Source organism: Oratosquilla oratoria, chromosome 25 (assembly GCF_046742065.1).
Source record: "Oratosquilla oratoria isolate Oo_2021 chromosome 25, ASM4674206v1, whole genome shotgun sequence".
In the NCBI taxonomy this organism is placed as follows: domain Eukaryota; kingdom Metazoa; phylum Arthropoda; class Malacostraca; order Stomatopoda; family Squillidae; genus Oratosquilla; species Oratosquilla oratoria.
This window is the reverse complement of record NC_134801.1, coordinates 33534843-33637342: the sequence shown is the minus strand read 5'-3', so window position 1 is coordinate 33637342 and position 102500 is coordinate 33534843. Positions and strand designations below refer to the sequence as shown.

The following is a 102500-nucleotide window of genomic DNA, read 5'->3' as shown; positions in this document are numbered from 1 at the left end:
AACAACGTTTGTGAATGTGCTGATGCAGTGAAGTGAGGCACAGTCCTTGTGGTTGGAAGAAGGCCGTTCTTCGTCGAGGTCACTGTGGTTCCTGGCAGCGACGGCGAGGAGGAGGAGGAGGAGGAGGAGGAGGAGGAGGAGGAGGAGGAGGAGGAGGAGGAAGATTGAGCGAGTGTCTTTGGATACGTCTTTACTGAGACGCTTCACGGGTCAAGGAGGGATATTTTCACGTTCAAAATTATAGACTTGTAGCCGTTATTGTTGCTACTCAGAGGACGAGTACCCCTTCTATCGTGACCCAACCCATCCAGGACGTGATCATCCTAGTTCTTCTATGGAATGGAATGGAATGGTTCAAAGGTTGTCAGCATCGCGACTCGAGCCAAATGGTCAATGTTACCCAAACTAAGATTCCGAATTTCCTGTAGTCCAAACGCAGTCCAGCAAGACCAGTTTCTGAGACAGAGAAAAAAGAGAAAGAGAGGGAAAGGGAGAAAAAGAGAGGGAGAGAGAAGAAAGATGTCGTCCATGAAGAAAAAAATCAAGACACCTCCAAGCTGACCTGAATTGACTCATCTCCAACAGTAAACGATTCTTCTTGCCACTCGAAATCAGCCCATCTAAATGAGAGAAATGCCCTCATAGAAGGATATTTAGAATCATTCCACTGATCATACCAATAGAGCAAACTTGATTTATCTTAATGTAATGAAGTTCATGCAACCGCTAAGGCAGAATAACCAAAAAGACAATGAATCAAAGTTGATTATTTTAAGAAAAGATTTTTCAAAATCTTATCCTGTACACGGTTGCCAATAAGTATGAATTGTTCATATTAAAATTGTGCTAAAGATATATGTGTGGGAGACACAATCCCGCTAGTACTAAGAAATTGCCTCAGTCCCATAACATGCATATAAAACTCATGGGAAAAAAATCACCAACCCACCCCCACGCTGTGGGAAGTGAAAAACCCTTGGCAGGGCAAAACCTGTAAATTGCGGCAAGCCACGTTTGTTTTTGTTTTTTACAAAAGGAAACACACAAACACGCACGCACACACACACACACACACACACACACACACACACACACACACACACACACACACACACACACACGAAGACACAAACTCCACTCGATGGTGTACTGGTACCGTTCTTGGCCGCCAATTTAGCGATCCGTGTTCGAATCCCGCCCAAAGCTGAAAAAAATTCATATCGCTGCACACTAAGAGCCGGCACTCCAACGCTTGTAGCCATCATTGAGTTGTATATGCGCGCGCGCGCGCGCGTGTGTGTGTGTGTGTTTTGTGCGTATCCGCGCGTTTGTGTGTGTGTGTGTGTGTTTGTACGTTTTTGTGTATGTGCGCGTTTGTGAGTGTGTGTGTGTGCGTGTGTGTTTGTGTGTGTGTATTCACCTTGGTTTTTGGATCACGTGTTGGACTCGTGATCGACAGCTATTTCCCTCCCGGAAGAGAGCTCAGAGCTCGTATGACCGATCTATGGGTAATGTTATGACCTTACACACACACACACACACACACACACACACACACACACACACACACCCAACTCCCCGCCCACGAGAGTCGGAGTAATGACCCGAAGCGCAGCGATACCGAAATAATTTCGGCCCTGGGCAGGATTCGAACCAGGTACTGCCGCCCCTCCGTACTGGCATCCAGTACTCTATCATCAACCGCGCCATCGAGTCGTGTGTGTGTGTGTGTGTGTGTGTGTGTGTGTGTGTGTGTGTGTGTGTGTGTGTGTGTGTGTGTGTGTGTGTGTGTGTGTGTGTGTGTGTGTGTGTGTGTGTGTGTGTGTGTGTGTGTGTGTGTAAGGTCACATCGTTACCCATAGATCGAGCCATATATGTTCTCTGAGCTCTCTATTCCAAGTCAACACGTGATCCAAGGCCGTGGAGAATCACACACACACACACACACACGCACACACACACACACACACACACACACACACACACACACACACACACACACACACACACACACACACACACACACACACCATGGATTTTGAGTCATCCGGATAATAGTAAGATTGAACAATATGTAGAAGACTGAAACAGGTCACAGGAGACATGAGAGAACGAGGCGGCATGAAAATGAAGCTCAAGAAATACAGAGGAACAAAGATATATCGCAGGCAGAAACATTAAAGCTTAGTAGGAGCCTGTGAAACCCTATTTTAGATTTAGCACCAAGCTGAAATTACTTGGTATCAAACCAGACTTCTGCACTGTGAGACTCACTTTAGGCCAGTTACCAACATATTTCGTGAACGTCAACTCCGAATTATGGATACGGGGCACGTTTCTCTGGTGTTGGTCTTACTCACAGGGTTCCTGTCTCCCCAAGAAACAACCGTCGGTAGAGGAGACGAAGGAGACGCCCACAGAATTGATGGCTGCTGGGGCAAGCTAATCGAACCTGCCGAGAGTTGTTTGGAATGGAAAGGGTGGTTGCATGGGAGCTTGCTGCTCGGAAAGACCGTGAAGGGGACTGGCGTCGGCGTGTGAGTGAAGTAACGCGCTTCCTGGCGTATGCACCTCAAGGATGTGCACTGAACAACGCCATGTTTACGCGACCGTGCCGAGTCTTCGATTTCGCGCATGCGCGTTACTGAGTCTTAGGGATTGTTGCTGACTACCTAGATAGTGTTGATGACGTTTAGTGCGCAGGTTTCGGAAACGATTTGTCGTAAACCTCGAAAAAATACACCAAAATGATATACCTCACAAAAATCAAATCACATACGAGATAAGCCAGTATGGTATATATCTCTAGATCAGTGGTCCCAAACCTTTTGTAGGTTGAGGGCTACATCTGTCATTATAAACACAGCGGAGGACTCCTTCCCCCAAGAGAGAAGTATATATATATACATATATATATATAATATATATATATATATATATATATATATCTATATATATATATATATATATATATATATACATATGTATGTATGTATGTATGTATATATATATGTTAAAATGAAGGAGGTTTCACAGTTTTCTGGTTGACCCTTGCGGGCGCATATTAGGGTCCCGAAGGCGCCATAGCGCCCGCGAGCTACAGGTTGGGAAACACTGCTCTAGATGGTGTGTACAAACCCACACATAACGACATGTACAATGGCAAACAACTGATAAAACTATAGGAGGGAGAATATTTTTGTTCACATTTAACTAGGATGTATTGGTATTAAAAGTGTTTAGAGCCACTTACAGTCAGGCAGCATCTTAACAAAAGTGTACAAGAGTTTGTTTATCCAGATGAATTAATACGACACTTTTTTGTTGTACCAGTGACAAAGATTACATACCAGAAAGCGAGGAAATTATTTTCCCGACTACATATACGGACACTCGTATAACTCAGCAAATGATTACTAGTGAAGGCTGACATTTACGCCCAATAGCACGAGTTGATATGAAATAAGAATAATGAAACTGCTGATTATCTAGAACGTCGAGCCAAGATCACCTGATGTAGGTACAAGTTAGATGTTTTGATTTTATGTAGTGTGTTTAAGAACTTTAGTATACAAGTTTTGTCCATGTCCAGGGAAGGAAGGGGTGGGAGGGCGGAACGTCATCGTGTGACGTCAAATCGCCTTGCCCGGGATCCGAAATCAAAGAATGTCTGATTGCTACCTTCTACCTGGTGTCATGACATATCGACTCCAAAGACATTAAAAATACAACATTATGGGTGGCACATGATAGAAAATGCACATCGGTTGAGGGACATAGCGGATATTTATAGATTTGCACAGTTTTCACATCTAATGTATCTTATCCAAGACGAAGACACCTTACCTAACTTCACAAAAATTTACAAGGGTCGTAACCTAGCCAAACTTAATCTAGCCTAACTTAACCTGCCGTAACCTTGCAAACACGAGAGTTTAACGCATGGCATTATAGGCAACATACTGTTTTGCTACCAATTTAAGAATTATATCGCAACATACAGAAATATATCAATATACTCGTATAATTCGTAAAATAGTGAGTTGGTATTTAAACCATGTTCAAATGGGGAGCAAAATAATTGTAAACAATCAAATTAATTCTTTGATTACGTAAAGAGAAAAAAATATGAATGAAAGGTTTTGACCGAATATCAGCATAAAGGAGGGCAAATAAGCTAAAAGAGGAATAAAAAAAAACAATGAAAAAAAAGAAAAGAAGGGCAGCTTCTGCTTTTCGGTCAGTCTTGTATGCACTGCCGCACCCATTCTATATTCTCCGAATGAAAGTTTTCACCAGTTCCATAGGTACATTTAGAGACTTGTAGCTGATGAATATAAGAATAATCACCAAAACTGATTTAGCTGTGAGACAAATCAGCACCGGAGTGACGAGAAATTTCATGAAAGGAAAATGAAAAGTCATTTGGAGAGAACACTCGATGAGAAAAAGGTCAATTATGTCTCCTCAGGGTCCAGTAGTAGTGCCAGATATTTATTTTATAAACGGCCCCAATAGATTAAACGTATCATGGCTAATGGACGAATATGTTTGTTAGCGACGCCAAGTTACAAAGGAAAATAACGCCAAATGATTGCACGAGTTTTTGTAATCAGACTTGGATCAAACTAATCATGAAGCCAGAAATAAGCAATGGAATTTAATACCAGCAAATACATTGTGATATATGTGGAAGAGCACAAGTATTTCTTAGGTGACATCATGCAGACAAGGAGAAGAATTAAACCTAGAGAAAGGAGTTATATTCCTTAAGGGTTTTGGTCTAATCAAACGCAAGCAACGCGTGCGAGCGTGCCTGTAGTGGACAGACAGATCTTTCACTCAGTTACATCGATTTGAACATGATGAAGGCACTAGTTACACACTACCAAAAGTCGAAACTAGAATGTATACATGCGCACACACACACATACAAACACACATACACACGTGTATGTGTAAGGTCACAGTATTATCCATAGGTCGGGCCATATACGGGCTCTGAGCTCTCATCCGATAGGGTAGCTGTCGATCACGAGTCCAACACATGATCCAAGATAGTGGTGAATCACAAACACGCACACAAGCTAGGTATGATGGAGAAAAATGTCTCATGATTACAACTCCTTTCCTGTGTATTCCAAGTAAATAATTAAGCCAATGAAATTAGGCAAACAAAGATACAGAGAGCGGGACAATGAGCGTAGCTCCCCTTCCCGTAAGATACAACTAGGTAAATACACACACACATACACATACAAACATATGTATACACAGATACACACACACACACACACACACACACACACACACACACACACACACACACACACACACACACACACACACACACACACACACACACACACACACACACACACACACACACACACATATATATATATATATATATATATATATATATATATATATATATATATATATATATATATATATATGCAAAGTAGACCACTTTGGAAAAAGAAACTAACGAAGCAGAGCGCTTTCGTATATTACATCTTCAGTGCAACAAGTACATATATTGTGTATATATATATATATATATATATATATATATATATATATATATATATATATATATGCGCACGCATATACATACACATATACATGCATATACATGTACATACTATACACATGTCCGTCGTAGTGAGTGGACGAAGATAACCCCGGAAGAGAGGAGCAAACAACACAAGTAAACAATTTCTAGAAGGTTCAGAAGATGAGACGAAAGGAAGTATGGGGCCCAGTTAAGTGAAAAATTGGAAATTGAAATAATACATTAAATATTGCATTTGATAATAAGTAGTGGAATGTGACACAGTGCAAATTATTAGGAGGGGAAAACTACAATTCGGAAGGTAAGTGAAATCATAATTTGACAATTATGTTGACCGGAGAAGAAGACAGTAGTATTAGATTTGATATTTTCGCAGATCAAGACCAGGATATTGATAACAGAAGAAGCATAAGTGTGATTAGTATTTTACAACAACAAAAAACAAACAAACAAAAACAACGACCACGCTTAGACAAATAGATGAATAATAATGAAAGACATGATATGAGCAAAGAATATGCGTGCGCTAAATAAGCATATAACAGACAAAAAGGCGAATATACAGGCGCTGCAATATCATGTAAGTGATATGACAAATTAAAAGAAATCCGTAAGAGAAATTTTGAAAACTTGAAAGTACAGAACTTGGAGTACAGAACAGGTGTACTTGACCTGCACGACAGCCAAAACGTTTTAAAAAAAAAGTGAAAGATAGATGGATAAAATTACTTAGAGGAGAGGGGAATCTTGGTTGACAGTTAATTTGATTCAGAAAAGGATAATCATGTGTAACCAGCCTAATAAGTTTCTACTCGAAAGTGGCTGATGAACTGTAAGAATGGGCGAGCTGGATGGAATGTACGTATCTGGATTTAGAAAAGGTTTTGATGGGGTGACGCACAGAATATTAATATTTGAGTTAGAAAACGTATAACTTAATGGGAATACATAGGAGTGGAGATCTTTTTCTAAACAAACGGATACGAACACTGGTGAAAGATGGGCTGAAGAGAGGTGACTAATGGAGTACAAGACTAGATTACGACACCTGTAATATTCTTACTCTATATCAGTGATATAATAATTGGAATAAGAGAAAATGTAATCACTGAAGACGAAGGCGTGAGATGATGAGTACCGAATATGGTTGTCAGGCCAAGAAATGAATTGAACAAATTTACGGTATAATCCTGGTGGGAGACTAATTGCAAAAGATAAATTATGAAGAATAGGAAATGGGTGGTATAAGTATTTGTGGGACATTATTTTATTAACTACTCCAGTGGAAAACACACTGACCTAATAGATAAAAAACGTTACCAAAGGAAAATAAGAAGAAGCTTCAACAAGACTGGACTTGATACTCGAAAACTTGTTCCCCATAGAAAACGGTGACCATGTCACGTTTGAATTCAAATTAGCAGAGGGAGAAACGGAGACGACGAGGAGGCAAATACAATTTTGGGAACACAAACTTCTCCGGTTTAAGGATTTTTTAAGCAAATTGGAAGTATATAAATGTTAACGAAACTAAGGAGAAATGGAAAATATCTCTAGGACACGGGGGTGAACAGTTTTATGCCAAAGACTAGTGGAAAGAAAAATAATCTTAAAGAATGCTTTAATAAAAAATGCGAAAATGCAACAAAATCCAGATGTGTCAGAGAAAAAATGGAAGAAGAGAGGAAACAAAATAACTATAGAAAGAGAAAGTAAAAAGGGGTTAGTCATTATTACACGAGAATCCGTAAAGCTAAAGAGAAAATTGAAAAAGAGTATTACAGATTAGGACAAAATCAAACGTAAACTCTTCTACAGGTTTGTTAACGGTAAACTGAGACAGAGTTTGACAGTAGACGGAAAAGTTTTTGAAGAAACACCAGCACAGGCTAAAATAATTAACAGAAGATTTCAATCACTTTTCACCAAAAAAATTTTTAGTAGAAGAGGGAGGCGTAGACAGTAATGTCAAGTTATTTTGTCAAGTTATTTGGAATAAATGTGGAATTAAGGAAAATGGCTAAAGACTTTGAAACAGCGGACGTGAGAAAAAATCCAGATTCTGAAGGACTCTCAACTTAAATACTTAAAAAGTGCAGAGGCTAGTCGCTAGATAAGATTTACAACCTAATTGTATGCTCACTGAAGGAAGGAATAGTACCAGAGGACTGGAAATAGACTAATGCAGTACCAATTGATAAAGGAGAAATTAAAGAGAAAGCATTGAGCATTGATCAGCATGATGCCAAAATTACGAGTATGTGAAAGGATTTTAAAAGACGAATTGATTAAATATCGTAAAGATAAGAGCATTTTGGTGGATATCCATTTTTATCATAGAATTGGAAGATCACGTATATCAAAAAATCAAAGTTTTTAATCCAGAGTGGCTGATGTGCTACAGGAGAGAGGGTATTCGGTGGACTATAGGAGTATGTTTGGATCTATAGAAGATATATTTTGACAAGGTACCTTACAACGGAATTTTGTTGAAATTACAGCATATTGGAGGACATAGAAACAGATTCACTGAATTTATAAAAGAGTTACTGAAAAACCGGTACATGAGAACAGTAGTGAAAGATGAGAAGTCTTGAGGGAGGGGGGGGTGTGACTAGTGGAGTTCCACAAGGGTAGATTCTCGCACCTGTAATGCTCTTAATATACATAAATGACACAAGGGAAGGCATAGCTACACTAACAGTATATATATATATATATATATATATATATATATATATAGATAATATATATATATATATATATATAGAGAGAGAGAGAGAGAGAGAGAGAGAGAGAGAGGGGGGGGAGGGAGGGAGGGAGAGAGAAAAAGAGAGAGAGAGAGCCAATCGTGGAAAATTAAGTTCGATGTCAAAAAATGTAAAATATAGGAAATGGTAAAAGATGAAAAGATCGTCAATGAATCTCACAATTGGAAATGAATAAATTACAGGAACTTGACAAACATAACAGCAAGATCGTGAGCAAAATACAGGTTATTGATGAACATAAAAGTGGCCTTTTATTGTATGGATGAGACGATACAGAGACAGAATGTCTGATCCACCCTAGATGCATCTTAGGTAGCAGTGCAGTGGTGTCCGCGTGCAGTGGAGGATATAAACAATAGGTTGAGATTGTACAGAGAACAGCAGCCAAAGAAAGGCGTGTCTTAAGAGTTTGGAGAGAAAGATGTCTGGGGGGCATGTTGAGTTGGTATGAGCACCAGGAGGTAAATAAAAAGTGATAGGTCACACAAAAGGGTACGTGAATTAAGGGTGATTGGGAGAGGGAGAACAGATGGGGTTGAAGTATAATGGATTGCTTCAAGAGTAAGAGAATAACAACGGATGGCATACAAAGAAAGGTGAAATACACAGAAAAAAGTGAGAGGAAGCGAGAAGAACAAAGATGAGGTCGCTTGTGAACTTTAGAACGAAGTGCATAGCGAAGAGAAGGTATGAAAACGAATTGGGAACAATGTTGCGCGAGTGCTCAAACACACACGAACGTGCACCCGATCACTCACGGAGAAAACCAGGCCTTACCATTACTTCCCTATAACATATCTCTACAAAAAACACATATTCATATCATAAGCCAAACATGAAAGAAGAGACCAAAGAACCCAGTACTAAACCACGTAACCCCCCAAAATATAAACCCAGACAGGAGAAGGGGGAGGTGGTGATTAACAACCAAGACACCACGAACGGGACACCTACTCTCCTGAATTCGGACCATCGCCCAGCTTCAAAGCTTCCTTTATTAGACAGCACATTTTTACTCTGACTGGCGCCAGATATGCTTTGTTCATATCTAGTCTATCTCAGTTACTCCGGGTGACACCTTTTCTTTATGTTGCCCTTGCTCCAGCAACACACGGCACTCGTTTCTACATCTAATACAAACAACAACATCTCTCCTCTGAGAGATCCGCGTGCTAGCCTGGGGCCGTTGTCGACAGCTACATTTGGAACTGAGTAAGAATCAGTACTGTCAATGTACCTGTTGAACTCCAACATATGTGTTCTTTTTTATATATCTTACTTCTTCCTACACCTGAATTCTATATGATTCCACTTTTTTCCCGTTATTTTATTGTATTCATTACTGGTTTCATTCTTTATTTGGTACTTTGAGCGAAATTATTCGTATCTGTTGACGACAGGGACGGGGCAATCCCCAAATAGTTGTCCTCGTTCTTGGCATGCCCTTCTGGTCGTGTTTATGTCGGCCATCGTCCCTCCTGGTTATCTTATTTAATATTATAATCATCCTCGAGAACGTTGCGATATTTGTGTGACCAAGATTTAGGAGAAACTGGTCTTGGAAGCTTGGGCGCTTTGGTCAGATGCGTGGTTGTTGTTTGTCCCGTGGTTCTGCGCGAGGCAGTTTCTGGAGGACCAAGTGAACAGGTCTTGGCAATGGACAAATTTCATGATCGATCACTGGGAATAATGATAAACGATCATACTTATTCTTGATTTATTGCATCATATGTTGCCATTGATCTCGAATCTTTTACGATTAGATTTGCAAAAATTAGTCACGTAGTAGATCTTGGTCAAATGATTTAATGATTCAGGGCTGTAATTGCTATTATGGATATCATTATGCTACTAGTAAACTCGTTGTTGTTCTCACTGTTGCAATGTATTATCATTCTTTGAGGTTTTCTTGTGAAATGGTGTCCTTCCTGAATTGTAACTCTTCCACTTTCTATTTCTTTCGACCTACCTTTACTCTGTTTTCTCCCCCTTTTCAATCTCCCCTCATTTTCTTTCATCCTTTACTACTTTCTTCCCTTAGACACCCCTCTTTTCGTAATGATAGCGATTATGATAAAATTGACAAGGTTTGATGTTAGGAATCTAGACGCTAATGATGGTGACATTCACTCACCACAGCGATGGCGACAGCAAAAGTCATCATCATAATCATAATGACATCGACGACGACGACGACGACAGCGGTGACGCAAATAATGACTCCATTGGCGACGACGACGAGGACAATGGTGATAATTGATCATGATGACTGTGATGTTGTTGATAGTGGTGGTGATGGTGGTTATGACAGTTTTGATGACGGCGATCGTATTCATTAAGTAAAATTAGGCCTCTGAAAGCTGCGAATCCACCAAGGCCCGAGAGGCCCGGCACGGGTTGGGCGCGGGCAGTGTGCGGGCCATCATTTGAAATAGCGATAAGGGTTTAGCACATAAACTCTGATGTGTTTTGGCAAAGACTTCAATAAGAGACGATGCTGACCTCAGTCTTTCATTCCATCCTCCTAATTCTTTTCCGGTATTGCTTGATGTGCGACCTTCTAGCACGTTGGTCCCAGTTGACCTGTATTTGTAAGACTTCTGTAAGACACATATTGAAATGTAGGAGTTGCACCTTTCAAATTACTTATCTGATCAGTACAACAGCGAGTTTGATATTCCTTGTAACTTATCTTAATAATCTTGCCGAAGTATTTTGTAATGGTGACAAGATTTATGGAACTTTAATCTAGCTATCCCACTGAAAAGAAATTTTGAAAGATGGAATCCCTACACTTTGTGGCAAATTCCATCCCCTGTGATTCTTTAAAGGTGCAACCCCCGGCCCTACTTTCAGTCTGATTATAGATCTAATTCTAGGTCTGCAATGTGGACTCCTTGTACAACTAACCTTTGTATAAAGAATATAACTTACTTCTCTGTCAGCCGTCCGTGTTGGAGCGACCATATAGCTGATATTATTACAAATATAACTAGAATAATTGTGACTGCAGCATGCTTTTGGGGATAAGGTTTATATAACAAGATTTCACCATGGAAAGGAAAAGAACAATATGACATCTTGGGGAGATGTGATAGTCCACTAACTCTTTCCATGTCTCCTCTTGACCTATATAGTATAGTTAAGTTATAATTTCGTGTAGTTTTCTATGCGAAACGAAATGACCTGTTGTTAATTAGACTTTATTTGATGGATTTTGGCTTTATCAATATCACCATAACGACTGCGTATACCACTGGTACCAAACATACCGTTTCCACAATGACTAACCTCTAATAAGTAACGATGTACAATGCATGGAGGTGATATCATTATGATAAGGAGGATTATATAGACAGTAATCAACACCACTGCTGTAACTTTTGGAAAACAACCACTGAGGTAAGTGCCGGCATTAGATCCAGAAGACTTCTATTTCAAAATGTGGAAAAATAAAGTTAGTCATAAGGCATGAAGAGAAGGAAAGAACAGTGAAATGGGAATAAACATGAAGTATGTTGATCACCTGAAGAAATCTTATAATTTCTTTCCATTGCATGCAGTGTCACTTTTTATTCTATATGGGGTAGTGCCGATTTTATCTCCTTGGAAGTCAAGACACTCCCAACAACATTAAAGGAATAGAATATTCAATATTAGTAAATAAAAAAAGAGTTTAAAATGGTTATCTGAATTAGATATATTTTATTAATTAACACCGATTCGTTTAACCCTTTCACTGCTGGGCATCAGATGTGTTTCCCCGTCGCAACATTTTGAAATTTTGAAAAAGACATTTACTTCCATGCAGTTCTTGAAAAAAGATATATATATTTATATATTTATAAATATATATATATATATATATATATATATATATATATATATGTGTGTGTGTGTATGTATATATATATATATATATATATATATATATATGTACATATATGTATATATATATATATGTATATATATATAGATATATATATATGTATATATATATATACATATATATATATATGCATATATATATAAGTATATATGTATATATATACATATATATATAATAAAATATCATAAATACTTGCATTTTACAAAGGATTTACAAAAGCGGAGCATGCCGACAGGAGACCTTTTGGTCCATATCTAGGTCGGATGCGATAAAAATCATAATAATAAATTAATAAAAATCTATAATAATGTAAATAACAAATAAAATAAATAAATGCATAGGTATAGTTAAACAATAAACAAACAGGTAAATAGTAAATAATAATAAATTGACATATAACTAATAATAAATGAAAATCAGACAGACAATTGATAACAAAACAAAAACAAATACTATAAAATAAATTATAATCATCACAACATCTTGCTTAGGTGTTTAAATGATTCTTAAAGCTTCGAACTGAACTACATTGCACTACCTGTGCAGGAAGTTTATTCCATTCATTAACTACACGGTTGGCAAAGTTGTTTCTACCTACTTCCAAATTGAATCTATTTCCGGACAGTTTGAGACCATTGTTTCTTGTCTGATTCTCATTCAATGTGAAATTTTTGTCACTTTTGATGTTGTCAATTCCCTTTAAAATCTTAAAGATCTGTATCAAGTCACCTCTGAGTCTACGCTTTTTTAGGGAAAACAGATTTATATGTTTTAGTCGATTTTCGTATGATTTATTTTTTATATTTGGAATCAGTTTTGTGGCTCGCCGTTGTACTTTTTCCAGTCTGTCAATGTCTTTAATGAGATTCGGTGACCATAGGGAAACAGCATATTCCAAATGTGGACAAACTAACGATTTATATAGCTTGTTAATGAGTGATGGACTTTTGAAATCAAAAGATCGCGCAATCAGTCCTAGAATCTTATTTGCTTTCTCAGAGGCTGAAATACACTGCTTGGATGATTTGAGGTCGTTACTGATAATTACGCCGAGATCTTTTTCACTATCCACTTTTGTTAACGAATTTCCAAATAACTTGTAATCGTACTTACTGTTATTTTTACCTATGTGCATTACCTTGCATTTACTTGTGTTAAATTTCATTGGCCACTTTTCAGACCATTGCTGTAATATATCTAAATCTTCTTGAATATCTAATTGGTTTGAGTGATCATTTGCCACTCCGCACAGTTTTGTATCATCAGCAAATTTGGAAACAGTAGATTTTAGTCCATGGTCTATATCATTTATATATACTATGAATAGAAGTGGTCCAAGATCGGAACCCTGAGGAACTCCACTTGTAACATTTTTCCATCTAGAAGTTTTTCCATTTAAAACAACTCTCTGTTTTCGACCATTCAACCAATTACTAGTCCAACCTAATAGGCTACCACTTATTCCGTGTAAAGCTAATTTAGTAAGTAGTCTTTCGTGTGGGACGGTATCAAAAGCTTTTGCAAAGTCTAGATATATTAAATCTATATTGTTTTCTTTGTCATAATTCGAGATAACTGTAATAGCCATAAAATGTCGACGGCAGATACTCTATAATTGAATTCTGAAAAATATTGAAACAAAATTTATAAAATTCTAACTTGAATATTATATTAGAATATATTTTGTTTATATAAAATTAATTATTGTTACAAATCGAAGCTGCAAACCTAAGAAAAAGAAAATTTATTGAGACATGCAAGTTATTAACCGAAAATACATAAAATGTACTATGTACAATGTCTATCTCTAAATATGTATGTATGTACATATATGTATTATATATATATATATATATATATATATATATATATATATATACACACAAACACACACACACACTTTTTCTAGCAGTGATTGATTGTAACCTTCATTCTACTCTGTGGACGACTTACTTCCCCAAGTCTCCTCAACCTCTTCAAGATTAGATGAATTATGTAGTCCTCGTAGTAAAGCTGCGTGTAGCCTACATTGATTTTCTCTCACACAGAGGTAGGTGAGGAATAACCCCTTCCAAGAGGAGATAGTACAAACACTTGACTCGGAGTTCAAGAGCGAAAAAGAAAAAAAGAGAACGCTTACATCTATCTCAGCCCCTGTTAAGCTTCTGGGGAACCAACCATGTGTCCTTGTTTTACGGGAGCTGATCTTACCTTTTTCGGTGTTTTGAAACTTACTACTTGTTTATTTTTGCTCTCCTGTATCTGTCACGATGAGTTTCTATTGATGGCAGGCTCGCCTCGCCTTTAGATGTGGCTCTGGGTCAACTCGCGAGGGGGTAGTATTGTTTCAGGGATCCATTTCCTCAAGCCCAACAAAGAAAGTCATTAACCTGCTGATTGCCGTCCTATTGCTTTGACTAGCAGTATAAGGAACTTTTAAACGTATGAGCAATGCCAGACTTATGCGAATTTTTATCATCTTGTCATATTTTGCTCCCTTCTACTACGCCACTATAGCTTCCGATAAGCCTCTGAATCATTTGGTTTGAATGGAAATGTATATAAAGACAGTTTTCGCCAGTAAAGGGGTTATCACACTTTGCTATTTTTCCTCCCACATCCTACCTCCAACCTCCATTTGAATGACTGGAATGGGTTCGCTTACAGAAGTTTAAACTTATGTAAGAACATTTCAACAATATGCCTAATATTCGTATAGGACTACAATCTCTTCGTTCATCATTCAGCTTTGCTATATATGACGGAAAGATAGTTTGATATTTGGAGATTTGAAAAATAAAATATCGTAACCGAAGTCGTTTTTACTCAAACGAACTCTCAACTGTTGGCGCAGGTGAAGCCCGTGGAAGCCTAGTGTGATAACCTTTTACCCAGTCGTATTATTTTCACCGCACAAGTGGATTATCTCGACTAAACTCTTTCCTGCCCTACGCCGCCGAATGAAATAGTCTGTCACTAACCACGACATAATCCTTTATGATGCTAAATTGGTTCCTTTGAGCAGTTAATGATTAATTAGTGTAACGATTTACTTTGTCTAACGATTTTGATTTTCAAGTTTATTCTAACGAGTTAATGTTATTTGGTATAAATGATTATACCCAAGAAATCCACCTTACCAAAATCTCATACAGTTTGGCTCATATTCTCCTTGCTGTTTCACGTGATTTTGCTTTGCCAGCCAGTATGCCAGCCCGACTTTGCTCTTAGTCAGTGTCATACAGCATTTGGTAACTGATGCTAGATTTTCATTTCACATTCATTTTGCTCCTGATAAGAAGAATGACCTCCTAGTGGCAGCCAGGAAGTGGCAGCCAGGAAGTGGCAGCCAGGAAGTGGCAGCCAGGAAGTGAAGGTTAATATTTTGAGATCTTGCAACCCGCTTCACCTCATCTTCCTACTTAAGGAGAGGATAGCAGGATCTCGAGGCTTCGAGAAGAGGAAGACCAACTGTTGCACCAACACCACCACGTGTTGCTCCTGGGGACATGCTCCCATCTAGGAGTTACCAAGAGTGAGTGACTGAGACAGATGTCACATTCAGACACTATCAACTTTCCCTCCGATAATGACTTCATCCCTTCACAACACTAAAAAGCCCTTCGGTCATGGTGAGTGATGGTGGGGAAAGGAAAAAGAGATTTCTGGAAAGCCCGAGTTGCAGTCCACGCGGATGGTGGTGCAGGACAGTGGTCGTTTTGTAATGAGATAACGGGCATTATGATTCGGTAGCAACAACCGCGCAGCCCAGTATAGGATCCAACCTGCTCACTCGACATTGTGAGGAAGGTCACCCAAATATAGTATGAATGATAATACAGTCAAACCTCTTCAAAATGGACCACTAGGGTTAAGGGTGTCCGTCTTAGCCGATCGTTTGGTTTAATCTTTGGGCCTATTTATAGGCAAATACAATACCTATTGTACGGTATACATTACACCATACACTGCACACAATACTCAGCTGTATCCTTTACGACTCGCATACGTTACCTTCCACCAAGAGACGATGTTTTAGAACCAGCATCCACATTATACTTCAAAGAAAAAAACAATGAGTTTATCCTTTACTTTGCGTATCTTTGATACATTTTTTTACTCCGTATTCTTGACACATTTTTGCCACCGATGCACCGGCCTCTAGTTTTCTAATAAGTTCTAGTTTCTGGTTCACAGATAAGGCCACATTTCTCTGAGGAGTCGTACTAGTACCCCTTGAAGACATGGTGAAAAACTCAAGTCTGGACTATGCCTAGTCACAGAAATATCCGCGAAAAATGCAAAGTAATAGAGCATAATGTTGCGGAGTGACAGAGGTAAACACGCTTGAGTGGTGGTGGTATTGGCGGGAGAGCTGAAGATACTCAGACGAACAGTAGCTCGCTTAACCCATAGAATACGATGACGCCAATGTTGGCGTCATGAGGCGCGTGTGGGTATGCAAGGATGCCAGTGTCGACGTCCTGATTATATTTATTTTGTAGTTGAGTAACCCCAGTATTCTATGGACAGGCTTGATCGCATTTCCTGTGGTTATCAACATCCGGGGTGAAAAAGGAGTATTACAGCTCAGGGCCCTCAGATTGGGGTGGGGACATATGCCATCGGACGGCACTTATAGGGGTGCTGACAGAATAATTATAATGAAAAGAGGTCAAAGAAGCCCTGAAAAATTTACCGTAATCGACGATTTTGCATTAGAATAAACAAAATGCGAAATATTTCCATTATGTTTTCCGCAATAGGGGCATTAAATACAAAAATGATTTTTTTTTTTTTATTATTATTATTATTTTGCAAGCCAATGGCTAAAATAGGCAGCAAGGGTTGGTGGAGGTGGGAGATGGTGATGGGGGGGGGGGGGGCATCACTGAAAACTTTGACCCAGGGCGGCACTTAGGCATGTAAGGGCTCTGTTACAGCTGTAACTTTATATTCTATAACGCGCGTATTGTGATGCATCATCGAATCATCGTACATCAGGCAGCGCCTCCTTAACTCGGACGATGTCCGTCTTATCTGATATCCGGGTTAACGGTGTCCGTCTTACCGAGGGTCGACTGTAGTACTAATAATAATAGTGATAAAAATAGTGATGATAATGATAATAACAATGATAATAATAATATTGTCATCGCCGTCTGTTGTAGTCGTCGGTCGTGAGGTACAGAGGTAAAGGAGGAAGTAATAATGTTACGCACCACGCTTGTCTTCTTTATTCTCTTAGTTCGGTCTTACAACAGACGGTGTGAAGGTATATATCTGGCTGTATATGTGATGTGGTATGGTGTGGTGTGGTGTGGTGTGGTGTGGTGTGGTGGTTTCTGTAAATCAATTCAACATTGTAATTTACATTCATAATCAAGCTATCAAAATAGCACTATATTCAACCATGACAAACCTCTATAATTCAATAATTAGTACATGATAAACTGTATGTTTCATACCATTATTTTCTTTCTTCTTCCGCCCCTTCAATATTCATCACTCTATACTTCCGTGATCCGTTCCTATTCAATTAAATCACGTATTTCTCTAATTAACATAACGTCCACACTAACTCTTGGTTATATTTTCAAATATTTCATAAGTCAAATTACATAAGAAAATAATAATTCACTCTGCTAATGCTTACCAATTATGCTTCCTATCACACACCCGAAGGTGTTGTCACTTTGACAACTAGACACAGAAAGAACAATACTTGTACGTTCCTCACGAAGAGGATGGGGCACTACTTTTTTAGCGGAGGAATACCAAATTGAAAGGATCCACATTAAATATATATAAGTCACGTTCTACTCAACATTCTCCCTTTCATATGACTTCTTTAATTCTATTTCATTTTATAACATAGTTAATTATTCACTACAATACATCAACTTCGACCAAGACAATATACATAAATTGTACATACAAAGAAACCGCATGCGTAACAAAACCAGATTATGATTTACATTAGACTCTAGCCTCCTTTACATGTCATAGATATTTTCTCATATCCACCCAGACATAGTACTTTGTACTATACATACATCAAATATCGTAAACCATGATTTGTAATTAATTTTAGTACATACCATTGTCAGTACACTTGAATATTATACAATTGGTGCTTAACACAGATCTAGCACCAGCCATGATTAGTAATTAACCTCGATACATATTATACTTTATCTGTAGAACATCATACATCAAAATATTCTTATACATAGTGCAATCGGCACTCACAAATAGTAATAATGTGTATACATTGTGACGAATGTGGATAGCCCGTGTTCCCTTTACCTCCTATCCACAATAATAATGATAATAATAATAATGTGTATACATTGTGACGAATGTGGATAGGAGGTAAAGGGAACACGGGCTGAGGGGAATACTTTTATTCCTGACTAGTTTCGCCTGAGTGGCTTCTTCAGAGGAATAGAGTTTGAAGTCAAGTTGGTCAATATATATGGCATAAAAAAGGAACATAGCAAAGCGTCAGGTTTGTCCCCCACTTGACCTCATCTGTCGGTGTGACGAGTTATCGCAGCGGGTGGACCAATTATCCGCCTGTTGGTATTCGCGTGGCTGAAATGTCCGTCTGGATCAAGGGCTTTGTGTTTATTGTCCATGGCGACAAAGCGTGCTGCTGCTTTAGCCCATATCAAATCCCCAGTCCTCTTATTGATGCTATCATGGATGTTGATAAAAACGAACTCCATCGCCTTTCTTGTTGTGTGATGTTATCCATGAGAATTTTTGCCTTGTCCCATCTTGGTAGATGGCCTCTTTCGTCGACATGGTTTACTATTGCACTGCTAACCCTGTGGTGTCTTACATCTGTTCGGTGTTCTTTTATTCTGGTGTCTAAGCCTCTGCTAGTTTCACCGATGTATTTCCTATCACATCCACCACACGGGATTTCGTATACTACGCTGTTTATATTTAAGGTTGGGTCTTGTTTCTTGATTATAAGGTCCTTCACTTTCGTACCTGTAGAAGTCGCAAGACGAATGTTGGAGGACGATAAGATTTTGTCTAGGTCTCTCGTTAGGATGGAATTTGGGACCACCCAATACTTAGTGTTGGACATTTCTCTTTTGTTGCGTAGTATATTACGGACCTTCTCCTCCAGGGTGCAAAGTAATCCTTTGGGGTATTTGAGTCCTTCAAAAGTCGTTTTTATCATTTTAATTTCATCCGCTAAAAATTCGTCACTGCAAATACGAAACGCTCTCAAGAACAAGCCTATCACCACACCAGTCTTTGTCCTCGTATCATGTGCACTGTAGTAATGAATGAAGTCATTTTTATACGTTGGTTTCCTGTAAACTTTGAATTTAACGCCACTCCCTGACCTTATTAATACGGTGTTTAGAAAAGGTAGTTGCCCATCTATCTCACTTTCGATCGTGAATTGGATGTTAGAATTCACACTATTTAGATCAGATAATAAGTTTTCATTTTTTGGATTGTAGTGGGTAATCACTAAAACATCGTCCACGTATCTGAGCCATACAGTATTTTCTGATATGCGGAGAAAAAACTTGCTTTCTAACATCTCCATATATAGTGAGGCCATAACTGCACTGAGGGGAGAACCCATCGCTAAACCTGCATGTTGGCAGTATTTTTCACCGTTAAATTCAAAAGCACCGAACCTGACGCACATGGATAATTTCTTGTAATCGCGTTTGCACACGGGTAATTCATTATCATCGAACATTTCCAGTACTTCCTCTACTGCTTCTAGGGCTCCATCAATTAAGACGTTTGTAAAAAGACTTTTCACGTCAAACCTCACCAATTTCTTTGCCCTAAAATTCACTTCTTGTAACCTCTCTTTAAGATCTGATGAATTCCGAAGATGTGCCTGGCTAAGTCTACCCAAAGCCGCGGAAAGAGGGGCGGCTAGAATTTTGGCTAGACGATGTGGTGCACTGCCAATCCCAGAGGTGATGGGTCGTAATGGGATATTTGGCTTGTGTGTCTTGGGCAGACCTTGTATGGATGGAGTTTTCGGGGCCTCTTCCAATAGGTGTATTAACTTCTTTCCTCGCTCCGTCTTGTTCAACAGGTGTCTGGCTTCTTTGTTGAATATCTCCGCCTCTTTTATTGCTTGGCCACTATGTTGTCTAGAGTACGTGTTTCCGTCTGCTAAAAGATCAAGCATCTTCTTGTTGTAGTCGTCGGAATCAAGAATCACGATGCCTCCTCCTTTATCGGCAGAGGTGATGATGATATCTTCCATTTTCTTTAACGAAGAGATATGCCAAGGCGCTTAATGAGAATGTACAACGCTTCTAAAATTAGGAGGCGCCTCTCAATTTTAGAAGCGTTGTGTAATAAAGAGTTAATCCTAAACCTAAATGTACAAGCCGAAGACCTTAGAGCCCTTCCAAGCATGAGACAAACCGTTGCAAATACAAAAATGAGACATAACACCACAAACGCCAATACGATACAAAACGCCACTCGTGCAATTACGAGACAAAACGCTATAACCATAAGCATGCCACATTCCGCCACAACACGAACCCGGAGGCTCTCCAGTGCACGTGACATTTCGTCACTGCCCGAAATACCAGGTGACCTCCCCCAAAGTGATTAGCAAGTAAAGAAACTCTAGTATAAAACTTAGAACTTTAACTAGACTCATCGGATTAATTCTTATCCTGATAAGAAAGAACATCCCTATAGCTACTGAAGAAGGGTCTTGAACCCGAAATCGCGATCTAGCTAATATGACTACATACAGCCAAGTCATAAATTTCCTTTCTAAGGAACACAAATCCATAATAAGGTATATGGAAAATACCTTTAAGAAAACAATTAATGCACAACTAGCCATCACTTTTAATTATACACACACACACACACACACACACACACACACACACACACACACACACACACACACACACACACACACACACACACACACAAAGATATATATATATATATATATATATATATATATATATATATCCCCACTCTCTCCCCTAAGAACATTTACATCCAAAACTCTTCCTCTTCTCCTGCTTACGACTATATGGCCCATTAAAGCTCTATGCATATATACATAACCCCACTCTCTTCCCTAAGAACATTTGCATCCAAAACTCTTCCTCCTCTTCTCCTACTTACGACTATATGGTCCATTAACCCATTCAACTCCGATGACAAGATGTCTTGTCATTTGGTCAAATAAAACAAAAAATCATAAAACACCAAAATGTTTGATCAAACACCAGAAAAATATGACGTCAATCCTCGCTTCGCTCGCAGCGAAGTGAGGACTGACGTCATATTTTTCTGGTGTTTGATCAAACATTTTGGTGTTTTATGATTTTTTGTTTTATTTGACCAAATGACAAGACATCTTGTCATCGGAGTTGAATGGGTTAAAGCTCTATTAACCACCCTTCCTTCCACCACCTTCTTCCATGTGTATTTATGTTCGACTTTCTTCATAAACACTGTGTTAGCTACTATCAACTCTCTAAACACATCTCTACCGTCAACTTTTCACTACGATTTTTTTCCTGGAACTCCACACTTCCCAACCACTCCGTCTATTGGTTTATCTCCTACTCTAGCATTTAGATCTCCCAATGCCACTACACTGACATTTCTCCCTAAACTCCCTTTGCACTCGTTTAAATCTATCCAAAAATCCTCCCTTTCCTCTACATTCTTCTCACTGCCAGGCCCATGTATACTTACAAAGACCCACATTTCTCTTCCCAGTTCTATCTTCATCCACATTAACCTTAAAGAAAGCTCCTTCCACTCCACCACACGCTTACCTATGTCTTCACTTACTATTATATCCACCCCTTCCCTCTCTTGTCCTCTCCTCACTCCCGACACCCTCCCCACTTCACTCCCAAATTCAATCTCATCCCTCACTTTTAACGTTGTTTCACTCAGTCCTAACACATCCATCTTTCTTCTCACAAACATACTGCCTATCTCTTCCCTTTTACTCTCATCTGTACCATACCCACGCACATTAAAAGACCTAAATCTTATGGTTCTGGTTGGAAATATCCCAGACCCTCTTATGCTTTGATTTTTTTTTTTTTTTAGGGGGGGGGGTTTACCCTTTAGACCTACAGAGAGTAGAATGCCTAGTCCTATCCTCCGTCCCATATTTGTCACCTTTTAAGACCCAAGTGGGAACACTCTGAGGCAGTATTCTTTCCCTCCCCTCCCTGATAATGATGCGATGAGGATGGTTATGATGATGATGATGATGATGATGATGATGATGATGATGATGATGATGATGATGATGATGATGATGACAGTAATAGTAATTATAGCAATGATAGCAATAATAACGTATACATATGGTAGGTGCTACGAGAATGGATAGAGTGAGAAATGAGAAAGCGAGGAGGAGAGCGGTGGTAGAAATGGAGCTGGCAGATAGGGCTGATGAAAGAATGTTCGGATGGTTTGGGCACATGGGAAGAATGAGTGAGGAATCACTAGCAATACGAGCCTGGAAGGCAGAGGTGGATGGAGTGAACTTGAGGGAAATACCGAGAATGAGATAAATGGATGGGGTGAAAGGGGGCTTCTGTAAAAAACAAATGTCTGTTGAGCAGTGAAGGGAGAAAGCAAGAGATAGTTGTGATTGAAGAATGATTGTGAATGGACTATAAATTGACATGACCCAAAGGGATTTCGCCTCGTCTTCTCCATTTTCACATGAAGTAATAAGGAAGGAAAATCGCCATGTAAATAAAGCGGCTGACCCCCACTGTGGATGTGCTATGTCTTGCTTCATCGGTTTTAACCCGAGTAGTGGGCGGGGGGCATGGATAACCCGTCATCCACAAGGAGCTAAGATAAAAGAGAATCAAATGGGTAACGAATAGGAGTGGGATGGGTGGGGGTGAGTGCATGCTTTAGCTGGCTACCTCCCTTATAAAGGGGAAGATTCATTTTGGTATATAGGTAGAAAAGATACACCAAAAGGCCTTTACCCCTTCATAAAGAAGACGATCAACCAAGGCATATACCCACGCTTCACACATCCCACACCCGCCCAAGACCCATTTTTTTTTTCACCTTTTATTATAGTTCTTTATGGATGAAGGGCCATCCCTGTCTCCCGTCTACTCTCTAGGTCAGAAGCAATGGAGCAAGATATAACACCTTCGCAATAATATCCGACAACCGAAGCTGGTTTACCCCACCGCTTCATTACATGGCGACCCTCCCACTTTATCCTCCCCCACTACATAGCACAGGTGCCTTTCGCAGTACTCCACACAAAAAAAAGTTGGAAATAGGTATTTCTCCCTTCTAGATATCCACCGCATCATGGCATCAATAAAATATTTTTACCCCATCAAGAGTACCCCTACCAACCCAATTTCCCACATCATTGGATCCTCAGCTATCCATCAAGAATTCAACACATATCCATATAATGCCAATCCATATGGTGAAATATTTGCTGCTACCTACACTGAAATTTTCCGACAAAATCCTTCCCACAACAACGCCTAACTGACCCCATTGGTTATTTCCTCCATTGCACCCCTACCACCTCACCCTAGCCACATTAACAAAAGATCAAATTCCGATTGAAGCCACCCAACAAAAAATTCTTTCCTACCTATCTACCCGTTCAATAAGTATGAACATACTCGTATACACCAATAGCTCCCGCACAGACCATGGGGTTTGTGCGAGAGCTATCGGTTACACAGAGGGTTACAAGTAATGCCCCCAACTGAAACAAGATCTGGACCTCCCCCTCTCCAGTTTCTCAGTCTTCACTGCTGGTTTCTTCGCCATCTTCACTGCATTATCCACAACCCAGCTCCTGCATCTTACACAATCATATTAGATTTGCGAAATGCCTTACAAGCAATTTCTACCCTCAAAGTCTGCCACTCACAGGTCCAGAGAGAGCCAGAGATGGATGTCCTTGGTCCTAGGGTGATACCCTAGTGCAACTACAATAGTAGGACATCACTCAGCCTCCAGGACTCTCGTCCCCAGACCCTACAGGGATGCCACGCACGGTTAACCCGTGGGTTAGTGACCCATAGCGGAGTTGGGTCATCATTTATTCATAAAGAATTCACCTGCCCTCTTGATTTTTTTTATTTGGTTGCTTAATATAACCTCCTTATTGGCGGAAAACCAGTGAGGGAACTAGTTTAATTGTCAAAAACCTACCATGCTGCAGGTAGTGCTGGATTACACGATACCAGTATAAGGACAGCTGTTCCTCACCTAACATATACTCTGTCAAGTAAGGTACACGGGCCATTTACAGTTCTTGGACAACTTATATTGTTTGACAAGGTTGTATCATAGGTGTTGAGAAGGGCAGACAGGTATGATCTATCGTCTGGGAGAGTCTTCATGTAAAGCTTGTGAATTTTTTCTATAAAATTTTATTTCGACTTTAGACAGAGTAACTACTTACGATTTTGTAACAGTTCAATATTTGTCATTTTGGTCTCATAATATCCAATTAGATCTAAGTCTTGGACATTAAGTACCATGCAGAAAGCGAATATCTACACCTAAAACGTGAGAACCTTCACAGAAGACCGCATGCTGAAGAGCAATGGAAGAACTGGAGAACATCAAGTGGGACATCGTAGGAATAGAGGAAAAACAGATGATGCAGTACAAAATAGTCACCAGTGCGAGTTTTGTAGTATATCAGATAGGGTAGATCGGGATGTGGTAAGGCTGTGTAAAAGGTACAGCCTAAAAATAATTCAGGTTTATGCACCAACTTCACAGCGTTCAAACGATGAAATTGGGTCATCCTATGATGAATTGAATTAGGTAATGGACAAAGAAAATCAAATGCACATTGCTAATAGGTAACTTCAATGCTAAAGTGGAAGATGAGCTGTACATTGGGATGTTTTGGAGTAGGTGAGAGAAATGACAGAGGCGAAATGCTGTTTCATTTTGTAGAGAACTATAACATCAGAATAACACTTTCCTCCAAAAACGTGTAGGTTATAAATAAATCTGGAGCAGTCCAAATTGAACGACAAAGAACGAAGTAGGCTTCACGTTAGATGAGAGCAACAGTGTTAGCAATGGTCCGGTTATATATAAAGTAAATACATGTAGTGACCTTAGAATTGTAGGTTGCACAGCTAAATTTTATTTCAGGTCCGAGAGAAATATAATCATCTCAAAGGAAAAAATTAAACCTTGCGAAAGTTAAGACAAAAATGAATTTCAGTTAGGAATTAGAAATATATTTGAAGCTCTAAGAAATGACGAGAACACCATCAAGGGTATTAATCTGAATCTAGCAAATATTATAAGAAGGTCAACAGGGAAAGTAGAAAATACAAAAGGCATGAAAGAAAACAAATATTCTAAAATTACAAATGATCTATTAAAAAGAAGGATCATGCAAATTATAAGTAGGAGAAAGGAAATTGAGAAGCTTATTTACAGGAAGCAAAGGCTAGAAAAAAAGAGAAACATGGATAACAGAGGAAGTTATTCGGAAAAATAAAAGTAATAGTGGTCGAGTGCAGACTAGCTTTAGGGAGGCAGCAAATTATATCGATGAAAGATAGAAATGGAAAGATTAATGAATGCAAAATCAGAATGGTAAATAAAGTACAAGAATTTACCAAGAGCTCTACTCGTCAAACACCATAGTCAGTAAAGTCATCTGTAGATGTAATATAGTAATGTACCAGAAGTTACCAAAAGAAGACGTAGAATTTGCTCTAAAATGTATAACATGAGGAAAACCACTTGGGGAAGATGGCATATCGATAGATTTTTTGAAAAACACAGGGAAAGAATTTCACTGTAAATCAGCTCGGTTATAATTATGCGCTCCTGTATCATGGTACAATGCTATAGTGATTTTACTTCACATGAAAAGAGACAAGAGGAACCTGAGTATCTAATGATCGGTTAGTTTATTATCAAATGTACATAAAGTATCTTCTAAGATCGTTACAAATAAACTAAGCAAAATTTCATATGAATAAACTAATCAAGAAAATGACCATATAACATATGTCTTTGTTTAGATTTTATAGATACTGAGAAGGCTTTTGACTCGGTAGAATGAATAGCAATACTAAACTCGCAACTCAAGCAGCGTGGAAACGAACACATTGTGGCAGCCCTGTGCAACCTGCGGCCCCCAAAGGCTTTCATTGCGGCCCTTTCTCCTAAAAATAAATAAGATATAATGCACCCCTCAGAGAGAGGGTAGCCTTTCATTTGCTAATTAATGGTCAGGAAAATGTCTGTTTGATCATTCTTATGATAATGATCCCAGTTAACCAATATTAAGTAATTATTTATGTTTGTACATTATGAAAATAAGGTATGGTAGCCTTTCATTTGCTCATTGATAGTAAGGAAAATACATTTGTTTCGGACAATTCTTATTTTTGTGAACCCAATTTAAATAAAATCAGTAACAAACTATTTATCTATCTTTATGAGTATAATCTCACATAATATGTCTTCGATCGTAGTAAATAACATGAAATAGTAAGGTCCAACAGAGTAGTGACTAGCAGGGATGCCGTTTTGTGGGAATTTCCCACAAATTTGTGGGAGAAATTTGCTCACATGGGATGTTTTGTGGGAGGACTTTAACACCTCAATATCTGTGGGATTTTTTTTGTGGATATTTTGCATTTTTGTTGGAGGTCTCATGGGAATTTTGATTTTTGTGGAATTTTTATGGGATTTCAAGTAAATGTTAAAATAATAGTAATAATATTAATGCAAAAGTACATACACAGCTAAATAAGGCAAGACACCCCGTCAATTTTCAAATATGTATCAGCCAAGTATCAACAGAAACGGTTATAGCTGGCCCGGGCCTGGCGATGGGGGTGGGGGGTGGCATTGGTGTTCTCATAAATTCGTATTTCGTGTTGCCACTCCTTTTGTTTTCCTTCTGGATCTAGTGTTTTTTTGCTTTGATCTTGGAGTCTTGTAGTTTTTTTTTCTGAAAACACCACAAATCTTGTAGTTTTTCATTAACCAAGATAAAAATGTGACAAGTGCCCTAAATTTGTAGATAAATAGGCACTGGTAAAGAAATTAAGACTACCGAATACCGATTATATTCTAGCTAAGTCTACCCTAATAAGGAAAACATCACATTTAATCTTTATTGCTTAATGTCTAGTTATATGATGTATGTATACGTACAGAACCTATAGAGGTAAAGAAGGAGAACGTTTTGCACGTCTCACGGGACCCCAAGCGTGATTTCACATAGAGCGTGTGAGAGCGGACAGTGGAGAGTAGGACCAACGTACAGAACGAATTACGAAATTTGAATTGAGTGCGCAGTAAGACTCGGACGTACCAAACGTAGACCTTAAGTGACGACATACAGTTTACATAAAGTAGGTGGACAGGAACAATCACTTTTTACCGTTTAGTACCTCTAAGGGATGCAAAAGCAGACACCATTTATATAACTGTCAAAAACTGTTTGATGGAAGATGGATTAGATGTTAACAAATTGATAGGTATAGGCACAGATGGGGCAAATTCAATTGTAGGTCGTCATCACTCATAACATTATTAAAGAATGACAACCCTGAAATAACTCTTATTAGATGTGTGTGTCATTCCCTGCATCTAGCTGCAAGTAAGGCATGTGAAAACCTCCCCACTGTTCTTGATGTTTTAGTTAGAGAGACACACACATGGTTCTCTAATAGTCCAAATAGGATCAAGAAATATACAGAGTTGTGTAAAGTTCTTGAGGACCGTGTACCCAAGAAAGTGCCTGGGTTAGCTAGCACACGTTGGTTGTCCCGTTTGGAGGCAATCAGCGTTATCCTTGATCAATGGGACTCCCTAAAACTGCATTTTGAAATGTGTGAAACAAGTGAGCGTTGCTACACAGCAAAACAACTAATCTTAGCATACAATGATCCTCATAATAAATTGTACCTTTTACATGTTCGGAAAGTACTTAAAGAGGTGGTGAAAGTCAACACACTTTTCCAAGGGCAAAATGTTGAGGTAGCTAAACTTAAGACCTGATCGATATGTATCGTAATATTATGCATATGGTGGTAGAATCAGGTCACTTATCAAAATGTGCCAAAGAAGATCTCCCTTCTTTGAAATTTCAGAATTATATTTTGCCTTTGAATGCTATCAATTTTGGTTATGAATTCAACACATTTGCACTCATGTACCTTAACCAATAAACAGTTGATTAACGTCAAAGAGAAATGTAAAGAGTTTGTACTCGAGTTGATTAATCAAGTGCAGCTGCGCCTGCCAGATAATGTTGACACCCTACTTCTTTTACAGAAATTGCATCCTCGTGTAGCCACTTCTCAAATCAAGGGTTCTATTGCAACTATTGCTTCCAGGCACAGATCTATAGTTAGAGATATAGATGAACTAGAAAATGAATGGGGTGTACTTCCTTGAGCAATGGCCAAAATCATGTTTGGAAAACAGTGTTGCATTTTGGGCAGAGGTATATGAAAAACTAGATTCTGCAGGTAACTGGAAGTTCCCTAATATTTCTGCCTTCGCCTTGGCATTATTGCCTTTGCCTTTCTCAAATGCAAATGTAGAAAGGGTATTTTCGGTTATGAACATCGTGCACTCAAAAGTAAGGAACAACTTTAGTGTACGATCTGTTGAGGCTATTTTGCAAATTAGGTATGGCTTGTCTCTTCAGGGTTCATCTTGTGTTGACTTTATTCCCACTGAAGACATGTTAAAGAGCTTTTTTGCTAAGGCTGAAGAAAAAACACAAGAAAATCAAGACATTGTTTATTTGGAAGTAGACATAGAATGAAATTGTATTTTGAAAACAATTTTTTTTAAACAATTTCAATGCAGTTTTAGAAGAAATCATTACAACTTAATTTCAATGTAAAAGACAATACTTTATTTTTATTCTGAATTATATCTTTCATACAAAAGTAAATTTTAAGTTACTGTAGCTTCCAACCTATCAAATTTAAACTGCTTACCATTATTTTGGTGTAGAATTTGATTAAATATATGTTGCAATGAACTTATTTGTGTTTATAATAATTCCTTCTTTTTGTGGGAAAAAATGTGGGAATTCAGATTTCCTTGTGGGAATTTTGTGGAAAAAAAATCACTCATTTGTGGGAACTGGCACAAAATCAGAGTGGCAACCCTGGTGACTAGTAGCCTTTTGGGAAAAAAGGTTGCACACCCCTGTTGTAAGGGTTCTAGAAAACATTTATGCATAAGGTACTACTGTAATTCAACAAAATACAGAAAAGATGAAGATTGAAAAAAGAGTACGTCAAGGCGATACAATTTCACCCAAATTATTTACAGCTTGCTTGGAAGGGGTTTTCAAAAGGTTGAGTTGGGAAGGATAAGCTTTGAAGATCAATTGTGAATATTCCAATCACCTAAGATTTCCGGGTGAAATTATTCTTATTTCAAAAAGAGCAGATGATTTAAAACTACGCTGAGTGATCTGAACAAGGAGAGCATCGAAGTAGGTTTGAGGATGATTAGGGTAAAATCAAAATAATGTTTGACACGAAAGTTCAAAGGACAGTAAAGGGCTTACAGTCGATGGTGAGTCTTAAAGACGTTTCTCACCCATTTCTCACCATACACCAGGTAGGGCTATGCCCTGTCAGCGATGATGCCTCACGAAGTCCCTCCACAAGTCCCTATCAGCATACAGCTGCACACTCTCCACATCTTCCATAGTTCTTCCTCTTGACTCTATGGCTTGTCTGATACCGTCTCTCCATCTCAAAGACGTTGAAGAGTATAATTGTTTAGGCCAAATGCTAAAACTGACTAAAGGCCATGATAATTACATAAAAAGGTGTACTACAATTGGTTGGAAAATGTTTGGTAAATAAAAGACCATGAGAGACTCTCTACCTTTATGTTTTAAACGCAAAGTTTATTATCATTTTATAATGCCAGCCATGCTATGATGTAAGGATATGAGACTTGGAAACTGACGAAGGCGAGAGACAAAGCTAAGGAGTACACAGGGGAATGAAGAGATCAATGGTGGGAATAACGCTGGCAGGAAGGGGGCAGTTGGATGAAAAACAGACTATAGTGAAATATATGATGGAGGTGGTAAAAGAGAGGAAGTGGAATCGAGCAGATAAGTTAAGGCGGAAAAAATTATCATGGACGATGGAGACGGGAGATAGGGAGACTACAGAGAAGTTTGCACGTTACCACACGAATACGGCTAGTACCCTATGTTTCATAATCAAATAGATAACTTGTTGATTTGGAGATTTTTTATTCTTATTATTGAGACCTCGAGTTCGAAGCTCCCCGATTTGTGGATTTGATTATTCTTTGGTTAGATTATTGAATCTATGTGATCGCTCCGTACTGCTACACCAAAACACAACATGATGACAGCTCTTCGCGAAGGTTGGAAAACATTGTAAATATATATTCTGTACTCCAAAGTTTTATGAAATATTGACCAAGAGGTTGAGATGAAGCAATGTAAATTTGTATCAATGAGTATTTTTATGTGAATTTAAGGTTTGTGTTACCATAGTGTTGTAAGATTTTGTCTATAAATACGTAAAAGAATATATATATAATAATAATGGATAACTTCCATCAGGTAGTTGTAAATTTGTCACTAGGGTCTACTGTAGGTTGTTGAAGGGCCCAAAGGGAGAAAAAGATGGTTTTAGAACCCCTCATTTGTTGAGGCATATACTTTATATTGCATAGAAATCACAAAATTACCCACAGGGTCACGGAAGACTATTGGAAAAGACCTTTGGAGGCATCAAACTGATGCCTAACATCTTTTCTCACCCCTACCTAGCTACTAAAGGGGTACCATACTGCTGATTAAAACTGACATTAACCAGCATACAACTATAAGTACCCTTAGTTAGGAAGAAGCTAAGTTAACCTCTCTATTATAGAATGGGTACTTACTATAGTGATGATGATGATCACTGACACTGCAGTCTATAGTCACAGGACAAAAAAGAAAAGAAAAACAGAATCATGCAAGCATAGATATTTAACATGAAACATCTTATATATAATTATATATACAATACATTGACAAATTTTTAGAAGTGCACACCTATACGATATAGCAATAGAAATTTAGATATTTGTAAATTACTATACATGACTGTAATATTTTTCTTGGTGGAAATCAATAACAGAAAAAGTTGTTAAGAGTGATATCCTAAGAAGTGGGGCTGCGACAACTGCTTAAGATGCTATCTTTGTATTGATAGATGCAAAGGTTGAGAAGAAGTATGGTAAATTCTTGGAACCTAACCTTTTTACCTAATCTAACATGTCCTGCATTTAGTAATGTGGTACCTGTAATTCTAGAGGTCATCAAGGTCGTCATCATCAGTGATGTTGACAGATGATTTTGGTATCTAATTGAACTGTGGGGTATAAATTTTTTCTAGAGGAGTTTCATAGCTTGAAGGAAAGCATGAACCTCCTTATCAGTTTTAAAAATATGTACACAACCAATGCCATCATCAAACTGACATTGACACTTAACAGATGACAACATGGCAACTTGAAGCTATCATTGCAGCCTGTTCAGTAGTGTATTTGCTTTTAGCAAGGTTTTTGTTATTGATTTCCACCAAGAAATACATGTGTTGATGTATTATAGTTTACAAAATATTTAATTTTCTATTGCTATATCTAAAAAATACCATTATATTATATTATTAATACTATATTATTATTATGTAACCTAACATAACCATTCTACAGAAAAAATAGGTCTTAAATTGCCATGATGAAATGGCATCATACATACATATACCAAAGGCTTTTTCCCTCTTACACAAGGGGCAGCCAAAAAGGAAAAGGCATAGAAATCACTCCCACCCATTTCATTTCCCATATATTCCACTCCCCTCCACCCTCCTCCCTCTCTCCTATCTTGGCACCTCCTGCAAACACATTTTCACATTTTTCTTTCCCCATTTGAAAGATCTATTTTTTGTATGGAAAGGTTAGGTTATATAAGGGTAGGAGCTATTGGACAGCATAATTTTGATTTTAGATATCCATGTTTGTGTGATTCTAGGATTTTACCAAAACAAGTACTGTGGTATGGAAAGAGTTGACATCTTATAGGACTGAAGAATATTTTTTTTTAAATACTGTATTATTATTCTGGATGCCACAAAGTTATTTAATTAATTTCTGTAGCAGTCCCTCAGCAAGAATTTTTTTATACTTTCTTTAATGTAGGCTTTTTGTGCTGACAATTGTGTGTGTGTATATACACATACATACATACACCAAAGGCTTTTTTCCTCTTACAAAAAGAAAAAGGCATAGAAACCACTCCCACCCATTCCATCCCCTACATATTCCACTCCCCTCCACCCTCCTCCCTCCCTTTCATTTCAGCACCTCCTGGATGACGGGTCATCCCTGCATCCTGTTCACTGCCCTGGGTCAGAAGCAGTGTCACAAGACACAGCACATCCACAGCAAGGCTGCTACATTAATTTAGCGACCCCCTGTCTCCGTCCCCTCATGCAGAAAAGAAGATGGGGAGAAATCCTTTTGGGCTGTGTTGAATTATTTCTCATACATACTTCCTCACCCCCTATCCCCCACCCACTCCCCCTCATGCATCACAGCATCAACCTTACACAACCCTTCTCCATTCACCCCTATCTTCTGTCCTCTCCCATCCTTCCTCCACAGACATTCCTCTCTTTTTTAATGCCCCTATTACCCCATCCATCCATCTCATCCTAGGATGCCCCCTCATATTCACTCCTTCCATCTCTGCCTTCCACACCTCTTTTACTAATCTTTCTTCTCTCATTCTTTCCATGTGTCCAAACCATCCTAATAATCTTTCATCAACCCTATCTCCCAACTCCCTTTCCCCCCTGTTCTCCCCCTCACCTCCTCATTTCTCACTCTATGTAGCTTAGTAACCCCTATCATACTTCTCAGACATTTCATCTCAAACACATTCAAAATCCTTCTCTCTTCCTCTCTTATGTTCCATGTTTCTGCCCCATACAGTGCTGTTGGCACAATCACTCCTTCATATATATATATATAACCTTATCATCCATTCCTAAATGTCTATTTCTCATTACACTTTTTACTCCACCAAGGCATTTACTCGCTTCTATCAATCTACATTCTACTTCCACTCCACCCCCCACTCCTCCCTTTCCTGCCACATTCGCACCCAAGTATCTAAAACTATCCACTTCCTCCAGTCTATCTCCCTTAATGCTCACTTCCAGCCAGCTGTCACTCTCTCCCCTTGTACATCTCATCACCTTACTTTTGCCTACATTTATCTTCAGCTTCCTTCTTTCACACACCTTCTCAAACTCTGTCACTAACTTCCTCAATCCCTCCCCTGATCCCGCTACAAGCACAGAGTCGTCAGCAAACAACAACTGGCTTATTTCCCACTTTTCTCCATTTTCTTTAACCATCTCCAACCCCTGACCCACCACCCTTGCACTATCTAGTGATGTGTGTGTGTATATATATAATTTTTTTGCTCTTTCTCCTGAACATAGGCAATATTTGTTGTTCTTATGTCATACACACTCTTAAAGTATAGTAGTCCTGTCCAGCAATGTGATTTGCTCTCCCCACTCATATAATAAACACAGCAAAATTATCAACAAAGTTTGACTTCATAGAGATAAATCTAGATTTTATACACATAGCCTTTCATATAATTTACTTCCATTTACTGAATTTCAGATGCAATGGACAAATTATGGATTTAGTGTTGATGGTTTAACAAGCAAAGCCAGTGCCCTCAAACCAAATAGATGTATGAAGTTTGGTCAAGAGAAAGATTGAAATTAAGCTGTTTATGAATGGTAAGTACAGGAATGATTATGTGAGATCAAGATCCACATTGAATGAGAATCAGACAAGAAACAAGGGTCTCAAACTGTCCGGAAATAGATTCAATTTGGAAGTGGGTAGAAACAACTTTGCCAACCGTGTAGTTAATGAATGGAATAAACTTCCTGCACAGGTAGTGCAATGTAGTTCAGTTCGAAGCTTTAAGAATCATTTAGATAAATACCTAAGTAAGATGCTGTAATGATTATAATTTATCTTATATTATTTGTTTTTGTTTTGTTATCTTTTGTCTGTCTGATTTTCATTTATTATTAGTTATATGTCAATTTATTATTATTTACTATTTACCTGTTTGTTTATTATTTAACTATACCTATGCATTTATTTATGTATTTTATTTGTTATTTACATTATTATAGTTTTTATTTATTATTTTATTATTGATATGATTTTTTTTCGCATCCGACCTAGATATGGATCAAAAGGTCTCCTGTCGGCATGCTCCGCCTTTGTAATCTTTTTGTAATCCTTTGTATTGATGTCTTGGCATCTTGCTGTTCGGTTTAAAACTAGTGATGGGTGGTTTTAGGTGGTTCTGTAACTGACAGTATATACATGCAGTATCTGTGTGTATATTGTACTCATGGCAATGTTACTATGTCATTGTCCAAAAATTACCTGCACCCCCACCCACCAGAAACTACAAACAGTTCAAATCAGTGGACAAAGGGTGGTCTTCCCTCTTTTAGTACACCAAATGAATGTAAGGTTCAGTGCATTTAGATTTCATGAAGCCTTTGATAGTTTTATTCATACTTAATGAAGTTTCATGTTGTACAGTATCTTGATAGAAAGCAAAAATAATATTACTTCTTTTTTTCAGACTGAAATATGAATGCTACAGGACTCACATCAGCAGCATGTCTCAAATCCGTGCAAAGGTCAGATGTTGTTCATTGTTCCAATGGAAGAATGGCAGTACTAAATCAGTCAGCAAATGAAAGGACAGGTGGCAGTGCAGATGAAGAAGGAGGAGGAGTAGATGGAGGGACAGTGACCAACCACAGTGAAAGTGGAAATGGTGCCCATAATTTTCAGTCTAGTGCATTGACAAACTCTGAAAGTGAAGACAGTGTAAGAGGGAGTGGAGGTGGAAATATCACAGGGGGTGCACTTGGTATGGGAATGTCTGTTGCTGCTGCTGCTGCTGCAGCTGCTGTTGCTACTGGCAATGAAGGAATGGAAGCAAGAGGGCTGGGGGCAGGTGGGAGTGCAGCTTATGCACATTATTATGCCCCAATCTTTAACTCGCAACAGCAGCTTCTTCGTCCCATCATGACAACACAACCACCCCTGTATTCTCCACTTCTCTCACACCAGCAGCATGCTTACCCCATGCCACATCCTTCACCTTCAGCAGGTAATTTGACTTCTAAATCTTAAGGATTTATTGAACAGTTTACAATATTAAGTTGTAGTATAGATGGGCACCAGCATTCTTTTAGATACTTGGGTGCAAATGTGGCAGGAAAGGGAGGAGTGGAGGTGGAGGTAGAATGTAGATTGAGAGAAACAAGTAAATGCCTTGGGGGATTAAAAGTGTAATGAGAAGGAGTAATTGTGCCAACAGCATTGTATGGGCAAAAACATGGAACATAAGAGAGGAGGAGTTTGAATGTGCTTGAGATGAGGCGCCTGAGAAGTATGATAGGGGTTACTAGGTTGGATAGATTGAAAAATGAGGAGGTGAAGAAGAGAACGGGGGTGGAAAGGGAGTTGGGAGGTAGAGTTAATGAAAGAGTACTGGGATAGTTTGGACATATGGAAAGAATGAGTGAAAAAAAGATTAAAAAGAAGTGTGGAATGCAGAGGTAGAAGGAGTGAACATGAGGGGGTGACCAAGAATGAGATGGATGGATGGATGGGGTAAATGGGGCATTGGGAAAGGGGAATGTCTGTTGAGGAAGGACAGGAGAAGACAGAAGATAGGGGTGAGTGGAGAGTGGCTGTGTACAAATAATACTATGAGACTGTTTTCTCTCTAAGTGACTTATGGGCCAGTCTGGTGGCTGGTGCTGGTTACCATGGGTCTTCTGCAAGAGCAATCTGAAGCATCCCCTATCTCAGTCTTTCCCTCTTTTTTTTTCCTCCTAGTTCTTTACTCATTCTTTCCACATGCCCAAACCATCCCAGTATTCTTTGATCATTCATGCCTGCCTGCTGTCTTTCCATTCCCCACTCCTCTCCCCGTTTTTCACTCTATGCATCCTTGTAACTTTCCCCACCATACTTCTTAAACACTTTATCTCAAATACATTTAGGCTCCTCCTTTTTGGCTCCTTTAAGTTCCAAGTCTTTGCCCCAGATGATTAAAATAGTGTTTTATCAGCTGAAATAAAATTCTTAAGGGCACCTGCATTCTTCACCAGCTTAAGTGGGATAGACTACTCATTGAGGAGCTGAGTTTCACTAAGGTGGATAAAATCATCTGTTACCAATTAGAATAAGATTCTTAAATACAGTGACCCTCTTAAACAGATTAACAATCAATTTGTGATGTGTACACTCTTAACCCCTTCCATACGGGTAGGCGTCATGGACTTAGATCTCGGTGGCAGCAGCCAATGCCAGCCGTACGACGTGTCGTAATAATACTCGCATCATAAAATATAGTCACCGCTTATATCGATCGTTCTCTCTTCACCCGTGAATTTTGATAACCATAGAAAATGCGATTACAAAAGAATTATAAAGAATCGCCTACTTGTGCGGCACCGTATGGAAGGGGTTAAAAATACTGTTTTCAAGTTTATTCTATATTTAGGTAGTTAAATGGAACCAAGTTTCATAGATTTGAAAAAATAAAATGTTACTTTTCCTTTTAGCTGTACTCTTTTATGTGTGTGCAGTGAATATAAGAATAGATAATAAAACTGAAATGAGGTGATTATTTCTTTATCATTTTGGATAGTTGACTGGGTGACTATTGTTGATATTGATGTTAGGCTTAATAATTGAATTTTTGCAGGTTCTGCATGTTTTGCAAACTTCGGTGAAGGCATGCGTTCAGGTCTTGGTGAAGTGCTTGGTGCAGCAGGTGATGTCACTTCACATTACCAAGGCCGTCATGGCCTTCCAGGTGGCAAAGGTTCATCATCTTCCGCAAATACACGACAGTATTCTTTAGATGTATCAACTCGAAAACTTTGTTCAGGACAATCTGACAATAGCTACAATGGGACTATGTACCCAGCCTGTGGAGAGATATTGCGTCCAAGTCATCAAACTCAGGAACAGCGCATGTATGATGAACATGCCAAGATGACGTCAAGTTATGTCGAAGAGGGTGTCTCAAAGGGATGGGATGTAGTAGGAGCATGTGCTGGTGGTACATCAAGCAGGGGGCACCTTCCAGCCCATCATTATTCCTATTCGTACACAGACTGTCGTGTGGATGTTTCATGGAATAAATGTGTGGCCAGCGTGGCAGTGTCCAGTAATAGTGATACCTATGACCCCAACTCTCACCAACATCAAGCAACACCCTCCTCCTCTTCTCATATGAAGGCTTCCACAACCAGAGCATCCTCAAGCCAATCTCAAACCAACATGAATGTTTCTATGGCAGCCAGTGATGTTGCTTCCTCATCACGCCTTAGCAACTATGAGTACCAGGCTACTGTTCCACAGATCACTCCATTCCTGTCATATCTGACACCATTCAACTATCAGCAAATGTCAGATACTAGAGTAGAGCGAGTTGATCAGCGTACAACCCAACATCGCATGGATGTCCAGGTATGTGCTAATGGATGTCCCTCCATGAAAGGTAGGTGTGTGATAAGGGTTCAATATACTTAAGCCATACATATACCAAAGGCTCTTTCCCCCTTACATGGGGGGTAGCCAAAAAAGAAAAAGGCATAGAAATCACTCCCACTCATTTCATTTCCCATATATTTCATTCCCCTCCCTCCTCCCTTCCTCCTATCTTGGCACCTCCTGGATGATGGGTCATCCCTGCATCTTGTCCACTGCCCTGGGTCAGAAGCAGTGTCGCAAGACACATCACATCCACAGCAAGGCTGCCTCATAAATTCGGGGACACCCCCCCCCCCCCCCCCTGCCATCCCCTCATGCAGGGAAGGAGAAGACGGGGAGAAATCCCTTCGGGCTGCATCAAATTTTTTCTCACACATACTTCCTCACCCTCCATCCCCCACCCACTCCCCCTCATGCATCACAGCCTCATCTATACACAACCCTTCTCCATTCACTCCTATCTTCTGTTCTCTCCCATCCTTCCTCTACAGAAATTCCTCTCTTTTGTAAAGCCCCTTTCACCCCATCCATCCATCTCATCCTAGGATGCCCCCTCATATTCACTCCTTCCAGCCTCTGCCTTCCACACTTCTTTTACTAATCTTTCTTCACTCATTCTTTCCATGTGTCCAAACCATCCTAATACTTTTTCATCAACCCTATCTCCCAGCTCCCTTTCCACCCCTGTTCTCCTCCTCACCTCCTTATTTCTCACTCTATCCAGCCAAGTAACCCCTATCATACTTCTCAGACATTTCATCTCAAACACATTCAAACTCCTTCTCTCTTCCTCTTTCATGTTCCATGTTTCTGCCCCATACATTGCTGTTGGCACAATCACTCCTTCATATAACCTACTCTTAGCATCCATTCCCAGATGTCTATTTCTCATTACACTTTTTAACCACTTCACTACGGGACTTAAATTTTGTGGGCAGCAGCCAATGCCAGCCGTACGACGTGTCGTAATAATACTCGCATCATAAAATATAGTCACGGCTTATATCGATCGTTCTCTCTTTCGCCCGTGAATTTTGAAAACCACAGAGAATGGGATTAAGAGCAGATTAGGGAGAATGTAAAAACACAGGGGCGACTACAATAAATATAATCAAGACGCTGATATGGCAGCGTCGCGAATCAACTTGCTCCTCATGATGCCTACGTGTGCGGCACCGTATGGAAGGGGTTATTCCACCAAGGCATTTACTCGCTTCCCTCAATCTACATTCTACCTCCACCCCCACTCTTCCCTTTCTTGTCACATTCGCATCCAAGTATCTGAAACTATCCACTTCCTCCAGTTTCTCACCCTTTATGCTCACTTCCAGCCTACTGTCACACTCTCCCCTTGTGCATCTCATCACCTTACTTTTGCTCACATTTATCTTCAGCTTCCTTCTTTCACACACCTTCTCAAACTCTGTCATTAACTTCCGCAATCCCTCCTCTGATCCTGCTACAAGCGCAGTGTCATCAGCAAACAACAGCTGGCTCACCTCCCACTTTTCTCCACTGATATATATATCTCTATGTCAAGAGCTTTTTCTTCCTTATAAGGGAGGTAGCCAAGTCAAAGGTATGTACCCACTCCCACCCTTTCCACTCTTCTCCACTACCCCCTCCTCCCTCTCATCTTAGCTCCTCATGGATAATGGGTCATCCCTGTAAACTGCCCACTCCCCAAGGTTAGAAGCAGTATAGCAAGACACAGTACATCCACAGCAAGGCTGCTTCACTTAATGGGCAATGCCCATCTCCATCTCCTCATATAAATAAAGAGATGAGGAGAACCCTTTGGGTTGTGTCAAAATATCATTCATTTACAAGAACCCCCAAACCCCCATCTCCCACCCCTCACTTCTTTTGCATAACAGTATCATCTATACACAGCCACTCTCCACTCATCCCTATCTCCTACCTTCTCCCTTCCTTGCTTAACAGACATTCCCTTCTTTCTTGATGCCCCCTTCACCCCATCCATCTCATCCTTGGTTGTCCCCTCATATTCACTTCCTCCACCTCAGCCTTCCACACCTCTTTTACTAAACTTTCTTCATTCATTCCATGTGTCCAAACCATCCCAATACTCTTTCATCTGTCCTATTTGTCATCTCCTTTTTCACTCTTACTCTCCTCTTCACCTCCTTGTTTCTCATTCTATCCAACCAAGTAACCCCTTCCATACTTAGACATTTCATCTCAAACAGTCAAACTTTTCTTCTCTACCTCTCTTAAATTCCAAGTCTCTGCCCCATACAAAGCCATCAGCACAATCACCCCTTCATACAATCTCCTCTTTGCATCCATTCCCAGATGCCTATTTCTCATGACACTTTTTAATCCCCCAAGGCATTTACTTGCTTCTCTCAATCTACAATTTACCTCCACCTCCACTCCTCCCTTTCCTGCCACATGCAACCCCAAACACCTAAAGCTGTCTACTTCCTCCAGCCTCACCCCTTTAACCTCTTCGATACAATGATGCCTACGTAGGTGTCATAAGACACGAGTGGGTATATGTGAGGATGCCAGCGTTGACCCCATATTCTGTGAACTGGCTTGATCATATTTTCTGTGGTTATTGATATTCAGTGTTAAAATTAATGAGTAATACAGCTATAACTTTATATTTTATAATGCAAGTATTGTGATTTATCATCGTACATCAGGCAGCTGATGCTGCCCAAGAGAATTTGACTCGTATTGAAGTGGTTAAGATTTCTTCCAACTCACAGCCATCCTCTCCCCTTATATATCTCATCACCTTGCTCTTACCCACATTTACCTTCAACTTGCTCCTATCACATACATTCCCAAACTCTATCACTAACTGCCTTAATCCCCCCTCACCCTGCTACAAGTGCAGTGTAGTCAGCAAACAGTAACTGGCACACCTCCCACTTTTCTCCAATTTCTTTAGCCATTTCCAGTCCCCTGCCCATTATCCTCACCTTTACCTTCTGCTCCACCCCAACCATGTACACATTGAACAGCCATGGCAACATGACACATCCTTGATGCAGTCCCACCTTTACCTCATACCATTCGCTCTCTCCATTTCCTATTCAAACACAGGCTCCATCACTCTTGTAAAAACTCTTGACTGCTCGTAACAGCTTTCCCCCAGTCCCATATATCTGCAACAACACCCACAGTGCCTCCCTGTCTACTTTATAAACATTTTTCAAATCCATAAAGGCCCAAAAAACATCTTTACCTTTTGCTAAATCTTTCTTACATATCTGCCTTACCACAAAAATATACATACATACATATACCAAGGCTTTTTTCCCCTTACAAGGGAGGTAGCCAAAAAGGAAAAGGCATAAAATCATTCCCACCCATTCCATCCCTGAATACACTCCACACCCCTCCACCCTTCCTCTTATCTTAGCACCTCCTGGATGACGGGTCATCCCTGCACCTTGTCCACTGCCCTGGGTCAGAAGCAGTGTTGCAAGACACAGCACATCCACAGCAAGGCCGCTTCATTAAATCGGCGACCCCCCCCCTCTCCATCACCCCGCCCATTCCACCCCATGCATCACATCATCCATATACAACCATTCTCCATTCACCCGTCTTCTGTCCTCTCCCGTCCTTCCTCAACAGACATTCCCCTCTTCCCCAAAGCCCCCTTCACCCCATCCATCCACCTCATCCTAGGACATCCCTTCATGTTCACTCCCTCCACATCTGCCTTCCATACCTCTTTTACTAGTCTTTCTTCACTCATTCTTTCCATGTGTCCAAACCATCCTAATACTCTTTCATCAACCCTATCTCCCAACCCCCTTTCCACCCCTGTTCTCCTCCTCACCTCCTCATTTCTCACTCTATCCAGCCTAGTAACCCCCATCATACTTCTCAGACACCTCATCTCAAACACATTCAAACTCCTTCTCTCTTCCTCTCTTATGTTCCATGTTTCTGCCCCATACAGTGCTGTTGGCACAATCACTCCTTCATATAGTCTCCTCTTAGCATCCATACCCAAATGTCTATTCCTCATTACACTTTTTAATGCACCAAGGCATTTACTCGCTTCTCTCAATCTACATTCTACCTCCACCTTCACTCCACCTTTTCCTGCCACATTTGCACCCAAGTATCTAAAACTATCCACTTCCTCCATTCACTCTCCCTTAATGCTCACTTCCAGACTACTGCCACTTTCACCCCTTGTACATCTCATCACTTTACTTTTACCCACATTTATCTTCAGCTTTCTTCTATCACACACTCTCCCAAACTCTGTCACTAACTTCCTCAATCCCTCCTCCGATCCTGCCACAAGCGCAGTGTCATCCACAAACAACAGCTGGCTCACCTCCCACTTTTCTCCATTTTCTTTAACCATCCCCAATCCCTGATCCACTACCCTTGCATTTACCTCTTGCACTACCCCATCCATGTATAAGTTGAACAGCCAGGGCAACATAATGCATCCTTGACGAAGTCCCACCTTTACCTCGAACCACTCACTCTCTCCATTTCTAATCCTGACACAAGCTCTACTACTCTCATAAAAACTCTTGAGAGCTCCTAGAAACTTTCCTCCTATCCCGTATATCTGCAAAACCTCCCACAGTGCCTTTCTGTCTACCCTGTCGTAAGCCTTTTCCAGGTCCATGAAGGCCCAAAAAACATCCTTCCCCTTTCCTATAGCTTTCTCACATCTGTCTTACCAAAAAAATCTGATCTACACAACCTCTACCCGTCCAAAATCCACACTGTTCCTCACCAATTACTCCCTCTGTTCCTCTCCTAATCCTCTCAATCAAGATCCTCCCATAAGCCTTCCCTCTGAAACTACTACATTCACACTTGTCCCCTTTTCCCTTGTAAAGTGGAACTATACAGGCACTCCTCCAGTCCTCCGGCACTCTACCCTCTCTCCAGCAAACATTAAATAACCTCACCAGCCAGTCCACCATCACTGTACCTCCTTTTTTTAGACATTCTGCATGGCATCCATCCAGACCAGGTGCCTTACCTGCTTTCATCATCTTAACAACTGCCTTCACTTCATCCTTCCTTATTTCTCCTCCATTTTCCTCACTCATCACAGTCATTTTCTTAGCATTTCCCACTGCAGCTATCTTTCCCTCCCTATCCTCCTTCACATTTAGCAACTCCCTAAAATATTCTGCCCATCTTCCCCTTACTGCCTTCTCTTCCATTATCATCTCTCCATCTGCACCTTTTACCTTTTCTTCTCTACTTGATTCACCTCCTCTTCCTCTCTTAATTTCTTTCCAAAACATCTTTTTATTACTTTCAAAATTTTCTGTCATACTCTTACCCCATTTCACATCTGCTCTCCTCATTGCCCCCTTTACCTTTTTCTTTACTTCTCTTTTCTTTTCTTTGTACCTCTCATATGACTCTCTCGTCCTATTTTGTAGCCAATCTGTGAAAGCTTGCTTCTTCTCTTCTACAACCTTCTTTGTTTCCTCATCCTACCATTCACTACCCTTCCTTCTATTTCCTCCTGTCCTTCTTGTTCCACACACCATCCTTGCACACTTTATGACTCCTTCCTTGAACCATCCCCATTCCTCCTCCACACCTAGCTCTACTCTATTCTTCACTCCCTCCCACTCCTCCCTCAGCATCTTCTTGTATTCCTTCTCCTTTTCCTTTTCATTTAAAGAGTTCACTCTAAGCACATCCCTACCTTTTGTCCCTTTCCTCTTTCTCCATCTATCCTCCACTCTCAACTTACCTTCCACCAAAAAATGAGGTGATATTCCCCCACCCTCTCCCCTTAGCACATGTACATCCTTAACTCTTCCTATCATAACCCTATTTACCACTACATAATCCATTAACGCTCTATCTACCCCCCTTTCCTCCACCACCCTCTCCCATGTGTACATACATACATATACCAAGGCTTTTTCCCCTTACAAGGGAGGTAGCCAAAAAGGAAAAGGCATAAAATCATTCCCACCCATTCTATCCCTGAATACACTCCACACCCCTCCACCCTCCCTCTCATCTTAGCACCTCCTGGATGACGGGTCATCCCTGCACCTTGTCCACTGCCCTGGGTCAGAAGCAGTGTCGCAAGACACAGCACATCCACAGCAAGGTCGCTTCATTAAATTGGTGACCCCCCCTCTCCGTCCCCCCATGCATAAAGGAGAAGACGGGGAGAAATCCCTTCGGTCTGCGTCAAAATTTGCTCACACATACTACCTCACCCCCCATCCCATTCCACCTCGTGCATCACAACATCATCCATATACAACCATTCTCCATTCACCCCTGTCTTCTGTCCTCTCCCGTCCTTCCTCAACAGACATTCCCCTCTTCCCCAAAGCCCCCTTCACCCCATCCATCCACCTCATCCTAGGACATCCCTTCATGTTCACTCCCTCCACATCTGCCTTCCACACCTCTTTTACTAGTCTTTCTTCACTCATTCTTTCCATGTGTCCAAACCATCCTAATACTCTTTCATCAACCCTATCTCCCAACCCCTTTCCATCCCTGTTCTCCTCCTCACCTCCTCATTTCTCACTCTTTCCAGCCTAGTAACCGCCATCATACCTCTCAGACACCTCATCTCAAACACATTCAAACTCCTTCTCTCTTCCTCTCTTATGTTCCATGTTTCTGCCCCATACAGTGCTGTTGGCACAATCACTCCTTCATATAGTCTCCTCTTAGCATCCATTCCCAAATGTCTATTCCTCATTACACTTGTGTACTTATGCTTTACTTTCTTCCAAAACACTGTATTTGCTATTATCAACTCTCTTTCTAAACACATTTCCACCATCAACTCTCCACTACGATTCTTTCCTGGAACTCCACATTTCCCAACCACTCCATCAATTGGATCATTTCCTACCCTAGCATTAAGGTCTCCCAGTACTATTACATTGATATTTCTCCCTAAATCCTCTATGCACTCATTTAAATCTATCCAAAAAGCCTCCCTTTCTTCTACGCTCTTCTCACTGCCAGGCCCATATGCACTTACAAAAACCTACATCTCCTTCCCAGTTTCACCTTCATCCACATTATCCTTGAGGAAACCTCCTTCCACTCCACTACACGTTTACCTATCTCTTCACTTACTAGTATAGCCACCCCTTCCCTCCCTCGCCCTCTCTTCACTCCTGATAACCTCCCACTTACACTCCCAAACTTACACTCGCCCTTCCCTTTCAGCTTAGTTTCACTCAAAGCCAACTCATCCATCTTTCTTCTCACAAACTTACTACCTATCTCTTCCCTTTTACTCTCATCTGTACCACATCCACGCACATTAAAAGACCCAAACCTTAGGGTGCTGGTCGGAAAACTCCTAGACCCTCTTATGCCTTTACTTTTTCTTTTAGGAATGTCCCCTGTGGGGCTACAAGGAGAAGGATGCCTAGTCCCACAAAAATATGATCCACATAAACCCTGCCTTTCCTAAACCCACACTGCTCCTCACCAATTATTCCCTCTGTTGCTCTTCTAATCCTCCCAGCCTTCCCAACTACACTCATCAAACTGATCCCTCTAAAACTACTACATTCACATTTGTCCCCTTGTCCCTTATAAAGTGGAACTATACAGCCAGTCTTCCAGACCTCTGGCACTTTGTCCTCCCTTAGACACACATTAAACCTCACTAACCAGTCCATCATTACCATACCTCCCTTCTTCAGCCACTCCACATGACAGCCATCTAACCCAGGTGCCATATCTGCCTTCATCATTTTCAGACCTGTTTGTACCTCATCTTTTCTTATTTCTCCTCCATTTTCCTGTCCCATCACCATCATTCTTGTAGCTCCTCCCACTGCTACCACCAATCCCTCCCTATCCTCCACACTCAACAGCTCTCTAAAATACTCCACCCATCTTCCCTTTACTGCCTCCTCTTCCTTTAAGATCTGTCCATCTACACCTTTCACCTGTTCCCCTCTACATGACTCACTTCCCCTTCCACTCTTAATTTCCTTCCAAAACATCTTTTTATTGCTTTAAAAAATTTCTGTTATGCTCCTCCCCCACTTTACATCTGCTCTCCTTTTTCCCTCCTTTATCTTTTGTTTTGCTACTCTTCTTTTTTCTTTATACCTCACATATTTAATATATATATATATATATATATATATATACACATACATATATATATATATATATATATATATATATATATATATATATATATATATACACATACATATATCTATTCATCTATATCACTAAAGGCTTCTTCCCCCTTACAAGGGAGGTAGCCAGCCAAGGCATGCACTAACCCCCCTCTCATTGATAATTTTCTTTTTATCTTAACTCCTTGTGGGAGAAGGGTCATCCCTGTTCCATGCCCACTGCCCAGGTCAGAATTAATGCATCAAGACACAGCACATCCTCAGCAGGGCTAGCTACTTCTTTACACAGTAACCTTCCATCCTCATCTCTTCATACAGAAATAGAGAAGACAAGTAGAAATCCCTTCAGGCCCTGTTAATTGATTTTCCATTCACAATCATATTCCATTCATAGTTTTCTCTTGCTTTCTCCCTTCCTTGCTCAAGAGACATTTCCCTTTTATTCAAAGCTCCCTTCACCCCATCCATCCATCTTATTCTTGGTCTACCCTTCAGGTTCACTCCATCCACCTCTGCTTCCCACACTCTTTTTGATATATATATATTTTCATTCATTCTTTCCATGTGCCTAAACCATCTCAGTATTCTTCCATCAGCCCTATCTGTCAGCTCCCTTTCCTTCTCTGCTGTCCTCCTTACCTCATTTCCCACGCTATCCATCCTCATAACACCCACCATACATCCCAAATGCTTCATCTCAGACACATTTAAGTTTTTCTTTTCTATATCCCTCAAATTTGAAGTCTACCCCAAATAGTGTCAGGCACAATCATTCCTTCATGGTAGCCATAGATGTAAACAAGGTTTTTAACAAAGTTCCTAGACACATACTATCCTAAAAGACCAATGGGATAGATGTAAGTAAATAATCAACCTCATAGCAAGAAGACAATGCAGAATAGCCAAAAACAGTGTAGAAGGCAGGTGGATGGAGTGAACAATGAGGGGACAACTGAGGATGAGATGGATGGATGGGGTGAAAGGGATATTGAGCAAGAGTGGGATGTCTGTTGAGGAAGGAAAGGAGAAGACAGATAGGGGTGAGTGGAGAATGGCTGTGTATGGATGATAATGTCATACATGTAAGGGAGTAGGTGTGTGTGGATGTGCTGTGTCTTGCTGCATTGGTTCTTACCCTGGGTGATGGGCAGGATGCAGGGATGACCCATTATCCATGTGGAGCCAAGATGTGAGGGAGAGAGGTGGTGGATGGGAGTGGAATGGGTGGGAATGGAATTATGCCTTTTGACTTTGTTATTTCCCTGGTAAGGGAGAAGGAGCCCTTAGTATATGTATGTATCATATTAGCATGTAATTAAAGTTTTATGATTAATTTACCACCAATTTGTAAATTTGGAATTTGAGGAAATGGAAATTGTCTCCTGGAAGGAAGCATAAAGTACTGATATATAGGTAATTATGAGCAAATATTTTCACTCACATGTTGAAACATCTAATGAATGGGTATATTTATTTCATGAAACAGCAAAAGTTTCATCTATGTAGATGTCAAATTATTAGTTATGTCAATTTATTATTATTTACTATTTACCTGTTTGTTTATTATTTAACTATACCTATGCATTTATTTATGTATTTTATTTGTTATTTACATTATTATAGTTTTTATTTATTATTTTATTATTATGATTTTTTTTCGCATCCGACCTAGATATGGATCAAAAGGTCTCCTGTCGGCATGCTCCGCCTTTGTAATCTTTGTAATCTTTGAATTGGTTAGGGTGAGTTGTTTTATCATTTCTATGTATAGCAAAATAGAGAGGAAATGTGTAGCCCAAACAGGAGAAAGGTGAAGTAGAGAAATCTGGGCTGCTTAGCTGTACTATCTTCATCATTACCTGAGAATAGGGATTATAATCCATTACAGTATGTCTAAGTTTTAGAGAGGAAACAACTGAGGACCCACTGCTTATGATTTTAAATACAGAGAAACTAATTTTCTAGGATGTCATTCTTACAATGTACTGATATTTACAGCAGTCATGCTCTTCTGGTTCCCATCACAGTGGTCGGATACATGAATACCCTGCTGGAACAGATAAGACATTAACAAATACTCATGCAAGCATTGCTACAAGTTCAAATTCTGGTCATGTACCAACCAGTGTCCAGACCACTGCAGCTTGTACAGCTTCACAACCAGGTGCCCAGGAACCTACTCCTCAGCAGTGTAGTGCCATTAGTAAAACAATGAGTACAACACAGGTGAGTTCTTTGAAATAGTAATGCTGCCATAGTTTTGTATTAAGTTTTGTATGAGTGTATATGAAATTTATTTATGCAGATGGAGCCATGGACGAGTAGAACATGTTTCTGGCTGAAATAAAGTATTCTGTAATTATTAGTCTGTTGCCTACAGTCTTGCAGAAACCCATAGCTCCAAGGTATATTTAATATCCCCTGAGTGGGCTCAAAGACCAGTTTGCTTAGAAATGTAGTACAGTAGTTTGTATTGTGACAGTACTTGGCAGTGTAAAGTTATGTATACCATGTTAATGTTTGCAGGTGATGTGTTACAATAAGAAACAAATCTATACATAATACAAAACAAAAGCAGTATTTGAGAATGTTTAAAACAGTTCAAGACAAGAGCTCTTAAATTGGCACATTCATCACATTACTTATGTTAACATGGAGTAATTTCAGCTAGGTTGCATACACACACACACATAAAGGAGGAATGTGGGGGTAGTTAGTGAGGGATTGATTGTGGCAGTGGGAAGGTGAGGAGCATATCAGGTGTGGAGCTGTGGCCGAAATTGTCACCTTTGTCCTATACACTTTGACTGTAGGGGCAGGTAACAGTCACTGCTTGGAATCTGAGAGGGATGCAGGATTTGTCTGTGGTGGGAGAAGAAAATGATAGGGGTACAGGAAAAGATAAAATACAAAAACATTGAAAGTGATGAAAGATGGTAAGGCACCTGAGTTAGATGGTTGTTGCTTAAGGTGTCTGACAAAAGGAGGATTGGTTTAATGGATTGGCTAGTAAGGTTGTTTAATGTGTACCGAAGGGAGGGGAAGGTACATATATTGTTTTATTATACAGAGGAAAAGGTGACAAATATGAATGTACATACATATACCAAGGCTTTTTCCCCCTTACAAGGGGGGTAGCCAAAAAGAAAAAGGCATAAAATCATTCCCACCCATTCCATCCCTGAATACACTCCACACCCCTCCACCCTCCCTCTTATCTTAGCACCTCCTGAATGATGGGTCATCCCTGCACCTTGTCCACTGCCCTTGACCAATATGTTAAGTTTAGGTGAAATCAATTGAGAACAGGATGGGAACAGAGAGAGCAGTTGTGGAAGAAAATGGTTTGTTTTGGAAAGGAAGAGGGTGCATAAATAAAAAAAATTGGTAGTAAGGCAGGTATGTGAGAAGCTTTTGGCTAAAGGTAAGGCTGTCTTTTGTGTTTTACGGAGATTAAGGAAGACCTATGACAGGGTTGACAGGAAGACATTATGGGATGTGTTGCAGGCATTTGGGATAGGAGGAAGTGTTGAAGGTTGTCAAAAGTAGTAGAATTTTTTTAAGGGCAAGGTATGGAGAGTGTGAATGAGTTAAGGTGACCATGGTTGTTCAATGTGTACATGGATGGTGTTGTATGGGAAGTAAACATAAGGATGATGGGCAGGGGCTTGAAATTAAGTGAGAGTGGAAGGAAAAGAGAAGTGAACCAGTTATTGTTTGCAGATAACAGTGTGCTTGTAGTTGAATCAGAGGAACTAAAGCAGTTAGTGGTAGCACTGGGAGTGTGTGTGTGAGGAAAAAGCAGAAGGTAAATAGAAGTTAATGAGATGTACAGTGCAGAGTAGACAGGCACTGTGGGAGATATTGCAGATATATGGGATAGGAGAAAAGCTGTTCAGAGCAGTCAAGAGTTTTTACGAGGGTAGTAGAGCTTGTGTTAGAATCAGAAATGGAGAGAGTGAGTGATTTGAGGTAAAGATGGGACTTCACCAGGGATGTGTTATGTCATCCTGGCTGTTCAATTTATACATGGATAGAGTGATGCAAGAGGTAAATGCAAGGGTAATGGGTTGGGAATTGGAGATGGTAGAAAAAGAAGAAAAGTGGAAGATAAACCAGTTGTTGTTTGTTGATGACACTGCTTGTCAGGATTAAAGGAGAGATTGAGGAAGTTAGTGACAGAATTTGGGAAGGTGTGAGAAAGAAGGAAGTTGAAGATAAATGTGGTTAAAAGTAAAGTGATGAGATGTACAAGGGGAGAAAGTGGCAGCAGACTGGAAGTGAGTATTAAGGGAGAGAGACTGGAGGAAGTGGATAGGTTTAGATACTTGGGTGCGAATGTGATGGGAAAGGAAGGAGTGGAGGTGGAGATAGAATATAGATTGGGAGAGGCAAGTAAATGCCTTGGGGGATTAATAAGTGTGATGAGAAATAGACATTTGGGAATGGATGTTAAGAGGAGATTGTATGAAGGAGTGATTGTGCTGACAGCACTGTATGGGGCAGAAACATGGAACATAAGAGAGGAGTTTAAATGTGTTTGAGATGAGGTGCCTGAGAAGTATGATAGGGGTTACTAGGTTGGATATAGTGAGAAACAAAGAGGTGAGAAGAAGAACGGGGGTGGAAAGGGAGTTGGGAGATAGGGTTGATAAAAAAAAATATTGGGATGGTTTGGACACATGGAAAAAATGAATGAAGAAAGATTAGTAAAAGAGGTGTGGAAGGCAGAGGTAGAGGGAGTGAACATGAGGGGGTGACCAAGGATGAGATGAGATGGATGGGGGTAAAAGGGGCATTGGTAAAGAGGGGAATGTCTGTTGAGAAAGGATGGGAGAAGACAGAAGATAAGGTGGTGAATGGAGTATGGTTGGGTATGGATGATGCTGTGATGTATGAAAGGGAGTGGGTGGGGGATGGGGGTTGAGGGATTATGTGTGAAAAAATCATTTGACGCAGCCCAAAGGGATTTCTCCCTGTCTTCTCTTTTTCTGCATGAGGGGACAGAGGTTGGAGGGGGGTGAGTTGCCAATTTAATGAAGCAGTCTTTCTGTGGATCTGCTGTCTTGCAACACTGCTTCTGACCCAGGGCAGTGGGTGAGATACAGGGATGACCTGTCATCCAGGAGGAGCCAATATAAGAGGGAGGGAATGTGGTGAATGGAAGTGGAGTATGTGGGGATGGAATGGGTGGGAGTGGATTTTATGCCTTTGTTTTCTGGCTACCTCCCTTGTTAGGAAGAAAGAGCCTTTGGTATATGTATGTATGTACAGTGCATACTTCAGGAAAGCATTCCTAAATCATAGTGCAATATTAAGTGATCTTACTATACAAGAAAGAAGACTAGAGAGATCTTAGTGATAACTAACTGATTAGCTTGTTATCAAAGGTATACAAAGTATTTTTTCAAGATCCTTACAAATAAACTAATTAAGTTTTAGATTAAATAAACTAGTTAAATTTTAGATGAAAACCAACCTAGAGAATATACAGGCTTTATAAGTTGATATTTGATGATAAACCATTTGCAGACAATGAATCAATTAATCAAGAAAATGACAGAATACAATAAACCTCTTGTTTAGCTTTTGTAGATTACATAAAGGCCTTTAACTTGGTAGAACAACTAGCAATCATTTAACTTCCTATACATCTTTTACATTATTCATGGATAATGTTTTATGCTCTAGTTTCTCCAAAGTTGTATTTCTAGGTTCAAATAGGTTTTGCATATTTCATAGCTATGTTATATTACTCTATACATGTTCATTGATGCATATATATTTTTTCTCTTTATTGCAGTCATGCACAGTGTCCGAGTCAAAACGCAAAAAAGCTTGTGACAAGCAGGCATCTCTTGAGGCCACTGAACTGTGTTTTCTTTGTGACACACATGTGCCATCCCTCAGTCGGCAGCAAGAGTGTGGTACCATGACTGGTAGTAATGGTGACACATTTGCCTGCTGTATGGACTCACTGGTGACTATGGCTTCACAGTTAACAGTGGGGGATAAATTAAGTTCCATACTTGGCTTCAGTCTGCCAAGGGAGTGTGTTCATTCAACTAGTGTTTGTAGTAAGTGCTTCCATGTTGTGAATGACTTGGACCTGTTGGAGGAGCGCCTGGCATATACCAAGCGATACATTGTGGCACAAGTTGAGTCGTCCTGCCAAAAGCATGGTATTAGTCTTGGCTCCCTTCGAAAACTTCAGCAGCACCAGCAGCAATGTCAGCAGCAACCCTCTCAACAACCACAACAACAACAACAACCGCAGCAGCATCACCACCACCAACATCAACACCACACCCAGCAGCAGCATTCTCAGCACCAACACCAGACACAGCATCAGCAGCATCCAACACAGCAGCAGCATCAGTCATTGTCACAACAGCAAGCACACCCACAACAGCAGGCACATCCACAACAGCAAACACATCCACAACAGCAGACACATCCACAACAGCAAACACACTCACAGCAACAACAGGCGCATTCACAACAGACACATTCCCAACAGCAGCATTCACACCTTCAACAACAAACGCATTCTCAACAACAAACTCATTCACAGCCTCAGCAGACTCATTCACAATCTCATGCACAACAGCAAGCACACTCACAGCAGCAACAAACACATACTCAACAAACTCACTCACAACAACAGCAACAAGCACATTCACAACAGCAACAGACACTTGCCCAACAACAAACACTTAGCCAACAACAAACACATACACAGCAACAGCAAACACATGCACTGCAACAACAAACACATACACAACAACAGCAAGTCCATACTCAGCAGCAGCAGCCACACACACAACAGCAAACTCATACACAAACACAACAAACACATGCACAACCTCATGCACAACAGACTCATACACAGCAACAACACACACACACACAACAGCAACAAACACATACACATCAGCAGACACACACACAGCAGCAACAAACACACACTCAGCAACAATCATGTACACAACAGCAATCACTATTGCAACACCAAACACACTCACAAACACAGCAAACACATAAACAACAAAAGCAGCATACACACGTACAACACAGTCAACAGCAACAAAATCATCCACAGCAGTCACACACTCATCAACATCAGACACATGCACATATACAGCCACATGCTCATGCACAGCAACAACAGCTATGCTCAAGACAACACCAGTCACTTCCACAGAAGCAGCAGCAGGCACAATCACAACAGTCTCAACAAACACACACTCATAAGCAACCCGTAAATGCACAGGAACAAGTACAGGTACATCATCAGTCTCATTCACAGACACATGCTTCACAAGTACACATCCAGCAACAGCATCAGCAAACACAAACTCATATGCAAACATGCACACAAGAGCATACACATCCACAACAAGAAAATACACAGCCACAAGAACATCCTAAATCACAAGAACACCCTCAACAGCGGCAAGAACACACACAGCAACACATTCAAGACACAAATTTACTTGAACCAAGACCCACCTTATTGGAATCACAGCCCACCCTTTTAGAGTCACAGAACACACTTATTGAAACCCAGACTGCTATTTTAGAACAAAGAACTAACATGCTAGAACCACAGACTAGCAGCTGCTCCATGATACCAGCTCATGTTGAATGTTCAATGCATCATCAACAGTACCCGGTTACCAGTCAGCTTCATCTTCACCAGCACATCAACACAGTGCATCATACACCTCATCTTCATGAACAAGAACAACAGCAGCAACAACAACAGCAACAACAACAAATACAACATGAAACACATCAACATCACCTAGATATTCAGCAGCAGCAAATAAATCCATTGGGACAACAAATTCAGCCCCCACAGCATCTGCCTCAGCCACATCAAATAACCACAGGACATGGATATGAGGCACAACAACCACAGTCACAATCGCAACAGCCTCAGCAGCAGGTACCCACCTCAGCACCAGCTGGGACAGAATTGTCTGGAAAGTTAAATGGTGGAAGAGAGGAAGGAACCATGGTATTTGTTGAATATGACATTGACATTGAAGACTGTGAGAATCTTATACAAGAACCCCTTCCTGCCGAGGCAGTCAAGCAAGACTTACATGAGGAACACAGTCAAGATGACCCAGAATGCAGCCAAGAGTCTGGGGAAATCTTGGTTACTGACAAGGTTTTGGATATGGAGGAGAACAACACCTCTGATGGTGATGAGAGATTAGCAGTTACTGTGGGGGAGGGTGTTGGAGATACAATGAAGCAGCCTGGGGTATGGGAACAAAGTAAACACATTACTAGCAAGAAAACAGAAACTCCTGCCCATGAACGCAGTTCTGGATCTGCTGTCACAATTGAAAATGAACGGTCATTAGTGCATAGTAGTAATAGTACAAGTGTGGAAGGGCTGAGGAATGTACAGGATGCCACAGAATATCACAAACCAACTCTCTTAACCAGAAATATCAAAACTAAGAAACATGCAAAGCTGCAAATCTGTCGGCAGTGTGACCAAGTTTTTTCCAATCGTCAGGCACTTGTTCGACACATTGAGCGAAGACACAAGTCCTATGCCTTTCACCACAGTTGCAGTACATGCCATCGCAAGTTTAATACAGAGAAGGCTTTGCAGCATCATGCACAAACTCACCGAACCTATCCATGTAAATTGTGTTCAGACACATTTATGAGCAAAGCCAAATTGAAACAACACCTAGAAGAACATAGTCAGAAGAGCCTTAGCTGCTCTTTCTGTGGCAAAGCATGTGAGTCAGTGCAAGCTCTCATAGCACATCGTAAGACTCACACAACTGAGAAAAAGTTGCACAAATGTGATGTTTGTAATAAAACTTTTGCCACTAACAGAAACCTAAAGGTGCATCTTCGTATGCACACGGGAGAGAAACCATTTGCTTGTAAGAACTGTGGTCGTACCTTCAGTCATAAGAGCAATGCACAGGCGCATTATGACATTTGCACAGGACAGTACAGCTATACATGTCAAATATGTGGCCGAGGCTTTGCTCTTGAGTCAACTTACCACAAGCACTTACTAGAACACGAAGGTCAGTTTCCTCACCGTTGTTCAGTTTGTTCCAAAGGGTTCAGCAAAGCCTCTGGTTTGAGAGCACATATTATCACACATGATGGGGAAGATAAGGAGCAACGGACTCGGTTGACATGTGAAGTGTGTGGTAAGAGTCTAGCATCACCTTCAAGTTATGCTTCACATGTTACAATACACACAGGACAAAATTGTGCTGTTTGTCCAGTGTGTGGTAAGACACTAGGAAGGCAGTCGGATTTGCAGAGTCATATGAACCGTCATGCAGGAATCAAACAGCATCAGTGTCCTCTATGCTCTGCACAGTTTTACTATCGCTCAAATTTGAACTACCATGTGCGTTGTGTGCACCGCATGGCTAAACCTCATGGTTGTTCTTATTGTGACCGTACTTTTTCATCAACCCACAGTTTGCGGATTCATGCCAGAACACATACTGGAGAGCGTCCTTTTCAGTGCAAGTCTTGTGGCAAAACCTTCACAACCAGGACTAACTACCGACGTCACCAGAAGTGCCATATCACTCAAGCAAGTGGCTTACCACCCAGTCATTAGCATCACTAGACACCATAGTGGAGTGAAGTGTTCTCACTTGATATTCAATCTATTTATAATCCAGTGTATGACCTTTTGTTTCAGCTATAGCTGAATACCCTACAGTGCAAATAAAAAACAGATTATTCAGAGGTTTATGAATTTTATATTTTCCCCTGCGAGGTTTTGAGATGGGCTGGGTGGTTGAATGAGTATTGTCTGAGATGTGTGTGTGTGCTTTGAATCAGATACCCACCTTTAACCACTTCAGTATGTGTCAAATTCTCATGTGTAGCACTGGCTGCTATATGTATAATTTATCACACTACTTGCATTATAAAATATAAAGTCACTGCTGTAATACTCATTCTCTTTTACTCTGAGTAATAATAATAAACAGAAAATGTGATCAAACCAGTTCACAGAATCTGGGGGTAACTCATGTACAACTACAAAAATGTATAATCAAGATGCCGATGCCAGCATCCTTGTGTACTCACTTATGCCTCATGATAGGCCTAAGTATTGAAGTGGTTAAAAGGAAAAGGGGAGGGGTGGTTCAATGACTATTGTGTGTGCTTTGAATCAGCCAATCCCCTTAAAAAAAAAAGGGGGGCTAGCATTCAGCCATATGCAAGAAATGTAATTGTGACATTTAGTGCTCTTTATAGCACACACTTCAATTATTGTATTGTGTGCCTTAGGGACCAGTGAAGGGTAACTTTTTGGTAGTCTAGCAAAATGGACAGTAGAGCTGCCCATTTTCAAAGACTGTCAACTTCATCTCTATCAAGAGGTGCAACCCTGAGGGGCTAATACTTGGTTTCAGGACTGGGCCTAAGATTTTTCTGTCAACTTCAGCTGTATTTCTCATATTATTTCGCACATGGAGAGTTGACATCTGACAACTACTCCCCTGCTGCTCTGACTTTCAGCTGGTGACATAGAAACAGTCCCACACTGGTACAATAGACAGCAGTCCAAAGTTTCTTCCTGGAGAAATCTGTGAGAGGGCCCAAGGACTATTGCCAGCTGCTCTGAGGCTCTTGAAGTCAGTGAAACTTAAGGCAAAAATTAATATTACCCCAGTTGTTTGCTGACAAGGATTAAGAAAATTAGTGACACTTTGGTAAGGTGAACAAAAGGAGAAAGTTGAAGGTAAATGTGGGTAAAGGTAAGGTGATGAGATGTACAAAGGGAGAGGATGGCAATAATTTGGAAGTGAGTTTTAAAGGAGAAAGACTGGTGGAAGTGATAGTTTTAGATACTTGGGGTCACATGTGGAGGGAAAGGGAGGAGTGGAGGTGGAGGTAGATTGTAGATTAAGTGAAAGTGCCTTTTAGGATGGTTTGGACACATGGAAAGAATGAGTGAAGAAAGACTAGTAAAAGAAGTATGGAAGGCAGATGTGGAGGGAGTGAACATGAGGGGACGTCCTAGGATGAGGTGGATGGATGGGGTGAAGGGGGCTTTGGGGAAGAGGGGAATGTCTGTTGAGGAAGGACGGGAGAGGACAGAAGACGGGTCAATGGAGAATGGTTGTATATGGATGATGTTGTGATGCATGAGGTGGAATGGGCAGGGGGATGGGGGGAGAGGTAGTATGTGTGAGCAAAATTTGACGCAGCCCAAAGGGATTTCTCCCCGTCTTCTCCTTTTATGCATGGGGGGACGGAGAGGGGAGGGTCGCCAATTTAATGAAGCAGCCTTGCTGTGGATGTGCTGTGTCTTGTGACACTGCTTCTGACCCAGGGCAGTGGACAAGGTGCAGGGATGACCCGTCATCCAGGAGGTGCTAAGATAAGAGGGAGGGTGGAGGGGTATGGAGTGTATTCAGGGATGGAATGGGTGGGAATGATTTTATGTCTTTTCCTTTTTGGCTACCTCCCTTGTAAGGGGGAAAAAGCCTTGGTATATGTATGTATGTATGTATGTAAGTGCCTTGGGGTATTAAAAATTACAACAATGAGAAGTAGACATTTGGGAATGAATGCTAAGAGGAGATTGTATGAAGGGGTGATTGGACCAACAGCACTGTATGGGGCAGAGACATGGAACATAAGAAAGGAAGAACTTAAATGTGTTTGAGATGAAATGTCTGAGAAATATGGTAGGGGATATAAGGTTGGATAGAGTGAGAAATGAAGAGAGTGGAAAAGAAGATGGGAGACAGGGTTGATGAAAGAGTATTGGGATGGTTTGGACACATGGAAAGAATGAGTAAAGAAAGATTAGTAAAAGAAATGTGGATGGTGTGAATATTAGGGGACAACTGAGGATGAGATGGATGGATGGGGCAAAAGGGGCATTGAGCAAGAGGGGCTGTCTGTTGAGGAAGGAAAGAACACAGGGTTGAGTGGAGAATGGCTGTGTATGGATGATGCTGTGATACATGGAAGGGAGGGGGGTGGTTAGGGAGTGGCTATGTGTAAATGATATTTTGATGCAGCCCAAAGGGATTTCTTCCCATCCTCAAGCTAGGTTACTGTGTGAGGGGACAGAGAGGGGGTGCTGATTAAATGAAGTGGCCTTGTTGTGTTTTGCTGCACTGCTTCTGACCCAGGGCAATGGGTGAGATGCAGGTATGACCTGTCATCCAAGATGAGAGGGAGGGAGGTAGGAGTGGTGAATGGGGGGTGGAATTATGCCTTTTGACTTTGGCTACCTCCTTTGTAAGGGGGAAAACCCCTTGGTATATGTATGTATGATTATTTTGGTAAATGTGGGTAGCAGTAAGGTGATGAGATGTACAAGGAGAAAATTAAAATGTCAGCAAGCTGGAAGTAAGTCTTAAAGGAGAGAGGTTGGAGGAAGTGGATAGTTTTAAGTATTTGGGGCTGCATGTGGTAGAAAATGGAGGAGTGGGGGTGGAGGTAAATTATAGATTGAGAGAACCAAGTAGATGTCTTGAGGGATTAAAAATGTCATGAGAAACAGACATCTGGGAATGGATGCAAAGAGAAGATCATGTATTTACCTACCTAGTTGTATTTTGCGGGAAGGGGAGCTACGCTCGTGGTGTCCCACCTTTGTATCTGATGACACTGTATGGGGTGAAGACTTGGAATCTAAGAGAGGTAGAAAGGAGAAGTTTAAATGTGTTTGAGATGAAGTGTATGAGTAGTATGACAGAGGGTTACAAGGTTGGAGAGAGTGAGAAATGAAGAGGTGAGGAGGAGAATGAGGGCTGGAAAAAGATGGCAGATGGGGCTGATGATAGAGTATCATGATGGTTTGGACACATGGAAAGAATGAGTAAAGAAAGATTAGCAAGAGAGGTGTGGAAGGCAGAGATGGATGGAGTGAATTTGAGGGGATGACTGAGGATGAGATGGATGGGGTGAAAGGGGCTTTGAGCAAGAGGGAAATATTTGTTGAGCAAGGGAGAAGGCTGGAGATAGGGCTGAGTGGAGAATGGCTGTGTATGGATGATACTTTGATGCAGCCCAAATGAATTCCTCCCTGTCTTCTCTGTTTTTCACAAGGGGGGACGGAGAGGGAGGATTGCCGTTTAACCACTTTGGTATGATGATGCCTACATAAGAGTCATGAGGTGCGAGTGGGTACACAAGGATGCTGGTGTTGGCATCTTGATTATATATTCTTTTTGTAGTTGTACATGAGTTACCCCCCTGATTCTGTGAACTTGTTTGATCATATTTTGTGTTTATTATTATTCAGAGTAAAAGAGAACAAATAATACAGCAGTGACTTTATACTTTATAATGCAAGTAGTATGATGAATCCTACATATGGCAGCCAATGCTGTGTACAAGAATTTGATTTGTATTGAAGTGGTTAAGTGAAGTGGGTTCATTGTGGATGTACTGTGTCTTGCTGCATTGCTTCTGACCCATGCAGTCTGTAGGAGACAGGGATGACCCTTTATCCACAAGGAGCTAAGGTGAAAGGAAAACAAGTGTGGTGGATGGGAGTAGAATGGGTGTGAGTGGGTCTGTGCCTTTGACTTGGCCTCCTACCTTATATGGGGGGAAAAGCCCTTGGTATATACATTGATTATTATCATTGTTATTATAATTGTGTACCTCTCTAAATAAACAGGAATCTCCATATAAGGCACCTCGCCTTCTCATATATCATTTTCTCTTTGCAGGTGTTACCACTGACACCATGAGCCTCATTTCTTCCTTCATGCTGAGTGCAGTGTTGTTACCACCACTGCTCAATGCTGCTGTGGATCCTATCCAAAGTTGCTCTCACTGCTGCTGCTCCCACCTTCATGGTAGCCACTGTCCCTTCCATCACTGCCTTTACTCCCTTCACCTTGACCACCATTGCTACTGCTATGATCTCTTGATGGCACCCACCTGTGCTGTCTGCATTGCTACTGCTCCCACCGTCATTGTTGATGCTGCCATTGCTATAGCTGCCAACTATCATGCCCACAGCCACTGCTGCTTTTGCCACCACCACTCTTGATGTCATCACTTCTGATGTGGATTCTTACCCACAGCCACATGTGATGCCCACACTTGCTGCTTCCACCACCATCATTGATGGTCACCACTAACTTGCCTGCAGCTGCTGCCATGGTCACTGCTATCTTGGTTGCAGCCTTTGCTGTAGCCTACTCCACAGCTGCCAATGCCTCCACTCCTACAACCCTCCTAACATCATTGCCTTTACATTTGTACCCTAAGGTTAACTATCTTCATTTTCCAGGAAGGGTGGTAAACATGGCATGTTGATGTATACTCCATTTTTCATGTGTCCTGTCTTATGTTGGAGATACAGTATTAACATATAATGCTCCTAACAGAACACAATTCAATACTTCAGTGGGGTTAGGCTTTCCTTACTGACATAAATCCCATTTCCAGGTCTCAGCCCTCTCCATTGTATCTCCTACCAAAGAAGGAGGCAAGATCTTAAAACAGGATTTGAAAACAGGTTATACAAAAACCAAACTAACACAAAGGATTACAAAGGCGGAGCATGCCGACAGGAGACCTTTTGATCCATATCTAGGTCGGATGCAAAAAAAAAAATCATATTAATAATAAAACAATAAATAAAAACTATAATAATGTAAATAACAAATAAAATACATAAATAAATGCATAGGTATAGTTAAATAATAAACAAACAGGTAAATAGTAAATAACAATAAATTGGCATATAACTAATAATAAATGAAAATCACAGACAAATTATAAAACAAAAACAAGATAAATTATAATCATTACAGCATCTTACTTAGGTATTTATCTAACTGATTCTTAAAGCTTCGAACTGAACTACATTGCACTACCTGTGCAGGAAGTTTATTCCATTCATTTACTACACGGTTGGCAAAGTTGTTTCTACCTACTTCCAAATTGAATCTATTTCCGGATAGTTTGAGACCATTGTTTCTTGTCTGATTCTCATTCAATGTGAAAATTTGGTCACTTTTGATGTTGTCAATTCCCTTTAAAATCTGAAAGACCTGTATCAAGTCACCTCTGAGTCTACGCTTTTTTAGGGAAAACAGATTCATGTGTTTTAGTCGATTTTCGTATGATTTATTTTTGATATTTGGAATCAGTTTTCTGGCTCGCCGTTGTACTTTTTCCAGTCTGTCAATGTCTTTAATGAGGAGGTAGTGGAGTGGTGGGGGCTTACTGACCCCCCTCTGAAGGAGGAGGTGCTCCTTCAGGTGGAGCAGCACCCTCATCAGGGCACTGTCGTTTGGCACAAGGCTGGAAGAATTCAAAGGTCAGCATAGAGTCTGTGACGATTGCTTGCCGGTGCTGTGTGTGCCGGATTTGGCAGTAGTGAGGCATGGCCAGTTCATTGAACTGGCCTGCAACACAGCTCACTAGTGTCTGGTCCGGGTGTGTGACCTCCACAAAATCATAGAGCCTCCTCCACATTATACAGGCCTCCTTCACCTCCTTCATGGTGGGGCCCTGAACACGATCGTCGTCTCCCTCAACCTCTTGCTGTTCCCGGGCCAATTCGGCAACCTGCTCCTGATGCAGGTCCTTCTGCTCCTCGGTGGTCAGTTCATCCTCGTGCTCCCCTACTAACTCCTCGACATCCCCGTCCTCCATCCCCAGGCCCAGGTCCCTCCCTAGCACAACGATGTCCAAGATGACCGATGGACCAGCAGGCTCAAAGCCCTCGAAGTCCCGCTCCCTGTCAAATGATGGCCAAAGCTTCTTCCACGCTGCCTGTAGAGTCCTGACGGTAACCTGCTCCCACCTCTTGCTAATCATCTTGATGCAGTGCAAGCTGTTGAAGTGGGACTTCCAAAATTCTCGCAGGGTGTCTGTGTCAGTAGTAGCATTGAAGCAGCGTTCAAACAGAGCATGTGTGTACAGCTTCTTGAAATTAGAAATGACCTGCTGGTCCATTGGTTGCAGAATGGAAGTGGTGTTCGGAGACAGGAATTTAATTGTGATGAAATCCAGGTCTTGGGGAAAATGTGCCTGCATGTCAAGGGGATGTGCTGGGGCATTATCCAGCAGCAGGAGGCACTTCAGTGGCAGTCCATTCCCCTGCAGAAACTTCTTGATCTCAGGACCACATGCCCCTTCGAGCCACTCCTTCAGGTTGGAACGCCACATCACTGGAAGTCTGCTCTTCAGGACGTTGCCCCTCTTGAATACTTGTGGTCTCCAAATGATACACTACAAGTGGTGTGATCTTGCAGTCGCCACTTGTATTAGCACACATCACTGTAAGCCTGTCTTTCACAGGCTTATGCCCTGGCAAAGCTTTATCAGCAGTAATGTAGGTGCTGTTAGGCATCCTCTTCCAAAAGAGCCCTGTTTCATCACAATTAAATACCTGCTGTGGCAGGTAACCCTCACGATGCACCAGCTCCTCAAACTCCTTGACAAAAGCCTCAGCTGTGTCCATGTCTGTGCTTGCTGCCTCACCATGCTGTGTCACTCTGTGGATGCCTGTACATTGCCGAAACTTCTCAAACCACCCCCTACTGGCTGTAAAGGGCACTGAACGTGGTGTAAGCTGGCAACTGGTACCAGCCTGTTGCCGCTGCAGGTCAGCATACACTTGGTGAGCCCTTGAACAGATCATTTCCTCACTCAAGCTGTCACTCTTATGCTGCTTCTCTTGTATCCACACAAGCAATAACCTTTCCACCTCGTCCAACAATGCTGGCCTCTTATGTGTGCTCACATACCTTATACCCTTAGACACATTAGCTGACAGAATTTTATCTTTATTTAAAAGAATGGTTCTTATTGTTGACTCAGGCATACCAAACTCTCTCACCAGCTTCCACACATGTAAACCTTGAGCAGCTTTGGCAATCACTTCCCTATTTTTCTCAATCATGATGCTGGTTTTCTTACAAGCACCAGCTTCAGTAGGGCTTCTCACCTGTTTTGGAGGCATTTTCAAGGCACAAACAGTATAATACCCAGGGGTAGATGCCGAAAGAAGGACCAGTCATGCACACAACAAAGATGGCGGGCGGGAGGAGACACAACACAGTGCGTGAATGGTGATGTCAGTAAGATGGTGTCATGGAATTTTATTTTCCATGCAGTAATGGATACCAATGTGCCCGCATAAATAGTAACAAGATTTTCCCCATAATTTGACCACATAAAGAGAATTTCACTTACATAAGGGCATGCATAAATAGAGGTACCACTGTATACAACTGATATATCAAAGGCTTCTTCCCCCTTATAAGGAAGGTAACCAGCCAAGGCTTGAACCCAAACCCCCCCCCCCCCCATTCATCACCCAATTGTTTACCTTTTATCTTAAACTCTTCATGGATGATGGGTCATTCCTGCCTCCTGCCCATATCAGATGCAAAACAACAGCAATGTAAATGAAATACACAATATTCACATAGTTGCTTTAATCCAATCCTGATCAATATTAATATAATATATATTACGAATAAATCTAACATTAAATTCCCCTACAGCTTTGTACATACACATACATACATATACCAAAGGTTTTTTCCCCTTTACAAGGCAGGTAGCCAAAAAACAAAGGGATAAAAAACCACTCCTACCCATTCCATCCCTATCATACTCCACTCCTCTCTACCCTCTTCCCTCCCTCTTATCTTGGCACCTCCTGGATGACAGGTCATCCCTGTATCTCATCCACTGCCCTGGGTCAAAAGCATTGTCAAAAGACACAGCACATCCACAGCAAGCCTGCTTCATTAAATTGGTGACCCCCCTCTCCATTCCCTCATGCAGAAAAGGAGAAGACAGGGAGAAATCCCTTCAGGCTGTGTCAAATTATTTTTCCAACATACTCCCTCACCCCCCAAGCATTCCACCTCATGCATCACAGCATCATCCATATACAACCATTCTACTTCACCCATCTTCTGTCCTCTCCCATCCTTCCTCAACAGATATTCCCCTCTTTCCCAAAGCCCCTTTTACCCCATCCATCCATCTTATCCTAGGTCGCCCCCTCACGTTCACTCCTTCCACCTCCCTCCTACATTTCCTTTACTAGTCTTTCTTCACTCATTCTTTCCATGTGTCCAAACCATCCCAATACTCTTTCATCAACCCTATCTACCAACTCCCTTTCCACCCGTTCTCCTCCTCACCTCCTTATTTCTCACTCTATCTAGCCTAGTAACCCCTATCACACTTCTCAGGCACCTCATCTCAAACGCATTCAAACTACATCTTCGTAACTTCCTATTTATCTAAAAATGCTGCCATGGGATCGTCTGCTCTCTGTTTTCTCAAGTAGAATGCTTCTATCTCTTCTTCTGTAGGAGCCTTGGCATTGTACATGGAATTGTACTTCCTCTTCCTTTCATCTAACATCAACATCTCTTCAGCTTCCTCTTCCTCTCTCTTTGCTTTTATCAATGCTAGTCTAAGCTTCTTCCTCCTTTCTTCCTTTTTGGATTCACTATCAGACCCACTGTCACTACTGTCACTGCTGCTGCTACTACTGCTGCTGCTTTCCTTCCTCTTCCTTTTGCGTTCTTTCTTTTTCTTTTCTTTTTTCTTCATTTTTTCTTTATGCATCTCCATAAGAGTCTTTGGTTCTTCTTCTTCTCTGTCTTCCTTGTTAAGACCATCTTCCTTTGCTTCTGATAATTCAGATCTAGATGTAATCATTTCAGTACTGGAACACTTCCCTGATTCCCCAGTGCAATAAGAGTTTTTGACAAAGGAATGACAGCATTTGTATCCCCACACACCACTACGCCAATAACTGCCCCAAACACTGGTATGGTTGTTTGGATAAATATCTTCCTCATATTTTGAGCGTGTGACAAGTTTTTCCACACCCTTGATAATTTTGCCATGGCGTGAATACTCCACATAATTTTCTGACTGAGCAAGTAAGAGTGCTTTTGGTGGGACCTGAAGATGCTGTCGGCCTCCATACTTCTCAAGTAAATCGTCAGACACTTTGTTTTTGAATTCATCTTTCTTCGTATCAAACTGTTTTTTAAGCATTTCTAATTTTGTTGGCTCTGCCTGTAAACTTACATCAACTCCTTTGTCATACGCTTCCCATGCAAACAGTTGAGCCTTGGCTTGGTCGACTGTGTCTCCTGTATAACGTATAAAATTTTCTCCAGCATAATCCACTTCTTCTGCTCCTTTTCCAGTATTCTTATAAGGATTGTCTCTCATGGATCTTGTTTTGGGGTCATAGTATGCAGAATTAGGATCCAAATTTCTCAAATACTTAGCAGTGTCTTCCCGAATACGCAGGTTTCTTACAGTAATTCTTTGTTTGCTATCCACTTTGGTGCCAGGCATATCCACACTTTCTGCATATTTATCTTCATCCTCATCATCATCCTCATCGTCATCATCATCATCGTCATCATCAGTCAAATCTTGCCCTTCCTTCAATTTTTTGGCTTTAATTTGTCGTTTGAATACCTCAACTTTTTGGTGTTCTTCTATGACAGCTTTATACTCAGATGGATCATAACCATTCCATCTATCCCTCTTACCATCATAATCAAGATACAGGGAAGGAAGCACAACATCATCAGAAGATGTTATGATTCCTGTGAATTTCGCTCCAACTTTTCTGGGTCTTTCAACACAATCTTTTTTCTTGTGCCCCATTCCTCCACAGTTTTCACAAGCACCCTTACGGTATTTAAAGGCAAATTGTCCCTTATTCCCTCTTGAATAGTATTCATTCAAGTGATGAAAATCACTCTGCTTCTCGGGTTGTGGACGCTGATGTTTCAGTGTGGGACCTGCTGAACCAAAGTACCATGGAGCTGTGGAAATATATTGTGGAATATGAGGATTAATATCTTTTCCTTCTTCATCTACTGCTGCAGGTGCAGTTCCAGCCTTTCTTGCTTCCTCCAATTCCTTTGCTTTCCGCCATTCTTCCCTGGAAGTCTTTTTTGGCTCATCCCCTTCTCCTTCCACATTCTTCTGTTTCAAAAGGGTGGACAGAGGAACACCTGAAGCACTCATGGTGCTCAAATCTGTAAAAGAGATGTGAAAAGATTACAACTATGCAAATGAATTAGTTGTCTATATAGTAAAACTTAAAGATTCAAATTAATTAAGGGTATAATCCTATCCAGATCTTACAAAATCAGGATCTATCTGAAGTCATATACAGTGGCCACAAAAAAATGTTGACATTTAAGATTTTAGGACAATAAAAATCAAAAGTAGTACTTACTGGCCTTTTATTTCCACTTTGGTACTACACTTAATATTTTGACATGTTACCCTTATTCTTGATAACCATCTGGATCCTTCTGGGCATTGAATTGGCAAGTTCGGTAAAGTAGGTGGCGTCCATTGTCGCCCACGTCTTCTTCAGCTCCTCCTTCAGGACAGGGATGATTGTGGGTCACGACTTTTCCAGCTTGTTTTTCATCTGGTTCCAGGCATTTTCCATGGGGTTTAGGTCAGGGGAGTTACCTGCCCACTCCAAAACACTAATGTTATGGTCAGAAAGAAACTTTTTCACTGCCTTGTCAGAGGGAGCACCATCATGCATGAAGTGGTCACATTCATGAATATCCCAGAAAGTGAGCATGTGATCCCTCAAAACCTCAATGTAGTTACTTGCTTTCATTGTCAACATTTGTGGGGAGAAAGTAGTCCACCCCTGCCCTTTTTCAGTGAGCCGTCTGAACTAGGTGAGGGAGGTGGCCACTTACACTACTCCTCAGCACCCCTTTTTTTACTTCTCCAGGAACTTTGGCACCCTTTAACTCACCTTCCAGTGCTCAAGATGGGGCATACCAAGCTTACTATGGAAGAGAAGTGCAGGGCCCTTGCTCTGTTAGAGCAGGGAATCTGAAGGTGTCAAGGATGGCCATCTACACCCTCAAGAAAGCCGCCGCTGCCCTCCCTCCTGGTACTGTTCCACCAAGAAAGCCGGGCTCTGGGGCACCAAGGAAGACTTCTACATGCACTGACAAGGTCCTACAATGAGAAGTACCATCAGACCTATCCATTACAGCCACTGGACTAAAGAAAAAGCATCCGGAACTACTGAAAAACGTCTCTGTCAGAACCATTCAACATCGACTCCAAAAAGACCTGAAGTTACATGCTCAATGTGCTACCAAGAAGCTGCTGCTCACAGAGCCCATGAAGAAGAAAAGACTAGCATTATGCAAGAAATACAAGGACTGGACACCACAGCAGTGGCAGAATGTCATGTTCACTGATGGAAGCACCTTGAAGCTGGTTAGGGGAGGCTCCAAGATCATCCATCGACCAAGTGATGTGTCAAGATATGACCCGCGGTACACGGTCAAGACAGTAAAACATCCAGACAGTGTGATGGTGTGGGGTGCCTTTAGTGGGAAAAAGGGCAGGGGTGGACTCTACTTTCTCCCCACAAATGTGACAATGATCACTTTCTGGGATATTCATGAATGTGACCACTTCATGCATGATGGTGCTCCCTCTCACAGGTCCAAGGCAGTGAAAAAGTTCCTTTCTGACCATAACATTAGTGTTTTGGAGTGGCCAAGTAACTCCCCTGACCTAAACCTCATCAAAAATGCCTGGAACCAGATGAAAAACAAGCTGGAAAAGTCGTGACCCACAAGCATCCCTGTCCTGAAGGAGGAGCTGAAGATGTTGGCGACAATGGACGCCACCCACTTTACCGAACTTGCCAATTCAATGCCCAGAAGGATCAAGATAGTTATCAAGAATAAGGGTAACATGTCAAAATATTAAGTGTAGCACCAAAGTGAAAATAAAAGGCCAGTTAAATACTACTTTTGATTTTTATTGTCCTAAAATCCTAAATGTCAACATTTACTTTGCGGCCACTGTAATACATACATATATATACCAAAGGCTTTTTCTCCCTTATAAGGAAGGTAGCCAAAAAACAAAGCATTAAAAACCACTCCCACCCATTCCATCCCTACCACACACCACTCCCCTGCACCCTCTTCCCTCCCTCTTATCTTGGCACCTCCTGCAAGTCATACAATAGGCTCAAATTATTACCTAACCAAATAAATATATGAATAAGCATGTTATACTAATTCAGTTCAAAGCACCATACTTTTATGTAAATATTATCAAGGCTTAATACACATAAACACACCATCTCAGCACTAAATATTTAGCAATCACTCAATCCACTGTCCCTGGTCTCTCTTACAAAAGACTCATAGTCTTTAGGTAACTGGTAACAGCTTCTGGGCTGAACACACAATTCATGTAGAATGCAACTTTTCCTATTATGGGCATATGCAAATTTAAAACATGTATGATATTGTTCAAAGTAAAATAACATTTGAAAAACAAAGTTATGTTTTATGTATACTTTTGTAACAAATTTTTTTCAAAGCTTTCTCTTGCTAAAATGTAGTTTCCAGCTTCCTATACTTCTGTTATTGTGGATCATTATTATTGTGCTGTACACATATACTAGACTGCTCCCATCCAAGAGCCTGCCAATACTTATATAAAAATGCCATCAATTTGAGAATGTTGTGTTGCTTAGTAATCTTTGCCAATATTTCAGAGTCAATATTAGGAAATTATACTGTATTCACTAATATATCTATATGTTTTATATATTATTGTCCACAGTATTTTCTTTACTTGTTACTGTCTATCATAATCATTGTACCATAAGATACACTATACTGCTCATAGAGACAAAGTTTAAACTGCTGATTCTGCATTGTTAATTTGTTAAAATTTCTCATAATATCTAGATGATTTATGCAGAGGTATTGGAGGGCTGCCAAGTAATTTTTGGTAGGTTGTTACACCATTTCAGTCTTCACTTGAGACCATCTACAGACTGGATGGTTTGAGCTTGTGTGTCTTGTGTATACACATATACTGGTTTGTTGTTGTTGTTGTTGTCATTCCCTAGACTGTCTGTCCGAGCAGTCCCGTCTCCCCAAGGAATGCTACAGCCGAAACTGGGTTTTCCCACAAATCCTTTATAGAGTGTATGTTGTGTTGTTTGCGTGGATGATTGTGTATAATGCAGTCTTCCATTATGTGTTGTATGGTATGGGGTAAAGTGTTACATCCTGGGCAGCTGTTCACAATGCAGTCATCCAGCCTCTTCTGGTAGCTTAGAAGTGCTGGGTGGTGGCCGCACCGCAGTCTGGCCAAGTGGACTCTGTCCTTTCGTGGGAGAGAGGATTCAGAAGGGTGGATATCAGGGGGTCTGGCATGCAGCAGTGTGTTGTCTTTCAGTGTGTTAATGGAGCGATGTGTGATATGATTATGAATATGTTTCCGGAGGCTGGTATTTGGTGGTTGTGGAGGAAGAGAAGAGAGTATTTGTGCTGCAGCGTCTACGTCATGGGACCACCCCCCCAACCCCAAGAGTTGGGGGCCAAACAGCAGCAACCACCCCTGGCCATCAGCTCTACGCAGGTGGCACCGATCCCCAAGAGGAGCTACGCCTGCCTTGGGGAGTACCACAATCCTTTTTCCCAATATACTGGTTTGTTGTTATATGTGGTTGATTATAGGAGTTCACCATCAGAAGTGGAGTTACTGCTTGGCTGTGCTTCAGCCAACAGGAATTGTGGGGATAGGTACCATGCATATTAAAGATGGAAGAACTTGCAGATCTGTTATGTACATGTTCATGGATCGTCTTAAATCTGCAATGTAGATGGCTTGATAGAATATGAGACAGTGAAGATCTCTTTCTCCTTTCACTGCTCCCTCTTCTAGATTGTTAGGGGTAAGGAAATATTTATGTTTAGTGTTGTAGTGGTTCTTTATGGCTCCATTTTGTTAGTGGCAGGATAATCCCCTCAAAAGCTTTGTCCTTGCCATTTCAATAAATGAAGAAGCCCCACAGTCCTCATTGAAGTAGTTGTGTCAGTAGATGACAAGATTTTCTTGTAGAACTGATACTAGTTTGTAAAGGTGATATCTTAGTAAAAGTTCTGACATTTTAGTTCTTGTAATATGTGGTGGTGGGGATGGGGGGTGAGGTAGTGTGTGTGAGAAAAATTTGACGCAACCCAAAGGGATTTCTCCCTGTCTTCTCCTTTTCTGCGTGAGGGGACAGAGAGGGGGGGGTCGCCGATTTAATGAAGCGGCCTTGCTATGGATGTGCTGTGTCTTGCGACACTGCCTCTGACCCAGGGCAGTGGACAGGATCCAAGGATGACCCATCATCCAGGAGGTGCCAAGATGAGAGGGAGGGTAGAGGGTGGAGGGGAGTGGAGTGGGATGGAATGGATGGGAATAGTTTTTATGCCTTTTTCTTTTTGGCTACCTCCCTTGTAAGGGGGAAAAAGCCTTTGGTATATATATGTATGTATGTATGTATGCAATATGTGGTGAGTGAAATGGTGTTATTAGGATCAGTGGTTTTGATGTTCTTTGTAATAATGCCTTGAATAAGCCTCTCATCTGTCTCATATTTTATATATATGTTATTTCTGTAGTACAATGGGTATTGGGGTATTGGCTGCTTGTTATTGTGGCAAAGTAGCATGCAGTTGATACTTTAGGGTCTACATGGGGTGCCCCTATGGACCAGAGCCACACATCATTTTGTCTATGATAGAGGAAAACTCTGTTCATAGAGAAATGATGACACTTTTATACTACGACTGTCCCTCCGTTATGCTGTCCTCCAACCCCTTGTTGCTGTCCTGTACTATTTCTCTGAGTATTCCTTTTCTGTGATGGGGGAATTCCCTGTGGTGGGGGAAAAGAATACTGCCACCAAGTATTCCCACTTGGATCATAAGAGGCGAGAAGAAAGGGACGGGGATTGGGACTAGGCATCCTTCTCCTTGTAGCCCTACAGGGGAAATTCCTAAAAGAATAAGAAAAGGCATGAGAGGGGCTGGAAGGCCTCGGACCAGCACCCTAAGGTTTGGGTCTTTTAATGTGCGTGGATGTGGTACAGATGAGAGTAAAAGGGAAGAGATAGGTAGTATGTTTGTGAGAAGAAAGATGGATGTGTTGGCTTTGAGTGAAACTAAGTTGAAAGGGAAGGGTGAGTGTATGTTTGGGAGTGTAAGTGGGAGGTTATCAGGAGTGAAGAGAGGGCGAGGGAGGGAAGGGGTGGCTATTCTAGTAAGTGAAGAGATAGGTAAACGGGTAGTGGAGTGGAAGGAGGTTTCCTCAAGGATAATGTGTATGAAGGTGAAACTGGGAAAGGAGATGTGGGTCTTTGTAAGTGCATATGGGCCTGGCAGTGAGAAGAGTGTAGAAGAAAGGGAGGCCTTTTGGATAGATCTAAATGAGTGCATAGAGGATTTGGGAGGAAATGTCAATGTGATAGTACTGGGAGACCTTAATGCTAGGGTGGGAAATGGTCCAATCGATGGAGTGGTTGGGAAATGTGGAGTTCCAGGAAAATCGTAGTGGAGAGTTGATGGTGGAAATGTGTCTAGAAAGAGAGTTGATGATAGCAAATACAGTGTTTCGGAAGAAAGTCAAGCATAAGTACACATGGGAGAGGGTGGTGGAGGGAAGGGTGGTAGATAGAGCGCTAATGGATTATGTAGTGGTAAATAGGGTTATGATAGGAAGAGTAAAGGATGTAAATGTGCTAAGGGGAGAGGGTGGGGGAATATCAGATCATTTTTTGGTGGAAGGTAAGTTGAAAGTGGAGGATAGATGGAGGAAGAGGAAAGGGACAAAAGGTAGGGAGGTTCTTAGAGTGAACTCCTTGAATGAGAAGGAAAAGGAGAAGGAGTACGGAAAGAAGCTGAAGGAGGAGTGGGAGGGAGTAAAGGGTAGAGTAGAGCTGGGTGCGGAGGAGGAATGAGGATGGTTCAAGGAGGGAGTCATAAAGTGTGCAAGGATGGTGTGTGGAACAAGAAGGACAGGAGGAAATAGAAGGAAGGGTAGTGAATGGTGGGATGAGGAAACAAAGAAGGTTGTAGAAGAGAAGAAGCGAGCTTTCACAGATTGGCTACAAAATAGGATGAGGGAGTCATATGAGAGGTACAAAGAAAAGAGAAGAGAAGTAAAGCAAAAGGTAAAGGTTGCAAGGAGGAGAGCAGATGTGAAATGGGGTAAGAGTTTGACAGAAAATTTTGAAAGTAATAAAAAGATGTTTTGGAAAGAAATTAAGAGAGGAAGAGGAGGCGAATCAAGTAGAGAAGAAAAGGTAAAAGGTGCAGATGGAGAGATGATAATGGAAGAGAAGGCAGTAAGGGGAAGATGGGCAGAATATTTTAGGGAGTTGCTAAATGTGAAGGAGGATAGGGAAGGAAAGAATGCTGCAGTGGGAAGTGCGAAGAAAATGAGTGATGAATGAGGAGAATGGAGGAGAAATAAGGAAGGATGAGGTGAAGGCAGTTGTTAAGATGATGAAAGCAGGTAAGGCACCTGGTCTGGATGGATGCCATGTGGAATGTCTGAAAAAGGGAGGTACAGTGATGGTGGACTGGTTGGTGAGGTTATTTAATGTTTGTTGGAGAGAGGGTAGAGTGCCGGAGGACTGGAGGAGTGCCTGTATAGTTCCTCTTTACAAGGGAAAAGGGGACAAGTGTGAATGTAGTAGTTTCAGAGGGATTAGCTTGTTGAGTGTAGTTGGGAAGGCTTATGGGAGGATCTTGATTGAGAGGATTAGGAGAGGAACAGAAGGAGTAATTGGTGAGGAACAGTGTGGATTTAGGACAGGTAGAGGTTGTGTAGATCAGATCTTTGTGGTAAGACAGATATGTGAGAAAGCTATAGGAAAGGGGAAGGATGTTATTTGGGCTTTTATGGATCTGGAAAAGGCTTATGATAGGGTAGACAGGAAGGCACTGTGGGAGGTTATGCAGATATACGGGATAGGAGGAAAGCTTCTGGGAGCTGTCAAGAGTTTTTATGAGAGTGGTAGAGCTTGTGTCAGGATTGGAAATGGAGAGAGTGAGTGGTTTGAGGTAAAGGTGGGACTTCGTCAAGGATGCGTTATGTCGCCCTGGCTGTTCAACTTATACATGGATGGGGTGGTGCGAGAGGTAAATGCAAGGGTGGTGGGCAAGGGATTGGAGATGGTTAAAGAAAATGGAGAAAAGTGGGAGGTGAGCCAGCTGTTGTTTGCGGATGACACTGCGCTTGTGGCAGGATCGGAGGAGGGATTGAGGAAGTTGGTGACAGAGTTTGGGAGAGTATGTGATAGAAGAAAGCTAAAGATAAATGTGGGTAAAAGTAAGGTGATGAGATGTACAAGGGGTGAAAGTGGCAGTAGACTGGAAGTGAGCATTAAGGGAGAGCGACTGGAGGAAGTGGATAGTTTTAGATACTTGGGTGCAAATATGGCAGGGAAAGGTGGAGTGAAAGTGGAGGTAGAATGTAGATTGAGAGAAGCGAGTAAATGCCTTGGTGGATTAAAGAGTGTAATGAGGAATAGACATTTGGGAATGGATGCTAAGAGGAGACTGTATGAAGGAGTGATTGTGCCAACAGCACTGTATGGGGCAGAAACATGGAACATAAGAGAAGAAGAGAGGAGTTTGAATGTGTTTGAGATGAGGTGTCTGAGAAGTATGATGGGGGTTACTAGGCTAGATAGAGTGAGAGATGAGGAGGTGAGGAGGAGAACAGGGGTAGAAAAGGAGCTGGGAGATAGGGTTGATGAAAGAATATTAGGATGGTTTGGACACATGGAAAGAATGAGTGAAGAAAGACTAGTAAAAGAGGTATGGAAGGCAGATGTGGAGGGAGTGAACATGAGGGGACGTCCTAGGATGAGGTGGATGGATGGGGTGAAGGGGGCTTTGGGGAAGAGGGGAATGTCTGTTGAGGAAGGATGGGAGAGGACAGAAGACAGGGGTGAATGGAGAATGGTTGTATATGGATGATGTTGTGATTGCATGAGGTGGAATGGGCGGGTGGATGGGGGGTGAGGTAGTATGTGTGAGCAAATTTTGACGCAGCCCGAAGGGCTTTCTCCCCGTCCTCTCATTTTATGCAATGGGGGGACGGAGAGGGGGGTCGCCGATTTAATGAAGTGGTCTTGCGGTGGATGTGCTGTGTCTTGCGACACTGCTTCTGACCCAGGGCAGTGGACAAGGTGCAGGGATGACCTGTCAGTCAGGAGGTGCTAAGATGAGAGGGAGGGTGGAGGGGTGTGGAGTGTTTTCAGGGATGGAATGGGTGGGAATGATTTTGTGCTTTTTTCTATTTGGCTACCCCCCTTGTAAGGGGGAAAAAGCCTTGGTATATGTATGTATGTACAATGTAATATCTTACTCTGTTGGGGTGGGTTTGTTGGAATACCAATTCATGATTGCATGCTATGTTACTTTTCATAATCTACACTATTGGTGTATCCACTATTGATAAAGACTTAGGTTAGTCTAATTCCATGAGTGTGTCATTCCATGTGGAACACTGTGATATGACATGATTACAAGGTATTCCATGCCAGACAGGCAAAGATACCAAAACCATGTTTTGAGTTATCACTGTCCAAAGTTTGACCAAATGAGATGCTCAAAGAAAAAGCATTTTTGAGGTGCTGGCATCTTCACTTGGCTGGTAAGGAGCACCTCATATATATGAATTGGTAGAATGTAAATAACATTGGAGGCATTCACTCTTACCATTAAGACAGACTATCGGTGATTTTTATATATACAGAAGCAGCGAACTTATTGTGGTTGGCTTCTAGGATGCTGAGGAAGGGTAAGCAGTCATTGTTGGATTCTTCAAAAGTAAAATAAAGGCTGGATACTTCAATTAGATGTTACCCGAGACTTTGGAGCTCCTGAAGATCTTGAACCCTGAAAGAAACATTATCTATATAGTGGCAATAGATAAAGGAGTGGTTGATGACAAGTATTTTTTTCTCTATGGTCCCCGCTCTCAATGGTAAGAGTGAATGCCCCAATGCAACTTACATTCTACTATCAATGCTTACACACTTCTCATGACATCACACAGTTCCATGCACAATATTAGAAAGACTAATGCAAATCCTCATTAACAATGGATACAACAAAAGTTAACAAAGCAACACAATATGTAGTCAACAATTGGTATTCCAATAAACCAACCCATCCACAAAAACAAGAAAATATTACCATGTACTACAGAAATTACAATTCCACAAAACATAAGACTGATGAAAAAAATAATTCAAGACATCATCACAAAGATTGTGAAAACCACTGACTATAACAATACCATTTCACTCAGCACATATTACAAGAGCCATAAGGCATCACAAATGTTACTAAGAAAACACCCTTCCAAAGCAATATTTCTTCTACCTAAAAATAACATCATCTATTAACACAACTACATCAATGAGGACTGAGGGCCTCAGTCATACATCAGAATAGCTAAGAAAAATCTTTAAGGTGGTTAATCTACCACCTACAAAATGGAATCATGCAGAACCACAACACTAAACATAAAAGTTCCTTTCCCCATCACAATTCAATTAAAGGAACAATTATTTTGAACAGAGAGAGAGACCCTCACTGACTCGTATTCCATATTTAAAACTATCCAAGAGTGTGCATATAACAAATGTGCAAGTTCTCCTATTTGAAAGACACACAATAACTATTCCCACAACTCCTATTGGCTAAAACACAGCCAATCAGGAATGCCTCTTTCATTCATCACAAACCAATCATATGACAGCAAACTAGTATTTATACAGAATACAAGCAAGCTCAAACCACTGAGCCTGTGGATGGCCTCAGCAAAAAGTGAGATGTTATAGCAACCTATAGACCAGGGGTTTGCAGGATGGTTTACAGGGGCACCTGGATGACTAACAAAAGATTATTTAAACATCTAAATCTGCAGAGAGAGAAAATGACCATTACAGATGTGCATGCTTTATCGTGTTAGTTCACAGACGGTTGGTTATGAAACAAGCATGTCAATCTGTATTAATGTGAAGCATGACCATAGAGTATGCCTCTCTAATACTACTCCTAGGATTGAGAAACTTGTTTGCATAAAACAGGCACAGCCTTCCCACTGAGGTTTATATTGGTTGGTAATAAAGTAAATACAGTTTCATTCCTGCATGTGAAGTTTCACTGTACATTGTTTTTTATGTTAATGCTTAACTGGTGAATAAAATCATTACAGTTTGAATCATTTGATATCCATTGCAGTACCACTGTATATCTAGTCTTAATATATTACCATTCTACATTCTGTGTCAGGTTAATGGCCTGGAGACTCTAAGGGAATGTAACAGGAAAAAGGTTGAGCCTGCTATACACTAACCAATATAGGGGTCAATTGTAGAATTTCCCCCAACACTGATCAACTGTAGAATCTCCACCCCTACTACACTCAATTGTAGAATTAAACCCCCCACTGTTCAACTGTAGACTTTCCACTCTAACTAACATTGACTAGGTTAGGTCAGGTCAGGTCAGGTTAGGTCTCATGAGCCATAATCAACTGTAGAATGTCCACCCAAGCAACACTTGTATAATCTCCCAGAGCTGGGCACGTTCCTCAGTGCATTCCGCTTTAGTTTGGCCGCGGTTAGTGTTCCCACTCTATTAAAGCAATATACAGTAGGTGCTAGTTTAGTATGTGGCCTACTTTTTGGATGTGGCCTATGAAATTTTTGTTTGGTATAATATGTGGCCTACCAGATTTTTATTTCAGTGTGAACCTGTCTCTTAAGCTTTAATAGTTTGAAAGCACTAACCATGGCCAAACTAAAGTGGAACGCACTGAGAAACATGCCCAGCTCTGCATTCTCCACCCCAAGCACAATGTGTGTGTGTGTGTGTGGGGGGGGGGGGGAAGAGTCTACAACTGATGCCAATACTGAAACAGTAGAATCATTGAACCTCATCTGTTTACAAGAAAATGTTCTTCCTGGTTATAATAACATCAGACTTGTCTTGTGCATGTTTACACCACCACTGGGCTTATATATATATATATAAATATATATATATATATACAGTATATATTTAAATATATGGAATTCTTGAAAACTTAAAAATGGACACATTCTGGAAAAGTTAAACTACATAATAATGGTCTTTTTTTTTTTAAAAAAGACTGGAATACTAGGGAAACATGGATACAATGATTATTTTTTTCTGCAGTGTTTATCCATAACATTTTGAAGATGCTTATTAAAAAAATATTGATTTTACCATGACACATACTTGCCAATGCTGGCTGGATTTTCCAAAAATATGCATTTCTTACATTTTTTAAAACTATATTTTTGCTGTGCTTCTCTAAAAACATATATTTTTATGTGTAAGAAATTGTCATGTAGTTTTCCCACCCTAAAAGCTTGCTTTCCTAACATTCTATCTTCTTCTCTTATGTTCCATGTTTCTGCCCCATACAGTGTTATCAACACAATCACTCTTTCAAACAACCTCCTCTTAGCATTCATTCCCAAATATCTACTTCTCATTACACTTTTTAACCCCCCAAGGCATTTACTTGCTTCTCTTAATCTGCATTCTACCTCCATTCCCACTCCTCCCTTTCCCACCACATTTGTACCCAACTATCCACTTTCTCCAATCTCTCTCCCTTAATAGTCATTTCCAGTCTGCTTCCACTTTCTCCCCTTGTACATCTCATCACCTCACTTTCACCCACGTTTATCTTCAACTTCTTTCTTTTGCACACCTTCCCAAACTCTGTCACTAACTTCCTCAATCCTTCCTATGATCCTGCTACAAGTGCAGTGCCATCAACAAACAACAACTGGCTTATCTCCCACTTTCTCTATTTTCTTTAACCATCTCCAATCCCATACCCACTACCCTTGCATTTACCTCTCACACCAATCAATGTATAAATTCAACAGACAAGGTGACATAATACATCCTTGACAAAATCCCACCTTTACCTCAAACCACTCATTCTCTCCATTTCTAATCCTTGTAAAAACTCTTGAGTCCTCTTAAAAGGTTTCCTCCTATCTTATATATCTGCAATACCTCCCACAGTGCCTTCCTGTCTACCCTATCATAAGCCTTTTCCAAATCCATAAAAGCTCAAAAAACATCCTTATCTTTTCCTAAAGCTTTCTCACATATATGATCTATGCAACCCCTACCTGTCCTATATCTACTTTGTTCCTCAACAATTACTCCCTCTGTTCCTCTCCTAATCCTCTCAATCAAGACCTTCCCATAAGCTTTCCCAACTACACTTGACAAGCTGATCCCTCTGAAACTACTACACTCACAATTGTCCCCTTTCCTCTTGTAAAGTGGAACTATACAGGCACTCCTCCAGTCCTCCAGTACTCTACCCTCTCTTAAACCCTTCAATACGGGCCACATCGCACGTCTGGTAGCATTAGCTGCCAGACGTGTGATGTTGCATCATAATACTCGCATTATAAAAAATAAAGTCACTGCTCAATCGCTCGTTCTCTTTCACCCGTGAATTTTGATAACCATAGAAAATATGATGAAGCCAGTTTACAGAGTATGGAGGTCACACAGGTACAACTACAATAAATATAATCAAGACGACGAATTCAGCATCATCTCGTACCCACTTGCTCCTCATGCCGCCTATGTAGGCGTCACCGTATGGAAGTGGTTACACAAATATTAAATAATCTCACCAGCCAGTCCACCATCACTGTACCACCTTTTTTCAGATATTCTGCATGACATCCATCCAACCCAGGTACCTTACCCAGATGTGGAGGTAGAATGTAGATTGAGAGAAACAAGTAAATGCCTTGGAGGATTAAAAGGTGTAATGAGAAATAGACAATTGGGAATGGGTGATAAGGGGAGATTGTATGAAGGAGTGATTGTGCCGACAGCACTGTATGGGGCAGAAACATAGAACATAAGAGAGGTAGAGTGGAGGAATTCAAATGTGTTTGAGATGAGGTACCTGAGAAGTATGGTAGGGGTTACTAGGCTGGATAGAGTGAGAAACGAGGTGGTGAGAGGAGAACAGGGGTGGAAAGGGAGTTGGGAAGATAGGGTTGATGAAAGAGTATTGGATGGTTTGGACACATGGAAAGAATGAGTGAAGAAAAATTAGTAAAAGAGTTGTGGAAGGCAGAGGTAGAAAGAGTGAACATAAGGGGGTGACCAAGGATGAGATGGATGGATGGAATAAAAGGAGCATTGGGAAAGAGGGGAATGTCTGTTGAGGGAGGACAGAAGAAAGAAGATAGGGGTGAATGGAGAATGGTTGTGTATGGATGATGTTGTGATGCATAAAAGGGCAACACTGCTTCTGACCCAAGGCAGGGGGTGAGATGCAAAGATGACCCATCATCCCGGAGGAGCCAAGTTACAAGGGAAGGAGGGGCGTGGATGAGAATATATAAGGATGGAATGGGTGGGAGTGGATTTTATGCCTTTGATTTTTGGTTACCTCCCTTGTAAGGGGGAAAAAGCCTTTGGTACATGTATGTATGTATACACACCTATGCAATATAGCATTAGAAAATTAAATATTAATTTTATATATTATAATACATCAATGTAATATACTTTTTTGGGGGGGGCTATAAACAATTCACTAACAAATGGAGTCACGGCAACTCCTTGAGATGAATTTATCACACTCGAATTTCTTCCAACTCTGCATCTACCAAAACAGAGATGGTGTCTCAAGCAGTGGGAGCGGCTATGTTTGAGTATCACTTTTAGCAACTTTTTCTGTTATTGACTTCCACCAAGAAAAATGTATATCACATTAATGTATTATAATTTACAAAATGAACATTAATTTTCTATTGCTATAGAGTATAGGTGTGCACTTCTAAAAATTTACCCATATTTTTGTTGTCATCAATTGATGAGCTCCCCACCACACCTTTTCATAACATTGTAACACTGCAGAGTGCTGGGGGGAGAACTGGCAACACCTTGTTTTCACATTCTGGTTAAAATTTTGGCAGTTCTAATGCTGTTTCTGGTATCTTTTTTTTAGAAGTGCACACCTACACAATATAGAATAAAAAATTAAATATTGATTTTAATTATATTACATCAAATGTAATAAAAAAAAATTCTTGCCATAAATCAGTAACAGAAAATGCTGCCAAAAGCTATACACAAATAAATGATGTCACATCACTCCTTTAGATGCCATCTTTATTTTGATAGATTCTGAGGTTGAAGATGACAACGACCACATTACTGAATGCAGGTTAGGTTAGGTAGGTAGGTTAGAATAGACAAATTTATCATATTCTAATTTCTTCAACCTTTGCATCTACAAAAACAAAGATGGTGTTTCAAGCAAAGTGGCTATATTTGTTTGTGTATTGCTTTTAGCAACTTTTTCTGTTACTGATTTTGGTAAATTTTTAGAAGTGACCTACATGATAGAGCAATAGAAAATTCAACAATAATTTTGTAAATTATAATACATCAACATAACATGCGTTATTCTTAGCAGAATTCAATAACAGAAAAAGTTGTTAAATGCTATACATAAACAAACGTAGGCACTCTGATTGAAATGCTATCTTTGTTTTGGCAGATGTAGAGGTCGAAGAAATTAAAATACGATAAATTCACTTCTAATCTACCTATCTAACCATTCTAACCTTCCTAACATGACCTGCATTAAATAGCGCAGTACCTGTAATTCTAGAGGTTGTCAAGGTGTTTGTTGTTGTCTACAACCTCTGAATCTATCAAAACAAAGATGGCATCTAAAAGAGTTGATGCAACTTTATTTACTTGTGCATAGCTTTTAGCAATATTTTCTGTTACTGATTTCCACCAAGAAAAATATGTATTACATTGATGTATTATGATTTATAAAATTAATATCTAATTTCCTAATGCTATATAAAGGTGTGCACTTCTAAATAAATACCATTAAATATCAATTTTGTAAATTATAATACATTAACATATGTTTTTCTTGGCAGAAATCAGGGTATGTTTTTTAGAAGTGCACACCTACACAGTATATTAATAGAAAATTAAATAATAATTTCATAAACTATAACATATCAACATAATGTACGTTATTCTTGGTGGAAATCAATAATGGAAACAGTTGCTAAAAGCTATATTCAAATAAGGTTCAGTAGACTCCTTTAGACGCCATATTTATTTTGATAAATTCAGTGGTTGGAGATGACAATGACAATGGCCTGATAACCTCTAGCACAATAGGTACCACATTACTAAATGCAGGTTAGGTTAGATAGGTTTGGTTAGTAGGTTAAGTTAGGTTAGGTTAGGTTGGATTAGAATATATAAATTTAGCATACTTTAATTTATTAAACCTCCACCTCTACAAAAACAAACATAGCATCTCAAGTAGTCAAAGTGGCTACATTTGTTTATCAATAGTTTTTAGCAACTGTTAATATTATTTTTCGCCAAGAATATCATAGAGAGGACGGAAGACAGAGGTGAGTGGAGAATGGTTGAATATGGATGATGTTGTGACTGCATGAGGAGAAATGGGCGGGGGTGGGGTGGGGGGTGGGGGGGGTAGTATGTGTGAGTAAATTTTGACGCAGCCCGAAGGGATTTCTCCCCGTCCTCTCCTTATATGCAAAGGGGGACGGAGAGGGGGGGTCGCCGATTAAATGAAGCGGCCTTGCTGTGGATGTACTGTGTCTTGCGACACTGCTTCTGACCCAGGGCGGTGGGCGGGGTGCAGGGATGACCCGTCATCCAGGAGGTGCTCAGATGAGAGGAAGGGTGGGAGGGGTGTGGAGTGTATTTGGGGATGAAATGGGTGGGAGTGTTTTTATGCCTTTCCCTTTTTGGCTACCTCCCTTGGAAGGGGGAAAAAGCCTTGGTATATGTATGTATGTATGTAAGAATATCATATATTTCATTGACGTATTATAATTTACAAAATTATTATTTAATTTCTTATTACTATATCACATAGGTGTGCACTTCTAAAAACTTACCACCTTTCCCTGTCAACTCACAGAAGGCCCATACATCTTCCTGATCTCGTGCTGACAGTAGTGACAGATGCAAGATATATTCAACTGTACTTTTTTTGGTCAATTTATAGTTTCACCCAACCATAGAATTTGATATGTGGCTTATGTGTTTCTGGTGAGAAATGTTGTGATATGAACGATGTTTTACATCATTTCCGTCGCAAATGCGTACTTTTGAAGTAATTAAGTATTGAAGTTATGCACTTATGCATACATCTCCTGAACGCATAAGTGTGGAAAATTGGGGTTTTAGGATGGGGAACACTAGTAAAAGGATTAATGCCCATTGCAAAACAGGTAAAAAAAAAAAAAAAAAAAAAAAAAAAAAAATCACATTTAAGGGCCGGAGTCCTGCCTAAAGCGAGCGTAGCCATGCTTGTTTTTCCAAACAATTCGAAAAATGTCTGGCTAGATCAGCTACATTTAGCAAAGTCCACTCCAGCCACATAAGACTTCCTAACCGTAAACTAACGTTACCTCCGTTAGGTTAGGTTAGTTTACGGTTACCAACTCTTGCGCGAGCAGCTTCCCTATATCTAGCAGCTATAGTCACAAATACAATCGTTAGTAAACAAACATGAAGCCGTGCACAGTACCCGCAGAAATGGATTTTTTTTTTCTTTAGTCTTCTTCATTTTATACCTGTTTTGCAACGTGCATTACTCCATTTATTAGTCTTCCCCACCCAAAAACCCTGATTTCCCACTTGTGCCCTCACATCGATCGGGAGATGTACGCATAAAAGTGCATAAATTCAATACTTAATTACTTCAAAAGTACGCATTTGCAACGGAAATGATGTACACCATCGTTCATATCACAACATTTCTCACCAGAAACACATAAGCCACATATCAAATTCTATGGTTGGGTGAAATTATAAATTGACCCTTTTTTCATGCTATACATTCACTTTGTGCTATCTCGAGACAAATTATGGAAAAAATTAAAATAGGCCAATACCAGCATTTATCTGTCATCCCTATCTAAGTATCCACTGGGCTGACATTTAATTATTGTTAATATCGTATTAACAATAATTAAATTAAGTGTCAGCCCAGTGGATTATGGGTTAAGCAATGCAAGTTTCATTTTGAAATTCCATGTTTAACTATTTGTATAACATTAGGTAGGTCAAACACCACCAGAGGCGCCACCGTCGATGAGGAGCCCAATAGCGCGTCATTTTATGCGCACGCCATGCAAACGGCCAAATTTACATACCGCCAGATACTTCATTCATACAAATGTTATTCGAGTGTATTTACTACGATCGTAGTAAATTTCAAACAATTACATCATCAGTTACATGTCGGTACATAAAAACATAAGATAAACATGGCGGCTTGCTTTCAGCAGTAAATCGAAAATTGGTTTATGTTTCAGCGTAAAAAATGAGCTAAATAAATTCAGAGTGCGGGCAAATAACCAAAAATAACGAAAACTACAAGTCTTGCGGATTATTCTTATACCAAAATAAAGGCAGCGTGATATGGTAGAGCTGAGAAATCGGTGGTACTAATTAGTTTTTTATTCTATCGGGTCGGATTATCGGATAACATCAACATCCATCCCGCCATCTTATCAAACTTCACTCTATTAAGTTTCTTACTATTATGTTATTAGTGTAATAGAGTTATAGTTGAATTATTTGAACTATTTTCTTTAAAATGTGTGATTTTCATGTAATTTGATCAAAGAGAAGTTACGTTTTCATCCTCCGTAATATTACAGACCACAGCTACGATTCGTCCTGCTCACTATCTATGACCACTGGTGGTATGGATCAAACTACACTATTAACCCCTTCCATACGGTGCCGCACACGTAGGCGTCATGGACTTAGATCTCGGTGGCAGCAGCCAATGCCAGCCGTACGACGTGTCGTAATAATACTCGCATCATAAAATATAGTCACCGCTTATATCGATCGTTCTCTCTTCACCCGTGAATTTTGATAACCATAGAAAATGCGATTACAAAAGAATTAGAAAGAATGTCATTATGGAGGGGCGACTACAATAAATATAATCAAGACGCCGATATGGCAGCCTCTCGAATACACTCGCTCCCCATGACGCCTACTTGTGCGGCACCGTATGGAAGGGGTTAAGTTTGTTACTATTGTGTTATTAGTGTAATAGCTTGCATATAGTTGAATTATTCAAACTATTTTCTTTAAAATGTGTGATTTTAATGTAATTTGACGGTATTCGTAGCTGTGGTGGGTAATTTTGCAAAGGATAGAAACGTAATTCTATGATCAAATTACATGGAAATCACACATCTTATAGAAAATAGGTCAAATAATGCAACCATATATTAAATTTTTATATAAAATTGTGCCTGTCAGTAAAAACCGTCATTGTTTACGTTTGATCGGCGATTAGTCAGACCGCACGTTTCGGCCCGATTTTCTGGGAAAAAATAGGCCCGATTTAATTCCATTCAAAATGCAATATCTCGAGAACTAGGACAGCTAGATGGGTAATTCAAATGGCATTATACTCATAGCGACTTTTTGCATCCCATGATAACTACTTCAGCTCAAATATCAGGAATTTCATTTTCATGTTGACCTAGCTACATCATACATGATCAAATGTTGAAAATGTATCGAAAACATCGCAAAACATATTTTCGTTATCTAATATTGCAGGGCAAAGGTATCAATAATCATACCAAATTAGGTTCATAAGATGATAAGCATAAGATGATAAGGCTAATGATTATGATACATGTAACATGTCAATCATATTTCTATAATACTTGTCCATAAGCTGGGTTTTAAATGTAGGGGATAAGTCAGTACCTGTAATGAATCATCTACTATTAAACGTAAATTTGGTTAAATTAACACTGAAAAATACTTACTATCTATCTATCTATCTAACTATAACCTGTCCTTCGCATTTAGCTATGGAGATTATTTTGATGGATGTTTAGTTGTTTACGTCTGCTTTCGCGAGCTGTTGACAATGAAGTTTACGTAAATGAGCTAGAAATGCGCTAAATACAAATAAGCTGGGTTTTAAATGTAGGGGGTAAGTCAGTACCTGTAATGAATCATCTTCTATTAAACGCAAATTTGGTTAAATTAACACTGAAAAGTACTTGCGTTTTGTTACTATACCCTCTCCTTTGCAGTTAGCTTTGGAGATTATTTTGGTGGATGTTTAGTTGTTTACGTCTGCTTTTGCGAGCTGTTGACAATGAAGTTTACGTAAACGAGCTAGAACTGCGCTAAACACAAATATTTCCCTTTCAACTGTGTCATGATGTTAGTAATACGTAAAACTACTTCGGCAAACAAAAAAATAGCCAAATATACTGCACAATGTGTTCGACACTTTATTACCTAGAAATGAATGAAATAATTGGCGCCGAAGTTTTAAAGGGGTAAATCGTAATTAACTATCTCGAACCCTGAACTGTTTTTTTTTATCTTAAGTGCTCGGTGTTCTTCTAGCGTGAAAAAAGTTATCAAACGTTAGAGAAAATAAAATAATTAATGAGGCCGATATCGTCTAAATGCCAGTCTGTAATACTTAAGCGAAAATGGCGTTGAACTCTAAAATCAATCATCACTAAATTTGTCAATGAGCTTACCTATGTCAAACCTATGAAGCACAGACTCATCTGGAAAAAAATTATATATATATATATATATATATATATACATATATATATATATATATCTAAATATATATATATATATATATATATATATATATATATATATATATACATATATATACATATTTACATATATACATATATATATATATGTGAACTCGATAAATTAGAGTACTGATCGTGCCCTTATCCAGAACTTATTACTTAGGGGGGGGGGGGGCTCCTGTATATTTAGGGGGACTGAACGTAATAAAGATGACTAATCCTGTATAGCGCTTACGAAAAAAAAGCAATGTTGTGACGCCACTACTGAACCATCAGATATGATCATCAGTCAGGGCCAACAGTGTGGACAATGCAGTACAAGCACGTGGTGCAGGTGGCGCAAAGTTGCTAGTTAATATATTAAGGACATATGTTTGCATCAAAGAATATTCTCGAAACCCATTAGTTTGCACCGAACTGCAAACTAACTTGCAGTTTTATTCTGACAATCAATGTACACGATAAATGACTGAAAAATACAAATGTATAAGCGTGGGGCTACTAATTTGGGGGGCTACGCTCCCCCATACCCCCCCCCCCCCCCGTGACTACGGGCCTGGTACCGATGTAATGAGATGAAGTGGTTACTTTCGTACATCCACCCCAAAGTCGGTAGCGCACTAATCTCGAGAAAGTATAGCGCAACACGTCCTAAGGTTTGAATCCCGTAGGTATATACATACATATGTGTAACTGCGGTCTTTGCCCGGTGCGCTTGAACTCCTGGGGGCAAGTAAGTCATTGCTGGGAATCAGAGAAAAGTACAGGACATTCAAACCCGCAATTAAGCGATTACGGGAGCAGTGAACTTCCCATTACGCCACCAGCACACACGCACGCACACACACACACAACACACACACACACACACACACACACGGCTCGGTGGCGGATTGGTAAAGCACTGGCCTCACAAGCCAGAGAACCGGGGTTCGATTCCCCGGCCGGGCGGAGATAAGTTGGGTTTGTCTCCTTTCACGTGTAACCCCTGTTCACCTAGCAGTGAGTAGGTACGGGACGTTAGTCAAGAAGTTGTGACCTTGCTGTCCCGATGTGTGGCGTGTGAGTGGTCTCAGACCTACCCAGAGATCGGCAAATAATGAGCTCTGAGCTCACTGCCGTAGGGTGGTGTCTGGCTGTCTCGACAGAGACTGCAGCAGATCCGAGGTGAATACACACACATACACACATAATGAATAAGGAAATAGTGAGTGCAAAAACATATAAGAATTTAAGATCAAACTGGATGCTGAAAGATACAAAAGCGGGTCACTGAGAGCATAGCTCTCTTCCCGTAAAATATAAATATGTAAACACAAACACACACACACACACACACACACACACACACACACACACACACACACACACACACACACACACACACACACACACACACACACTTCAACGAATGGACGGCTTAGAAGACGTTCTGAAGAAAAGTGAAGTCTGTGGATCCCAACGCAAAGAGAAGTGCCTAGTGTTTTTGCAGGGTGGGGGGGAAATTGCTCGTGGAGTAGTGGGAACGTAGGGAAAGAGGAAAAGGGGAGGGATTACTGAGGGAAATGGAAGGAAATGAGGAGGGAGTAGACTTTGCCCAGCCAGACAAGCGGAAGGTAAACAAAAGAATTAGCGAGGATCAAATGTCTAATAAAAATGTAAAGATTAGAAGTATAGAGAGGAGCAATACAGAAGAAAGTGACGAGAATATGTTCCAGGGATTTAAAGAGGGTGGGGGGGACACAACCCCCCCCCCCGACTGATAAGACTAGAGGAGAGAGTTGATAAGGTGATCGAGGACTTGGAGCGTAAGTTAGGTAACGTAGACTCCATTTTCCAAAGATTTAGAACATAAGAACATAAGAAATAAAGGAGACTGCAAAAGACCATAAGGCCTACACTAGGCAGCTCCGTATCCATCACCACCTGTCGTCCCCATCCATAAAGTTGTCTAATCGTTTTTTAAAACAACTGATAGTTTCAGCGCTTACTACGTGGTTACTAAGTTTATTCCATTCATCGACCACCCTATTTGTAAACCAATTCTTGCCTATTACCTTCTTAAATCTAAATTTGTCCAGTTTATACCCATTACTGCGAGTCCTGCCCTGTTGTTTTATTATGATGACCTTGTTTGCATCACCCCTGTTATAGCCTTTGATCCACTTGAACACTTCTATTAGATCACCCCGCACTCTGCGTCTTTCCAGAGAGTGTAAGTTTAGGTGCCTAAGCCTCTCTTCGTAAGGCAAATTTCCGAGTCCTTGTATCATTTTGGTCATTCTTCTCTGTACTGATTCTAGTGAATTTATGTCCATTTTGTAGGACGGAGACCAAAACTGTACCGCATAGTCCAGGATGGGTCTAACTATTGCTAGATAGAGTTTAATAATTACCTCTGCACTTCTATTTGTTACCGTCCTAGCAATGAAGCCTAATGCCCTGTTTGCCTTATTTCTGGCGCTAATGCACTGCTTCCTGGTTTTAAGGTCCGGACTCACCAGAACTCCCAAGTCCCTCTCGCACTCAGATTTTTCTAAAAACGTGTCATCTAAGTTGTATCTATTTTCGGGGTTGTGTAGCCCTACGTTTAACACGCTACACTTAGAGGTATTGAAGTTCATTTGCCATTTCACCGACCATGTTAACAGTTTATCAAGATCATCCTGCAGAATCTGGGCGTCTTCTCCTGACCTAATTAGGCGTCCTATTTTAGTGTCGTCCGCAAACTTACTAACATCACTATTTAACCCATCGTCTAAGTCGTTTATATACATAATGAACAATAAGGGACCCAAAACCGAGCCCTGGGGGACCCCGCTAGTAACATTGCCCCACCTAGATTTTATTCCATTTATGGTGACCCGCTGTTTTCTGTTACTAATCCAAGCTCTAATCCATTCTAACACTTTTCCTCCTATGCCATGGGCTTTGATTTTATTTAGTAGTCTCTGGTGTGGCACTTTGTCGAACGCTTTGCTAAAGTCAAGGTAAATAACATCGTAATTTTCATTGTTGTCTGACGCCTTATATACCTTAGTGTAAAAGGATAGAAGATTAGTCACGCATGACTTACCTTTGGAGAAACCATGCTGTGAATCACGAATTAAATTATGCCCTTCAATGTGTTCTCTGAGTCTATTTACTATTATTGATTCAAGCATCTTTCCTATAACCGACGTCAAACTGATTGGCCTGTAGTTGCATATGGTCGATCTATCTCCCTTCTTAAAAACAGGAACAACGTTTGCCTGCCTCCAAGCAGTTGGAACAGAACCAGTGTCTACCGATTTATTGAATATTTCAGTTAACCGGTCGCAGATTTCAAATCTACACTCCTTAAGCATTCTTGGAAAAATTTCGTCCGGACCCGGAGATTTTGTAGCTTTAAGTCTGTCAATCTGCTTGATAACTTCTTCTTTACTAATGCTGATATTAGTTAGGCTATTTTCTTCATCCCCTCTGAAAATCGGATCACAGTCAGGTACTTTATCTAACCTCTCATTAGTAAACACCGATAGAAAATAATTGTTAAACTCCTCACTCATTTTTTCTTCCGATTCTATCATGACATTTTCATCGTTTTTAATTGGTCCTATTCTTTCTTTATTTTTTGTTCTATAGAGGTGAAAGAAACCCTTTGGGTTGGATTTTGCTTGACTGGCAACCTTGATTTCATAATTACGTTTCGCTGAACGTGTATTCCTTTTAACCAGCTTTGCCATTTCGTTATATCTTGTTCTAAGGTGTGATTCCCCGTTTTTTATTTTTACGTAAAGTCCTCTTTTAATTCCGATCTCATGTTTCAATCTGTCCGTCATCCAGATTGGACAGATTGAAAGATTGGAACAACTAGAGAAGGCTAACAGAAACTTAACTGAAGAAATAGAGGACCTAAAAAGACAGTTAGGAAATGTAAAGGAGGAGAATGAGAAATTGAAGAAGAATAGTAATGAAAACAGAGAGAAAATAGCTACAGAAGCTAAAAATTGGAGAATAACTCAAGAAGGGAATAAGGTTTCATTCACTGACATAGTCAAACAGCAATTGAAAGAACATAATGAAGACTCAGTTATTAAAGTGATGAGACAGAAGGAGAATATAGTAAGAGAATTAGCTGACAAAAAGAAATGTATAATTATATTAGGAATGGAAGAGAAACATAACCCAGATAGAACCGCAAGAATCAAGGAGGAAAATGAAAGAGTAAGCAGTTTATTAAAATTAGTCCAGGAAGATGAACCAGAAATTATAAAGGAAATTGAGGAAAAATTCAGACTCGGAAAATATAGTACAGATAAGACCAGACCAATTAAGATTAAATTCAGGTCACAAACAACAGCAGAGAAAATTCTATCCAAGACAGGGAAACTAGCAACAAATGATCAATATAAAAAGGTATGGATAAAAAGAGAAATGAATAAGGAGGAAAGAGAGGCAGAAAAGCAGAAAAGAATTGAAGCTAAGGCAAAAAACGAGGAAAGAACGGAGTCAGAGAAAGAGAGATTCTATTGGAGAGTAGTGAACATGAAAATAAAGCAGTTCGACATACTAAAGAAAAACATAAGGGAAACAGAGAATACAATGGAAGTGGCAGAAAACTAAGAGTGTCTTACACAAATATAGATGGATTGATAACAGGATTGAATGAACTGAATGATTATTTGAAAGAAAAAGAACCGGACATAATGGGAATTGTAGAAACAAAATTAAAAGGCCCACTACCACCCAACAGTGTAGGACATGATACATACAATTATTGGATTAGAAACAGAGAGAAAAAACAAGGGGGTGGAGTTATGTTCCTGACTAAGAAGGATATAAACGTGAAAGGTGTCATATATGGAAAGAATACAGTAGAGATGATTATGATAGAAGTGGAAGACCGAGATAAGAAGAGCAGAAAATTTGTGATCAATTATGTGCCTCCGAAAACAGCCTCATGGGAGGAGAGTGAACATAAAAGTATGTTAGAGGACACAAAGATAGCATTAACTAAAATAATGGAAGACGGAGGAAGAATAGTTATGATGGGCGACTTTAATTGCAAAGAAATCTGCTGGGAAGAAATGACAGTAAAGAGTGGTGATGACTCATGGGGAAATGCTCTACTTGAGATGATTACTGACCATTCAATGACACAATGGATACAAGAGAACACTAGGTATAGAAATGAAGAAGAACCATCGAGACTAGACTTAATAATTACATCTGAACCTAGAATAGTGGACAAGATTGAATATAAAACACCAATAGGTAAAAGTGACCACATATTGATTGAACTGGAACTTAATGAAGAAAAATATATGAAAAGAAATGAACAATATAGAAAAGGAAGAATGATGTATGAAAAAACAAACTTTGATAAAATAAGAGAATTCTTCCAACAAGAAAACTGGGAAGAAATATACAAAGAAGAAACAACAGTGGAAGAGAAATGGAATATTTTGACAAAAATTTACAAAAAAGGAGTGGAAAAGTATGTCCCAAGACAAAAACAAGAAAAAGAATATGTAAAATGCTGGTACAACAAAAGTTGTAGGGAGTTAAAGGACAAAAGAGACAAAGCCTGGAACAGATGGAAAAAAGACAGAAGACCTGAAAAATGGAAAATATATACTGGTTATAGAAATGAATATGTACAAAAGTGCAGAGAGGAAAAAAGAAAATATGAAAAAGATGTTATAGAAAAGTGTAAAGATCAACCAAAACTATTCTACAGATTTGTAAACAATAAACTGAAAAACAAACAAGACTTAGAGAAATTAAGACAAGGAGGAGTTGAATACACTGAGGAAATGGAAATGGCAGAAATTATGAACAAACATTTTAAATCAGTGTTTACAAGGGAAAAATATACAACCTGAAGAGATTGAGTGGAAGGAAAAAGTCCCCCCTATGGAAGAAATAGAAGTAACAAAGAATGAAATATTGACACACTTGGGTAATTTTGATGTCAGAAAATCGCATGGGCCAGATGAAATAGCAAACTGGATTCTGAAAGAATGCAGGAATGAACTGGCAGACAAAATACATAGCATAATAAGCAGTTCCTTAAAAGAAGGAAAAGTTCCAGAAGATTGGAAAAAAGCAAATATAGTACCTATATATAAAGGAGGAAATAAAGAAGAACCTACCAACTATAGACCAGTCTCTCTAACAAGTACAATAGCAAAAATTTGTGAAAGAATTATCAAAAGTAGAGGGGTAAAATACTTGGAAAAAAAACAACGTACTAAATCCAAGGCAATTTGGATTCAGACAAGGACGGTCATGCGTCACCAATTTAATATGTTTCTATTCAAGGCTAATAGATATAATACAAGAAAGAGATGGATGGGCTGATTGTGCATTTCTAGACCTAAAAAAAGCTTTTGACAAAGTACCACATAAGAAGTTGCTTAAGAAATTAGAATATGAAGGAGGAATACAAGGTAAATTGCTAAATTGGATGGAAGACTTTTTGCAAGAAAGAAAAATGAGAGTAGTGATAAGAGATCAGCACTCAAAATGGAATGAAGTAATAAGCGGTGTCCCGCAGGGAACAGTTCTGGCCCCAATAATGTTTGCTATATATATTAATGATATGGATGAAGGAATTGAAAGCTATATGAGCTTCTTTGCAGATGATGCAAAATTACTGAAAAGAGTGAAAACTGAAGAAGATTGTGAATCACTACAGAGAGATCTAAATCAAGTACAGGAATGGAGTAGGAAGTGGGAGATGGAGTTCAATACAAAAAAGTGTAGTATAATGGAATTTGGAAAAAGCAAAAACAGAATAACAGGATCATATAATTTGGGAAAAGAAGGAATAAAAAAAGTAGAAAATGAGAAGGACCTGGGAGTCATTGTTATGAATAATATGTCACCTGAGAAACATATAAATAAGATTTTTGGAGAAACTTATAATTTAATAAGAACAATCAAAGTGGCATTTACATACCTGGATGAAGAAATGGTGAGGAAAATCCTAATCACCCTGATAAGACCAAGATTGGAATATGCAGCAACGATATGGTCACCAAGTACAAAAAAATGTATAAAAAAACTTGAAAGAATACAAAGAGCAATTACAAAACTGGCACCAACACTCTCAAAACTATCATATGAAGAGAGACTACAAAAACTTAAACTACAGACACTAGAGCAAAGAAGAGAGAGAGGAGATTTGATAGCTATTTACAGAATCATGAAAGGCATAGAAATTACTGATAGAGAGAATCTGATAAAATGGGATGACAGAAATACAAGAGGACACGGAAAGAAAATAAAAAAAGACAGCTATAGAAGAGATTTTAAAAAGAACAGCTTTCCTCACAGAGCAATAGACAGTTGGAACAAGTTAGATGAGAAAGTGGTGTGTGCAAAAACAATACATGAATTTAAAAATAGTTTAGATAAAATGAGATATGAAGACGGGACCCCACGAGCATAGCTCCCCTTCCCGTAAAATACAACTAGGTAAATACAACTAGGTAAATACACACACACACACTTTCGTCGGATGGACGGCGAGAATTGGAGTTCCGAAGAAAAAGCGAAATCTACGTGGATCTCAACGTCAAGGAAGTACCTTATTGTATTTATAGAGAAAGGGAAAGCTCGTGGTGTAGTGGGAAGGTGACAAAAAGAAGAAGGGGGGGATTACTGAGGGAAATGGAAGGAAATGAGGAAGGGGAGGACTTGGTCCAGGAGGTCAGGCGTCTTGTAAACAAACGAAGGACTGAGGATTTTGAAAAGGGATTAACAAAAATGTAAAGATTAGAAATATAGATAAGAGCAGCACAATGGAAGGTGAAGATAATAATTTCCAGGGATTTAATGAGGGGGGGGGAGGATATCAACCTCCCCCGATTAGCAAGACTAGAGGAAAAATTTGAACAAATGACCGAACATTGGGAGAATACGTTCGGTAACATAGCAAAGATTGCGCAGAGAGTTTGAAAATAGGAAGAACTAGAGAAGGTGAACAAAAACTTAACTAAAGAAATAGAAGAATGAAAAAGACAGTTAAAAGAAGTAAAAGAGGAGAATGAGGAATTAAAGAGGAATAATAAAGACAAAAAAAGAGGCCATAGCAAAAGAAGCACAGGGTTGGAAAAAAAATCCAAGAAAACGGTAAAATTGCATTTACTGACATAATAAAACAGCAAATGAAAGAACAAACTGAAGACTCAGTTATCAAAGTGATGAGACAGATGGAGAATATAGTAAGAGATTTAGCAGATAAAAAGAAATGTATAATTATATTAGGAATGGAAGAGATATATAACCTAAATAGAACCACAAGAATCAATGAGGAAAAATAAAAAGTAAGCAGTTTACTAGAATTAGTGCAGAAAGATGAACCTGAAATCATGAAACAAATTGAAGAGATGTATAGACTCGGAAAGTATAGTACAGATAAGACCAGACCAATTAAGATTAAATTCAGGTCACAAACAACGGCAGAGAATATCTTAGCAAAAACAAGGAAACTAGCAGCAAGTGAACAATATAAAAAGGTATGGATAAAAAGAGAAATGAATAAAGAGGAAAGAGAGGAGTAAAAAATGAAAAGACATGAAGCTAAGGAAAAAAAACGAGATGAGAACAGAGTCAGAAAAGGAGAAATTCTATTGGAGAGTAGTGACTATGAAAGTAAGGAAATACGACATACTAGAGAAAAACAAAAGGGAAACAGAGAATACAATGGAAGTGGCAGAAATCTAAAAGTGTCTTACACAAATATAGATGGATTAATAACAGGATTGAATGAACTGAATGATTATCTGAAAGAAAAAGAACCGGACATAATGGGAATTGTAGAAACGAAATTAAAAGGTCCACTACCACCCAACAGTGTAGGACATGATGCATATAATTATTGGATTAGAAACAGAGAGACAAAACAAAGGGGTGGAGTTATGTTCCTGACTAAGAAGGATATAAACGTGAGGTGTGTCACATATGGAAAGAATACAGTAGAGATGATTATGATCGAAGTGGAAGACAGAGATAAGAAGAGCAGAAAGTTTGTAATAAGTTATGTGCCTCCTAAAACAGCCTCGTGGGAAGAGAGTGAACATAAAAGTATGTTAGAAGACACAAGAATAACATTAAATAAGATAATGGAAGATGGAGGAAGAATAGTTATGATGGGCGACTTTAATTGCAGAGAAGTCTGCTGGGAAGAGATGACAGTAAAGGGTGGAGACGGCTCAATGGGAAATATTCTACTCGAGATGATTATTGAACATACAATGACACAATGGATTCAAGAGAACACTAGGTATAGAGATGAAGAAGAACCATCGAGACTAGACCTAATAATCACATCTGAACCTACAATAGTGGAAAAGATTGAATATAAAACACCAATAAGTAAAAGTGACCACATATTGATTGAACTGGAACTAAATGAGGAAAAATACATGAAAAGAAATGAACAATATAGAAAAGGAAGAATGATGTATGAAAAAACAAAATTTGATAAAATAAGAGAATTCTTTCAAAAAGAAAACTGTGAAGGAATATACAAAGAAGAAATAACAGTGGAAGAGAAAAGGAATATTTTGACAAAAATTTATAAAAAAAAAAAGGAGTGGAAAAATATGCCCCAAGACAAAAACAAGAAAAAGAATATGTAAAATGCTGGTACAACAAAAGTTGTAGGGAGTTAAAAGACAAAAGAAATAAAGGTTGGACCAAATGGAAGAAAGACAAAAGACCTGAAAAATGGAAAATATATACTTGTTATAGAGATGAATATGTACAAGCGTGCAGAGAGGAAAAAAGAAAATATGAAAAAGATGTCAGAAAAATGTAAAGATCAACCAAAACTGTTTTACAGATTTGTAAACAACAAACTGAAAAACAAACAAGATTTGGAGAAATTAAGACAAGGAGGAGGTGAATACACAGAGGAAATAGAAATGGCGGAAATTATGAACAAGCATTTTAAATCAGTGTTTACAAGGGAGAACATACAACCTGAAGAGATCGAATGGAAAGAAAAAGTCCCTCCTATGAAAGAGATAGAAGTAACAAAGAATGAAATAATGAAACACTTGAGTAATTTTGATGTCAGAAAATCCTATGGACCAGATGAAATAGCAAACTGGATACTGAAAGAATGCAGGAATGAACTGGCAGACAAAATACGTAGCATAATATAAAGTTCCTTGAAAGAAGGATAAGTTCCAAAAGGTTGGAAAAAAGCAAATATAGTACCTATATATAAAGGGGGAAATAAAGAAGTCCCTACAAACTATAGACCAGTCTCTCTAACAAGTACAATAGCAAAAATTTGTGAAAGAATTGTCAAAAGTAGATGGGTAAAGTATTTAGAAAAAAAAACAACATCGTGCTAAATCCAAGGCAATTTGGATTCAGACAAGGACGATCATGCGTCACAAATTTAATATATTTCTATTCAAGGCTAATAGATATAATACAAGAAAGAGATGGATGGGCTGATTGTGCATTTCTAGACCTAAAAAAAGCTTTTGACAAAGTACCACATAAGAAGTTGCTTAAGAAATTAGAAACCGAAGGAGGAATACAGGGCAAACTGCTTAAATGGATGGAAGACTTTTTGCAAGAAAGAAAAATGAGAGTAGTGATAAGAGACAAACACTCAAATTGGGATGAAGTAATAAGTGGTGTTCCACAAGGAACAGTTCTGGCCCCAATAATGTTTGCTATATATATTAATGATATGGATGAGGAAATTGAAAGTTATATGAGCTTCTTTGCAGATGATGCAAAACTATTAAAAAAAAGTGAACACGGAAGAAGATTGTGAGTCACTACAGAGTGATCTCAATAAAGTTTGGGAATGGAGTAGGAAGTGGGAGATGGAGTTCAATACTAAAAAGTGTAGTATAATGGAATTTGGAAAAAGCAAAAACAGAATTACAGGATCATATAAATTGGGAGAAGAAAGAATAAAAAAAAGTTGAAAATGAGAAGGACCTGGGAGTCATTGTTATGAATAATATGTCACCTGAGAAACAAATAAATAAGATTTTTGGTGAAACTTATAATTTAATAAGAACAATCAAAGTAGCATTTACATACCTGGATGAAGAAATGGTGAAGAAAATACTAATCACTCTGATAAGACCAAGATTGGAATATGCAGCAACGATGTGGTCACCAAGTACTAAAAAATTTATAAAAACAACAACAACAACTTGAAAGAATACAAAGAGCAATTACAAAATTGGCACCAACAGTCTCAAAACTATCATATGAAGAGAGACTAGCAAAACTTGAGCTACAGACATTAGAGCAAAGAAGAGAGAGAGGAGATTTGATAGCTATTTACAGAATCATGAAAAACATAGAAATTATTGATAGAGAGGATCTAATAAAATGGGATGATAGAAATACAAGAGGACACGGAAAGAAAATCAAGAAAGACAGCTATAGAAGAGATCTGAAAAAGAACAGCTTTCCTCACAGAGTAATAGGCAGTTGGAACAAGTTAGATGAGAAAGTAGTGTGTGCAAAAACAATACATGAATTTAAAAATAGTTTAGATAAAATGAGATATGAAGACGGGACACCACAAGCATAGCTCCCCTTCCTGTAAAATACAAGCAGGTAAATACAACTAGGTAAATACACACACACACACACACACACACACACACACACACACACACACACACACACACACACACACACACACACACACACACACACACACACACACACACACACACACACACACACGCACACACACACACACATATTATCATCTCCAAAGCCATACAACTGGGGATCCAACCACATTTGGTAGTATGGCTAGCCGACTTCCTGACCGGACGTCAACAGGCAGTGAGGTACCAGGGATCGACATCCTCCCTCCTCCCCCTGACCTGTGGGGTCCCTCAAGGGACCAAGATGGGACCACTGTGCTTCCTCATCCTCATAAATGATGCATTAATGGACACCCAACATAGATGGAAATACGTCGATGACTGCACAGTTGGCATTCCCATCAACAACAGGCAGCCTGACTTTTCTTCACTACAAAACATCCTAGACAACCTTAAAGCGTGGACTGAGAGCAGCAATGTGACAGTTAACCACAGCAAAACCGTGGTCATGCACGTTTGTACATCCAAATAGGCGGTGGCACCACCTCAACTGTCATTAGGAACCCGTTCCCTTCAGGTGGTCCAGTCCGCCAAGCTACTTGGCATCACAATAGACGACCACCTTAACTGGAACCAGCACATCAACAACATCATCAGGACAGCTTCATACAAACTCTTCATGCTGCGCAGATTGAAGTCCCTTGGTACCCCATCACCAGATCTAAAGGGAGTCTACACCACCTTCGTACTCCCCACCCTCATGTACGCCTCCCCAGCCTGGTCATCATCACTCAACATCACACAGAGGAGCAAATTAGAGAAAGTACAAAGAAGAGCGTGCAGAATTATCTTGGGTAGTCAGTATGAGGGATACGAACACGCCCTCACCACCCTCAGCCTGCCAAGATTGTCCGACAAACACAGTGAGGCACTGAATAAGTTTGGACAGGACCTAATGCTCCACCCACGTCACCGTCACTTTCTCCCACCTGACACCACAACCACCCGCCACGCAACTCGGCATTCTAACAAAATCAAACCCATCAGGGCACCGAGGACTGACCGATACAAGAACAGTGCTATTCCATCCATTGTCCGCACAATAAACTCATTATAAATTTTAGACTAAGCATATCACTCTTATAATTACTATATTACTCATAAAAGTACTCGATTGTATTATTGTCAGTGTATCACTGCTATCTCAATAAACCTATTATTATTATTATTATTATTATTATTATTATTATTATTATTATTATTATTATTATTATTATTATTATTATTATTATTATTATTATTATTATTACACACACACACACACACACACACACACACACACACACACACACACACACACACACACACACACACACACACACACACACACACACACACAAGGTAAATACAACTAGGTAAATGCACACACGTATAAAAAGTGTAGGGATGCTAAAGATAGAAGAGACAAACCCTGGAAAAGATGGAAAAGGGACAAAAAAGTGATTAAATGGCAAACATACATCAAACTGAGAAATGAATATGTAGACATACGAAGAGAGGAAAAAAGAAACTATGAAAAAGATATAATAGACAAATGAAAGACCAACCTAAACTATTTTACACGTATGTAAACGATAAACTAAAAGACAAACATGAAATAGTGAAAGTGCGTGAAGGAAATAAAGAATATATAGAAAATGTAGAAATGGCTGAAGTAATGACCAGACACTTTAGGTCTGTATTTACAGTTGAAAGCTCACTAATGTGGGATGATGGTCACCAAAAAAGATTCCCCAAAATGAAAGAAATAACTGTGACACAGAAAGAAATAAGGGACCAAATAAAGAAACTTGATGTCAGAAAGTCACATGGACCAGACGGAATAGCGAACTGGATATTTAAAGAATGTATAGATGAACTCACAGATAAAATACACAAGATAATTGATTTTTCACTCAAAGAAGGAAAAGTACCACAAGATTGGAAAAATTCAAATATTGTACCAATATATAAGAGAGGAGATAAAGAAAATCCAACAAACTATAGACCGGTATCCCTTACAAGCACAATTCCAAAAATATGCGTAAGAGTTATCGAGAATAAATGGACTAAACACTTGGAAGAGAACAACATACTAAACCACAACCAATTTGGATTTAGAAGTGGAAGATCATGTACTACAAACTTAATGTGCTTTTACTCAAGATTGGTAGAAATAATACAAGAAAGAGATGGTTGGGCAGACTGTTTTCTTGGACTTACAAAAGGTTTTTGACAAAGAACCACACAAAAAGCAACTAAGAAAATTTGAAACAATAGGTGGAATACAAGGAATGTATTGGAATGGATGAAAGACTTCTTGAACGGAAGAAAAATGAGAGTGGTACTTAAAGAAAAGAACTCAAATTGGGTAACTATGATAAGCGGAATCCCCCAAGGTTCTGTATTGGCTCCGATAGCCTTATGTTTGCTGTTTATATAAACGACATGGACGAAGGCATCGAATGTTATATAAACTTCTTTGCAGATGATGCGAAACTATTGAAGAGAGTAAGTACAGAAGAAGATTGCAAATCTTTTCAAGAAGACCTGGACAAAGTCTGGAATTGAAGTATAAAGAACGAAGTGAATTTCAGCATTAAGAAATGTAGCATAATGGAATTTGGAAAAAGCAAAAAAAGAATACCCAGTCAATACAAAATTGGTAAAAAGAAAGTTACAACAGTAAACTCAGAAAGAGACCTAGGAGTAATTATCTCAAACGACATGACACCAGACAAACATGTAAACAAAATAGTTGGAGAAACTTACAATTAATAAGATCAATGAAAGTGGCCTTTGTCTACATGGACGAGGATATGGTAAAGAAAATACTAGTTACACTGGTAAGAACAAAATAAATTAGAATATGCAGCGTCACTATGGACACCTAGTAAACAAAAAACATAAAGAAACTAGAAAAAAATTCAAAGAACAATGACAAAGATGGCACCAACACTAAGCAAGTTGACATATTGGACAAACTAAACTTATCAACTCTGGAACAAAGAAGAGAAAGAGGCGATTTGATAACCATCTACAGAATTATGAAAGGGATGGAAATCCTTGATAAGGATTACCTACTTAAATGGGACAGAAGAAATACAAGAGGACACGAGAAGAAACTTAAGAAGGACAATTACAGAAGAGATTTGAAAAAGAACAGCTTTCCACACAGAGTAATAGATACATGGAACAAACTGAAAGAGAAAACAGTGAGTGCTAAAACTATACATGATTTTAAGAAAGAACTGGATGCGGAAAGATACAACTGCGGGTCACTACGAGCATAGCTCTTCTCCCGCAAAATACAACTAGGTAAATACACACACGCACACACACACACACACACACACACACACACACACACACACACACACACACACACACACACACACACACACACACACACACACACACACACACACACACACACACACAAACACACACAAACACACGCACACACACACACACACACACACACACACACACGATCGACAGAGAGACAGCGACGATTGGAAGGGGAAAGCTCGTGGCGTAGTGGGCAGATGAAGAAAAAGGAGAAGGCGAGGGATTAGTGAGGAAAAGGGAAGGAAATGAGGAAGGGAACGAACGGGCCCCGGAAGTCAGAAGGAATGTCAACAAAATATGCGCAAACGATAGAGGTGAAGTCGAAAATATCAGTAAAGGCATTAAAATTAGAAATATAGATAAGAACAACACAATAGAAAATGGAGATAATCATTTCCATTGAGTTAATGACGGAGGGGATGACAACCTCCCCCGATTAGCAAGTCTAGAAGAAAAACTAGAGAACATGAACAAACAGTAGGAGGTTAGGTTCAGCCAACTTACACGGATTGCACAAAGAGTTGATAAATTGGAAGAACTAAAGAAGAAGAACCAAAACCTAATAAAGAAATAGAAGAATTAGACAGTTAAAAGAAGTAAAGGATGAGAATGAAGAATTAAAGAAAAAAGAAAATAAAGAGTCCATAGCAAAAGAGGTACAGGATTGGAGAAAAGTCCAAGAGAACAACAAAATTAAATTTAGAGATATAGTGACACAACAGATGAAAGAACAAACTAAGGACACAGTTAATAAAGTGATGAGAGAGAAGGAGAATATAGTAAGAGACTTAGTGGATCAAAAGAAATATATAATTATATTAGGGATGGAAGAGAAGCATAATCCAAATAGGACCACAAGAGTAAAAGAGGAGAAGGAAGTAGTTCAAGAGGATGAACAAGAAACAGGGAAAGAAATTGAAGAAATATGTAGACTAGGGAAACACCATACAGATAAGATCAGACCAATTAAGGTTAAATTCAGGTCACAAACGACAGTAGAGAATATCTTAGCAAAAAAAGAGGGAAACTAGCAAATAGTGATCAATATAAACAGGTATGGATAAAAAGAGAGGTGAATAAAGAGGAAAGAGAGGATGAGAAAACAAAAAGACTAGAAGCTAAGGAAAAACGAGAAAAAATAGAGTCAAAGAGAAATTCTATAGGAGAGTAGTGGATATGAGAGTGAGGAAATGGTTCATAGTAGAGAAAAACGGAAGGGAAACAGGAAATACGATGGAAGTAGCAGAAAATTAAAAGTGTCTTACACAAATATAGATGGCTTAATAACAGGCTTGAATGAACTGAATGATTACCTGAAAGAAAAAGAACCGGACATAATGGGAATTGTAGAGACAAAATTGAAAGGTCCACTACCACCCAACAGTGTAGGACATGGTGCATATAATTATTGGATTAGAAACAGAGAGGTAAAACAAAGGGGTGGAGTTATGTTCCTGACTAAGAAGGATATAAATGTGAGGAATGTCACATATGGAAAGAATAGAGTAGAGATGATTATGATGGAAGTGGAAGACAAGGATGGGAAGAGCAGGAAGTTGTGGTAAATTATGTGCCTCCTAAAACGGCTTCATGGGAAGAGAGAGAACACAAAAATATGTTAGACGACAGAAGGATGACACTAAATAAGATAATGGAAGATGGAGGAAGAATAGTTATAATGGGTGACTTTAATTGTAAAGAAATCTGCTGGGAAGAGATGACAGTGAAGGGTGGAGACGACCTATGGGGAAATATACTCCTTGATATAGTTATAGAACATACAATGACGCAATGGATACAAGAGTATACAAGGTATAGAAAAGAGGAAGAACCATCGAGACTGGACCTAATAATCAAATCAGAACCTGAAATAGTGG

At 39.9% G+C, this 102500-nt stretch overlaps 2 protein-coding genes across 9 annotated transcripts; one reads left to right on the top strand and one right to left on the bottom strand.

Moving 5' to 3' along the window:
* The first annotated feature begins 30601 nt into the window (after positions 1-30601).
* LOC143038908 (uncharacterized) lies at positions 30602-55807 on the top strand. Of its 3 annotated transcripts, none has more exons than XM_076208640.1 (6): positions 30602-30670; positions 34001-34122; positions 34995-35531; positions 37140-37909; positions 48055-48282; positions 51860-55807. In XM_076208640.1, the coding sequence occupies exons 3-6, from the start codon at positions 35003-35005 to the stop codon at positions 55676-55678; spliced, it is 5346 nt and encodes a 1781-aa protein (XP_076064755.1). In that variant the 5' UTR covers positions 30602-30670; positions 34001-34122; positions 34995-35002; the 3' UTR covers positions 55679-55807. The 3 variants fall into 3 exon arrangements, with proteins under 3 accessions (XP_076064755.1, XP_076064754.1, XP_076064753.1); XM_076208639.1 differs by having other exon boundaries at positions 30617-30683; XM_076208638.1 differs by having other exon boundaries at positions 30667-30787.
* A 7679-nt stretch (positions 55808-63486) lies between these two features.
* Slu7 (Pre-mRNA-splicing factor Slu7) lies at positions 63487-85172 on the bottom strand. 6 transcript variants are annotated; one of them, XM_076208632.1, is made up of 3 exons: positions 85080-85172; positions 74643-74822; positions 63487-66098 (listed from the first exon to the last, which is right to left on the bottom strand). In XM_076208632.1, the coding sequence occupies exon 3, from the start codon at positions 66085-66087 to the stop codon at positions 64318-64320; it is 1770 nt and encodes a 589-aa protein (XP_076064747.1). In that variant the 5' UTR covers positions 66088-66098; positions 74643-74822; positions 85080-85172; the 3' UTR covers positions 63487-64317. The 6 variants fall into 6 exon arrangements, with proteins under 6 accessions (XP_076064747.1, XP_076064750.1, XP_076064749.1 ...); XM_076208635.1 differs by having other exon boundaries at positions 85095-85113; XM_076208634.1 differs by lacking the exon at positions 85080-85172 and adding an exon at positions 85018-85036.
* Between the last annotated feature and the right edge of the window lie 17328 nt (positions 85173-102500).

Bases quoted from the DNA above. Each gene is read 5' to 3' on its own strand.
- LOC143038908 (XM_076208640.1), top strand. From the start codon at position 35,003: ATGAATGCTACAGGACTCACATCAGCAGCATGTCTCAAATCCGTGCAA. The intron at 37,910-48,054 runs GTATGTGCTAAT...TGATATTTACAG, and splicing joins AACATCGCATGGATGTCCAG to CAGTCATGCTCTTCTGGTTC. The intron at 48,283-51,859 runs GTGAGTTCTTTG...TCTTTATTGCAG, and splicing joins AAACAATGAGTACAACACAG to TCATGCACAGTGTCCGAGTC.
- Slu7 (XM_076208632.1), bottom strand. From the start codon at position 66,087: ATGAGTGCTTCAGGTGTTCCTCTGTCCACCCTTTTGAAACAGAAGAAT.